This window comes from Vigna unguiculata, chromosome 4, assembly GCF_037176805.1.
Source record: "Vigna unguiculata cultivar grain cowpea cultivar isolate G323 ecotype 2 chromosome 4, ASM3717680v1, whole genome shotgun sequence".
NCBI classification, from domain to species: domain Eukaryota; kingdom Viridiplantae; phylum Streptophyta; class Magnoliopsida; order Fabales; family Fabaceae; genus Vigna; species Vigna unguiculata.
Window position 1 is genome coordinate 35,313,813 of NC_140795.1, and position 144,179 is coordinate 35,457,991.

At 32.2% G+C, this 144,179-nt stretch overlaps 9 protein-coding genes and 2 pseudogenes across 18 annotated transcripts; 3 read left to right on the forward strand and 8 right to left on the reverse strand.

Moving 5' to 3' along the window:
• The first annotated feature begins 17,194 nt into the window (after window positions 1-17,194).
• On the forward strand, window positions 17,195-21,496 carry LOC114181541 (tubulin alpha-3 chain-like). Its single transcript, XM_028068016.2, has 5 exons — window positions 17,195-17,511; window positions 18,676-18,887; window positions 18,978-19,177; window positions 19,779-20,287; window positions 20,890-21,496. Exons 1-5 carry the CDS (start codon window positions 17,399-17,401, stop codon window positions 21,194-21,196), a joined length of 1,341 nt encoding a protein of 446 aa, XP_027923817.1. The 5' UTR covers window positions 17,195-17,398; the 3' UTR covers window positions 21,197-21,496.
• A 566-nt stretch (window positions 21,497-22,062) lies between these two features.
• LOC114182355 (ethylene-responsive transcription factor ERN1 pseudogene) lies at window positions 22,063-23,299 on the reverse strand (annotated as a pseudogene).
• A 4,744-nt stretch (window positions 23,300-28,043) lies between these two features.
• On the reverse strand, window positions 28,044-36,070 carry LOC114182432 (syntaxin-132-like). Its single transcript, XM_028069298.2, has 13 exons — window positions 35,886-36,070; window positions 33,911-34,009; window positions 33,708-33,764; window positions 32,405-32,453; window positions 31,610-31,698; window positions 31,454-31,527; window positions 30,644-30,686; window positions 30,501-30,561; window positions 30,363-30,388; window positions 30,204-30,281; window positions 29,871-29,951; window positions 28,892-28,957; window positions 28,044-28,391 (listed from the first exon to the last, which is right to left on the reverse strand). The coding sequence occupies exons 1-13, from the start codon at window positions 35,901-35,903 to the stop codon at window positions 28,218-28,220; spliced, it is 915 nt and encodes a 304-aa protein (XP_027925099.1). The 5' UTR covers window positions 35,904-36,070; the 3' UTR covers window positions 28,044-28,217.
• Window positions 36,071-38,428: 2,358 nt separating this feature from the next.
• Window positions 38,429-42,097, reverse strand: SKL1 (shikimate kinase like 1). Of its 2 annotated transcripts, none has more exons than XM_028067853.2 (10): window positions 41,864-42,097; window positions 41,533-41,570; window positions 41,257-41,311; window positions 40,495-40,567; window positions 40,330-40,417; window positions 39,827-39,909; window positions 39,362-39,488; window positions 39,185-39,263; window positions 39,010-39,074; window positions 38,429-38,761 (listed from the first exon to the last, which is right to left on the reverse strand). In XM_028067853.2, the coding sequence occupies exons 1-10, from the start codon at window positions 42,051-42,053 to the stop codon at window positions 38,693-38,695; spliced, it is 867 nt and encodes a 288-aa protein (XP_027923654.1). In that variant the 5' UTR covers window positions 42,054-42,097; the 3' UTR covers window positions 38,429-38,692. The 2 variants fall into 2 exon arrangements, with proteins under 2 accessions (XP_027923654.1, XP_027923655.1); XM_028067854.2 differs by having other exon boundaries at window positions 41,257-41,308; window positions 41,864-42,095.
• A 4,687-nt stretch (window positions 42,098-46,784) lies between these two features.
• Window positions 46,785-48,947, reverse strand: LOC146887087 (uncharacterized). Its single transcript, XM_085672318.1, has 3 exons — window positions 48,820-48,947; window positions 47,866-47,967; window positions 46,785-46,877 (listed from the first exon to the last, which is right to left on the reverse strand). The coding sequence occupies exons 1-3, from the start codon at window positions 48,940-48,942 to the stop codon at window positions 46,785-46,787; spliced, it is 318 nt and encodes a 105-aa protein (XP_085528444.1). The 5' UTR covers window positions 48,943-48,947.
• A 16,408-nt stretch (window positions 48,948-65,355) lies between these two features.
• LOC114180674 (uncharacterized) lies at window positions 65,356-66,903 on the forward strand. The gene is made up of 5 exons (XM_028066976.1): window positions 65,356-65,643; window positions 65,722-65,920; window positions 66,014-66,096; window positions 66,320-66,379; window positions 66,481-66,903. The coding sequence occupies exons 1-5, from the start codon at window positions 65,356-65,358 to the stop codon at window positions 66,901-66,903; spliced, it is 1,053 nt and encodes a 350-aa protein (XP_027922777.1).
• Window positions 66,904-68,469: 1,566 nt separating this feature from the next.
• LOC114180675 (uncharacterized) lies at window positions 68,470-69,661 on the reverse strand. Its single transcript, XM_028066977.2, has 3 exons — window positions 69,436-69,661; window positions 69,126-69,318; window positions 68,470-69,055 (listed from the first exon to the last, which is right to left on the reverse strand). Exons 1-3 carry the CDS (start codon window positions 69,659-69,661, stop codon window positions 68,470-68,472), a joined length of 1,005 nt encoding a protein of 334 aa, XP_027922778.2.
• An 8,357-nt stretch (window positions 69,662-78,018) lies between these two features.
• On the reverse strand, window positions 78,019-79,071 carry LOC114180676 (protein FAR1-RELATED SEQUENCE 5 pseudogene; annotated as a pseudogene).
• Window positions 79,072-83,131: 4,060 nt separating this feature from the next.
• STIPL1 (GC-rich sequence DNA-binding factor-like protein with Tuftelin interacting domain-containing protein) lies at window positions 83,132-89,865 on the reverse strand. Of its 6 annotated transcripts, none has more exons than XR_003603743.2 (5): window positions 89,524-89,865; window positions 85,894-88,552; window positions 85,477-85,581; window positions 84,213-84,592; window positions 83,132-83,630 (listed from the first exon to the last, which is right to left on the reverse strand). XR_003603743.2 is itself a non-coding variant. In XM_028067427.1 (3 exons), exon 2 carries the CDS (start codon window positions 88,533-88,535, stop codon window positions 85,932-85,934), a length of 2,604 nt encoding a protein of 867 aa, XP_027923228.1. In that variant the 5' UTR covers window positions 88,536-88,552; window positions 89,524-89,864; the 3' UTR covers window positions 83,132-83,630; window positions 85,894-85,931. The 6 variants fall into 6 exon arrangements, 1 of the variants encoding a protein (XP_027923228.1); XR_003603745.2 differs by having other exon boundaries at window positions 85,468-85,581; XR_003603744.2 differs by lacking the exon at window positions 85,477-85,581.
• A 33,914-nt stretch (window positions 89,866-123,779) lies between these two features.
• Window positions 123,780-128,649, forward strand: LOC114181674 (uncharacterized). Of its 4 annotated transcripts, none has more exons than XM_028068187.2 (8): window positions 123,780-123,942; window positions 124,048-124,276; window positions 124,537-124,927; window positions 125,196-125,333; window positions 125,566-125,725; window positions 127,065-127,212; window positions 127,408-127,575; window positions 128,114-128,253. In XM_028068187.2, exons 1-7 carry the CDS (start codon window positions 123,800-123,802, stop codon window positions 127,531-127,533), a joined length of 1,335 nt encoding a protein of 444 aa, XP_027923988.1. In that variant the 5' UTR covers window positions 123,780-123,799; the 3' UTR covers window positions 127,534-127,575; window positions 128,114-128,253. The 4 variants fall into 4 exon arrangements, with proteins under 4 accessions (XP_027923988.1, XP_085528295.1, XP_027923987.1 ...); XM_085672169.1 differs by having other exon boundaries at window positions 127,408-127,540; window positions 128,114-128,251; XM_028068186.2 differs by having other exon boundaries at window positions 123,783-123,942; window positions 124,051-124,276; window positions 127,408-127,524; window positions 128,114-128,649.
• A 91-nt stretch (window positions 128,650-128,740) lies between these two features.
• LOC146887088 (WPP domain associated protein) lies at window positions 128,741-132,562 on the reverse strand. The gene is made up of 4 exons (XM_085672168.1): window positions 129,664-132,562; window positions 129,436-129,562; window positions 129,025-129,126; window positions 128,741-128,864 (listed from the first exon to the last, which is right to left on the reverse strand). Exons 1-4 carry the CDS (start codon window positions 132,363-132,365, stop codon window positions 128,787-128,789), a joined length of 3,009 nt encoding a protein of 1,002 aa, XP_085528294.1. The 5' UTR covers window positions 132,366-132,562; the 3' UTR covers window positions 128,741-128,786.
• Window positions 132,563-144,179: the final 11,617 nt, after the last annotated feature.

Below are 144,179 nucleotides of genomic sequence, written 5' to 3' on the forward strand. Positions count from 1 at the left end.
AAAAGTTAAAAAATATAAATTCTAAAAAGAATTAAAAATATTCAAAAAAAATATTTTTTTACCTTACGGAAGTCGGAGAATTTTTCTTTGACTTTCCGGAAGTCAAATATTTTTTGACTTCCGGAAGTCGACTTCCGGGAATTTTTTTTGACTTCCAGAAGTCGACTTCCGGTAATACATTTTGATTTCCGAAAGTCATTTTTGACTTCCGAAAATCGACTTCCGGTGATATATTTTGACTTCCGGAAGTCATATATTTTGACTTCTGGAAAGTCAACATAATTTTGGGGGTGTGGTGTCTGCGGATTTTCTTAAATGGTCAAAGGGTTTTTTGAGAATTTAAAAAAAGTTTGGAGGTATAGAAGAAATTTTGGAGGTCCAGGAAGAAAGACCCTTCATGTTTTCATAATTACTTCAGCCCACTTCTTATTCGTGCACCCCATGTTAATTTCTACACACCCGCGAGTTTATTATGGGTTGGATGGTTATTCACTTTGCGCACCTCCATTTATTACAATCCTGCACTCCCTCGCGTTGTTTTTGTGTTTTGGGTGCATTATTTACTTCTTCGTGCACCTCCATAATTGCTAACTCCGCACTCCTGCTATACTTTTTTCATGTTTTACTTCGCGCACCACTATAATTGATAACCTTGCATCTCTGTTTATGTTGGTCTTATTTTGGGTCTGATTACGTTTGCTGACTACACCCCAAATATTCAGAATTTACACCTTTCTTATATTTTTACTCTATTTTAAGATTTTTACTCATTACACCTCGTTGTGTTTTATGCATGCACCTTTCATGCATTATATATATATATATATATATATATATATATATATATATATATATATATATATATATATATATTATCTTCATTTTATTTTTGTCTCATCTTTTGTACACGTGTCTTTTTTTTTTCATTTTTAAAATATATTTGAAAATTATAAAAAATTACAAAAATTAAAAATAAAAAATCTAAAAAATGAAAAATGTTCTCTTTTGCTTTATTGTGTATGTCCGGTCGCCGCACCGTGAGACATTCGTTTTCAAAAATACCAAAATAGTTTTTTTTTCTCTTTTAGTGTTTGTTCGATCGTTCGCGTCGTGTGACACATGTTTTCAAGTAATTCAAAAATACAAAAAAGTATAAAATTTCAAAATATAAAAACATCAACGATTTAAACAAAGATATCTTTTTAAGAACTACGTGACCCTAATCTCTCATTTTAAATGAGAATACGTAGGACCAAGGTCAATCCTTGTTGGGCTCAAAAAACAAAAAAAAAATATTTTTGTTTCTTTTATATATTTTTGTCTTATTATTTTTGGGGCAAATTAATACTTTGAAAACCACATCAACTTGCGTGTCTAATTAAGGGTACCGCCCTCGGATGGGCGCGGTACACCTTGCCTACGCGTAATCGACTCTCGGATCCAAAAATCTGGTTTTTCGTAGACTTGTCTTATTTTAATGGTTTTCCATAGTTTTCCAGAAATAACTATGGTGGCGACTCCAAATCTCTTTTAAAACACGTTTTCTTTTTTGGTTCGTCGTCTCGTCGCGATTCTACGACAAGCTCATGGTTCGTCGTCTCGTCGCGATTCTACGACAAGCTCACTCCTCGCTAATGACATACACAAGACTCGAACCCAAGTCCTCTCATAATAGTCAAATACTCTTAATCACTTAAGCTACCATTGCTCCTTGTCTTCTCTTTCCATATTAATTAACTTAGGGATTCCTGCCCTTGCATTTATTAAATAAATATTTATTTATTTATTTAATTTTTTCGGGTCTTACAGAGGTGCTGGTTCAACTAGAAACGAAAGCATGAAGGAACAATGTAGTTCGCATTGCCACTAGGTTTTTTTTATAACGTTTGACGTCGGTGGAGTGAGAAACATACATCATTTGGCGTAAAAAAAGTGGAAAACTAACGTCCTTTCACGTTGGGGCGAGGAGATCTAATGTGCTTTGACGTTGAGGGGGGGGGGGGGGGGAATCTGACGTCATTTGACATCTAGCCAGTGGAGACTAATGTCAAATTGAAAAAAAATGTCATTTCCAAAGGAGGGGTCGACATTAATCTTTTCCTTTTAATTACAAAAACGTCACCAGACATTTTTAACGTTAGAACTTTCGTGAACAAACGTCAAAATGATGACATTTTGTGTCAGTGATTCTTGAAATACATTTCAAGAAGAAACAAACTAGAGTTAATCCAACAACATATAGATGAAAGCATATTACCAGTTACACAACAAAAGCACTTATAAGAGAAATTCAATAGCAATACATAATCTTTGTTACTCTTTATGATAATCAAGAGATAGTTGAAAGGATATTGAAAAATCTTGAAAGCACTCTTGAAGCAATGAAAATAACTCAAAATATCTCTTTAAACGATTGCAATTATGCAATATAAAACATGGTCAAATGTATTAAACAGTGAATCGAGGGTTTCATTTATAGAGTTTCCAAAGCACTACTTTAAAACTTATTCAGATCCATTTAATCGATTACATTAAGTTGTTAATCGATTATTCTCGGTACAAGATGAATATCAAGTAAAAAGGCTCTCTCTTATAATCAATGACTTAATCATTTAATCAATTAGTTTTTCTCTTCATAATTTTTGAAAAGAACTTGAAATAATATTAATTGATTATTAAAGGTGTTAATCGATTATTCTCTAAGACTAGTTAAACACACATTTTTTGTTCTTAGCTTTAATCCATTATCAAAACTAATAATCAATTATTTTATTTTGAAAACACATCATGAACAAATTAGTAGATTATATAAAACCTTACTCAATAAAAAACAAACTTAAAACCTTTTCCAACACATTTTATTCGAAAAACAATTTTTATGTTTAAGGTTAACATTAGGTTATATTAAACTTAAATTCTTGTGATTATCTTGTGTGCAAGACTTACAAACACATGCAATGAAAGTTATAACAAATAATATATCATTTTATTCAAACATCATCATAAAAATAACTTATTGACTTTATTCTTCGTCCAACATTCTCTCCCTATTTTATGATGACCTACACTTAATGTGATTGTTTGCATTTTAGTCTTCAAACACATAGGTTCAAGCATAACATCTCATAGTATAGGAACTATGCCTTGCTATGACAACACCTCCTTGCTCTAAATATCAAAACAACTTCACACGTCTGTGCATACATTCTACCCTTTAGGGCATTAAAAAAAAGAAAATAAACTTCAATCATAGAAACAAAAATCATAAAAAACATGTGATAGAGAAAAGATAACAAATTTTCACACTTCATACTTGTTAAGAAGATGACTCTTAATGGATAAGTTGTTGGATCAAAAGACCAAGATCTTATGACTTTGATTAAGTGGTGAAAACAACTAAGAATAAAATGTGATCGTGCTTCGTCTTAAAAGACGTAAGTGTCTTATCTGATAGATGACACAACACTGCGATCTTGTTTTATGTTTGACATGGCACAACATATGTTCAGACGATAAGCACATAGAAGCAAACTAACCTCTTACCACATGAAAAACATATAAATGTTTATTTTATGTTGCAAGGATTGTTTATTACTTTTTTATACCAAAGAAATTCATTAACAAATGACAAGTTACATCAAAAGATCTCTTTGATAAGGACATAAATTTGGTTTTATTCCTAGAAGAACATTATTTTTGTGCTTACATATCAAGCTAGAAGAGAGCATTAAATCTTATACAATTACCCTCTCTATTGAGCAATCCTATGACCCTTGATCACTTTTCATACAACCTAGTCATCTTAGACAAGAGAGGTTGTTTGGTAAAAGAATACTCGATTATTAGCTAGGAGTAGCTTTTGTTCAAGGAACACTCGTTTAAGCCAAAAGTTGCTTGTTGAAAGAATACTTGAACGAGGTTAGCTAAGAGTGGTTAAGAGTCGAACGAATACTCAAGTTGAACTAGAAGTGACTTGTTAAGAAAATACTTAAAGGGTTAATTAAGAGTGGCTATGAGCCCAAACAATACTAAAAGAGTAAGCCAAAAGTGACTACGAGCCCAGAGCATACTTGCATTGCACTTTGTAACATTAGTCTATTTAATGGAATTAAAATAGTTGATTAAGAACTAGACGAACTAATATTAGAATATAATGTGTATTGTCTTTCTTTTTATATTTTTTATATTGCATGTTATTTTAATATGTACTAACTTAAAAGGAAGATGATTGCGTGAATAAGTATAACAAAAATATTTACACAAGTAAATTAGTTAAGACATAAGGTTACGTCTATTGCATTTATCAGACGCAACGATCATCCATTGATTACTTAACACATAAAACTATTTTAAATATCACTTATCATACAATTTGCAAAAAGTATGAAATGGAAAATTGAAAATATAATTCAAACATCCTTCTTGTGTTTTCACATAAATGCAAGAGGATTTACCACTTGAAAAATCTTTGCAAGATAAGAACCAAAGCAAGAGAAGAATTTTCTCAAGACTCACAAAGATATATCTCATAAAAGGTGTTGACATGTGAAGCAAAGGTGGTATGTTTCTTGAAGATTTGATGAAGATTTAATGAAGCCCTTTTGAACTATCTTGAAGCCATTACCATTGGAATGAAGCCTATATTGATGAAGGAAATGAGATTTGATGGTATTCATGTTGATCAAGGTTGGAACGTGTGTTCTCCACATAGTTACATCATTAAGATAGTGTATTTGAAGTTTGTAATTCATATTGTAGACCTTGTAGCATTAATTAGATGTATTTGGTCTTAGGTGTGTCTTTTAATCTGTTGAATGGTTTTTCAACAGGTTAAAATGTCTCTTTTAATCTGTCGAATGGTTTTTTAACAGGTTAAAAAGGTTGGCTGCAGTAGTCTTAAACTGCAACAAATTCAATTAGTTGATTTATTTTTTAATCGACTAATTTCACTTAAGTCAAGTGAAATCAACTGATTGATTTGGAAATCAACATGTTGAATTTTGTAACAGTTTGACTATAAAAGCTGTGATTTTTGAAAGAGAGAAAATTTGATCAGTTTTTAGCGCGAAATTGTCTTGGAAACTCTCTCCTTCGTGATCATACAATTTGCAGCAGTTGAAGATTGATCTTGGATCAATTCTTGAAGGTTTTTGGCTTGGTTTGAAGCTTAGAGAAAGTGGTTTGTGGTAGGTTGGGTTGTGCTACCACTCAGGTTTGATCTTTCTCAAGCTTTATGTGTATGCTTGGTGGTTTTCCAAGTCTGCAAGAGGGTTCTTGTTGTGCTGGTGTGACTCTTGTAACATCCCTTTTTTTTTAATAAACTATATTATTTATTTTAAATAAAACAATTAGAAAATCTTCTATTTTTACTAACGTTTTGTATTTTATTATGATGTAGTTTAAGCATTAAAAATATTATTAAATAGGTGTGTGTAAAAATAATAATAATATATGAAGAATTTTCTAAAAGAGATAAAAAAAATAATATAGAAAAGAAAAAAAAAAAGAGAAAAGAAGAAGAAAGGATAAGAAGATAGGAAGAAAGAAAAAAAAAAGAAAAAAGAGAGAGGATAAGATGAAGAGATAAACATTATCCCTTTATTAATTAAAGTAATGATGATTACAAAAGGATAAGCACATGTGTGGCTTATAAATACATGTATTTGGAGATGAAATCAAGTAAGGAATGAGAAGTTACGTGAGAGAGAGAAAAAAAGGAGAAAATGTGAGAAGGAAGGAGAGAAAGAAAGAAAGAAAGAAAAGAAGAGAGAGAAAGAAAGAAAGAAGAGAGAGAAAGAAAAAGAGAAAAATAAGGAAAGAAAGTTTAGAGCAAAGATTCAAAGAGATCCTAGTCTTCTACAAATATTATTAGTGTGCTCTTCAATCAATAAGGTAAGGGGGAGTGAGGTTAAGCTTTTTTTATATTAATCTTGATAAACTCATGGGTTTTATATTAATCTTTTATTTATTTTGACTCATATATTATTCTATTAACTTATTTTCATTTATTATCCTCTTATATTTATTTTATTTTATCTTAAATTATACACTGTTCTTGTTTATTTATTTATTTTATTTATCTCTAGTTACGTACTGGTCCTATTTATTTATTTTATTTTATTTATCTCCAGTTACGCACTGGTCCTATTTATTTATTTTATTTTATTTATCTCCAGTTACGCACTGATCCTATTTATTTATTTTATTTTATTTATCTCCAGTTACGCACTAGTCCTATTTATTTATTTTATTTTATTTATCTCCAGTTACGCACTGGTCCTATTTATTTATTTTATTGTATTTATCTCCAGTTATGCACTGGTCCTGTTTATTTATTTCAATTAATATATCTCCAGTTACGCACTGGTCCCGTTTAATTTATATTTTGTTATTTTATTTATTTATAACGTTATAATCCTTATCTAATTTAAAGTTCTTGCTTTGATTCTTACTTTATCATTATTTTATAATAAAAAAAATGTGAAGTGAAAGTAAATATTATTATTATTTTTTTTAGTGAGTTTTGATAGAAGAAAAATTGCATGTACATTTTATCGTTGTTTTATATTCTTTGTGTATAGTTTATACAATGACATGATTTGATAGTCATCACATTTTATGACCTTTGAAAATATCCAAGAGTATGTCAGTTAAGTAAGAGTTAAGTCTGGTTTCAATAAGTTGAGATTAAACCAGTGTCAAAGTGTTTGTATTTGGGAAGTCACAGTTTGGTACACTGCGGGATGAAAGGCAGGGACCATGGTGGGGTCTAAGGAAGTTTTACCAAGTAGGTGAATATCTGGATAGTTTAGAATAGCGCCCTGGACTAGGATATTCATAGGCCAAACTTGGGACTATCCGATACCTGCTCGGCATCGCCAAGGTTAGGTAGTGAGTATATATCTCTTTTGTGAGCCGATGAATGGCTAATATTCTCGAGAAAGAAATAATTATGATTGTACCAATATTTTATGAGAAATACTCAACTACCTAATCACTTCCCAAAGCAACTTTTGATGTTCAGATTGGATCATCAGAAGTGGAATATGGATCCATATGTCTGGTAAAACAAGATCAATTTTGGTGGTTATAGGTCCAAATCTAGGCCCCCGGTGTCTGCATTGTTTGTTGAGTTTATTAAGATTGATATTTAAGGCTTATAAAGACCTCAATCCTTTCATATTTTTCTTTCATATGTACCCGTTGCATGAGCAGAAGAGGAACCTGCTCAATGAGAGTTGTTCGGGATATTGTTGGTGGATCTTCTGAAGATTAACTCATGGATAATTTCTATTAATATCTTTAGGAGATATTAAAGATATAGATAAATCTTCTATTTTGATGTAGAACTCTTAATATTTTACAAATACATATTTTTGTAACATTTCATGAACAATTATAGAGATGTATACTATATATATGAATATGAAGTTATGTTATTATTAACGTTCTCTCAAGGATAATCTTATGGAAAAAAAAATTAATTTCATATCTTTTTATCAAATAATAATTATTTAGTGTAGTAGTCGGGGTGTCACATTTAGTGGTATCAGAGCAGTTCCTTTTGTCAAGACCTTGGGTATGGTGTCTTCCATGTTTGTAGTCTCTACTAGTAAGTAGAGGTGCAAGTTGTTTGTTCTTACATTTTTCTTGTAAAAGAGAAATGCAAGATAAGTAGACTAATAAAAGTAAGTAATAACAACAATTAATACTTGTAGTAAGGATAAGTTTTAATAATAGTTAAAAAAAAATCTAAAGAAAACTAAGGAAATTGTTCATTCTTTCAGGAAAAGATGGATAACGGACCAAACATTAGCAATGAATTGTTGGAAAGAATGACAATTGTCCTGGAAAATATGAGTCAAAAACAAAATGTTGAACCCATGGAAAATCAAGGATTAGAAACTTTTCGCAGGAATAATCCACAAAAATTTAAAGGGGGATTTAATCCTGAAGGTGCTCAATCATGGATAGCAGAAATTGAGAAAATTTTCATCGCAATGACGTGTGCAGATGCAAATAGAGTCACATTTGCTACATTTATGCTCGTTGAAGAAGCTGAAAACTGGTGGAGATTTACAAAACAACAATTGGAGGATGAAGGGAGACAAATTACTTGGGAAGCCTTCAAACAAAAGTTTCTGGAAAAATATTTTCCAGAGGATCTTCGGAGGAGGAAAGAAGTTGAATTCCTTAATCTTCGTCAAGGAATCATGTCTGTAGGAGAATATGCAGCAAAGTTTGACGAGTTGTCAAAGTTTTGTCCTTACTTTCATGATAGAGTTGATGAACGTTCCCGTTGTTCCAAGTTTGAAAGTGGACTAAGACCTGATATTAAACAAGCAGTTGGTTATTTAGAGACTTCTTCTTTTCCCACTCTTGTAAATCGTTGTAGGATTTATAAGGATGATACTAAGGCAAGACAAACTCAGTGGAGACAAGGAGGGCCTTTGAGGCACAAAAGAAATGATTTTAATAATAAGAAACCTTACCAACGTCCATCTCATGCTTCGTGGAATTCTTCAGGACAAAGACATTCCTCTGCTGCCAATAATTCAGGTATAACCAACCATATCAAATGTTTCCACTGTGGAGGACCTCATCTGTCAAGAAACTGCACCACAAGGACTATAACTTGCTTCAATTGTGGGAAGTTGGGTCATTATCGTAATGAATGCAAAGAGTTAATTAAGGAGCAAGGAAGTGAGGGAAGCAACAACAAAGGAAATAATCAACTTGGAAGACCAAAGACAACCGGGAGAGTCTTCACGATGAATGGTACTGAAGCTGTTCAATCTGAAGATCTAATCCAAGGTAAATGCATCATAAATGGTCACCTCGTTAATGTACTATATGATTCAGGTGCTACTCATTCTTTCATATCACATGAATGTGTCCAACATTTAAAGTTACATGTCTCTTATTTGCCATATGACTTAACTGTATCTACTCCTACCAATGTTCCAATCACCACTTCACTTACATGCACAAATTGTCATATTTCTATAGGGAATAGAAAATTTTCTGTAAATCTTATATGTCTACCCTTGTCTCATTTGGATATTGTTCTTGGAATGGACTGGTTATCTTCCAACCATGTTCTCCTAAACTGTCACGATAAGACTTTAATTTTTGAATCACACATAGGTGAAGTTTTTGACTCAAAAGAATTAAAAGAGAGTACTACCAACCACAATGAAATCCCAAAAGGATCTCAAGTATACATGATCTTAACTTCTTTAAAAGTCAAGGAAATTCCAGACATTAATAAGTTTCCTGTTGTTTGTGAGTATCTTGATGTTTTCCCTGAGGATGTTCCTGGGTTACCTCCACAAAGAGAAATAGAATTCACTATAGACTTGGTACCAGGATCAAGACCTGTGTCTATAGCCCCTTATAGGATGTCACCTCTAGAGTTAGCAGAGTTGAAAAAACAAATAGAAGAATTGTTGGATAAACAATTCATTAGACCTAGTGTTTCTCCCTGGGGTGCACCAGTATTGTTAGTCAAGAAAAAGGATGGAACAATGAGGTTGTGTGTGGATTATCGTCAGCTTAACAAAATCACCATTAAGAACAAATACCCTCTACCAAGGATTGATGATTTGATGGATCAATTGAGAGGAGCTGTGGTATATTCCAAAATTGACTTAAAATCTGGCTATCATCAGATTCGAGTCAAGGCGGAAGATATTCAAAAGACAGCATTTAGGACAAGATACGGTCATTATGAGTACTTGGTAATGCCTTTTGGTGTGACCAATGCTCCTGCCATTTTTATGGATTATATGAACCGTATTTTTCATGAATTTTTGGATAAATTTGTGGTTGTTTTCATTGACGACATTTTAATTTATTCCAAAAATCATGAAGAACATGAGAGACATTTGAGGATTGTGTTACAAATTCTAAGAGAAAGACAATTGTATGGAAAATGGTCAAAGTGTGAATTCTGGTTGAGAGAAGTTCAATTTTTGGGTCATGTGATATCACAAAATGGCATTGCAGTTGACCCCTCAAAGGTTCAAGCGGTATTGCTTTGGGAACAACCAAAGAATATCACAGAAATACGTAGTTTCTTAGGATTAGCAGGCTATTATAGAAAATTCATTGAAGGATTTTCTAAATTAGCATTGCCTTTGACTAAGTTAACACGTAAGGGACAACCTTTCGAATGGAATGAAGCATGTGAGTTTAGTTTTCAAGAGTTGAAGAAAAAATTAACATCTGCACCTGTTTTAATCCTTCCTGACCCTACAAAAAATTTTGAGGTATATTGTGATGCATGTGGACAAGGATTAGGATGTGTGTTGATGCAAGAAAGAAAAGTTGCAGCTTATGCTTCACGACAACTCAAGCAACATGAGCTTAATTATCCTAGACATGATTTGGAATTAGTTGCAGTGGTGTTTGCATTGAAAATATGGAGACATTACTTGTATGGAGCAAGGTTTGAAGTTTTTAGTGACCATAAAAGTTTGAAGTACCTTTTTGATCAGAAAGAACTAAACATGAGACAACGTAGATGGATGGAATTTCTTAAAGATTACGACTTTGAGTTGCAATATCACCCTGGGAAAGCAAATGTTGTTGCAGATGCTTTGAGTCGAAAGTCTATACATGCATCCATGATGATGGTGAAGGAATTGGATCTGATAGAATCATTCAGAGACTTGAACTTAGCTGTAAAACTTAGACCTAATAGCATATGCTTAGGAATGTTAAAAATATCAAGTGAATTCTTAGAAGAAATAAAAAGAGCTTAAGAAATAGATAAATTTTTACAAGAAAATTTGATAGCAAAAGTTGAAGGAAAGGAATTTGAATTTCACAAGGATTCAAATGGAATCATCAAGTTTAGAGATAGAATTTGCATACCTGCAAAAGAAGAGTTGAGAAAGTTGATAATGGAGGAAGCTCATAAGAGTAGCTTAAGTATTCATCCGAGTACTACAAAGATGTATCAAGACTTAAAGAAAATGTTTTGGTGGTCTGGGATGAAGAAAGAAGTGGTGGAGTTTGTTGCACGTTGTCTAGTGTGTCAGAAAACAAAAGTTGAACATAGAAAGCCTTATGGGGAACTACAATCCTTAGATGTACCGGAATGGAAATGGGAAAGCATATCCATGGATTTTGTGACAGGTTTACCAAAGACTGTGTCAGGTCATGATGCAATTTGGGTCATTGTAGATAGATTAACAAAATCTGCCCACTTTCTACCTATTAACATTAGATTTTCCTTAGAAAAGTTAGCTCATTTGTACATAAAAGAAATTATCAAGCTGCATGGAGTACCCTCTAGCATAATTTCTGATAGAGACCCTCGTTTTACATCTAGATTTTGGGATAGCTTACAAAAAGCCTTGGGAACAAAAGTTAGGCTTAGTTCAGCTTATCACCCTCAAACTGATGGACAATCAGAAAGGACTATCCAATCTTTAGAGGACTTGTTGAGAGCCTGTGTTTTAGAACAAACTGAAAGTTGGGAGAAATTTCTACCACTTATAGAGTTCACTTATAACAACAGTTTCCACTCGAGCATAGGAATGGCTCCATATGAGGCTCTATATGGGAGAAGGTGTAGAACCACGTTGTGTTGGTATGAGAATGGAAATTCCTTAGTTTTGGGTCCAGAGGTAATTCAACAAGCAACTGAGAAGATTAAAATGATCAGGGAAAATATGAAAACTTCTCAAGATAGGCAGAAAAGTTATTATGACAAACGAAGAAAACCCCTTGAGTTTGAAGAAGGAGATCATGTTTTCTTGAAAGTTACGCCTGTAACTGGGGTTGGTAGAGTTCTCAAATCTAGAAAACTTACACCCAAATTCATAGGTCCTTATCAAATTCTTAAAAGAATTGGTTCTGTCGCATACCAAATTGCTTTACCTCCAAACCTTTCAAAACTTCACAATGTTTTTCATGTGTCTCAACTTCGTAAATATATTCATGACCATTTTCATGTGATAGAACCTGATGTAGTACAAATACGAGAAAACCTTACTTATGATGTGCTTCCTGTAAGGATTGGAGATCGAAGGATTAAACAACTTCGGGGAAAGGACATACCTTTGGTAAAGGTATTGTGGAGTCAACAAGATGAAGGTGATGCAACTTGGGAATTAGAAAGTAATATGAGAGAGATGTATCCCCATCTTTTTGCAATCACGTGAATTTCAGGGACGAAATTCCTAAAAGGAGAGGAAAAATGTAACATCCCTTTTTTTTAAATAAACTATATTATTTATTTTAAATAAAACAATTAGAAAATCTTCTATTTTTACTAACGTTTTGTATTTTATTATGATGTAGTTTAAGCATTAAAAATATTATTAAATAGCTGTGTGTAAAAATAATAATAATATATGAAGAATTTTCTAAAAGAGATAAAAAAAAATAATATAGAAAAGAAAAAAAAAGAGAAAAGAAGAAGAAAGGATAAGAAGATAGGAAGAAAGAAAAAAAAAGAAAAAAAAAAGAAAAAAGAGAGAGGATAAGATGAAGAGATAAACATTATCCCTTCATTAATTAAAGTAATGATGATTTCAAAAGGATAAGCACATGTGTGGCTTATAAATACATGTATTTGGAGATGAAATCAAGTAAGGAATGAGAAGTTACGTGAGAAAGAGAAAAAAGGAGAAAATGTGAGAAGGAAGGAGAGAAAGAAAGAAAGAAAGAAAAGAAGAGAGAGAAAGAAAGAAAGAAGAGAGAGAAAGAAAAAGAGAAAAATAAGGAAAGAAAGTTTAGAGCAAAGATTCAAAGAGATCCTAGTCTTCTACAAATATTATTAGTGTGCTCTTCAATCAATAAGGTAAGGGGGGAGTGAGGTTAAGCTTTTTTTATATTAATCTTGATAAACTCATGGGTTTTATATTAATCTTTTATTTATTTTGACTCATATATTATTCTATTAACTTATTTTCATTTATTATCCTCTTATATTTATTTTATTTTATCTTAAATTATACACTGTTCCTGTTTATTTATTTATTTTATTTATCTCCAGTTACGTACTGGTCCTATTTATTTATTTTATTTTATTTATCTCCAGTTACGCACTGGTCCTATTTATTTATTTTATTTTATTTATCTCCAGTTACGCACTGATCCTATTTATTTATTTTATTTTATTTATCTCCAGTTACGCACTAGTCCTATTTATTTATTTTATTTTATTTATCTCCAGTTACGCACTGGTCCTATTTATTTATTTTATTGTATTTATCTCCAGTTATGCATTGGTCCTGTTTATTTATTTCAATTAATATATCTCCAGTTACGCACTGGTCCCGTTTAATTTATATTTTGTTATTTTATTTATTTATAACGTTATAATCCTTATCTAATTTAAAGTTCTTGCTTTGATTCTTACTTTATCATTATTTTATAATAAAAAAAAATGTGAAGTGAAAGTAAATATTATTATTATTTTTTTTAGTGAGTTTTGATAGAAGAAAAATTGCATGTACATTTTATCGTTGTTTTATATTCTTTGTGTATAGTTTATACAATGACATGATTTGATAGTCATCACATTTTATGACCTTTGAAAATATCCAAGAGTATGTCAATTAAGTAAGAGTTAAGTCTGGTTTCAATAAGTTGAGATTAAACCAGTGTCAAAGTGTTTGTATTTGGGAAGTCACAATTTGGTACACTGCGAGATGAAAGGCAGGGACCATGGTGGGGTCTAAGAAAGTTTTACCAAGTAGGTGAATATCTGGATAGTTTAGAATAGCGCCCTGGACTAGGATATTCATAGGCCAAACTTGGGACTATCCGATACCTGCTCGGCATCGCCAAGGTTAGGTAGTGAGTATATATCTCTTTTGTGAGCCGATGAATGGCTAATATTCTCGAGAAAGAAATAATTATGATTGTACCAATATTTTATGAGAAATACTCAACTACCTAATCACTTCCCAAAGCAACTTTTGATGTTCAGATTGGATCATCAGAAGTGGAATATGGATCCATATGTCTGGTAAAACAAGATCAAGTTTAGTGGTTATAGGTCCAAATCTAGGCCCCCGGTGTCTGCATTGTTTGTTGAGTTTATTAAGATTGATATTTAAGGCTTATAAAGACCTCAATCCTTTCATATTTTTCTTTCATATGTACCCGTTGCATGAGCAGAAGAGGAACCTGCTCAATGAGAGTTGTTCGGGATATTGTTGGTGGATCTTCTGAAGATTAACTCATGGATAATTTCTATTAATATCTTTAGGAGATATTAAAGATATAGATAAATCTTCTATTTTGATGTAGAACTCTTAATATTTTACAAATACATATTTTTGTAACATTTCATGAACAATTATAGAGATGTATACTATATATATGAATATGAAGTTATGTTATTATTAATGTTCTCTCAAGGATAATCTTATGGAAAAAAAATTAATTCCATATCTTTTTATCAAATAATAATTATTTAGTGTAGTAGTCGGGGTGTCACAACTTTTGTGTGATTCAAGAGTCTTTTGTGTGGTTTTTGCATATTTTGAATGTGTAAGGGTGGATACTTTGTAAATCTTTTGAAATAGTGCAAAGTCAAGCTCAGGTTGCCTTGATAAATTGGATGTAACTCAGGTTTGAGTGAACCAGTATAAAAATCTCGTGGTCTTTTCTCTTCTCTAACCTTTCTCTCTTGCATATTCATTTTAAAGTTTAAAGAACTTGTGCTTTAATCATCTTTTTCATGTTCTTGCATGTTTTCATGACATCTGCAGCATTGAGCATGTTTGCATAATCATTTAGAACCTGTCTTGATCATTCTTGTGCACTATTCCTGGTTTAAAACTCGAATCTCCATTTCTGCACTTTTCCCAGTATTTTAGTCGACTATTTTTCTGTTTCAATCAGTTGATTATACCACAACAAAATCTGTTTAGTAAAATCAATCGATTAACAATGTTTTTGACCGATTGAAAGTGTACAGTTCAGTAGTGTTTGCATCCTAATTTGGTGATCTAATTGATTCAATTAAAGGTGGTTTTTAGCTTTCAAAGATAGCCTAAATTTTTAACTAGCCAATTCAACCCCCTTCTTGGCATTTCAACCATTTCAAAGCTAACAAAAGGAACTTCAAAGTATTCTTCAAGAGTGATTTTACAGTATGGGCATAGGCTCCCTGATATAGGAAATTTCACGTCTAAAGAAGAGGAAAAGGCACCCAAAAGAAAAGCTAAATACCCGGATGTAAACATAGACTACCAAAGAAATGTAATCTCTCTTTTTCTTTTCTTCTATATTTTTTTCTTGAATTTCTTTTTCTCTCAACACCTTTTTTTCCATTTCTTTTTCTATCAACTTCTTTTCTTCAATTATTTTCTCTCAACTCCTCTTCAATTTCTTGCTCTCTCACTCTTTTTTTTTTAATTTCTTTTTCTCTAAACTCATTTTCTTTAATTTCTTTCTCTTTCTTTTTCTCTATTTATGTCTCTTCCATTATAGTTTGAGCATCTCTTTTCTAATATTCATTAAACATTTTCTTTTCATCTCTATGTCTTTGCTCTCCTTTTTCTTTCCTCAAAATTCTCTTTCAATTTTCTCTCCATCTATGAAACAAACTCAATAACAAACAATTTATAATATTCATTGAATTGATGGACACTTTTAATACCAGTACCTACCATAAGTGTAAAAAATACAAATAAAATTGAAAGTATATATATATACCGTTTTGATATAAGTTTAGGAAAGGATATTGATGTTACATTCAAAAAATATAAGAATGTGAGTGATAAGTCATGAGAGTATGATTGTCACAGGTCACCTGATAAGATCAAAATTGGGTTCTTCCACCTTACATAAAACAAATAAAAATTCAATTAAAACTATTTAAAATTATAAAATATTTAAAACTTAAAAATTTTAAAATTTTAAAAGTTCATATATCAATAGATGAAAAAAAGAAGATTTTTCCTTATGAGAAAAAAAATATACTCCTCCGAACAATTACTAGACTTTTCTGGTAACATATACTTGTTGAAAATACTAACTATGTAAGATTTTACAAATAAAACAAACACATACTTTTGTTTTTAAGATGAATTTAATTGGATGAATTAATTATGCAATTTATATATTATTACTTAATCATAATATAGCATATAATGTTTTCAACATTATCATTCAATTATAATTCGTTATACAGTACAATATAACAACTATAGTAAATATTCACTTAAGTCCGCATTTTGATCTTGAGAGTTTGATGCAGACTTAATTGGGATGTGGATTTATGAAATTTTAATAGTCATATTACGATATGGAATATTACGAATCATATAATAACAATATGAAATATTATAGGTATTTGAAATTTTTAGAGAGTGTGAAAATATGAGATATGTGATAGATATAAAAGATATGTTGAGGAACTTGTTATTGTATTTTATTCATATACTCTCTCTATATAAAAAAAATGTAACAATATAAAATATAAGTAATTGGTCTGGACAAAGTTGAAATTAACCAACACAATGTTATCTTCAAATCATTAGAAAGTGTTATCAATCTTGATGTCAGTCAATGTGAGTGAGTTGAAAGATTTCCTTATCTATCATTGGATCAATTAAATCAAGCTAAGGTATGTTCTTCACCTCATCACATCTTACAAAATGATCAATCGACAATCACATGTAAACAAATAAAAATAGTCATCAAAGTACTGTATGTATTTTTTCTGAAAATAAAATTACAAAATTATTGATCCGAAATTTTCCCTTTTCAAATGCGGATTTATGCGGGATACAAACTTAAATGAGTGCAGACTTAAGCGAATATCTACTGTATATTTAGAAACATTATCTAAATAACTTTAGTTAATTGTCATTTTTTCAAATTTATCATCATAAATGAAAAAATATATTTAATATATAAATAATTTAATGATTGTATTTGACCTACTCTTCGTTTGTATGAAACTCATCTGAATCTCATTAAATGAATAAGTTTGATTCTCCTTGTTCTCGAATTAGTGAGACCAACGCAAACCATAATGAATGAAAAATACGTTAATAAAATTGAATATTTAGAATAAAAATAAATTGAACTCATTCAATCAATTGGTGCCAAATGACTGGTTCCCAGTTAATATTAATCAAAACCGTTCTTTAATTTGAGGATTTAATCATCTGTAAAACTCAATGCTTATAGCATTTGATTGGAACTTCATGCCCTAATTACATCTACGTTGAGAGAGAGAGAGAGAGAGAGAGAGGAAGGGATAAAAATCAGAGTTTCTCCTTTTTCTTCTTTTTCTTTGATTTATGGACTATTTTCCCACCAGCAATTAACAGTTTAATTCCCTTGAAATTTGTGATTATTGTTTTTGATTAGTGTTTTCCATTGTTAAACACAATCATAGAAGAAAAGAAAGTATTGGAATATGAGAGAAATAATAAGCATTCATATTGGACAAGCTGGAATTCAGGTTGGTAATTCATGCTGGGAGCTATATTGCCTTGAACATGGCATTCAACCTGATGGAACAATGCCCAGGTCTTACATTATTTTCATTTTTTTTTTCAATTTTCAAATAACATATGTGCCAATTTCTTTAAAATCAATCTCAGAATGTGATTCAATTTTCTATTATTTCTATCAATTTTTCTAAAATTGGTTATTTCCTTCCACAATTTTCTTTTCCATGATCAATACACATTCATAACTATTATTGGGATATTGTTATTTTTTCCATTTCCTTGAAACAACTAGAAATCCTTTACCAATAAGCTTGTTTCTTAATACAGTTGTTTGTTTGATTTTTTTGTGTTATTTTCTGCTAAATATTAAAAGTATACTAATGTTGATATATTAATTTTTTTTATATATTTTAGAAAATCAAAATCAATGTCTATCAATTTATTTCGAAGGTATAGTAAAAATACAGTCAAAAATATCCAACAAAGAATTCAAATGATTTGTTTTCACATTTAAAACTTCGTATTGTCCGACATGTTAGTATGTCAGCTGCTCCATCTATTGTCGTTCTATGTTCCCACATTTTCCCATGTTCCTCCTATATTGCACAACAAATTTCTTTTGTAATTACTTCTAATTTATTTACTTATATGCATAATAATTAAATTTTCTTTGTTTATAATCTCCTTCATATATATTTTCATTATCTCCTCATTCATGTTTTTCATCTTAGAAGATGTCTTTTTCTAGCTCCTCATTTTACTTTTGAATTTTTTTTTCCTCCATCAAATGTTTTTCTCTTTTTTTTATGAAAGTCACGTTTAACATTATTATGCACTTCAACATTTCATTTAAGCTGAATCATTTGCTTCACTTAAATGTTATCCATATTGCATTTGCTATTTTCTACAATTTTACAATCCGTTCATTCAATTTTTCGTTCTATACAATCTACTACAGTTCTCCATTTACATAACATTCATAATAATTTGAATTAATAAGAGTGGAGCATTCATCCAAGTCTAATTATACATGAACCAATGGCATTTTGGTGTCAATGAAATGGTTTCTAAAAACGTGAAGTTGATATGAACTTCACCTTCCAAACCCAGAAACCAAAATAAGAAAAAAAATTCCTCGATGTATTAATTCAAAGATTTCCATTTTCAGAAAACATTTTCCTTGCTTCAAATATTTTTTTCCTCTTTGTGGTAATACTAATTCATATACTTGTGTTTGCAGTGATGGGTCTACTGAAACACACGATGCTTTCAACACCTTCTTCAGTGAAATTGGAAGTGGGCAATATGTTCCTAGGGCACTGTTTGTTGACCTAGAACCTACGGTAATTGATGAAGTACGATGTGGTCCTTACAGACAACTCTTCCATCCTGAACAATTGATGTCTGGCAAGGAAGATGCTGCTAACAACTTTGCAAGGGGACATTACACAGGTCATCAGCATCATCAAAAAAAATAATTGGGTATGCTGTTCTATCTATTTGGAACTATATCACTAATTTGGTGTGGTGTCTGTGCTGCAGTTGGAAAAGAAATTGAAGAGTTGTGCCTTGAGCGTATCAGAAAATTAGCTGACAATTGCACTGGCTTGCAAGGATTCTTGGTTTTCAATGCTGTTGGTGGTGGCACTGGTTCTGGCTTGGGATCATTGCTTCTCGAACGTTTGTCTGTAGATTATGGAAAAAAGTCTAAACTTGGCTTCATCATTTACCCTTCTCCTCAGGTGTAGTGAAACTAACTATTTCTACTTCTGGATCATCAAACTTCTTTTTACTCTAAAACTTATCATGTGGCCTTCTGTTACAACCTTAAGAATTAATCATATTAATCCTCTTTGTTTATCTTATATGGTTGGAAATTCAAGTGTGTTAAGGAATTTTGTATCCTTGTATGAACGGGTTAACTTTTTCATAACAATGGTATCATAGTAACGTTTGTTAAGGAATTGTGTTTCCTTGTATAAATGAGTTAACCTTTTTGTCACAAAGTAAGATATATATAAAAAGGTTGAACACCTTATAAGGAAGAAAACTCATAAATTCATTCTCTCAAGATTTTGAGTTGGAAGTCTTATTAATCATTTATGTGAATCTCAATGATGTTTTATTTTTCTGGTAAATTTCCTCGAAAGACTCATAAGGGGATTAACAGAGATGATAGGAGGAGTTTGTCAGAAAGTGCTAAAGAGAAGTAAATGATGCAAATTCCAAATTTATCTCAATAACAAATGATTTTGTTCCATGCTCCAAGAGATTTTGCTTTGGACACTTCAAGTTATTGTCCTTATTGTAGTGGCATGGAGTTAACTAGTTATTAACATGCAGGTATCTACTGCAGTGGTTGAACCTTACAACACTGTTCTTTCCAACCACGCTCTTATTGAGCATAGTGATGTAGTTGTGCTCTTGGACAATGAAGCAATATATGACATATGTAGAAGATCACTAGAACTAGAAAGACCAACTTACACCAACTTGAACCGTTTGATATCTCAAATAATATCTTCCTTGACCACTTCCTTGAGATTTGATGGTGCAATCAATGTGGACATTTCAGAGTTCCAAACCAATCTTGTGCCTTATCCACGCATCCATTTCATGCTCTCATCTTATGCCCCAGTTATATCTTCTGCCAAGGCCTTCCATGAGCAGCTATCAGTGCCTGAGATCACCAGAGCTGTGTTTGAGCCAACAAGCATGATGGTCAAGTGTGATCCAAGACATGGAAAGTACATGGCATGTTGCCTCATGTATCGTGGGGATGTTGTGCCAAAAGATGTAAACCTTGCCGTCTCAAATATCAAGACAAAGAGACAAGTTCAATTTGTAGACTGGTAAGTACATTTCCTTAGAAGAACATCATCATACTATGATGCTTATTTATATATGTATTTGTCTGTTCTGTTCTTTCTGTTGTGCTCATCACTATCTGATTATGATCATTCATGTAGACTTTTCTGGCAAGTCTTTCTAGTTCCTTCCATACTTGAGTCTTTTGATTTTGTATAGATTAAGATGCAAAATGGTTATCAGTACGATCAAATTTTCTGATTTCATGTTTATTTATATTTTGATTAAACGATATTTCAGTTTGACATATGAACTGTTTGTTTACACCATATGACACATTCCAGCTCAAATGTCAGCCTAAACACCATTTGACAAGCCAAAAAAATTAATATCATTATATTAAAAGGACTATATCTCTTCATTCTTGAAACATTGTTTATTAAGTTAAAATATATTAACGTTTGTTGGGTTAAAAGTACTGCATCTATTATTTTTAAAGTTTGGAGACTAAAGTGTATCAAAGTTTGAAATAAGGACGAATTTCAATTTCGTGTTCAAGTTTAGGGACTAAAAACATATTTAACCCTTTATACTTGTATTTGTCTTTCACAAGATCTGAATGAATGGTTTTGATGACTAATTTCAGGTGTCCTACTGGTTTCAAATGTGGTATAAACTACCAGGCTCCAACAGTTGTACCAGATGGTGACCTTGCAGATGTGAAGAGAGCAGTTTGTATGATTAGCAACAACACAGCTGTGGCTGAGGTTTTCTCACGCATTGACCACAAATTTGATCTTATGTTTGCCAAAAGGGCCTTTGTGCATTGGTATGTGAGTGAAGGCATGGAAGAAGGAGAGTTCTCAGAAGCCAGGGAGGATCTTGCAGCCCTTGAAAAGGACTATGAGGAAGTTGGAGATGAAGGTGTTGATGATGAAGCTGAAGGTTACTGAAAAACTAATCCAATTACATCTTACTATGTTTTATGTCTTGTCATATGTAGTATTGTTGTCCTTCTTAATTGTTTTATGCTTCTTTTTGTTGTATGGTGTCTGCAGTTTTATGATTGTTTCAAATTACAGTGTTTCAGACTTGAGAAGAATTGTTTAATTCATGTACAATGTAGTGTAGTTATCATGGCATTTGAAATCTCATGCTTATTTCTGTGCAAAATCAATTGTTGGATGTTGCACTGGCTAATGCTTTGTGTACTTAATAATATTTTATCATCAACTACAAAACTTTAAACTTCACTCTGAAAAGTGAACATAATTTCTAGAACAAGTCTTTTAAAAGTATATAATATCTTCCAAAACGATTTTGTGAAACAAATTTTGGATAGTGGAGAATGGAGGTACAACAGTGATAGCGCAATGACAACAACAGAGTAGCGGTGTGGTGCACTGTGAGAGAGGGCTTTATAGTATTTTTCTTAATATAGGGTGCTTTTAGTAATGATTGGAGTGCGGGAAGAAAAAAATATTAAGCTTTAGTGCATATATGGAAATTGAAGATGCGAATTGACCCAACAAATCCTGGTATGATGGGAGTTTCTTTTTGCACTTCCATAACTTTCTTCCCACACTTCAAAAAAATAAATCTCAGTTTTTCCTTTCTACGTTATATAATCTGAGCATTTTTGAACTGTGCAATCTGAAAGTAAAAACCAGATTATACAATTTGAAAGTTATTTTTCTCTGAAAAAAAAGTTTTCGAATTTCACAATCCAATTAAAGTGAGTTGTGTGATAGCTTTGCCAAATACATATCCATCAAAGGCTAAATTTCTTACACAAAATGACTGAAAAAGATTCCTCATATTTGGAAAGCATTTAAACAACATTTAGTGTATTTAGTTTGAAGTTTAAAGTAGTTTCAACTTGATAACTTCATGTCAATAAAGACTCAAGTTCCTATGAAATTTTCAATCTTCAGAACCTATTTCTTTCCTGTTTAAAAGAAGAAAACAAAATCTGCATACATATATTGGAAGAAAAGTTTGCAGGATCATACTTTTAACATAAAAACGAGCACAAGGGAGGAAGATTCCAGATAGCTTCACAGCTATTAGAGTCCTGAACTGTGTTCATGTACTCTTGCACACCATTCATTGCATAAAGTGAAGCTGAAATTTGCCTTTCAACCTTCATCCTTTCAAACTCTGGAAGCTCCAAGCCACCTATATCAGGCAGGTTTACTTGGCCAAAGGGAAAATGATCACAAAAAAGTTCACAACCCCATGAAGGATTTTCCTGAGAATCTGACTCAGACCCCATGAAATTGCTCAAATCAGGTCTATAATCATCATCAAACACTTGTGTGTTCTGGGTTGTTGTAGAAAGTGAGTTCTCACTTGTCTCACTATTGCTTATGTTAGTACTACTACCACTACTTGTTGTGCTGCTAACCCTTTTTTTCTCCTGATCTCTCACACATGTCTTCTTTACAAAACAATCTTGTTGGAGAACACTGAATATAGACACTTGTTCCAGCAAAGATTGGAACTTTGGTTCCTCATCTTGTAGGGTAGAAACCCCTTCTTCTGATAGACTCAACTCATGTTGTTGGTCGGTGTTGACCCTTGTTCCATGCTGTTCTTGTTCTTTGATTCCTTTTCTGTTGTTGAGAAGGTTCTGAATCCGTGAAGCAAGAGGGGAATCAGAGGACACACGTGTGATGAAGTTGGTGCGAGTGTTGGATCCACGAAGGAGACATGCAGCTTCATCGTAAGCCCTAGCTGCTTCTTCTGCAGTGTCGTACGTGCCAAGCCACATTCTTATCTTCTGTGTTGTTTCTTTGATCTCTGCAACCCATTTTCCTGATGCTCTTTGCCTCACTCCAACGTACTTGTTCTTGCTTTTGTTGTTTCTGCCTTTGAGTTTCACCCCTTTTGGTCTCAAGTGTTGATGCTTTGGATGTTGGAACTGAATTTCCATTGGAAAGTATGATTCCTTAGCCCTCACAAAAACACAGGTTCGGGTTTTCTTTGGTCTGGTTCCTCAATTTTTCATGTTGTTGTTGTTTGCAAGTTTCGGAGATTACAATATATGGTTGAAGAAAGTTGCAAAAGCGTTTTCGCAAGTTGACTTAGTATATTAATTACATGATGAACATGTCTTGTATTTTCTTTTATTGTTGGTAGTTAGTTTCAAAAATGTTTAGAATAATGTATGATGAATAAATTAATTTATCATTATTTTTCGGAATGACCGCTATTCCTGTCGCGTTTGTTGTCAATTTGCATCCTCACAAATAAATTAATTTAAGGAAAATGTTTTTCTGAAGTCATTCTATTTTTACTAGTTGATAACTCACTTTAAGAAATATTTTCATCATTAAAAAAAAGTTAATTTTTGTATTTATAAAAAAGAGATCGAAGAGTAAAATAGTAAATGTTGTATAAATTTATGTTAAGATAAAAAAAGTTGAATAAAAAAAATTATTTTAAGATTTTGGTTTAGAGATAATATTAAATTTTTATATAGTTTGAATTCATGTTTTATAAGTATTATCTCTATGAATTTCGGATTTGTAAAAGTTTCACACCATAAATAACATAGTCGAATAAATTTCCAAATTTAAAAAATACTATAAAATGGCTAGTGATGGTGATTGAGTATTTAGCATATTTTGCAAGAATTGGTGCAAGAGTTAACAAATTCGGTTCACTTAAAAGCAATTTTTCAAGTTGTATATGATTTATGGATGAAAAATAATGTGATAAGAACCTGGCTAGTTCCACCACAAACAAATTATAGACAAAGTTGATTTGGATCAATAATATGATTAAAAAAGGTAAACTATTTGCACACCCTACTATTTCAATCTTTGCATCTTATTTTAATGTGTCTCACTTTGTCTTTGTATATAAAAGTCATTTTCATGTTAGATGGTGAATAAAAATATGGCATTTTGTGAATGCCCAATTTGACAATGATCATAGCTCACCATTAGGAATATGGAAGCATGTCCAAACAAAGCATGAGAGAAAAGCAAGTGATGAAAATATATTAAAAAAAAAAGTTTTTGTCCCCTCTTGCCATGGCTTTGGCTAGGTCAAGGAGTTGAAAGATGGTGATGATGGCCTTAATGGCTTCCACATGGAGCCTCCTAAAGGATTCTTGAAATGCATCCATATACTACCATTCCAAAAGGTCATGTTTGGCAAGTGGACCAAGTCATTATTAGGTCATCTTACCAACATCACAATCCAAATAAATATATATAATTTTGGTTAATTTTTTGTTAATTTGTTTCATCTTATTTTTTTAACATTAAAAAAAAATCAATTTGATGTCTTAGTTTTCAAAATCAATACTATATTTGTTTTGTTTTGCGTGAGCTTTGCAATTTCTAGTGTAGCATTTATGTGGTGATTTAAAAAAAATAGAAAATTTTGAGAATGTTAAAGTTATTTTTTTCGTCAATTGTAATTTTATTATATTTTTTAAGTTTAAAATATGCTAAATTACTTGGATAGTCCTCACTTTGGTGGGGTGTGCCAACTTGATCACTGCTTTTAAAAAAATTTCAATTGTGTTCTAACTTTTGAGAAAATATCTCAATTAAGTCTCTTCTAGAAAAAAATTATTAACTGCGTTAAGGGCATGTCACTTGATAATATGCAATTATTTTATTTTATTTTATTTTTTCAAAAAAAATTTTGTTGTTAGGGTGTCAAGTCCCTAGTGTGACACATGACATTGTTAGTGTCATGTGACAGGACGATACGTGTCAGCGTCATTGACAGTCGCACTAACACATGGTAGTAATGTGTCACATTAGAGACCTGACACATGACAACAAAATATTTTACAAAAAAAAAATTAAAAAAATCACATATTGACATGTGATATGCCGTTAACAATATTAATAATTTTTTTCTGAAAAAAAAAATATAATTGAAATACTTTTTCAAAAGTTTGAACACACTTAAAATTTTTATAAAAGCAAAAATTAAGTAGAGATATTCCTACCAAAGTGAAAGACTATCCTAGTAATTAACCCTTCAAAATATTAACGAAGTCTCATTTAAAAATTATTCTATTTAGCCCTCAATGATGGTATTATTGTTTGTTAGAGGAACAAGACAACAAAAGTTCTGAAAATTAAAAATCAAATTGAATCTTAAAATAAAATAGAAAAAAATCACAATTTTGTCCCAAAAGTTTTATAACTCTCTTTGAAATAGTTGTTTTTCCTCTTGTTATTCTGCTAAATTAATCATCTTATTGATTTCTCTTTTTTCTCTTCTTTTTGTATCTATATTTTATACATTTTTTCATATAATAAGATGTTTTCATTCAGAGTTCAATTGTTTTCAAGTAATATTACAAATAATTAATTGTTCTGTCTTCTATAAGAGAAAAATGTTTAGTTATTATTTTTTAACTTCCCCAACGATCACATATGAGAAAATAAGGGTTTTTCTTTTTCAGTGTTTATCTCATTTTCAATATATTAACAATTTTCTATTCTTCAAATTTCGATATATAACTATAACACAATTATATATACCAAAGAAAACTCAGGCATGGTTGCATTATGTGTTCACATTTACGTTATTTTAATAAAATAAAATCTAATGTTTGTTTTAATTTTAAATTTAGATTTATTAATATATATATATATATATATATATATATATATATATATATATATATATATTAACTTTTATGTAACTTTAATAAATTATAATTTAATACAAACTTACTTAATTTAATATATTTAAGTATTTTCTATTGAGTTTAAATGTGATGATAATATATAAGATGATAATATGGTTAAACAACGAGTGACCAGGAACTACCCATCACTACAATGGATAAAAAATCTTCTTATAATTTTCTTTATTTAATAACATAATAAAATTTACTTCTCGTTTTACATTAATTGTAATATTAATTTTATATTAATCCAAAACATTACATTTTTTTAACATGTGAAAACAAGTAAACAAAAGATAAAACAAAATAACAATCAACTCATCCAAATAAAAAATAGTTAAATAACAAAAACTCAATTTAAATATAAAAACATTCAATTAAGAAAAAAAAAACTTAAAATTGAATTAAATATCTCATATATATATATATAATGCCGTTAAGACTACGTTTATTGTAAGTTGTGTTGATGTGAGTGACAAAATGTCGTTGTTCCTCAATCTTATATTCATATTCATGTCCTTACCATTTTCAACCAATCCAATAATGTTTGTGTTACACAAGACATTGTCATTGTCTTCTTTGTTTATTTAATTGGATAAGAAAGACAATGAAGCCAACCTAAAACTTTTTCACTTTTAATTAATCAACACAGTTCTTGTTTTTCTTTTTTCCAGAAAAACTAAGTAATTGCCTGCACCTAAGTGCTTACACTGAATTCCATGTTAGACCCAAATGAAGAATATACAAAGAAAAGGACATAAACATTAATATATTCAACAACATGCCCATCTAACACTGCAACAATGTTTTCTTAATCTATTCAAAACCATAAAGGTTGTTATCATAAAGTGTAGGTTACACACAAGTTAATGAATTTTAGAACAAATATTTTAAATCTTATCACACAGTAGAGGTGGTGTATATAATATTTTCTCACACAATATAAAAATAATGTTATAGAATATGTAAAGATGAAGAAAAGTTCGTTAAAATGTTTTCCAATTACTATTTGTAAGATTTTTTTTATTAAATCTTCAAGCATTTAAAATTCTTCATAAAAGTTCATTACCCATCCAAACAAACAAACATAATATATATGTGAATGCAAACGTGAGCAAATGCATTTAATTAATATTCCTAAAATTAAGGTTATGATAGATTCTATTGTATTGAGATCTAAATTTTCAATACATGTTTTTGCTTCAATTATGTTGAATCAGGGTGAAGTATAAATAATGAAAACAAAGGAACCCTAACCCTAATTCCTAACTTCATTCCACCTATTCAAAACCCTTTCCAATAAAGTTATAAACACGGTTGAAGCTACTTTTTCTGTTTTTATTTATTTTTTTCTAAGCCCCTATGATTGTGACATTATATTTGTTTTTCCTATATAACAACTATGCGTAGAATAACGAAGATGGATACTGCTATTGATAATGTAAACATTTATTTTAGTGGTAACCAACAAATACAAATTATTACTACAATCAAAACATATGTAATTTTATCATGTGAGTATAAATGATTTTTTCTTTTACTTTTAACTATATTTTAAAGTTATAATAAAATATGCTTTTGATTTGACATTTGAAACAAAAACATATATATAACAGTATAAATAAATTAAATATTAACATAAAACGTGTTATTATATATAAAAAAAATTTAAAATAATTTGATTTAAAAAATTACTTTTATTTTATCATTAAAATTTAGAAATTAAAATGTATTTAATTTCACGTCAAAATTTAAAGATTAAAATAATATTATTTCCGAAAAAATTATATTCTGAGTTACACATTTTCTAATATAAAATAAAAAAATACATTGTACATTTTAAAATAAAAAATTTACATTTTCATTACACAAGAATAAAAATATTTAAGGTGCAAGAAAAAAATTTATGAAGGTGCAGGACAAAGCTGCATGCCTTCTTTATTTGTGATTTAATGTTATAGCAAGTAATTTAAGGCTACCTTATTATTTATTTTTGTTGTTTATTACTTTACCATTTTAAACAGTATTTCTTCTTTTCTATCAAGGGTACAAATAGGAAATAATAATGATAAATGTCATCTAAAATTTTTAAAATGACATAAATGAAAGACAATTATTTTTGTTGGAAGGTGATAGAAGATAGTAATCGATATATTTTCTTTCATGTACAACTCAATTCATCATTTTACATGTTTGGTCAAATGTTTCTTTCTTTCAAGTAGACAGACAGGGAAAGAATGCTTTTAAAACATGACAAAGCAAAAGAATGGATCAGGAAAAAAGAAAATGATGGCATATAAGTTATGCAATTATGCACCATTTTTGTGAACCCATGGTTTGATGACAGAGACAACGATGATTATAATAAAAATGAGAAGTATCAAGATTGCAACACACATCCATTTTCTAGAGTTCTTTTGAAGTTTCTTGGCTTTAACAAGGGCAGTGTTACCTTGCTGCACGTGATCCACTGCACTTGAAACCTGATTCAAGAACACAAACCAACTTTCATCACAAAATTCAAACCCAATTAAAAAAAAATTAAGGTCTTTTCTAGTGCACCCTTCACCTTGTTGGATGAATGGTTTTCGATTAAAATAAAACTCAATCAAGCGAGGAATAAAAATGAATAGCATCAGTACTATATAAGAAAAGAGGCCCACAAAGTCGGTGTCTTAAGATTTTGGATTGAAGGTATCTTCAAGCTCTCTCTTATATGACTCATGGCTTTGATACCAACATGAAAAGATTAATATAAAAAAAGAATTTTATTCAGTTGATTCTTTTTAAAACAGGACATCAGCCTCTATACATAGAGAACTTTAACCCTATAATAATAATTATATAGAAATGTCAAGAATCTTTTAACAATTTCTAACAGCTTCTAGTAGTATACTTAATACTTAATATCCTACTAACAATAAAACTGATATAAATTAACAATACTATATCTATGGTCTTATATGAAAAGAGAACAAAATACCTGTGTTTCAATGTTGTCAAGCATTTCTCCTTGGGCATCCACTAACACCGCAATATCCAGAAATATCTGCCAAGACAAAGAAGTTAAAGTGCGAACTACCTATCACTAGTTCCACATATTTTGTAGGCATATAGGTGTGTCCATTAGAAGCATTATTCTAAACACACTTTTAAAAATAAATTAAACTATTTTTTAATGGCATCCTAATAAGCTTGCAAAAGCAACTTTTAGCTTCCCACCTATGAAGCCTGGTTGCAGACACTGAGATGGACACGAAAATACAGCTAAATTGAACAAACATAGGACATGAGACACGGCATGTATATACATATTAGTTTCAAACTTTGAACTAGGACATTGTCAACTAACACAAAAATAAATTTAATCTATCTACTTAAATATCCAAAAAAGTGGAAAATAGTGACAATATAAGATTTTTTCCTTATTTTTATAATCATAATAGAAATTTATGTGATAAGTTTACAAGTTTATGGGTTTTTTAGAAAATCATTGAATTTGTGGTTATTAAAATTGTGTTGGAATCATGTCAAAATCATGTCAAAGACAAAAAATTGTCTTTCAAATTGGACATTTTACTGGCACGTGTGTCATAAAAGTATGTATGCGTGTCGTAAAAGTATGTACGACTCACTTTAGCAACACGTATGTGAATTTATCAAGAAATGAAAAAATAAAAATAAAGACCAAAATGTGCGTACAGCAAAACTGTAACCGGAAATTCATTCAGAAATGAAGTGATAACATCAGTTTTTACAGCGCAATATGACTAAATGCATCATCACATGAACATAGGATAAATATTTCAAAGTTCAAAATAATCTCAACCCACTACCTCCCCTTTTGTTTTAGTGATATAATAATGGTTCTGCAGCATAGGACTTAACTATGTAATTTGTACTTATCAGGATATCAAATGTCCTAATCACATTCAGATTAATTGAATAAACTGATTAAATACCTGTTGTAAATCAAGAAGCTTTTTCTCAACATCTCTAACTGCTTCGTGTCGCTCTTGTATTTCATCCAAGGTGTCCATTATCTACAAAGATAACTCATGTATGAGGACTGTAAGGTGACAGGGTAGATTTCCTGATATCATGTAATTTGCGTATATCCCAAGGAAGATCAATGTTCCTCACCCATTCCCAACCCCAAAAGCAAAATTACATGTTGAGGAACATTGATCTTCCTTGTTGGTTTGTGGGTTTAGATGTTGATATTTGGATAGTATAAGAAGTTAAATAGGCATATGAGGAGGATTTGAAGGAGAAAGCAGGAAGGATATATGAACCTGGCCTCGTCCTTGTTCCTGAATTGCCTTCTGGAAAATTTGTTCACTATCTCCAGTTTCAATTAATCTGTCAATTGTCTGTACATCGTTAAATGATTAGAAGAAAATTTTCTGAAAGACATTTCCATCTATTAACAAAAATTCAGAAAAGAAAAACACCTCTTCATCGGCTCTTGCGCCCGTAACTGAACTCATGAAAAGCAAAGAACAAGAAGAAATTAACTCCATTTCAATGAAATTAATGGTACATAATTGCATAAAATTGAATGCAACCACTAATGAGTAAACAACTCAAACCTGTAAAAACTCGTCTCTCAACAACCTCACGATACTCTTGATGGATGACCTCTCTTAGGGTCTGCAAAGATTTTCAAAAATGGATTCAGATGAATTCAAAGGACAGGAGAATAAAAACATCACAAAAAATGAGACAAACCCACCTGAAATTCTGCCATTTTATCCTTCAGTTTCTTTTTTAAAGAACTGCAAAATAATATAATACAAAGTACAGATGAGATGGGTCCAATAAAACACTAAACGAAATGTAATGATTCAGAAGCCTAACAGTATAATCCTAGTCGGAAAAATACTCAGGTTTACTCATTATGATTCAGCATAGGTTGCATATTCATATAAGTTGAAAGCCATGAAATATATGGCAAAATTTCACGTAGTCTCTAGTTATAGTTAAGATAGACCATGAGCCGAGCACACCAAATTAAAAAAACTTCCACTTATATTCAAGGATTATGTATCACAACTTCCTGAACAAAAGTAACCTATAACAAACTTGGTTCATAATATAAAGATGTTACATTGACTTTCTGCATTTAGATTGAGGTGATGATAGTGTCTTCTTGTACTTTTGGTTTATCCTCTTTAAGCATTACTTAGTTTCCAGGTTTATTTATCACATTAAGAAACGTACATTCATATTATTTGATTGAATATCATCCAAGATGAAAAACAAGAGAATATTTTAAACTTCGAAAGGGACAGAAATTGTTGGAGGAGGAATATTGACGTCCTAGAGTCTCTTGTAGACTTGTATTTATCAAGTAGAACTTTCAGTATCTAAATGGTCATATATCTGTGCTGCAAGAGAATATGAGAAAAGAATAGTTCGAAAGTTATGAAAGCAGAGAGAGAACTATATACTAAACTACAAATAAAAAGAGAAACTCCATTTCCAAAGTTGGTCTTAGTTACGAGGCAGCAATAATAAAATAAAAAGCCAGATTATTACTGACATGGTTGTTGCTGTTCTTGAGCGGTCAACCCCTGATCCTTTTCCACATCCAGTCTTTTGCCTGTTTGTCAAATTCTACAACACAGAATGAATGAGTAGATTTACACCAAGAATCACTGGATTGAATAAAACAGATAAAAAGGAATTCAGTAGACACCTCTTTGTCCAATTCTTCAATTCTGGACTTTATGAAATATGCAGTTTTCTTAACTTCATCAACATCTTTCTCCATTTTCTCCTTTATAGCTGCAGATAATCATTGGATTAAGCCGCATTAATTAGTTTAACACCCATGAACTTCATTAGATCCCCCAGAACAACAAAGTTCAAATCTGTCCTTTTATCAGATGAGCAATTTAACATCTAGAAATAGTCTCACTTCAGCAAATTCTTCATATCAATATCATAATTTCGGACTATAACCTGCAAACTATTTCTCTACATGTATATTTAATTTATATTTTACAATACAAAATTTCAGTAACACCTACAAGAAATATTCCTCTAAAGTTTCAATGAGTCACAAAAGTATAAGTAATTTCCACATTAGAGAGTGTCTCTTTTAGGACAAATGGAAAAGAGAAATTAGTTAAGATAGTTAGAATCAGATACTTGAGGTGTTAGTTAGTGCTAGTTAGATAAATGGAAAGAAGGAAAGGAGAGGAGGTAGGAAGTGTTTTTTGTGAAGGGAAAACCCTTGGAGGAGAGAGTGCTCTCCTATTTTGTGTATTTTTCCGTCTATTCAATAAAGAATATTACTCTTTTTCCTCTTTTCATTTCTAGGTTCGCTATCAGTCTCACTGTAATATTTTTTAAGAAAATATATTAAAGGAGGGGTGCATGACTCCATAATTTTTCTTTAATTATTTTATGTTAATTAACAAAAAATCAAAAGGGCAATGGAACATGCATAAGATTGTTTAAAATAACAATATAACAAGATTATACTAACCCTTCATGGAAGAAGCCTTAGTCACAACTTTGGCTTCCTCACGGGCATCCTGCATACAAGGTTTGAATAAAATGGTGAGGACAAATTTCAAGTAATTTTTGTCATAGTATAAACCAACAAGTAAGCACAATGACTTTTAGTAATTTGACCAAACATGTAACATTTATTTAGCTAAGGTGGACTCTTACCAAATTCCAAAACAGAAGCAAAAGTGGCTTTTTGTTTAATTCCTTTTCATATTTCTCAATTCACTTGTTACGGATGCTGACTACAATTCAACACAACTATCTTAGAAAAAATCATTACACAAACTACAAAATGATAGGCAACATTAGTCATTCTAGTTTTACATAGTTTTTATCCTTCTTAAATGGTTTTCCTGACCATGTCATCCCATCCCTCCTCTTGTCCCTTAGTCTAAACTTGTAAATCTACGTAAGTTTTTCTGCCAACCAATTGACTCGAAATGCCTTAAGGAGCGCACAGTAGAAGAAATGAATTCAAGTTGTTTATATTCATACCATCAATGAAATCTATGATGGGTTCAAAACTAGTGCACAAATACACAATGGTATAATAGAGGATTTCCCTTTAAGAATATGATTACATCAAGGGTCAACTGTGGGCTCCTTTTCTCCATACCTTGATTTTGGACATAATTATAGAATATATCAAGGAACTATTATCTAAATTCATGCTTTTTGTAGATGTGATCTGATCCTTATTGGAGAATCCAGAGACGAAATAAACGCTAAAATGGAGTCGTGGAGGGGATATTTGAAATCACATGGAAGTAGATATAAGGTAGAGTACGAGGATCTCATAAAGAAGCATGGAGGCACACTATCTAGACTTTTCACTTTGCCAGATTTCTTAGATGAAAAGAATTGATTATACTATATTTGAGCTTAGAAGTGCTTATGAGATAGATGAAGTAGGTGGTTTCCAACAAGGGTAAATAATAGAGTTCAATTTTCTGATCAGCTAGACTCTTCATTCTTCAGCCCTTATGAATTACACAATAGTACACCAGGAAGTAAGAATTCAGGTATCAAAGTAGGGTATACAAAGATGGTTCTGCTGTTAGATTAGCAAAAGGAAATTAACCTTGATTTTAGTAGGCCATCTACACAAAAACATATCAAGCCGCTATTGTCCATTTCTTTATTTATAATTATCATACTTCAGTGAAACTTAATAAATTCATTATACTGGCATCCAATTGCATACTACTTTCACAGGATCAAAACTGGTTCTTCAAGTGTTTCAAAAGCCAACAATTACTAGACAAGTTTGTAATTACCTGGAGATTTCTCAAAAGCTTATCCAGCTTAGCATAATGCTTATCAAGCTCTTGAACCTATAGAAAGAACCAATCAATTGACGAGATTAGCAACATGATTGAACATGAATGCTTAGGCCCAATAAGCTAAGGAACGGAGAGAAATAATGAAAGATGAGCTGAATAATGTTTTTATACACACACACACATATATAAATAAACACCTTTCTGAAGAAACTTTCCAAGCCCAGTTCTCCTGAATTCCTCGCATATTCTCCTAACTCAATGTCACCACCTCTGTGACGTGGGATGTCAAATGATTCCTGAGAGAACAAATACATCATCAAATTACTATGAACGGTTCAACCCTAAGAATGAAGTTGCAATCAGCACATCCTCAATAAACTAGCCATTAAAGTTATTGCTATATTAACAATTAGCGCATAGACAAAATAACACAAGATTCTACATGCCAAAAAAGTAGTATTGAGCTTAGATGCATTTAAAATTCAAAGCATAACAAACAGAAATAATCTCAAAATTTGAATATGGTCTACCTACAAGACGTTGTGACTATTAAGTATATTATACTACTGTTAAGATCTATGTAGTGACAGGTCATTCTAAGACCTAACACGAGATGGATTCATGCATTGACCCGTGAAAAATCTGTAACAGTCAATGGATAGACTGAATTCACTTCCACAACGGATTAATGAATCAGCAAGTTTGCAACAACAGATTTTAAACACTTCCACAACTTCATCCATGCATAGAACAACGTTATTGTTGTATTGAGAAAATTGTGATGTAACGAAAAGAAAACAACTTCTATGTAGGGCAAAACAATGGAACTTTTGTGAGCATTAGCATGTAACCCAGAAAGTTCAAAGATACCAAACTGAGTCCTCCAAGCCAATAAACACATTATCCCCAATGAACAACATGGAACTAATGCTATCCAGATGCAAGAAAAGAATGTCAGATTTTACATAATTTATTGTGTGGATTGGCAATAATTAATTAATTATTACCATGTAGTTGGATTATTAAATGATATTCATTGTGGAAAATGCAGCTTTTGCGGGCAGCATATCAACTATTTAAGTTGTATGTGAATGGTTGCATGCACTTCAACTTATAGCTAAAAGAAGTGAAGTATAGTTTCAACTCGTTGTATATCAGAATGAAAAAATCAGAGAACATTCTATAGGCATCATGGTGTCTCTAAGATGTTGACTTTTATATAAGCTGTAAGGAATAACTTAAACATAAAAATAAAATTATGGGGATTGGGAGAGAAGTGAAGTATAGTTTCAAACTCATTGTGTATTAGAATGAAAAAAATCAGATAAGCCTATATACCCTTCACATCACCAGAAGTGCAGATTTTACAGGTATAAAATTCTGGTGATTGGGAAAGCATGAAATGTTTCACCAAAAGTGCTGATTTTACAAGTATAAAATTTTTAATCTGCTAGCAACATAATTATAAGCCTAGACCCCTGACATCACTTCCTAAAGGAATAGCTTTTAAGTTACTGTTTTACCATAAAGAACCTCCACTTTAATCTGATTAGTTAATGAGAATCTGTCAATGGCAAGAAGAGGCTACTGAAATATCGTAAATCATTTATACATTATTAATTCATTCTTTTATTTTAAACAATTCCAAGATAGTTGACCATTGAAAATTAAAACCAATTGCATGTTTAACTCTAGATTAATTTAATTGTCACCATCCATGGCAACCTCTTTCATTATTATTTCCCTTTTAAAACAGAACAAATCGCAACACAGATAACTAGAGATCACGAAACCGTAAACGCTAAAACATCATAGGCAAAGAGCTATTAAATTAAATTTCCTCCATGAAACTCACCAAAATTGCATTTCAACATAACTCAAATGATGATGAAGAAAATGAAATCCCATTTTTAAAATGCTTCAGAATCCACATTCCCCAAACCCAATAATCTTCTTTCTTTTTTTCTCGGCAAGCAAAAAACCAAACAGAGGATACAAGTAAAAAAAAAAGTTGAAATCTTGAGTTTGCACATTGTGCACAAAGCTAGATCTAACAAAAACCCACATGAAGAAAATCCATAATGCGTGAAAAAAAAAGGAGAAAGAACGAAGAACAAGTTGAATCAAAAATGAAGAAATGAAAAAAAAAATGAGATAGAAAATGCAAGTTACCGTTAGAAGGTCGTTCATTGTGGAAAGAAAACGAGAAATTCAAAGGGAAGAGGGAACGTGTTAGGAAAAAGGTGTTAAGATTTTAAGAGTTGGTGAGGACCTGGTTAACAACAAACCAGGCCAGAGTTTCATTCATCACATAGAAAGAAAGAAAGAAGAAAGAAGAAGAAAAAGTGTGTTTGAAACATTTTATTTATATATTTTTATTTTTATTTTATGTTATTTTTATTTCTTTGTTTCGTTTGTGTTTTTATGTCAGAAGGGAAGTTTGGAAATGCAACCACCGACCCCCAGACAGGTAGGAAACAGCTATTTTTAAGGGTTTAGGATAATTAGAAATTGATTATTAAAAATAAAACACTAATTATTAGTTAATTTGAGATTTTTTTTTAATCGAAGTGGATGTGATTTCTTTTTAAAAGTAAACTTTTGGAATAGATCAAATAAACATGATTCACTTTGTTAAAGATAGTTAACCAACTTTTCTATCATTAAAATAATTATAAAAATAAAAGTTTTGGATGACTTTTTTATTACACAAGTCATGCGAGAGAGTGAAACTATATATTTGTTTAAGTAAAAATGAAATAAAAGAGGAGTGTTGAATTCTATATACAATTAGTGGAAGTGATTTATTTTTGTATGCAAGTTATTGAAATATCTGTGTAGTTAAATAATCTATAATCATAATAGAAACAAAAATGAATGTTGTTATCATTATAGTTGCAATTTTTAGATTACGTGTGTATTAGATTTAATAATGAAATATGTTTCCGGTGTAAGAGTAAAACACCGATTATCAACAGTCAAAAATTTCCTCAAGTCCTTCTTCTCTGTGTTCTTCTCGGTTGGTTGACCAAATCCTTCGTTTAGTGCAATCTTTCTCCTTCACCGTTTGGTCAGTAGGGCGATCGAAATATCTGTCTAAAAAGTTTTGATGCTTAAGTTAAGGTCGATCAGCGGGTAGCAATAAATATTGTAATAAATGCGAGTTAAAGATCCTTACCAACCTACCTTGGTCTCTATTTATAGTTTTCAGTATGGGCCCGTGATTAGGGTTTTTTAATCATGGCCAAATTATTTTTTAAACTTGATTACTGACTTTATTATCTTAATTTACTTCTAAGTTACTGATCCAGGTTTTGGTATGGCCGCCTGACCGGGGGGTCGTGTGTCCTGTCGGTTACCCTTACGAATGACGGTCTCCATAGAGGTGGAGACAAAGTGCAACTGGAAATGAAAACGGAGGGGATGTTTAGTCTGTCTAACCGACGGGTAGCCGATTTAGTGTGTTCAGAACTGAGACTTCATCCGGAGAACGGGGAACCTTGGTCGTGAGCTTCCCTTAAAATACTCTAGAGAGATTGCTACATCAACATTCCAAGTGAGATCCACCTGTAGCGGACGGCTTGCGGCCACTTGACCTTGGTCCGCCTGACCAATGGGTCATACAGTACAAAATATATGTTTAGATTTTGTAAAAAGACAGTTCGATTTTAGTTTTGAAAAGTAAATTGTCTCTTTTTTGTTTCTTATCAGCAAAAGTGTGAAATGGCACGACAAATTTTTATATTAATTCAATTTATTGAATAACTAACAGTTATATTAGTTACAACATTAATATCAATACATAAGAAAAAAATGTAACAAAATTTAATTACTCTAATAATGCATTGGTTTAGTAATTTTAATTATCGTTAGGATCTATGCCATCTTTTTCTATCTGTTTTCTCTTCCTGCCTTTAGTATATGAAATTTGACTTCTAGCTGTCTTTTTCAGAATGTGTGGGTTCAAATTAATCACTTAATCTTGAAGTAATGAACTTCCTTAATAGAAGTAATTAGATGGTGAAAAGGGGAATATTAAATATTTTCTTTGTTTGGTTGCATGCTAAATTCTGTTCCCAATTCTTAATTTCATCATAAACTTTTTCAGTTGTTTCAACCCTAAAAAGAAAAACTTTATTTTTGTAACTATGTATCGTTTACGAACATACCTTCTTTTCAATATCTTTTTGAAAGTTTTTTCTTTTTTAATAATGAGTAGATAATGTTTGATTTTAGTTGTTGAATTAATTAGAATAAGAAATGAAAGACAAAGAATAAATGTTAATTAGACATGATGCGTACTCGAAGTAAAACTCTTAGTCTAATATTTAGTGAAATAATAGTAAAACAAAAACCAATAATGTAAAAAAAAATAAAATATTGTAATAAACTAAAATACTGAATTAGACTTCACAACAACAAAGTATAGTTTGATATAATTGTATTATTTGTACATGAAAATCCAAGTATAAATTTAAACTCACATAGGATATAAATGAATATTTTAAACAACATTAATTTATTTTCTCTCATGTAAATTTTACTAGTATGTTATTATGATTAGATCTTTCTAATATTTTTTTCTCAAAACACGCACTTCAGTATACAGTGATATTAATTGAAATACAATCTTTTATAATTGATTTTTGAATCATTAATTTCTACTAACCCTTTTTGTAATATTCTTTTTATTGGATTCAATTTCAAGCTGTAAGTGAATTGGAAATTCAACTGATCATTGATAAGAAAAAATGATAGCAGCCTTAAAAAGCTGCATTCTAGCTACAGAAAGGAGTAAACTTTTTTCATATTCAAATAACACTCTACAGTGCCAATCTTAAAACAACAACAAAATGAAGACACAAATTTCATGGAAGAAAACTGAAATTTGAGATGCTAAACCAAGGGTAGCAGATTCAAAAATGTTTTATATTGACCCGTTTGATTACAGGTAAAGGAAGGTAGAATGTGAAGGTTGATTAAAATGGTCTTGCAGCCTCTTCGATCATCTTCTTTACTCTGGTCAACTTCTCAATTTCCTTGAGAGCCTGGAATTGGTTAAGAACAATAGCTAATAAGAACAATGCTACACAACCAGAAAAAAAAAAGTTGCCAAATTTGTTGTCAAGATTCAGTGATAACGGTTGGACAAGTCAAAATGGTTAGGCTCATTCACCACTCCATTCAAAATCTAAGAATGCTTACTCATTGTAACAAAAATTAGGCTCATTTAGTAGTTCCTATAAGGAAACAGTTAGCATGGCATGGCTCTAATTGTTTACATAAAAAATATAACCTCCAAAGTCAAGTCTTCTGTTGTAACTTCATCTAAGTTGTCACAACCCAACCGAGATGCTACTTCTGTAAAAGGAAAGAAGATGTTAGGACTTCAGTCAAGCATTGCAAACCACCCCCATCTCCCCTTTCTACACAAAAACTGTAAGCAAAAACAGTGAGGGAAGGTTGTGTACTTTGAACTGAAATAATAGCATCAGCTGTAGCATATCCAGCTCTGTATTTATCATATAGAGCACCTAGTTCATCCTTTACCTAACATCAGTTCTCAGAGGCATTGATGATCAGGGATTTAGATATGAAAGAAAATTTGTAAACTAGTGTAACAACACTTTTCACATCAGGGAATAAACCTCTGGGTATGATCCTGAAATAGATATTTCAGATGGAGTAAATTGACTCTGGTCTTCTGTTACATCCCTAGCCACAAGATCTAGAGGCACATCTATCCACAGCGAAATTCCATGTCTCACAAGTGCCCTATTGTCAATTTAAGAGCAAGTCATGATAATAATAATAATAGTAATAATAATGATGATGATTATAAGTAAAGAGGTGAACATGGAGTTCGGCAGATTACTATTTATCCTGTGGTTGGTGTTTTCATGCATTCATGCAGTCAATAATAAAAATTGTTGGATGGAGATCAAGTGGATCAAATCTCAAATGCAAGATATCAGTATGATTTACCAAGGAAAGATGAGTTGCTTGATCTTCACCCAACAATTCTTAATCGCTCACTGCATGTATGTGTGAAAAAATGGACTACAGTGATTATGGGTTGTGAGCACAAATAGCTAGTAGTTATAAATCCATACAAATTAGTTGGACTTATCACAGCTCCATTGCCTGCAGAAACCACTAGTCGACCCATGGAAGATAATTGCTTCAGTACTTCAGTCTGCATTTGAAATGTAAAACGTAAGCATTTGATATTCCAACTCAACAGTTAAGTGATGGAAATGAGCATCTGTATCCAGAAAACTCAGCTAGAAACGAAAGATGTCAACCCTTTTGGCATACTAAGGTCACACACAATCAAAGTCTAGCATGTTTGTTAGCTCTTACAAAGTAACAGTACATATTTTGTTGATTTTTATCTTCATAACTTGTTCTTTTTGTAGTTCTTCTAATGGCGTGTCACGTATCTAGATGTGTCATATCTCATATCATTCAAAATAATCACTCATACTACATGCTTTGTCATCCTTAAAAGATAAAGACCATTTTGAATCTATGATAACCAAAAACCAATGAGTTTTGTTTTAGGATTAAAATCAAAATTCACCATATATAGACAGTAAAAACTGCAAACAATCACCTCAGACTCATAGAAGCCTTTTGTGTCACTCTCTCTAAAGGATTTTGCAGCCAGAGCACCACCTACAGCTTCTTCCACCAAACTATCACTGGACAGAGTACATAATCATCAACTATACCCAATAACTGGAAACTCCGTCTTTTTAAATAACAAACAAATACATACCTGTCAAAATAATAATACCGTAATGCATCAGCCAGCAGCTTTCCCAAACTGGTTTTGAGAGAACTTTTCATTCCTTTGCCAAAAATATAGAATTTTTGAAGTTGAGTTAGCCATAAAACTACTTACTAAATGTCACATAAAGTACTGTTTGGATCCAACTTTATTTCTAATTTTTCTCTATCCATAAAAAGAGAACTTGGTTTTCGAACACATTTCTGAAAAAGCTCTTAAAAAATTAAGCAGTGTAACTTTTATAAAAGAAGAAAAAAATTCTAAACAATATTAGATGGAGGAGTTCTTAAATCTTTCAATCCCAAGCTTTCCATCCTCTGTCTTACTTTATCTCTTTTAAATTTAAAGACGAGATACTATAAAGATAAAACTTAGATACAATCTCTTAGGTATTGCTTCTGTTGTTCTTCAATCATAATTAAAGTTTTTCTTTTCAGTAAGTAATTACATAATCTTTTAATACAAACCTTTATTACGAAGATTTACAATAGGTTACTTTTAACTCCAATTCTGTATGGAGAACAATACAAACACTTGAGTAACTGTATCTGTATCCAAGTTTTCTCCTTGAAGTTATATCTTGCTAAGATAATCATTCCAAAAGGTGGATATTAGCAAACTTCAGAAGGATTTGCTACTATACACCTACTCTTTTTTTAGATTACATAACTTTAAATAACCTCAAAAGAGAAAAAAAAAATAGTATAAACAATCCAAGGTCCTTAACTGAAAAGTGACAGGTATTCTTACCAACCAGAAATATGGAGGTCCCTTTGAGGTCAGAAGACACCTCTGCTGCCTTCTTCTGAACCAAAACTAAAGAAACAGTTAAAACAATCTTCTATTCTGTCTACGCAGATCACTTAGAGTATGTTTGGATACAAAACCAGAAAGATCTTTTAAAGTTTCTGTACCCAAAAAAAAAAAAAAAACTCTACATTTTCAGTACAAAAGCTCTCAAAAGCACTTTCAGTTCATATCCAAACAACCCCATAGTCTTCATATCACAATCTCGATCAGTCTCACCTTCACCACAAGAGTCGAGTCCGTGGCACCAACAGAAGCTGAATAACAAGAATGACAACATAACATCAACACCTTTATTAATTTTTATTTTTTTACACAACATTGTTTAATTAAGAACCTATTCATATTAATTTCAAAATAAACACAAATACATAAACTAATTTATACAAATTCTCTCAACTAATTTCATTAAAAAACACATTTTTAAGTTAGTTTACATAAAAACTTCTCTTTTACAAAAACTTTATCCAAACACAACCCAACCCTTTACATAACTGCCCAAATTGATTCAGAAACAGCGGGGAAAATACAATACAATTACGAGGCTTACACGGAACGGTGCCGTCGGATACTGAGCAATTGAGCCTGCGCAATCGAAGGAGGTTCGGGTTTGGGTTCGGATTCTGGTTCGTATTGGGGAACTTGAGGAAGAAAATCGAGTGCTTAAATTGAAGAAAATCGAAAGAGCGATTGGGAAATGCGAAACGAGCGTTCATGTGGCTCACGCTTAACTTCTCCATTTCAATTTCTGTTATCTTCTTCACTCTTTCACACTCTTTCAACTATAAACTATAAACTATTTAATTTTGTTTGGTATTGAAAATAAAAAGAAAAAGTTGTAACTAGAAATAATAAAACTTGTACATGGTTTAATTTATATAGATTGAATTTAATTTCTATACACTAATTTATATTTTCTTTAAATGATTGAATGATAAAAATTTATAATAAATATGATTTTTAATACAATTATTGAAAAGTTAGCAAATATTTAAGCATGAGATAATACAATTGAATAGCATCACAATTTTAATTATTTTACAAGTTTTTCTTTTGAAAATCGTCAATTGTAAATAAGAAATTCTTGAGGAAGGTTGAGAGTTAAGAGAAATAACAAAGTTTAGGTCAACAATATTATAACAAAAAGTATTATGAATTCAAACTTCTGACACTTGAAGTTGGGATTACATGAGATATTACAACAATGTTTAGAAAAGAAATTTTATATCATTTTTATCAATAATGATATGTTAGTAATATTTGTATTTTGGAAAACAAAAGAAATTACTTATCATATTTGATAATTAAGAACTGAAATTTGTAAATTGTTTGATTTTGACACGTGATATCTCTCTTAAATACATAGATAGTAGTACATTGGCACCACATATTTGAACACTCTCATTTGATATTCTTTCTCTTTTATAAAAATGCTTCCATTTTAATTCTTTCTCTTTTATAAAAATGCTTCCATTTTCATTTGTCAAGGTCCATAACAACGTAAAATATTATTTCTCCTGTCAAACGAATTGTGTCAAATGGACTTCAAAAGTCAACTACGATAACAAGAGATCTTTTTTCCGAAATACACGTTCTAAAATTGATTTTACACAAATTGAATTGTGGACAAAGAAACGACTAATTATTGCTTTTTTTTATACACGAATCTCCAAAAGTGATTCCAACACCGAACCAAACACATTAATAGTAAATTTCTAAATATTATTTTGATGAAATCCAAGTCTAAAGAAAACACTCATTAGCAAAATCTTGTTCATATGTTGGAAACTATTTGAAAAAGGAGTTAAAATAATAAAACACAATAAAATGATCCAAATTTAATTTATTCTTGTTTGGAGTTCAAATTTTCTATTCATATTTTGTTGATATTCATGTTTTTAAATTATACTTATTTGTGATAGATATTATTGTGTCCAATAAATTGTTATTATTTTTAGAATATTATGTAGTATGAATTGCTTAAAGATCAGCCAAAATCATAGCTTGTCAATTGTAATGGCAACCTAAATTATCTCTTGTATTTTATATATATATATATATATATATATATATATTCTTCATCAATAGAGAAACAACTCATTGATGATTTCCTACATGGTATCAAAGAATCTCTCCATCAAATTTTCTTTCAACCTTTACAGTTTTGTCTTCCACCTTGTGACAGAATCCTTTAAGTCATCCCGGAGCTACTATTTTAAACTCTCTTTGTCATCAAAATTTTATAAATTATAATAAAGTCAGATCGTTTTTGTATATTATATGGATGATCCGATCCGTAAGGACCATGATTGGGAATTTTTTGATCGTCTTCTTTTCCTCTTGGTAAACATGGGAAATTTCCATGTAGTGCTTCTTGGTCTTTTATTGAATTTCCCTTTGATATTATCCATAGTGATATTTGGACATCACTAATACCCAGCTTGTTTGGCCATCAATATTAAGTCTTATTTCTCGATGACTTTAGTAAATTTTTTTGGACTTTTCCCATTTCTGAAAAATCACAAGTTTATTCTATTTTTCAATCTTTCCAAAATCAAGTTAAAACACAATTTGAAAGACACATTAAAAATTTACAATGTCATAATGGAAAGGAATTTGCTAATGATTCTTTTAAACAATTTTGTCAACATAGTGTAACGCAAAATCAACTAACACAACATTGCTTCCTCTTCCACAACCTATATCACATGCAGGCCTAAGCTCCCAGCCAACTTCACTTTCTCCTCACTCGCCACCATCCCCTCACATCAATCCCCTCTCAACCTCACCAATTAATCTTCCATCTTCTCAAACCTGAACCTGTCAGCCTACAAATCTTAGGTCCCATCCCATGACCACTTGTAGTCAACAAGGCAAAGTCAAACCAAATAGAAAATATTCACATAATTTGAGTGTTTCAACCACCAACTCTATTTCACCTTTACCTAAGAATTCAGTGAGTGCTCTTCATAACTCAAATTGGAAATATGCCATGATTGTTGAATATAATGCTCTAATTCAAAACAAGACATGGGAGTTGGTACCATGTCCCCTTAATGTAAATATAATCTACGTGGATGTTTAAACATAAACGCAATTCTGACGATTCTTTTGAGAGGCATAAAGCTCGCCTTGTAGGTGATGGCAGGTCACAATAGAAAAGGCATAGACTGTGACGAAACGCTCAGCCTGGTAGTGAAACCAGCGACAATTCGAACAATTTTAACCATTGCTTTGTCCAAATCATGACACATTCATCAGTTGGACGTCAAAAATGTGTTTCTACATGGCAATCCTAATGAAACTGTCTATATGCATCAACCCATGGGTTTTAAGGATTCATCTCATCTTGATTATATTTGCTTATTAAAGAAGTCACTCTATGGCCTAAAGTAATCTCCTCGTGCTTAGTATCAATGGTTTGCAGATTATGTGGCCACACTTGGATTCCAACATTGTAAATCTGATCACTCTTTATTCATATATAATAAGGAATATGATATTGCTTATATTTTGTTGTATGTTGGTGATATTATCCTAGTGGCTTCCTCTGATTCTCTTAGAAGGTACATTATGTCATTCCTGAGTGTAGAGTTTATTATGAAGGATCTTGGTCCACTTAGTTATTTTTTGGGGATTGACGTTACCCGTACTACAACCAATATGTTTCTCTCACAAAAAAGTATGCAGAAGATATTCTTGAAAAGAGCAGGGATAACTAATTGCAAAACTTGTCCCAAACCAATTGACACAAAACCCAAACTTGGTGCGTCTAATGACTTTCCTTGTGAGGATCCTACTAAGTATAGACATCTTGCTAGAGCATTGCAATATCTTACTTTTACGAGGCCTAACATTTCTTATGTGGTGCAACAAATATGCCTTTTTATGCATGATCCCAAGGAAGAGCACATGCATGCTCTCAAGCTTATTTTACACTACATCCAGGGTATTATTGATTTTGGCTTGCATTTGTACAAATCCAATATTGACAACCTCCTCTCTTACATAGATACATATTGGGGTGGATGTTCGGATACTAGACAATCTACCTCTTGACATTGTGTTTTCCTCAGCGATAACTTGATTTCTTGGTCATCTAAACGAAAACCTACATTATTTTGTTCTAGCGCTGAGGTTGAATATAAAAGAGTAGCTAATGTTGTTTTAGAATCTTATTGGATTCGAAACCTTCTTCTTGAGCTTCATTGCTCAATTCAAAAAGCTACAATAATGTATTGTGACAATGTGAGTGTCATTTATATATTCGGTAATCTTGTACAACATCAACGAACAAAACACATTGAAATGGACATCCATTTTGTACGTGAAAAAGTTGCTCATGGAGAAATCTATGTTCTTCATCCGCTATCAAATTGCTGATATTTTTACCAAAGTCCTTCCATACATACTTTTTTGATGATTTTCAGAATAGTCTAAACATTTGTCAATCTCATGCTTTGACTAAAGGGGTGTGATAGATATTATTGTGTCCAATAAATTATTATTTTGAGAATATTTTGTAGTGTCAATTGCCTAAAGGTCAGACAAAATCATAGCTTGTCAATTGTAATGGCAACCTAAATTATTTCTTGTATTTTATATATATTCCTCATTGATAGATAGACAACTCACAGATTATTTTCTACAATTTGATATATTAAAAAAATTAATATATTAAAACATCAACATTAATATCATAAATGTAAATCCAAATTTTAGTTGAGAGAGAATGAGACGATATGTGTTCTTACAAAACTCGGGGAAAAACTTAGATATTTGAGACAAACACTCACAAGACGATTCAAATATCGAAAGATCTGTGTGTGTGTGTGTTTGCTTGCAAAACTTTGATTTGGAATGGTTTGTAACAATTGCTATCTCAAGTAAATTACTAATTAAACGTATAATATAAACTGTCCATTATTTTACTACTATATATTTAATTGTGAACTTTAATGGCTCACAAATACATTAATGAATTAAAAGGTTAGACACAAATAATTAATATATTAGTTATGACGTTAAATTGTTTATATACTAATTTATTTTTATTTTAATTTGAGATGAAACATGGAACACTATCCAACCATGTCAAATGAAAGAAAAAACACCAATTCACTATTTCATGTCACACACCATAAATATATTCAATGGAAACGTTCGCACAGAAAAAAAAACGAGCAAGTCTACACAAAAAGAAGGTTCTTAATATATATATATATATATATATATATATATATATATATATATATATATATATATATATAATTATTAATAAAACGCCTTCAATTTTATTGTAATTAAAATTTTCAGAATTTCTGAAATTGAAACATATTTTATTCGAAATAAACTTAGGAATAGATAAATTAAGAAGAGTTTATAAAAATTGTAGATTGAAAATGAAACAGATTTTGTGACAGGTTCTGATGAAATATATTCTAAAAAACTAATCAGAAATTATTTTGGTACTAATTCTTGTGAAACCTCCAAACTGAAGCCAGAATCCCAGAAGGCTTCGGCTTCCCAGTGCTCGAAGAATTCGGCTTCCTAGTGCTTTGAACCTACAACATAGTACCAAAACAAAAACTTTAAATTTTACTTATTATTATTATTGAACTTTTTTTTATTATCATTTTGGATAGTTCAAATATCAATAAACAATTAAGAATTTGATTAAGAAATGTGTAAATTAATGTAAATTATCTTATATTTGTTGTTTTTTTATTGATAAACAAACACAAAGAAACGTTTTTTTAAAATGTTAGAAGTGTTTTCAACCGTTTTCATCATTCTAATGACTTTAATTACTTTCATTTATTATTTTCAAAGTAATGAAACATGCCACAGTTTTCAAACTTGTTTTCTTTTAATGAACTTGGGAGTAAGTGCCCCACAATAAAAGAAAATAATGAAATTCATAAATAGTTTTACAATTAATTTTATTTTGAAATGATTTTAATTGTCATCAACTACTCTTTTAATATACCAACCAATAAAATATATCTTCTTACAATTTAAAGATAACTATCATAATAATTAATATATATTATCATAAAATAAGATACATCATTAAATGAAAAAAAAATAGTATTTCTCATTCAAATCCGATAAATAAATAAAAGTATAATTAAAAGAAGAGACCCACTAAAAGTAATCAGAATGAAAATATTGACTTTTTCATTGTATTTCAGTTTAGATTATTTTAAAATCGACCCATTTATTAAAATTTCAAATAGAGGGTAAGAAATTAGAGTAAATTGAACTTATGTCCCTATCTTTTCCTTAGATTTTCTCCAACAGTCCTTTTTTTCCCCTTACCTATGGAAAGCCTCTTAATCATTTTAATGTTTCTTAATTATTTTAAAAAAAATTATAGCCTTTTCTACAAGGATTAAAAACTAAGAATAATATTATATAAAATCAAAAACAGTAATTTACCAAAAATAAAAATAAAAAACTTGACTTGAGCACAGTTTTGTTTTCTTTCAAAATTGCTCCCAATGGATTTTGTTTTCATCATTAAAACAAGATCAAAGAAATCTTGATTACCTTCTTCTTGGGCTTTTGAATCTTTGGCACTTTAATCTCTCCAGCATGATCTTCTAGATACCCCTTTAGCTGCTGGTCGTCCATGGTCTCTATCATATCAATCTATCAAACAATAAAAAAAAAATTAGTATAAAGAAAAAATAAATTGTTGAAGAAATATCAAAAGTGTATACAACTATTTTGGGAATTTAGGATAAAGTTATATGGTGAAAAGAAAAAAAAAAGGTATATATATCATTTCTCTTGAGAATTTAGATTAAATTTATATGGTGAAAAAAGAAAAAAAGTATACACTGCTAGAAATTCTCATATTATATGAGATTTTTCTTGTAAATTTGTTAAAAGAAATTACAAGAAAGAAAAAGACTTTCTTCTGCCATTTTCTCTCAGAATTTTAATTGATAGATAATTCCTACGTGATAATCATTTCCTACAAAATTATAAAATTTACAAATATTTTCTACAAAATTTGTTGCGAAAAGTATTTTATATAAAATATTTTACAAAAAAATTGGTAACAATTTCCTGCAAATTTTTTTTCATAACAAAATTTATAAGTATTTTCTAAAAAAAAAATTAAAACAAAATTGGCAGAAAATGTGATACCAATATATTTTAAGAATTTAGGACAAAATATACGGTGAAGAAAAAAAGAAAAAGGTATGTATATATCTGTTGTTTGGAGAATTTAGGGTAAATTTATATGGCGAAGAAAAAAAAAGGTATATACATACCAAATTATTTTAAAAATTTAGGACAAAATTATATGATGAGGAAACAAAGAGGAGGTAGGTAGATACCCATTTCTTTTGAGAACAAATTTATATGTTGAATAAACAATAAATTATATAAAAAAAAAGTATTGTACATCCCATTTGTTTTGAAAAATTAGGATAACATTATAAAGAAGAAACAAAAATTGTTTTGAGAATTTAGGAAAATATATGTACACACCCATGTCTTAAGCTCTTGAGCATCCTTTCTTAAGGCCTCTTCTTCCTCCTTGGATGTCACTTTTTCTCCATCTTCTGCTTTTTTCTTGTTCTTGTTCTTTCTTCCTCCAACAACACTACTCATCCTCTTATTTTAGTATCTGCAACAAAATATAATTATTACCCTTAATTAAACAAAATGGGTCAACAAAAAAGGCCAAATGCCAGCAAAGAATATGTATAAGGTGAATAAATTTAATTAAATATTTATGTTAATACATATATTTAAAGAGGAAACAACATTGCATGTGAATCAATATCCTTGCCTTTATGCCAAGTGTAGTTATTGACTCTAATTACACACAAATAAAGAAGCTATTAATGCCATCACACTGGCTAATTAGTGTAATTCATTTTAATTTTGCCATTATTTTTTATAATAATGATCGTTTGCAATGTGATTTTATTATTATTTTTTTTCATATTTTAACTTTTTAAAAAACACTATTTTTAGTTCTTATTTATAAATTAACTTTGGGTTTAGTTTCATAAAAAAAAGTTTTCTTTTACTTTTTTTTAGTATTTTTTTCATGACTTGACGTTATTATTTTTGTCCTTATAATTTATCAGGATAAATAAGAAACTGATCTTAATTTTTTATGCACTTGTTGATATTATATTACATTACAGAGGAGAAGTCACACTTATGTTGCTTTTAGAAAAAAAAAAAAAATTGTTCTTTAAGGTAACTTTACTCCAAAGATGCATTGAGTAGTTATGAAGTGTTAGACAATATTAAAGATAAAAAAATAATTATTTTTAATTTTTGAAAGATAAAAAAAATACATAAACCAAATTTATTTTTATTTTTAAAGATAGAATATTTAAACTTACAAAATGTATGTTGAGCTATATATGCTATCATATCGTGCCATAACCTTTGTTGCAACTCTTACAAATGTTGAACTTGACATCACACTTGTTATTGCCACCACCCTCACTAGCCTAATGTTACTCCTATTTACTTTCAATAACTCTTGTTTTTCTTTATGATGACAACTTATACTAATCTATCACTTTAAAAGACTCACGACAATGGTTGGAACAAAAATAATCGTTAAATGTCCTTTAAACAATGACTGGTGGAACTATTGTTGAACGATATAATTTACATGACACCTTTATTAAATACTTGTGTATAATCATTTTCAAAACCTATTTTTAATCATAACTTTAAAAGACTTTTTAGTGTAATTTGATTGAAACCAACATTATTTTATATTATAATTTATATTATAAGTTTGGATTGATATAACTTTTTAGTATTTTTTATATTTCAACTTTTACATTTAAGTCAAAATATAATTGTTTTGGTATTCTAATAGTCTCACGTTACTTTGGAGTTAAGGTTAAGGTAACTTGAATACACATTTTTTTGTATAATCCTCTGATGTGTCTTTTAAAGACAAAATTGTAAAGAAGTTCTTGACTTCAGAATAGACAATATCTCGAATGCGGTGATTGATCTTAAACATGGTATCTTAATGACTTGAGGAGGAAACTTTGGTGTCGTTTATGAGGATGAAAAATCCCTTAGCTCTCGATTGAGGGGACTTATTCCAACACTCTTATATTAGTTAGAAGTTGAGGCTAAGGATAATTTAAATATAGTTTCCTCTTTGACCCTGCTAGAAATATTTGAAGACAAAATCATGAAAGAGTTTTAGAAACCAAAGTGAAAAATGATTTGAATAGGATTATTGATCTTAATGATATTATGTCAACCGACTTGATATTGAAACAATAATAAGTTTTTTTTTTAATAATACAACAAATTATGTTAATTATATATGTATAGTTAATTTAAATTTATGTTAAATATGATATAGTTGACATAAATTTATGTTGAATTTGATTATGGTGACAAAAAAATTACATTAAATTTGACCATATTGGATATAAGTGGGCACTTAACCCCTTTTGGAAGTCCATATATAATAAATGAATATAATTCAACATAAAAACACTCATTATTCTTTACATCTATTGTTGATATTATCTATTGTTGGAGAAAATACATTATCAATTAAGAACATTATAGTCTTTAATTTCAAGAATCATCCTACTAATATAGAAATAAGATAAAATTAAGGATACATAAAAATATAACGTGGAAACCCCAAAACTGTAGGGGTGGGCATGGATTAGATTTTTAATGATCCAATCCACATCCATTTTAGATCCAAATAATTGGATTAGATTTTCGACCCAAATTCATTTTTTCAGCAAAACTAGTTTGGATTTTTTTTAAAATCTAGATCCAAATATTCGGATCAAGATTTAAATCTAGTCCAAATATTTTGATCAAGTTCAAAATCTAGAATCCATTTTTTACAAAAGAAATTTAAATTGATTTTTCTAAAACTTGTGTCCTTAAGGCCAACACAACTCAGCTTGTTCGGGTCGTCAAGCTCGCTCGCCCCATCAAGGTCTCGGGCCTGCTCAGTCCGTACAGGTCGTCGGGCATGACCCATCCGAATCGTAGGGCCGACCCAACCCAACCCAACCGGGTCTTTGGGCCTGCTGGCCCGTTCGGGCATCAAGCCTGCCTGGTTTGTACGGGTCATATGGCACAGTCCGTCCGAGCCATCGGGCTGACTCAGCTTGTCCGGGTCGTCGAGCCCGCTCAGTCCATCAGGTTCGTCGGGCCCACTCGATCCATCAAGGTCGTTGAGCCTGCCTAGTCCGTATAAGTCATTGGGCACGACTTGTTTGAGTCTTCGGGTATGCCTTGCATGTTTGGATCATGGAGTCTGTTTGGGTCTTCGGACCCACCTAGCCCGTTCGGGTCATCGGGCCTGCCTGGTCCGTTCGAGTCACCAGGCCCGACTAGCCCGTTCGAGTCATTGGGCTCACTTGACTTTTTCGGGTCGTTGGGCCCGACCGACTCGTTCGGTTTGTAGGGCTTGCCTAGCTCGTTCATGTATTTAGGCCCGTCAGCCCGTTTTGGTCGTCGGGCTTGCTTGGTCTGTTTAGATTGTTTAGCAAGGTCTGTCCGAGTGTGAATTTAGCCTAGTTCATCTCAACCTTTAGCCTAACCCAACTAAAAATTTAAATTGAAAAGTTGGATTGGATTTTTTGGATTATCCATATTTTAAAATCTTGATTTATAGAATGGATATCGAATCCATAAGATATATGAAATGTATATTAGATTGAAATCCAGATCCATTAAAATGAATTTTAAATGGATTGGATTTTTAATAAAATGAATTTTAAATAGATTAGATCAGAGCAAAAGTGGATTGGATCAAGAATATTAGATTTTTTGCCCACCCCTACAAAACTGAAGAAAAACCACGATCATTGTCTAAAGACAAATAGAGAATAACACTGTAAAAATTTGTATAACACATAAACCACTCTCCCTTTTACCCCAAGTACACCTACACTCTCTAAAACAATAATTTAACCCAACCCTCACAACACTCTACTACAACAGAATAATAAAAGTCAAATACAATCTTAAAATATTTTTGAATGAGGCAAAAAAACACACCATGGACTTAGAGTTCATTATATAGTCACCAACACTTATTCTCCAAGACTATGTGAAATTTTTTAAGACGTATATTTTTCACACCAAACATTTATGTCTATTGTTGATATTATCTAACATAATTCTTTTACATCATTTAAAAAGTTTGACATAAATGAACTTTATGTTTTGTATTTGTCGCATCATGTTGAACTTTTATCTAACATATTTTAAGCCTAAACTTGATGTAGAAAACTACTTTTAAAGTATTATTATAATATTTGTAGTTATTAAGTTGTTCCAAGTATTTGAAGTAAACTAAATTTTTCTCGATGAAAGATTTACTTTAATGTGCTATTATGAAAGGATAAGATATGAACTTTTTATTTATAAGGAAAAACAAATGACAAGTGATTAGTATTTTTAAATACAACAATGAATTTGAAATTTCAATGTCTTTAATCAAAAAGATTTCATACACAAATTAAATTAAATTAGAAAACATGTAAAATTAGGAAAACTAATTTAAATAAAAGAAAAAAAACTCACATATTATTCTAGTTAAAAAACATTTATTAATTTAGTGTTGTATTAATACGTTGAAAACAGATTCAGTAGATGAATGAAGGAATATAAATTTAAGAACAATATTTGCACCAATTAACTACAACACTTAGTCTATAAATAAGTAATAGATGTTTATTATGTATTTCACAAGAAATTTATTTTTTGTAAACCCTATTTCCTCTTCTCTCTCTAAGATTAGGAGATAATTAGGGTATTGTTGTGATGAGAGAGTATATATTTAACTAGATAGTTATACGAGGATTGAATCTATTATATTCTTAATTTGGCTAAGTAGTCCACTCCCTATTAAGAATTTAATCTATTTTTCTTCTCTTTTGATGTTTGTTATTAAAATATGTTATAGGTGTATGATTTGATATTTGGAACTCACTAGAAGTTTAGTAAGATTTCTTGTGTAAGGAAACATGCTCATAGTATGTTATATTTAGGTAAGAAGAGTTAATTTTGGTATTTACTATAGTTGAGTATTGATATGCATATGTGAAATGCAAGGTGAATGTATAATTGTATTTATTGGATCATGATTATCCATGTGTTTATTTAAGTTGTTAGAAGTTTAAAAGTATACCTTGAGAATAATATGGTAATTATTTGTAAATTATGGGTATAAATTTAAGAAGTGGATATTTTTTATTGATTTTAAGTACATGTTATATGTTTTGAACTCAAAATTTATTATTTGGACTGATTTCACTCAAGAAATGGTCTATAGTTCAAGTAACACCAGTCATGATTACATGTATTAGTTGATATCAAGTGCCAACACAAACGTTCAAGTAACACCATTCTCCACAAAATTTTTAGTAGCATAAAATTATAATACAAAAATACCAAAAGTTTGTGTACAACAAAGTTAATTGAATACTATTTTCTTTTGAACGATTAAAATTCCATTGTTCACAAAATTTTAGTGGCATAATTATAATACGAACATACCAAAAATTAAAAATAGCCAAATGAACAATAAAAAAAAAGTATAATTATACAATATATTAATTTAATTCTCAAGCAAGTCGGTGACTAAACATTCTTGGACTTAGCTCAATTTATATATTTACATACTGCAATTTTGGTATGGTTACTTACTAACTATAATAAATCACCTATCGCAGGGTTTTTCATTCTTATGACCATGAACCAAATTAATTAAATATAATAATTATGTAAAATTAGTACAACAAATTAAAAACAACACAATGCAAGCAGTAAACACTACAAGAATCAGTAAACACTACAAGAATGTCACTATTTAGCTTCCAAAAATGACGTCAGCCATAATGGAGACTCGAAAGAGCGTGGGCTAAACCTATGCACATCCCACTCTATAGTATTTATATAAAAAAAAAGAGTAATTGCTTTTATCGTCGGCTTGGCCGACGCATATGGATTCAATAATTGGCGTCGACTGGCCCACGCATACATCTCTTAAATAAAATAAAAAAAATCTTTAATTAGGTTATGTTTCACGGTGAAGTTTTCCTCTTTTCTCAATTTTATTTTGGCTCCACCATTTTGTTTGTCAAACATAAACTCGTTGCCCCCTCGTTCGCAACACAGTGTGCCACAACCATTGCATCATTTCTCAGTGTTTGGCATCTCTTTTCTATAGTGAGTGCGAGAAGGTTTGGAATTGGTTAAGCGGAATCGGGGGTTCATGTGAAGGCGAGCTCGTTCCCCAATCTACCATAAACAACGTTTGTGACTGTGAGTTTGCTTCTGCATTCACTGTAAGGGCTTCTTCAAGTCATTCTACACTCTTCCACGACCTATCGCACACCACATTGGTCCAAGAGCATCGCCTTTGCTCTCACCTTCAAAGCCCCTTCCAGCAACACTCTCACTTCTCCGTTCCAGTCACCCCACGAGCCAACAAGGGGAGCAAAGAGATTTCGGTTTCCATTTTCAATTCCCAGTAACTCCTTATCCCTCTCTTTCTTAGTTTTGGGTTTTTCCTATTAGGATTTCTTTTTGTGTGTGTTGGGATGATTAAATTCGATTGATTTTGTGTCATTCTTGCTTTCTCTATCTGCCTGATGCACATTCTGGTAGGCACGTTCTGGGAGGCTTTGTTGATGTTTAAGACATGCTTTTCAACTGCAGCTCTTTAATTTGAACACCAAGAGTGAAGGCTGTATTGTCCAGTGAAGATTCAGAATTGGTTGGTGTTGGTCATTAAGCGTTTTAAGTGGAGGTAAATAACTTTTGGGGAGTTAAAATATTGAATTAAGGTGTGTAACTAAGTTGGGTTTTGAATAGCATATTACTTTGACTTTTGAATAGCATATTACTGATATGGAAACTTGTAAAAGAAGTCTGAACTTGTGTGTTTGCTGCTATTATTTGAGACATTAGAATAGCTAGGTGTTTCACAGTCTCTCACATTTTACTGATATGGAAACTTGATAGCAGAGGGAATATGTCGTTTCCCTAATCTTCATTTATTGAAAATGTAATGGACACTAAAAAATTGCTACAACAAATTGATTAAATAAAAGATTAATCCATCCCCATCTATGCCTTACTAACTAGGACTTACACATGTAGCATTGCTGCACTGCAATAATTTCTGAGTTTTTTCTTCACTATAAGTTTTTTTCTTATTGAGTTTTTGGTTTATTTCACATTGTGATTAGAATAAAGATTAATCCACACACTTACTAACTGTTGCAGATGGATGAAGCTGGATTTTAAGAATATATATATATATATATATATATATATATATATATATATATATATATATATATATTCGTACTGTTTTCACATTTTTTTTATCTCTTGGAGGTGATATTATTAGAATAATAATTGTTAGTACATTGAGATTTTCCTTGCATCTTGCATAATCTCAAAGTGGAAGACTTAAAGAGGATGAAGCAAGAAGTTATTTCCACCAACTAATCAATGCAGTTGATTACTGTCATAGTAGAGGGGTGTACCACAGAGATTTGAAGATCTATCATTATCTACCACAATCCTCTCCACTAAACTAATTTAATTAACAGATTCATAACTCATATAAGTGTGAGCAGGAATCAATTATTTTTCTTCTTGAGTGAGACTCATATTCAATACTCAATGTATTTTGTAGTCAGAGAATCTTCTTCTGAATTCAAATGGTGTTCTGAAAATTACAGATTTTGGATTAAGTACCTATACACAGAAGGTAAGTTATGAATATACATTTTTGCCTTTTCATATTCAAATACCTTATGTGTATGTTATGCATTTCTGGTTTGTCCATAAGAAATATATACCTGCAAATAAATTTTAAACAGAAACACGAAATTTGTTTGTTTGTTAATTTTTTCCTATACAACTTCAATTTAGATTTTTTAATCCATTTAATGGCTTAAAATTATAAATTTTTACACGTATAGAATATACATTGGACAACATACTCAACTTTTTTTTAAGAGTTGTTGTGTTTGTTATATATTTTAGATATGTTGTATTTATAGGTAATAAAAGTAGCTAGTAATAAATCTAATTAAAATTACATAATTGGAGTAACTATTTGTCATCCACTCTTAAAAGTAATGTTCAGAACATTTACCTAAATAAATAATGTTTACCATAAAAGTAACAATTACATTACAATTAAAATTAATTTTAATTTTTTTAATCATTTATTATATATTTCACCTAGATAAGACGAGACGATTTCTTATAGTAAGAAGCTAAAGCATATTATAGTATTCTTTTCTTATAGCAAATACAAATAATAATACAAAATAAAATATTTACCAATAACATTTCTAATATTTAAGTGTTAATCTCTATCAAACATGCTAATACAAGTCTTCTAGAAAAAAAAGTGTTTCACTTATAAAAAGTGAATTTTTAATTAAAAAAATAACTAATAAGTAAATGTGTCAAATATATATCGAAATATTATTGTGGTTACATTTCACGTCAACCCTATAAATTGGTAAAATATTTTAAAAATGTTTACTAGAAAAACTATTCTTCATTCCATTAAGTTTTTAACAATTTTAATTTAAATATGCTTGAAACTGATTTTCATATTAAGCTTTTAATTTAATAATAATATGCAACCTATTTATAGTTTCAAGTAATTATCTACTTTATTTCTAAAAATCCTTGTACTTAAAAGATAAATAAAATGTATACCGTCAATGGTCAGACATTCAAACTAACTTCATAAATGTATAAAATATCATCTTGTATTTCACTCAGTGTTTAAGATACTTTAAATTAATTCAATAATAATATATTGTATATTTTTTGTTTGAATCATTGTCAAATAAATAAATTTTATTCTGTCAACAAATTACCGGTTATTTTATTTAAAAATAATTAAAACACAAGTTAATATGTAAATCAGTTTTAAATATAATAAAATTAAAAAATAAAGATATTGAAAATATATTAAATTATTATAACAATGAATTAAAAAACTCTTAAAAACAGAAAATTATTAAATTATTATATTCACACCAGTACTATGAAAAAGTTTATGTAACAATGAAGAAAAATATAAATAATTAGAATTATTAAACATTAATTTGATTCTTTAATTTCAACTATTATTTGATTAAAAATTTGTTTGTATATTTCTTATAATTTTGAAGTCTTAAGCATTCAGTTTTATTTATTATCAAAATTAATACATTTATAATTACTAATAAGATCCCATGATATTTTCACTCTCTAAAAACATTCATAATTTTTTCAATGTTTAAAATATAAAACATCATTACTAATAATAATTTTAAAAAATTAAAATTATTAAATTTGAGCTTAATTATTTAATGTCAACAATTCAAACATTAAATAAATCATTTACATTTGTTAAGGTTTATTTTTTTTAAAATATTTGATAACAACTTTTAAATACTTACAATTACTAAATTAAATTTGATTATTCAACATTAAATTTTTCCAAGTTAAAATTATTTTATATTTCCAATACACCTAGTCACTATATATTTATTGATTCAGTTAACTAAATAAAAGTTTAATAAAATATCTTATCTTCTGCTTTTGAACATATTATCGACTTCTTTACATATTTTCAGTTTTGGAATTATTTATTCTTTACTTCCACCTTTTCTTTTAAATTATAAAGTAGACATTGAATAATAATTCATTTGTCTCACAAACTTCAATTTAAGAGTAAGGTTCTCAACCAAATATGAAGAATAACAATATATGTACTACTGATTTATTGACCTTTCAAAATAAATATAATATTTTAACTAAAAAAATATAATAATTAATAAGAAGTCAAATTAGAAATAATTTTTATTTGAAAAAAGAATTTTGTATTAAATTACTAAAAGAGTATTCATTACATTATATATCAGTACAAACACAAGTCGAGCTAACCATAAATTTAATAAACCCGAGTCTAACCACACTTAAAATGGTTATATTCGATCTAACATTATATCCATGAAAGACTACTTTAAAGCTTTGATCCAAGTTTTTCAAAAGTATAAGCTAATAGGTAGTTGTTTTTCAAATTAATACACCTCAATTTGTTGGAAGCAAACATAGCAAAGCAAAAAAAATAAAATAAAAAAATCATAAATTTTAAGGGAGATTAGTAAAAATTGTATAATGTAAATTTTGAATAAATAAATCCAAGAAGGTTAAATATGTCTTTTCTTTCTAAATTATTTTTAAATTTGTGTTTTATCTCTAAATTAAATATATAGTTATTTTATCCATACACTTTATGAAAAACATGTATGATTCTTAATAAATAATTCGGGGAATGTTAGTGGACAAATGAAGCTAATTATAATATAATCTTCAAGTGACATTTTCAAGAAATGATGTTTTACATGACTTTTATAAAGTGTATGACGAAATATGTATATATTTAGTTTAGGAACGAAATACAATTCTTTAAAATAATTTTGAGATACAAAACATATTTAACCCTTAAATATATTATGAATCGATAAATCAATTTTATTTCAATGTTGACATGGTGTTAAGAGGATGCCACTATTTTTTGCAAGGAAGGTGACATACCATTGTATATACATATGTTTGGTGTGTTGGAGATTGCATAAACATATACTATTGTACAATATGGATGATGTATGTTTGGTTTTTCAATCATTCATTCATTACTCATATATGTGTATCTGTGTCCTCATTAATTTATTATGCCTTAAATAACTTAAGTATACTTTGGATTTTCTTTGAATGAGGGTGAACATGACACGTATGGGTTTTAGGATATTCAACTCAATCATCCCATGGGTAACAAAACAAGTGGAAATGCAAACATACGCCATTAGTAGCTTGGTCGAATGAGGAAACAATTTTATTGTTCTCCATATATATACATGAGTAGCCCAAATTTTATTAAACAAATTACACTTAATTAACAAAGATATTACAATAAACATTTTCGAATGCAAACATCAATCATAACTACTTGTTATATCATTGCTTGATCACATTGTTGCATAATTTTGCTACTTAAAGAAGAAACCTCATGTTTACTTTAAATAAATAGTAGAATAGTTTGTAAATTTTATTTATTGTCTATTGTGTTGACCTTACATAATTGGATGTACACTAATTAGTAACGTTCTTATGCCTTTTGTGTCTATTTTGGATATAACATATTAAATGTAAGCTAAGTGCAACATCATAGAAGCTCATGTGCATGCACCTCAAGGCATTTTAATTACACTCTTTTATACACTTTTGCAATGTAAGTAGTTGATAAGATTATTTTTAGTTTTAAATTTAGTATTATAAACAAACTTAAGGCTATGAGTGTGATTGCTACATAATGTAATAAATGACGATTATTGCACGTAGAGATTGGGATAAGGTATTGTGTTATAATCCACCAACATAATAATGCATTAAAATATTTATTTTAATAATGAGAGCTTTATCATTTGAGGAATGATTTATCATTCCTTACCAACTTTAGAAGCAACCTAGAGTGTGATGAGTTTACCATTTAGGAGTTGAACTTCTTTAACACTTTTACGACTCTTTAAGAGATCTTTGTCTAGAAACTACATAGATAATTTTGGAAGATACTTTAACCTCTTTGCCTTTTATACATGCATCAATCAAAATATTGTCTTTGATTGACACTAACGACAAACTCCTTATAAGATTGTGTTTTTGAGTTTTAAAAGTAAATTGAGACTTGTTTAACCACACTTTCTATATCAAATCTAAGTCTTTTTTAATTGTCATGAGGTGCGAGACTTTATGAGATGAGAACTTGTTCATGTTGATCTCACTTAAATTACCTTTTTGATTAGGATAAATTAATTGGTTCCATCACATTTTTTTTTTACTTTATATTGGTCTTGTTGAAAGCAACATCACACCCAATATCACACAATTTACTCATGGTAAGTAGATTGTGCTTTAGGTCTTATACTAAGAGAACTTTTCAATAGAGGGTAAAATGATGAGTTCATGAATGAAAAACAAGAAAAATACTCTTGTAACTAAAAATTGTTTAGTATTTCTTAGAATTGTATTATGAAATATTGTTTTTCGGTAGTGTAAATAATAAAACCTCATGAGGTGCAAATAGTAAAGATCTAGACGGGCTTCTACAAAGGAAACATAGAGGGTGTTCAAGTCAAGGATTGCAAGTAGAAAATAACGGGCTCTTCTGCACCCCTAAAATTTACTATTATACCCTTAATATTAGCTTAACTTTTTTGGGAAACGGAATACGAATTCCGTTTCATAAAATAATGAAACGGATTCTGTAATCCGTTTTAAAAAAATTCGAACTTTTTTTTGAAACGGATTACAAAATCCGTTTCACAATTTTATGAAACAGAATTCGTATTCCGTTTCCCAAATATTTTAATTTTTTTCTTGAAACAGCTTACGTAATCCGTTTCATAAAGGTGTGAAACGGAATTTGAAATCCGTTTTACCAAGTTCCACGTCGTCGCTCTCAACCTCACCGGACTCAACCTCTCCGGGACTCTCTGTCGACATAGCTCACCTTCCATTCCTCTCCAATCTCTCGCTCGCCAACAATAAATTCTCCGGCCCCATCCCTCCGGCGCTCTCGTCCGTCTCTGCCCTCCGCCTCCTCAACCTCTCCAACAATGGCAATTTATGAAGATGACAGAGGGCACAATTCTTCGCCTCCACCATTACCACCAAACTTTCCACATCCTCCCTGAACCTCCACCACCACAACCCATCCAAGCTAGCCCGCTACTTATGAAAAGGAATTCGTTTGTCTATATTTTCAAGATGTGGCAAGTAAGCACTGTTCTAGCTTCAATGTTTTGTTTTCCTATGTTAATAAACTGCAACTGCACTGGCAAATTCATGTAGATTGATTCAAGCTTGGTTTCTTGACTTCAACACCAATCCAATACCAGTATGCTTCAGGGAATATCCCTCTTGACTTCAACACCTTCACTCCTAATGGTTCTGTTGAATTTGGTGTAACCTTCAATGCAGAAATATTCACATATGGTCATCTAAAAGAAAATTAAAACGGATATTAAGATCCGTTTTATAAATTTCTAAATTTTTGAAACGGATTTCAACTTCCGTTTCATATATTTATTTTAAAATATTTGTTAAAAAATATTAATATATTATTTTATTTTTAAAATATACATTAAATATGTAAATATGATTAAAATAAAAAATAATAAACTAAAAAAATAATTAAAATTCAAAAAGCATTATATTTAAAATAAAATTAAAATTTTCGTTCTTTTATCTAATTTAAAGTTTAATTATCATTTAGTTTTATTTATTTTTATAATTATATTTATTTTTCAAAAATTATATATATATATATATATATATATATTACTTTATTTTTAGATATATATTAAAATATATGAAAACATAATAAATAAACAAAACAAAAATTTAAAAATATATTTAAAATTTAAAAATCATATACTTTAAATAAATTAGAAAAAGTTATAATACAATGAATAAATTTTCAATTTAAAGTTTAAGTATTTTTTAATTTAATTTAATTTATATAAAACAGATTGTGAAATCCGTTTCTTACAAAACGAAAAAAAAAAAAGCAAAATGAATTGTGAAATCCGTTTCTTAAAATCTTGAAACGGATTCTGTCATCCATTTTGACACACATGGAATTGATATTCTTTGGGAGTGCATAGGCCTACAACAAAAGCGGATTTGCTAACTGGGTGCAGTAGTGCAATGCAGTTGATTTTTTTTACTATTTTTTCTCTTTCTTCATTTAAGGATAAAAGTGGGAATAAAGAAAGTTTTGGAGGTACAGGAGAAATGCTTTGGGGTGCAGGGAGAAGCCCCAAAATAACACGTTACAAGCCCAAACCAAATCGAAACCTCCTTGCATAATGTCAACCAAAAAAAAAAAGGGTCAACAAAAGGAGAAAATTAACTTGATCAATATAGCTTGATAAACATGAAGAACACTGGTATTTTGACACCATACTTTCTTTTACTATCATTTGACACTATCCTTCATAACTATTCACTTTCTCTCTCTTTTAAAAATATAAAAATTAACTTTTGTTAAGACTATTTTACCCTTATAAAAATTATCAAATGATCGTCAAAATGGTGTTAAACAACCTTTTTCCAAACATGAATAAGCATGAAAAATGTACCTCTTGCTTTTAGCCAATAGGAGAATTTCATTATTTTCATTTTTAAAATTTTGAATTTTCAAACCTCTCACCATTTGCTTTTAGGTTATAGTAGAATTTAATTTAAGACACGTTTATATCTTATTTAATTTTTTAACTTTTTTTTTACTTTGGCCACAAATAACCATATTCATTCTCTGCAATTTTACTTTAGTTGATTAATGAAATTAATGACGTTTTAAGACATCTCTAAGGGAGTGGTCTTAAGTTTTAGAATCTTATCTTGTTCTACTAGGATTCAAGTGTTGATTCATCATTGGAACTTATCATAGAGACTATGACTTCATTTATAACTCACCTTCTTCCATCCATTTAAGTGTTCTAAACTTTCTCTTTTCCTTTCGATCCTTGAATTTTTCTTGTGTTCTTCTATTGCACTTCTTGTGTTCTTTATCACTTTTGCATAATCCTATGAATTAAATTCAAATTCAGTGGAAAACATCTTTGAGTTGTTGTTCCAATCTTAAAATTCTTAAATAGTTAATGGAGATTGTTTGCTAATTCATATTTCAAGCTAAATCATAACATGAACCTTATCAATAAAGTTTTCATGTCTTCAATTATTCACCTTGTTGATTTCTTCTAAATTTGACACTTTGGGAAGAGGAATCTTCTTTCGTTTTTAGACACCGAAGGCCAAAGATTTCCCTTTTGTATTTCTAGACATCACATTTTATTATATCTTCATGAACTTTCAAGATTGATTATATCTTCTAAGGATAGTTTGACAAGACTCTTAAATTCCTATTGGACTATTTCTTGGAGTGTCAAATTTAACACCCCAAAACCGAGTGTCATATCATCCATATTACACTAGTTAAGCATATACCAGACAACGTTTAGGAAATCGTCCAACTAAAAGAAATATAGTGTATCATTTGATAGCATATCATTTACCATATTGTCAAATAATTATAGAAAACTTTATATGCATATACAAATATTTACATTTGTAACACCCAATTTGATCCGGATAAATAAAAATTATTTTCAAATAAATTCAAAAACTATGAGTTTACTTAATCCTAAAAATTAAAAAATAAAAAAGGGTGATTTTTTTTAAAAAAAAATTAAAGATAACAAAAAAGTTTAATTAAGTAAAGTTAATCACAAATTAAAAAAAATCTTTTATTAAAAAATTAATGATGAAAAATGAATAAGTAAAGAAAGAGCAACAACAAGAAGAAAAACGATATATAAACAAAATAAACCAGACACATTTTGTTTGGCCCAACTTTTCCAAAAATTGGGGTGAAAGCTTTATTCCAGCACCACCAATTTTATTTTAAAACTATTTTTAATTTTATTAGGTCCAATTCATGTTTTAATATCCATACCATTGTTTTTCTTTCTAAACTTCATTTGCATGTTGAGTTAATAGCCTTATGTTTTTTAACATCCTCACTCCCCTTTATTTCCTTTGACACCTCTTTTCCCAATGGACCCAAGCTCAATATGTTTTTCTTTAGTACCCCCAAAAGTTTATCTATTTCCATCTTTGTCCATGGTAAAAAGTAAAAGTAATTGTATCTCTCTCTTCATTTAACAGCATGATACCTTGCACCCGCAAAACCCATCCCCAAAAACCACTCCCCTGCACCCCCAAAACGCACCCCAAAAAGGAATCTGATTCCCTCCCTGCACTGCTTTTTCAGTTTGACCTAAACCCTAAACGTAGCAGCCTTTATTGCAGCCTTTATTAGTTATTGTTTCTTCCTCCTCCAGCCCTCCACTCACACTCTCGGTTTCCTCTCCATGCCTCCACATTGACACTCTCGTTTCCTTCCTCCTCTCACACTCATAGGCTTCTCGGTTTCCTCTCCACGCCACCACATTGACACTCTCGTTTCCTTCCTTCTTTCACACTCACAGGCTTCTCGATTTCCTCTCCACGCCTCCACATTCACACTCTCGTTTCCTTCCTCCACTCACACTCACAACCTTTATTTGTGTTTTGTATTGGTGCACCCCTCTATCCTCTCCGTTTGAGTCTGTAGGTCCACATTGTTGCACACTCCATTGCCAACAACACTGCCAACAACCAAGAATTAATCCAGTTAAGTTATTCTATACCATGTATTTTTGAATTTGATTTTACTGAACGTGTTGTGTGCAATAGATGCATGAATAGGTTGTTTATTTAGAAAATATAATCAAAGATCCATGTTTAATATGAACTGCGCAAGTCAAATTTTTTTTGTCTGAAATTGACCAAAACAGATGCCGAGATTCGTTTCATAAAAGTCTAAAATGGATGTCGACATCCGTTTCATGTTTTTTTTTGTTTTTTTAGCGTTCCGGATGTCGAGATTCGTTTCATATAAGTTTGAAACGGATTTCGACATCCGTTTCATGTTTTTTTTAGCGTTTCGGATGTCGAGATCTGTTTTGAAAAGTCTGAAACGGATTTTGACATTCGATTCATGTTTTTTTTTTTATATTCTGTTTTATTTTGTAATTTATTTAAGAATTTGTGGGTTTTGAAGTTGGCTCTACAGCCAATCATGGCCTCTCTTTGGTCACACCTCCTAATTCTCCATTGCCACCTTAGCGTTAGTGACGTGCATAGAAATGGAAGGTATTAGTGACGTGCATAGCTGGGAAAAATGAAGACGAATGGCGGAGAGGCAGAAGCAACATTTGCATAATTTTTTCTTGGTGTTTCAATTGCATATCAATTGTGCGTGATGCATTAGTATATGTTATTGTTAATTTGAATTTGAGTGATATTGTTGTTTGTTGGTGATTTTTGGTTACTGAAAATTTGATACTTTTAATTATAGATATGGTTAGGACACGAGGTAATTTATCTAGACGCGGTTCACACGATGCACCCGAGTGTTCTACACAGGGTGCTGCACGGAGGAGACTGACTGCTTCAGCTCGTAGAAGGAGTCAGCACGAGGCTGATGTTGTTCAGGATGATGTCGCTGAGCATGAGGTTTCCGATGTTCCTCATGATAAGGATCAAGAGATTGATAACGATGGTGCAAGATTTCCAGGTGGTCCCTCTGATACATCTTTATTGACTCGGTACCAGGATCATTTTGCACGGATCATATGGGATGATCAGGTTAGTAAGAACTTTTTATAAATGTTTTATTTTATTATTGTTATGTATTTTTATTGTTTTATTTTGCTTTTTTCTTAGGATCGAGTTGTGAAAGTAGTCTCCCATATTAAAAAAGGGAAAAAATTAGGACCTCTTCACTCTTCCGTTCTCCCCTTTGTGGTAGCTTCTGGATTATCGCCTCTATGCGATATTTTATATCAATATCCTGATGTTGGATTAATATTGGGTTTCGTGGAGGGATGGCATCCCGAGACTAATACTTTTCATCTACCAATTGGTGAGATGACCATCACTTTAGATGACGTCTGGTCGGTCCTTCATCTTCCCATCACTGGATAGTTTTGCTCCACTGAAAATCTTGAATATGAAGATTTAGTTGAGATTTTGTTGACACTTCTTGGTGTTGATTGGACCATGGCTTGCAATGAGTTGAATCAAAGTCGTGGTGGACAGGTCAGACTTAGATGGTTGATAGAGTTGTATGATAGTTGTTGTGATAACGAGCTATGGGAGTTTGATGCACGTGCATATCTTTTGCACCTCGTAGGGTGCACGATATTTGCTAATAAAAGTGCCACCTATGTTTTGTACTCATTACCTCAAGCTATTTAAAGATCTCCCTACCTACCACAAATATGCTTGGGGAGTTGTTGCTCTTGTCTACTTATATGAGTAGCTAGAAGATGCCAGCTTTGCCAATATAAAGCAATTAGCTGGATATCTACCTCTTCTACAGGTACAATTTTATATTACATTTTGTTAAATATTTTACTTGTTTTTCTTTTTTATCAGAATAGTTAAATGAAATGTTATTTGATACAAGCTTGGATATACGAGCACTTCCCTATATTGGGAAGGAAGCAATTACGAGATACATATGTGGAGACCAAACCCCGTGCCAGATGTTATATCACTGGACGTGCTACTTTTGCTATAGCTTATGTTAGAGTCCAATTGGATGCCTTGACATATGATGTGGTGATTTGGAACCCATATGGAGCACATAGGGCTGGTCGACCACTTGTTGTATCTGGCATGTTTTCTGGCTTCCTCAGGCTTGGTATCCTCGTACACCGTCATTTGCTGGAGCGTGTGCTACAACAATTTGGCTTCATGCAGCCTATTCCACGACCGCCGACTTCGCTTCCCATGTTGGACTTTACGACTATTGATGATCGGTGGAGAGACCACGATCAGTTTGTCGTAGATCAGGTGGTCCACGCGCCAACTCCTTTTTCATGTTCAGATGAATATTTGTAGTGGTTTCGGAGGGTCTCCCATCCTTACATTTTACGTGGAGTTGAGGCTGACCGACCCAACCTTGTGATTATGCCTCAACTTCGTCGAAATTTTGCCAGATGACATACCAACTCAGAGGACGTCAGTGTCATCATCTTTTGGTGGTTTGTTGGTATGTTACAAATTTATTTGTTCATATTATTAGTAACTTAAATATTTGACATTAACTTGGTATTATCGTGAGGTGCCATGAAACACGTTGTCAGCGGTCTTCAACGGATGATAGAATGTCATGAAATGCATTGTAAGAGCACAATTGCTTGGGATCGCACACATGAGTTATTACAGATAGCTCATGATGCAACAGAAGAGGAAGAAACTAGAGGAGGACGTAGAGTTCGAGGTTGACGACCATCTACGTCTGGATAGTCGATTTACTTTATATTTGTATTTGATGTTACAATTTAAATTTTTATTGGATTTTATATTAAGTTATTTCATCGATATATGATTACAAATTGAAACGTTTATTTTGTTAGCAATAAGGCCAAAATATATTCGTCCCTTGGCCAGAGGAGTTAGTATTTTATATATTAGTAAAATAATTACAAAAGTATATTTTAAAAGTACATTACAATATGAAATTTCCTAAAATAAACTACAACAGTCAAATATTTAATACAATTAACAAATATCAGTCTTCCGTAAGATCTACATAACTACGATCAACTACGTGTAAATCTACGAATGCATGCATCCGATCTCTATAAAATGATGCCCACCCCTTTGCCTTTGGGTAACAATTGCTAGATGATATGATATCCACCATCGGTAATGGACAACCTTCTTGTAGACAAACTTGTAAATATGTAATTAGTCAACATATGAGTAAAGTTTTTTTTTAAAAAAAAAATACACCTGCACAAAATGAGAGCCATAAAAATGTCTGATACAAATTAGTCGATGTTGACTTTGCGAAATAGGTGGGGATGTACGGAGTGGGAATATCGTCAAATTCTGAACCAATGACAAGCACACGAGGATTACATTATATCGATTAGCAATCGCATACCCCATGTCCGGTATAGTCATCCACTTGTCTCGATTAGCCTGTATATAATTAATTAGATTATAATCAAACAAAATCATAAAAAACTTTTAATAAATAAGTTTGAACATTAGTATGTAGAAGTCATACCCCTGATGGTGAATGAACTAGCAAAGACTTTCTCAGTTCTTCCAAACGATCATAACCTTAAACTAATGTTGCATATTCATCTTGTCATTGACTAAGTTCTTTGTATAAATCATGTCTGATTAGAGGCCATGACTCCTCACCCATACCCAGCAATGCAGCAATGCATCTATACCTACAATGACCATCTGCCACTACATCTACAACATCCACTATATAAGGATGAAAAACAGGATTGAACTGTTCTAGCATGGGTACTATCTTTTCTTGAAATACAGCTTCGGTCTTCAGCTTGTTTTCTATTTTTGCAACACATGTGTCTTATCTTGATGACTCAATGAAGGTGTCAACATGCTCAAATATGACGGATCACGTTTGGTTGACTTCTTTGATCAATGACTTTTAGGTGCACCCTTCGTCTTAATTTTACTCGTTGGCGACAACATCGATGTCATCGAAGGGCAAACTATGTCAAGTAATTTATGTTTGATGGTTACTTTTCCTGCAATGTCAACTTCTTTGAAAAGATTAAGCAGCAAATCAACCTCCCTTTGAATAGATAATTGCCCTTCGAATTGTGAAGAGGACACATGTGAGAAGCTCAACCTAGTCCACATGACATGAATTTCTTGGAGAGGAATCATCCCAGGGTCATATCGTGTTAATTCACACGCACATGGAAGACCATAAGTCTGTCTGAGAATGCAGCCACAACGACTAGTATCGAATCCAATTTTCTTAACTTTTTCTAACTCTGGAGCAAGGAGTTCTAAGGCAGATCTAGAAACATATCCCACTAATCTTCTATAACTCAATGCCTTGTAAGAGTCACTCATCAGATTAATACTTCTTTCAAAAGACGTCTTTATTTCGTTATGTTGCAAGATAATAACATTGTGAATTCCATCCCAACACGAACAAAGGTCTCCCATACTACTTCCAAGAACTTTCTTGAGGCTCCAATGAGCAGACTCAACTCTAGTATAATTTATACATGGAATCATATAAACCATTAAAAAAATTAATTAATAAGAAGATGCAAACATACATGTTTGATGTTGTATTCCCTAAATGCATAACTTTGTTCATCCACGCCTTGACAAAGTATTTCTTGTAAGAAATTATCCACGAGTCATTAACATATTCAAAGAATACAGGCCATGGCTGGCAAACAAGCTCAAGACGATTAACACAATCGTTAAACTTTAACTCATCTTCATAGTCCATAACATTCTCCCATGCTTGCAGTACAACATCTCATGCATCAACAGAATTCACTAACATTTTGCACTTTGCCTGCACATGTTTTTGTATATGGAAACGACATAGAAGTTGATAACACTCAGGGAAGACAATACCAACAACATTCATTAGAGCTAGATCCCTGTCAGTTACAATGACTTGTGGACCACCCTCAGACGTCATAAACAGACCTCTTAGCCTTTCCAAAGCCCAAGTGAAATTATTTTGCTTTTCACTAGATAAAAATGCAAACGCAGTTGAAAAAGTTAATCCTGTTGAGGTCACACCAACAATCTCAAGCAATGACAACCGATATTTGTTGGTTTTGTAAGTACTATCCATTAAGAACACAATATTGAATGAATTTAACAACTTCACAACATTAGGATGGGTCCATAACAGATCGCTAACCACATCAGATGCATCAACACATCTACTAAAATGGATATAGTGATCATGTTCCAACATCAACATTAATTGTTGTAACTTTGTCCTTGAACCTCTTATTGAACGTTTGTACCTATATCTTACATTATATACTTGCTTCAAAGTTGTCACATTACACTTATCTTTTTCTTTGAGAGTGAGAAGAATATTTGCATGTTTTACTTAACTTTTAGACATATCAACAAACAACGAGTGTTCAGTGAACTTTAACCTACCCGCATAGGGATGACCAACTAGAGTAGATGAAAAATCATGATTATGGTAACCACATTTTAGGTTCAACACCCATCCCTCCCCTTGAGAGATGGGTTTGCCTCTCAATCTAAAGGGGCAGTCACATTTTCTTGTCCCAGATAAACTCGGTTCTGCATCACATTTGTATTTTCTATATTTTCCACCCCTTTCACAACCTAATAATATATGGATCTTTCTTCCTGGTTGTCCATTATATTTATCTGATCTTAGAATAATAACAACAAATCCAAGATTAAAAGCACTCCCTCTAACCCACTTAATTAAATCTTCACGTGTTGGAAAGATATCATCATTTGTAAAATGAGATGTATAATCTTGTTCGCATATATCATGAACGAAATCAGAAAAGTCTGACATGAGACTACAATTAACTTGAGAATCCAAGAAACTCAAATAACTAAAATGATGATCTTCCATGATGAGCTATAATAAATAGAAAATATTTTAATACATGAAAGAAGCTAATTAAGGGCAAGTAGATAAGCAAAATATGCAATGAGAAAAAATTGATCCTTAGCACAAACCAAAAGAAACCAACACAATCAATGAAGTGCACACACTAATATAATCACACACCTCACAAACTCACGCACACCACTACACCTCACTGGACTCTCTGACCGCGCACACAACACACACTATCTCACAAACTCATGCACACTGCACCTCACTCACGCACACAACACACTACCTCACAAACTCACAAACTCACAAACACCACTGCACCTCACTCACTACACCTCCCTCACTCACTACACCTCCCTCACTCACTACACTCTCTCACCATGCACACAACACACACTACCTCACTTCACTCACGCACACACTAGAACCACACTCGATGCACTCTCTCACCACGTATACAACACATTACCTCATCCACATAACACATTGAAACACAACACTCCAACCTCTGCATTCCAACCAACACTGTCACCACCTGCACTCCAACCTCTGCACTCCAACTTCAAATTGATTCTTAGTGATTCATTTGCCTCGCATGCCTCGCCGCAACATTCGTAAAAAGCAAAATAAAAAACATTGAAATGGATGTCAAGATCTGTTGTAGAAAAGTGTGAAACGGATGTCGACATCCATTTCATTAACTTGCGATGGCTTCCAAATTTTTTCTCTGATTTTGGGTGACTATTGGAGCTCCAAGTTTTCTTTTCCAAGTTTGTTTTGAGTGTTCTTCAAATGCTATATTAGACTCATCTTTTTGTTCTTCTAATCTCTTCTACATTTTTCTTCTCATTTCCAGCAACTTCTACTTCTACAGTTTACGTATTCCAATATTGTTTCAATTCTGCATTGCTCTAGTTTTTGTGTTTATTACTTTCTGACTTGTTTTAATTCGATTTTCGTTCTTCACACTTTTCACCAATTAAATATCAACTTGCACGGTCTAGATTTCAGCTTAGCATTTGCGTTAGTCAATTATCCAAGTTGTTGTCAACTAATTACACATTCCATCATTTAATTGATTTACTATTTCTATTTTCTTACTATTATGAATTTAGTTGATATTTCGGCATCTTCTATATCCATATTTTGCACTTTAATGTTGTTGCATTTTATTTTGCTTCAATGCATTTTATGTGCTTTCAAATTCAATGAAATCCGCCAACCTTAAAAAAAGAGTAAACAAATTTCAATCAATGAACTCAATGACATTGTTCCTTGGACAGGCCTAGGTAACCTCTATACTGCATTAATTAAAGGGGGAAACTTAGTTTTATTTTTGATGGCCTTATGCAACACAAAAGCACTCTATCACCTAATCGATTATTTTACTTGGAACATTAAAACCTGAAAAAGCACCATGTTTTAATCTAATTCACTACATAATCGATTATTTTGTTCTTAGAAACCTCTCAAGAACAAATTAATTGATTATGTAATCTATTAATAGCATTGATTTTTGTTTTACACTGTATTTTAGTTCTTAGAAAATGTTTGACTCATTATTATAGGTTGTGTGTTGAATTCAAAAATCTTAGTTAATGTCTTATGAGAAGGACTGAAACATAAACAAATAAAAAAGCTAGATTGTAGACTCAAAAGCATCAACATCTTCAAACATCACCAAAGCATCATCATCTTCACTTGGGTAATTGAAGCCTTTCTTCAAAATTAACACTCATCTCCTGGACTACGTCTAATTCTGCTTTGGGAAACATTTCAAAAGGTTCCATTAATCAAAGGCTTTATCGCATAGTGCATAAAAAAACCACTCATTATTATCCCTTCTCAATCTCCTCATGAGATAAAGAACTCAAGTTTTTTTCAACTACCACTTCTTACTTACCAGAACATATAACATATGTAATGGTGATTCTCAAAGATAGAATATAACAAAAGTTCTCACAAGCTTAGAATTTTATTTCCTCTTCCGATAACATAATTCACACTCAAGCTTAGAATTTTATTTCTCATGTAAGCTTTCTTGATAACATTTTTAGTTATTAAGTTTTTGAGTCATTGACAAATGGGAGGAAGGGAAATATAAGGTTGGGTTCATGAGAGGGAGAGGGGGATGGAAACGAAAGAAGGAAATGGGGGAGTTTGGCTTGTGGGAGAATCTATAAAACCATTCTTATATAGAATTAAAAAGTGAGAAAGTGTATGAATTATGTATGTATTTATAGGGAGAGCTCGTCCCGAATGAAATTCAAATTCAAGCACTAACATCTTCCTCCCATGTGCTAAATGTGCACAAACTTCTCTCTCCCATGTACAATTGGATCTAGCATATTTAACATGCGTTAAATGTGTTTTAAATAACTAATTAGAGTTAAACTTTTCGTTCTGAATAAAGTTTTTTAAAACACATTTAGGCTACATGTGCACCTAGGCCAAATTTACACACAATTTAGCTTGTACTTTGTTGTCCAAATACAAGTCTAATAACCTATACTACTTGGTGCAAATACAAGCCGAAGAGCCTATACTCCAAGCACAAATACCCAAAGCCTACTAAGATATAGTCCATGTAGATTTTGTATGCTTCATGCATACTCACGCTGAAGGTCAGTATCCAGGGCTTCTCCCTACGTCTCAAACCATTTCTTCTCTACCTCCAAAACTTCTTTAACTACCCACTTTACCCTTCATTAAATATATTTTTTCTCTCTCTCCTATTTAATGCATGCTAACTAACCCCACTCCAAATTTTTTCTCTAACAGGTGTCTGACATATGTGATTCTTTGTTTTATTTTATAGATGTCGACATCTAATGTCTTTTTTTTTCGTCATGAATGTTGACATTCAATAGTTTCTTTTTTTTTCGAACGTCAACATCCAGTTCTTCATTCTATGGAGATTGAATTCCGATATTTTTTTTTCCTAATTGGATATCCATACCCGATATTATGCTTTTATAATTTTTCTATGGAAAATGATACTCTAACTTGGTTTTTACCCGCCACGTGGCACTGACACGTGGAAAATAAATTAATTGTTTTTGAAAAATAGAAATTGAAGGCACGAGGTGACGGTTCTGACGATTTCTAAGCCAACTGCGGAAGAAAGGGTAACGTGCTGCGGCCACTTGCGCGTGAGGAGACACCAGCCGCTATCCATCTCAGTTACCCAAAGATTTCATTTTTTTCTTGTAACCCTTGAACCCACTTTCAACCTAGTTTTTTTCGTACCAAGCAGTGCCTTCACTATTGATTAAGCGGTGATATTTTCACTAAACCGACCTTGAATGCTGTACAAAAATGCGAAGTTGGTAGCGGAAGCAGAATGAAAAGCACTTAGGCAGCGAAAGAAGAGGTAGAACGAGGAGGGTTTGTGCAAAAATTTAATTCGTCGACTTTGTTGTGTTGTTCGTGCGCCTGCTCATAGGTGGAGGAAGGAACCCCTAAAAAAAATCCGAACTTGGGAAGGGAAGAATGGTAGAACGAGGTTAACGTCCGCGGTTCGTTTTTAAGGTGGTATTTTCTTTTCGCCCAAACCCTTCGCGTTCGTGCATTATTTCGTTAAATGAGTGTTATATTATGAATCTAGGGTGGTGAGGAATAATTTGTGGTAATTCGCAAACCCCTAGTGGACCGTGTAAAGCCGTTGGTGTTTTGCGTGTCCAAAACTGACGGTTGTGTTTTTTTATAAATGCAGACCATTGACCCGGAAGGTGGAACGATACATGATTTGTTTCGTCGGTGTTAGTTGGTTCGTTGTGGTCCCGTTGCAGTTATTTAGGTATATCGGTAGTTATTTTATTGTTGGTTCGATGTGTGTTGTAATGGTTGATTTAATTTGACGCATTTGTTGTTGAAGTGAAGATAAATTGGAGGTGTGTTGTAATGTTTTGATTTAATACCTTTCATTAATGTCGTTCTTATTTTTTTTACAAGACATGAGTGAAGATAGTGGTCCAAGTAAACATAACAATGGTAGTGATGATAGTGAAGGGAGTGAAGGTGGTGATGTGGGAGAGTTCAGTGATGGTACTGAGGTAAGTTGTTCAGATATAGCAATGGTAGCAATGTTTATTCATATTGAGTTGAAAGAATATGTTGTTAATTGTGGTCTTATGTTTTTATTTTGCAGATTTTGTTCAGGCATTCTTGTAGGACCATATATTTATCTTTATTGAATAAGAACTTAAGTGAGGACCAAAAGCTTTGTATTCAAAGAACACCATTTTGGTGGTTCACTTTGTTGAATGATTCTGTTAAGATAAGTAAAAATGTTCTTGGTGTTTTGTGCAATTTGTGGGTAGAAAGAAGAGGTGGTTTTTTACTTAACTCTATAATTGTGCCATTTAAGTTATTAGATGTTTGTTTAGGCTTAGGATTGAGGATTATCGGAGATGTAGTGGATTTGGATGAAGTCGTTATTGAAAGTCTGTGTAGGAACATTTTTAGTGAGAAGGTTACTGTTGGGGTGATATATAACTATCTTTTGAACCACTCAGAATGTGTTGAAGTAGATGATTTTTGCAGGTTATACATCTTAATAGGCATATCCGAGTTTCTTTTGCCTAATAGGAATGGAACCGTATTCCCCACACTGTTCAAGATTGTTGATGACTTGAAAAGTTTATGTCAATATAACTAGGGTCGTGTAGTTTACGAGTACTTGGTTGGGAGTTTGTGCAATGCTTCATTGGTGTTGAAGATGGAAAGACATAGAAAACACTTTCATGTTGTGGGTTGTGTTTATTTATTACAGGTAAATTGTATTTAGTTACATCATGATTAGCAAAGCAGTGATGAATAATGATTTATGTCCATTTACATTTGCTTTATTTGTGGACTTTCAACTTTGGTGTTTTGATCACTTTCTATTTGTGAAGAGAAAGGGTGCAGGCGGTGGCAATGAATTTTCAAGGTTGTTGCGTAGGATGAATATTAAAGTGGGTGACGGTGCTTTAAAGACTAGTTTGGAGAAGAATGTGGTAAGTAATTTGGGTTTGATTTAGTTAGATTGTTGATTGTTGTGTGAATGTACCTCATTTTAATTTAAATATTGTTAATTTATTTCACAGATAGTTGCTGATCTTTGTGTGTCAAAGCAAAAACTTCTTCATGTAATAGTTAGAGAAGCGTATGAAGTGCTTGGTCATGAAGTTGGTCGAAGTAAGAGACAAACTGGAAGAGTAGATGTAGGAACAAGGAAGGTTGAAGTTGAGGTTCTAATTGAAAAGCATGAATGTGAAATAGGTGAACTTCGCCAATCTTTATCCCTTTTAGAATGAGTTTTTCATGAGAGGAAGATGGAAAGAACCAAAGATTGTGATCCTGTTACTCCTTCCACCAATGTTCACAACGAAAGAGTTAAAACATTTGTAGACCAATTTTATAGCAAAGGTGGACATCAATCACATGAAGCATGGAGCCCATTGCAGACTACTGTTAAGCGCAGTGTTGGTGTTAAAGTCCGAGAAGTTAATGTGGACACCCCAAATGGAAGTGATGAAGAGTAGTCAAAAGATGTGAGCCGTGCAGAGGAGCCAATTCCACCACAAAGCAATATGTATGACAAAATGAAGCTTCATCGACGGGTACAGATGAAAAGTTGCACACTATGTACCCCTTACACTGGGAATGCCCCTAAAAAATTGGGTTCACAAAATTTTTTGTTGTATCATAAAAAACACATATATTATATCATAAAAAGGCATTTAGTTTTCATTTTTGCAAACCATTTTCCCTGTAATATTAGAATTTTCCAAGGCACTGTACTTGGTACAAAAAGAATGAAGTAAAAACACATATATTGTATCATAAAAAGGCAGTTACTGCAAAATTTTGCGAACCATTTTTCCTGTAATATCAGACTTTTCCAAGGCACTATAATTGGTACCAAAAGAATGAAGTAGAAACACATATATTGTATCATAAAAAGGCAATTACTGCAAAATTTTGCGACCCATCTTCCCTGTAATATATGACTTTTCGAATGTACTGTACTTGGTACAAAAAGAATGATGTAAAAACACATATATTGTATCATAAAAAGGCATTTACTTTTCATTTTTTGCAAAACATTTTCCCTGTAATATCAGCCTTGTCAAATGCACTGTACTTGGTACAAAAAGAATTAAGTAGAAACACATATATTGTATCATAAAAAAACAATTATTGTTAGGTGCTTTTGTTTAACAAATGATTGTCCAAATTAATTTTGGTTTTTATAAGCATATTTTCTTTCTGGTCAATAACATATTTCAGTAGCCAAATAGTTTTTGCGAACCACTTTGCCTGTAATCTCAAACTTTTCGAACGCACTGTATTTGGTACAAAATGTGTAATGTAAAATACATATATTGTACAATAAAAAGGCGGTTACTGGTACATCGTCGCCCAAAAAGATCAGTTGTAGTATAATGTCATCGACAAACAAAGACTTGACAAAGACCTGTTGTTTGGCAATGTCATCATGTTTCCAACTACCCAAGGCTCTCATCTACCAAAAAAATAGGCATTGTGTTGTACGTTGTCCCTGCGGAATTTCAATAAAATCATTATATGGTAGTGCCTTTACATGGATCTAATTTGGACATTCAAAATTATTTCACTACAAGCACCTTTTTCAGTCGGTTATATTGCAATTTGTTTTGCCACCGACTTTGTTTTGTACGCTCGAATTGAATGAAACATCACCGACTTGTGGCACATTCAAGTCCTGCAAATTGGATTTTAAATTTCAGTTGTCATTTACGAAATTGTTTCCACCTTAGTCCACAGATAATGTAATTAAATCATACCCATTCTATATGACCATATACATCTATCATGTCATTCCACATGTCGTTGTTTAGTGTTGCCTATAAAAAAGCAAGTTATATTATATAAATGCACCGCCAGATAATTGTGATAATGATAAAGGATTAACTTACGGTGCTGTTGGTGCATATTTTAGTCGTCTTTACTACCGACTTCTTTTTTTTTAAAAAACTTTTCTACTTTGGATTTCAACCTTAGAGTACGAAGCCTTCCCTTTCGCTTTACTGCATTTGGGCTGCGGACATGGGATGGTTGACATGAATCCGGGGCTGGGAAGGAAGACGTCATCCTCGTGTCAACATTATGAGCATCAATGCACGGAGTGAACTCCACCGGGTTTTGGCCAGACCTCAATTGCTTAAATAGATGTTTCGTTCCGGCATCAGATTCGCATGCAACATCAGCAATTTGAAAAAAATTCTTGCACAATGCCCGGTACCTCTGCATTGTTGGATCCTTACTGTGGGTGTTGTAAGCTGCTCTCATTGAAGTATATCTCTTTCGTATAAGTTTGCTCCACCGAGGAATGATATACTTCGTGGATATTGTTGTTGCTTCCTCTTGGCCAAGGACGGTGAAACAGTGTCGGCAGACGATACCACGAAACTCAAAAAGTTGACATGAACATGTTATTGTGCCGGTTTCAGCATCATAATGGACATCATAATATTTGTTTGCAGATTTCCCATCCCATAATAACTCTTGCAGCACCACGTAGTTGCATCCCGAAGGAGTAGCATCCACCATTTTGATTGCACAATTCATCTTCGTGCGGAATTCCATTTGTATTTCTGCAAACTTGGAATGTGTGTAGGCTTGCTAATATTGTCGTTCAATAAGGGACTAGGTGGCACATGGATTGTAGTGTTCAAAGAAGCAAAGTCCGCCTCACATTCCTTTTCAGCTTTGTGTCGTAGCACATTTTCGTATTGTACTACAAACTGTTGTAATGTTGTTGTTGAATTGATAAATCTATCAAAGAAGGCATTGAGTCCCTCACTGCGTTGTGTAGTGGACATACCAGCCCAAAAAATTCCTTTCAAATAGCAAGGCACCCACCGTTTTCTCTCTTCGTATAGTGTGACCAACCAGTCATTGTTATCCAAGTCATGATCATTCATTAATTGTTGCCACCCGCTCTCAAATTGGTGCACATTTAGGGACTCGTAAACCAATGTCTTCAACTTGGTTTTGATAGTTTTGTAATAAGTATATCCTTGTAACTTTTCAAGAATCTTTTTCATTGTATGCCATAAGCACCAGCGATGACGAGTATTTGGAAAAACAATGTCAATTGCATTTTGCATGGCCTTGCATTGATCAGTTAGAATGCCATCAGGTGACTTATCTGACATGCACCTACGCCAACAATTAAAAAGACACACAAAAGTCGATGTATCTTTAGCTGACAACAACGCGCATCCTAATAATATAGACTGACCATGGTGATTGACTCCAACAACTGGTGCAAATGGCATATCATATTTGTTGGTTAGATATGGTGTGTCAAAGGAGACAACATCTCCAAATTCCTCGCATGCTGCCCTACTACGTGCATCAGCCCAAAAGACATTTGATATTCTATTGTTATCATCGAAGTCAATTTCAAAGTAGAAGTTGTTGTTCATTTGTCTCATGTGAGAGAAGTGTGCCATCAATGCTTGGCCGTCTCCTTCCTTTCCTAGTGCCCTTCTTTGTCGTCTGGTATAATTTCTGACGTCATGCTCGACAAAAGGAAGGTTCTCAAATCCGCCAACATCACAAACCAGTGATTGGAAGCTTTTGTTAATGTGCACACTTGCTTCATCATTCATATCGAGTGTTCGCTTGACTTGCATGTTCAATTTTTTGTTGCCGCGAATCATTCTTGACTTCATAGGACTTAGGTCATGATTGTGATCAAGTATGACATTCCTTATGTGCCACTGACCTCCCTTTTTAACTGCTGTTATCTATGCACCACAATTCTTGGTTTTTGTTGGTTGACTTTTCAATTCCGGAGGGATGGTGGACATGCAATTTCCTTCATGGCTACAAACAAATTTGACAAAGCATAATTCGTTGTCTTCTCCTTTACTTGAACTTCTCACACGAACACGAAATCCACATCTGATGGCGTATTGCTTGTAAAACTCTTTAACCTTGTCGGCTGTTTCAAATATCATTCCAACCATAGGAACCTCATTTAATTCATCTTCTTGAGTCTGGCAAGCAATAGAATCCGGTAATGTTTCCTGCTGGACTAGATCCTCGTTCCATAAACTTATTTCGTCAAGTGAAATGGGGTTTAGTACATCGGATGCCGACATTTCGCTTACTTTGCCCTATATTATTAAAAACACAAGATTTGCATTTACACAACAGAATATTAGTATCGTCTGAGGTCTAAATTCTTCTGGCAGAATAACAAACACATACAAAATTAAAAAGTTGTTGGCCCTTAATCCCGTAGCGGTCAAAATATATCGGTTAACTCAAATAAATGATATAATATGTTGTGATAATTGTTAAAGAAGTAAAGTTCCAATCTTGTAACCCTCGGAAAGTGGACTAAGATAGTAAAAAGGATTTTTGGTGGAGTAGACTAAGATGTTATAAATGAGGAGCTTTACCTTTCACCGCCAAGGTCTTTGCGCATTCATTTCAGTTGGTGTGAGTTGTATACGCAGATTAACTACATTTTCGTCGTTGCGCCAGAGTAATAAAGAGTTGTGTAATGATGTTTAGGTAGGTGGAAGAGGAAGTAAAAAGGTAGGGGTTCGCATTCAATGTAACAGGGTACATACGGTTTGCTTCTTCTATACGTTAAATAAGGGCATTTTGGTCCATGAAATGCACCGTACATTATAATAATTTTTTATTCTCCATAAATAGCATTGCTGAGCTGCAAAATGATCCTGCTCTTGTGCGCTTAATGCAGAGGTATATAAGGAAACTTTTATTCCATCTGAATATACAACTGGTTTGATTTGATGGCATAATTTTTTTTCTCGCAGTCGGCGTAATTTTCTTTTCTCGCAGTCGACGTCCGATACAAGAAGGAAATATGCAAGCATTCAGTGGCGGTGAAAGTGGATACAATGTCGGCAATTCATATCTAGTCGCCGTTTTCAAGGATGGAAAAATGAAGGAATACCATGACGGGGTCCACTTCGAAGGTTCCATTCCTAGTTTGTTCTGCATCCCATACTGTTGTACATTGCAGTTGTTAACTGATCTGGTTATGAAGAGTCTGGACTTGAAAATTGATACGCATATGAACAAGTTATACTTCAGGCAACCAACCTTGAATGAAAATGGAGTTTTCATGTATCGGGCTATTGAATTGTCATGTGATGACGATGTCATAATGATGGCTAAGTGTAAGCCAGAGTTTCCAATTAACTGTATTATTGAACTTTTTGTAACGTACACACGCTCGCCGAACCAAATACTTGAACTGTTACAAAGAAGTGATTCTTTGACGGACGAAAGACCAATGTGTATAGAAAGATGTGACTTGTTAATTTATTTTGGAGGAAGGCTTCGCCGAGCTACTGTTGTAGAGTACCCTTACGGTCATTGGTTAAAGTTTAAATCTCACGCAGTAGTGAGAATGTTCATGCGCCACAATTGCACCTTCCCTGAGCTTGTGGACAAGTTATCGCATGGAATTCGTTGTGGAGATCGAAAAGTCATCACAGAAATTAGTTATAGACGTGCAGTTAAAGTTTTGAAGAACAAAATTTTACACGACCTTGTTGAAATCAAGTGTGACAATGATATTATCCAAATAATTCAACGATGGAAAGATGTTCAAAAAATAAGGAGAAAAGTTATCACTCCACCAATTGCAGGTTATATCGAACTTTTTATACAAACAAAGAATATCAGGCCACCCACCCCACAAGAATCGTACGAAGACATAAAACCATGATTGTACACAACTCCTTCGGGGGGTTTAGGTATCAAAAGCATGTGGGATTTAAATTGGTGATTGCACAAAAAGAGACAAATGTTATTGTGGAGACTTAACGGAGGGTACTACATTGATGCAATAATCAAAATTAGGTACTAAATTGAGACAAAGTTCAAAGTGGGTACCATTTTAAAATTTTCGAACCAAAATGGGTATGATCCGAGTAATTAAATCTTAATTCAATATTGAAATATGATCGATGAAGCATACAACAACGACAATGGCAGTTGCATTTTCACAAAAGAGGACGGTGAGTCAATCTAATAGAACAAACTTCACTATGGAATTCAAAAGTTTAAGGCATGTTATAAATAATTAGTTAGTCAAGGAAAAAGTAATTGAGTCGAAAAGGATGTTATGTTATTCACATATAAGAATTTCATGAAAGATTCAAAAAGGAAAAGTGTAAATTTGAACATGTTTGGCTTTTGTTGAGATATGAACCACAAAATGAAACTCAAGATTTACGAATAATTTTCAAAAAGAATCGAGGGTTGTTATTCAAAATACTCATAATCTTTTAATCCAAATTGATGAAGATGTGACACCATCACTACTATCTCGCCCAACAGGGCAACCAAGTGTAAGTCCCCATATTAATCTATTTGACATAGAAAGTTCAATAAAGGAAAAAAAGCACCAAATTAGATGAATTTATTAACTTAGAGAAATTGCAAGAAATGTGTTTGGAATATGAAAGAACTCATCTAACATGCATAGAAAAAAAAGCGAAAGAGAAATATTGTGACTATATTAGGTAGAAACTAGAATTTTAAATACAATAGTCATTATATATGCGTCAATTAATTATCATTGTAAAATTTAAATATTTTATATTGAACTAATTTTTTTATTTTAGTTGTAAAAATAGTCATTGTAAAACTAGTTGTGAAACTATATAATTATGCAATATTATCTCATTCTCAGATCTTCTAATACTTTAAACATTTCAATTTTCAAAACATAAATTCAGACCCAATATTAGATTAAGGCATACATGAACAACCAAAGACAACACTAATGAAAGAAGTCATCAAGTTAATACTTGAACACCAACATGAAATAATACTGGTAGTGATAAATAAAGAACAAAGGTTGTACATCGAAATTGTGATCAAATTCATGATCCATTGACTATTTTTCTAAGAATCTTATGCGTACAAAATCCCAACATCATTGAAGGTTTCACATGTCAAAGGATGTCTTTCTAAGAATTGTAAAGGCCCTCAGTAATCACAATGACTACTTCACGCTGAAGTTAGATGCAAAATGGGGGAAGAGGTTTATCACCTTCACAAAGTGCACCACTGTTATTCGAATATTGACTTATGGCTCACTCACTATTAGTGTGGATGAACACATTCGAATAAGTGAAAGCATTATAGTGGAATGCTTACAATGATTTGTATCAAACATCTATGGAAATATTTGGATATGATTAACTAAGGAGACAAACAACAAAGACATCAACCAACTACTACAAGTGGAAGCAGCTCATAGGGTGAATTGGTTGTATGCACTGGAAATGAAAAATTGCTGAGTTGCATGAAAAAAGTCCATTTTCCTATGATGATCATGCTAACCCTACAATCATGTGGCATCAAGACTCGTAGATTTGACATGTATTTTTTGGTATTGTAACATGTGTTGCAGTATACCCTGAATGGGGTATATTGCAATTGGGTTAATCTCTAACATCCATAGATGAAAAATTATACAAAATTACGTTAAATAATATTTAAACGTGACTTTACAAAAATGATGCACAGTAAACTAAACACGCTTTTAGTACACAGTCTGAATTAACTTTAGTTCATCTAGAATAATGTTAAAGTAGTGTGAAAATCTAATTACCCTAACTTAGTCTCTTAATGCATAATCCGGGTAAAAAGACAGCTTACCAAAACATCAAGACATTGTAAAATTAGTTACCTTTCCTCTTTCTGCATTATCGTCTTCCCTATGAATCTAGTACACCATGAATAGTTTGTTTCAGTTTTCCAATACCTCATGATTTCAGGACTAAGATTAATGGTATGTGAGAACCAAAACTCCTTCACTAGGAGGCTCAGAGTACAAAAACTGTAACAAAAATGCTTGACCCTCATACATGTGAATAAAAGAAATTAGGTTATTAACACACGCTTTATCCTCACTAGAACTTCCACTTTCACTTCACTTAGAACCTTTGCAGCGCCCTCGGGAAACACATGATTTATGTAACACCCATTCCCAGCTCAAAATCCGCAATCCCAGTTAGTAGAGGTATTAGAAGTATAAAGCAATGAGTGAATGCATTCTTGACCCATTACCATGAAGTGGACGGGGATGAATCGTATAGTTGAATGGTGGATTGTTCAACTGCGAAGACATCTTCCTGAGCATTCGTTTCAGCAAACCTCCATATTCAACTACCTGCAAAATAATCATCAATAAATAGTGATTAACCTTTGGAAACAAGAAAAGAGAATAAAGGACAAAATAGCACATGTTTACATGGTTGATAATAGAGTGACATAAGCGCAGATTACAGCAATACAAGGAGGATCAGTGGTATGCTAAATCCATAGCATAGGAAAATTCACGATGTGCACGACACAGCTTAAGCCATCTATGAGCTTAGTACAAGAATTGTCAATCTGTACTATACAATATATTATAATAATTTCTCAGAATTCTAATGTCTGTTACCCCCTAATGCACTACTTATGTCCAACACAGACACCAGACTAAAGTCCAAAATATAAAATGCAGCATGAGAATCAAGATTCAAGATTAATATACATTCACATTCTAAAAACAAATTCATAATGTTCATACGATGATCATTTCATAATCCCAAGATGAATAATATCTCTAAGAAGTTAAAACAAGTCATATGATAAATGAACCTCCAAAAAAATGCTGAGCCTATTATTTATAAGAAAACTTGACTTTTAAAAAAAAAATTATAGTAGTGTCTGGGATGTGTTTAGGCAAGGTTAGGTGGCGACTCACTTTCTTGGCACATGTCCCAACCATGTTGGAGAGGTGTCCGAACTAAATATTATTTTTTATTGAAACAAGTAGACAAGTGTCCGGCACATGCCAAAAAGTGTCCCATTCTAAAGAGGTGTTGGTCCATCCCTTACAAGGATATCACAATCCTCTTGTAGTTACTTGCCAAGTTCTGAGTTCATATGCTGCAGCACCACTGCTGACTTCTGCAGAAAGCAGTGTTTCCCACCAGCTCTGATCAGATAATCAATCTTAACACATATTTCTTTTATCTTCACAGGTCAGAAACACGGGGAACTTTAGCCAGCAGTCCATTGATGATATGTATGTCTGTGTGTTTCACAATCTGCTTCTCAGCTTCAGCCTCTCACATCAGATCCCTACATGTCAGTGCCTAGACTGCTTAGCTCTTTCAAAGTTTAAAACGACAGTTTATGATTTAAGTCTTTAATAATTTAATGTATTTCATGATTGAAAACTTTAGATCAAGATGGAGATGTGAGTCTTTCTTAATAATTATAATGTTATACACACACACACACACACACACATAATATAATATAAAGTGAGGTTAGAGTGTGTTATGCTATGTGCTATAGCAATTAGCCTCCCAATTTCTGTAAGTGTAATTCACTAGTAACAAGTATGATACAAGGAAAATCACTGTATAAGGTTTTAGTTCACACAGTTTACCACTCATGAAGATGCAAGAAAAGTATTTGTTACTCTGTAATGTTTATGACACCTAACAGTGACACTTTCCTAAAAGAACTTGGCATCCCAATGTCTAATTATAATTTCTAAGCACAGTCCATGTCCTGTCTCATTATTCCAAGTGCCAAGGAAAATAAAGTTATTTCCAAAAATATTATTAAGGCAACTGCCAGTTTAACACCATCTCGATCTACTTGTTCGATATGTTTGTCACATGCAATCACCCGGTACTGGAAATTAGCATCAAGTCCAGAAAAATGACAAATATAACGCCTTTATTTCACATCTTGTATCCAGATGCATTGTATTGAAACCAAACTAAACATGTTGAACATGGCGTAATAGGAGTTCACAAATAATGAAATGATACATTCAGCATCCAATTCATGGAAGTGAGCAGTACAATACTAAGGAAAAATTCACATCTCAACGAAATGTAGCAGCAAAAGGAACCAGTGAAAAGAAGTTGGAGATGAATCAACCAAAAGATACTCATGTTGAATTTCACAAATAAAACATTCTCCTGTCTGATCAAAATGACCTTTCATACTTGCAAGATGCACAGAAACACTAGGTGGAATAACTAGTGGGCCATCATCCGACCATGAGAATGATTCATTGATGCACCAGCAGACGCACCATGGTTTTTAAACACCTTCAAAGATTAATAACAGCATGTTTACTTGATAATTAAATGATGACAAGTGCATTAAGAAAATAAATCCAAAATCCACACGCTATTCCTGAATTTCACATAAGAGGTTTTACCTTGCATTGAAAATTATTAACATATCATATATATCAATGCATATAACATGTGCATAGAAAGCCTAGATTAAATATTACATACCCATTCTGCTTATGATCAGACAGAAAGTTGCCCAAAACAAAACCAGAAAGCACACATCCCAAGCCTACGAAGTAATCAAAAGAGAATACAACTCATACAAGGAACTAGATAGAGTACCTGAGAATTCAGATACTTCACATTGGTCAATGCAGAAATCAACGCCTCTTACTAAGGGATTTATTGTGCAACTCTAGCAAACCCTGAAGAGATTCCATAGACCACATTTCTTCGTTCTGGGCGTATACTTTTTGATTAAGAGAGTCTATTATTATGCTGACATTACCAAACCCATATATTTGATGACCATTGTGCATTCTACCAGGTTTAAGCTTGAACAGCAAACCATGTTGCTGAGCATGAGCCTCAATGACTTCTTTCAAGCTCAATTCATGAGTGCCATCCGCGTTGACTGCACCGCCCAAGCTAGCTGCAGCTTGCTGTTGAGCATAAGCTGCTGCTTTCTGTTGAGCCTCAAATTGCCTCTGCTCAAGTACCCTAAGATAGCTTATATTCTCCTTTAAACCAGGTTGGACCACCTCCATACCTTCAACAGCCTGGTTCATCATATCAAGACCGCGATTAAGTTGGTACCGGATACTTTCATTTGCTAACAGTTCTTTTGGAATGAGTTCTTTCCATCCCAAATACCATTTTGTAACTTCTTCAAAATTAGGATTTGAGCACAGCCAATGATACAGAACCTGAAGCCATTTGGCAAAGAAGAATTTCTCCATCATATCAACCATTAGGTGAATAGGAATAGCAGAAGCCCAGTTCATTACCCAATAAAATTGATCAAGATTCTGACTTGCTGGGTTCACTTGGAACTCTTGCAAGACAAGCTGCAACTTTGGTACAATAAAACGAAGCATAAGTTGTTCCCAACTAGCAGAATCAAATACAGACTTCCAAGGAGACAATATAGCATAAGCAGAACCATCACTTGGGTGCCAGGCCCCAAGAACAGTACTCAATTTAAATCGAATCACCTGGTAAATACCCTCCAACTTGTGACCCAGCAGAGGTAGCCATGGATGCACCCAAGTGTGGATAGGAATGGTCTCACGGTGTGGTTCCCAAGTATCTACAGCACTCGATAGCTTAGGCATAACTATATTGTCTAATATGGTGGCAAGGACTGATTGAGGAAGTAACTTTTCCCACAATTCCAGAAACCATAACATTGGTTCAGGATCCCGGGCCTGCCAGGTATTTATACCAGATATTCTTACAGCTGGTAATACAACCTCTAAAACCAATTGAGTATAAGGTGATGAAACATCCCATATATCAACTGAATCTTCTTCTCGAAGCAATGCCTTCCACTCTGAAACCAACTCCAACCCATGAGATGGATTTCGAAGAGGATCCCAACCTTGGAACACTCTGATAAACAGGGGTAGAGCATAAAAACAAGCAATGCATGACAAGTTACACAACTTGTAGTCATCAGCGTATCTTTTATGTAAATCCCTAAAGCAATGAGCAAGGGACTCCAATGTTAATGTTCCCAAAGTGTTTTCTTCTTCAACGTGGTCTAACACATGCTTTATTTCCTCCATATTATCCAGCTGCTTCTTCTGAAATGCTGCCTCAGTTTCTAACTTCTCTTTTTCTTTTTTCAAGCTAAGTGCTGTCTCCCTCTCTCTCCTCAAATCTCTATCAATTTGTTGGATGTCAGCCTCAGCCAACCCAACTATTAACGCTACATTATACTGAAGTTCTGGCATTGGGATATCATTTTCTTTTGCTTTCTCTTCGGCATTCAAATCAGACAAATTTATTACTCGAGCATGTGGCCCCCTCATATCATATACCTTCTGAACAACCTCAAACTCTTGTTCTTGCTTGCTTGCCAACAACTCCTCAGCTGTTACATACTCTTCCTCCTTCTTTTTCTTCAACCTTGCTTGCTTTGACCACAACCTTTCCTTCGTTTTGCCAACCACAGGTTGCAAGACCTCTTGCACATTCTTCTTCTCTTGCTGCAAAACCGGCAACGGCATAGTCTCCTTAGACTCATTAAACCCTATGCCAGAATTCTTGGCCCTCAATCTGGCCTCAATAGGAGCTACAATACCCTGCTCATTCTTCCCAAGTCCACCTCCTTTATAACCCATCTTCTCCAACAACTTCATGCCTATCCCTTTCGTATGCTTCTCAAACTTCCCCACATCACTAAACCCATCTTGAACTGAACTCTGATGCTTCCCTCTCTTCTTCTCCAACCTCTCCTTCTCCCTTTCTCTTTCCCTTCTCATCGCCCCCTCCTTAATCTTCTTCCCAAATGCTGTAGGCAAGAAATTATCATGACCGTTCTCATCAGAATCATCATTTCTTTCTGAACCATTTGCTGTATTGCCAGAATTAAAACCTAGACCAGACCCAGAAGTACCACCAGACCCCATACCGAAACCTGACCCTAAGCCCGGCCTATCCTCACTAACATAACCATCTTTCTCATTCTGCTCTTTGGACTTATTATCAATTTCCTGATTGGGCATAAACGTTCCTGTAGATACAAAATTCACAGGCTTGGTTAGATCTTGCTTCTTTGAAAAATCACGGTCCTTCCTCCGTTTTCTACTTGAATAATCATCATCGTCATCAGAATCTGCAAAAACTCCGTAAAGAACATCATCCTTTGTCTGAGTGCGCTTTTCTTTACGACTCTTGTAGTAGAATTCACCACCAATCCATTGACCACCCTCATAATCATTCTCCATTCCAAATCTCTCCATCTCTTGATCCTCATCCATGTTTATGACAGATAAACCTGTAAAAAAAATTGTTTAGAAAAAAAAGGCAAGTTTATAACCTACAAAAATTACACAGTACATTCCATGTTTCACATTTCGTTTTGCAAAAACCCTGAACTTATTGCAGATCAAATCTAGAACGCGTGGAAGTAGGGTAAAAAAGAAAGAGATCTACAAGCAGAAAAATGGGCACAAAAATTAATGAAAATTTGAAAAGCAAAAGTGTAACGAAATCTAAGTGGAATAGGGAAACACGGGTGTAGAAGATGAGATGCCTGAAAACCAATGGCTGTGAAGCTCAATCAAATATGAAACTGTATTTAGCTTCACGTAAATATGACAAACAAGTTGTGTTCAAAAGTAATTTTAACTTGTTACATTTGGGAAAGTTACTCCAAAATTAAAAGTTATGTCAAGCCTCCTAGCAGTGATCAACGTTATTAACAGTCATTAATGTTTTAATCAATAAATTAACGGTCTAGAATAAAACAAAACTTAATTCCTACGAAAAGCTAATCATTCACATAAAAATCAACAAACCAAACAAATGCACAAAGATAAGAAGAACCAGATTTAACATTCAACAGAGTCAGAGCCCTATCAGAACCAAACTTGTTTTACTTTTCTTCTGCAAATTACTTTAAATTCATTTCAACGCAAGTTAAATTGCACAAGAAAAATGAGGCCATTCGCATACACCAAAGGGCAATGTTAATATGCATAGCACTCAAAAACAAAAACAAAAAAGATCACACACCTTGTATGCATACAAAAGGTTCGTACCAAGTAACACCCATCAAAATCCATATGCTCTTTTTCACTTATATTCTGATATATATTTACTTCTCAACCAAACCACAGAATAACACGTTTTGTTCCCGCAATTTTTTCCAAGTATCCCCGTCATTCTTTTAAAACATGAGGGAGTAGGAAAGAAGGGGAAAAAAAAAAGGTAATAAAATGAAACTACTTTGGGTTTAGGGCTTACCTTTAGAAACCGCGAAAAGGGGTACAAATTAGAGCAGAAGCAGAAATCACGAACTTGAGTTGAAAGCAGAAAAACGAGATACTCAGCAATGGATGGAACGAAGGACGAAGTGGTTGCGGTTGATTAGGGTTCGTGAGGAGATTGTGAAAAGGGCATTGGGTTTGGGAATTGAGAAAGAGAGTTGAAAATTGATGAGTTGTGAACAGAGTTTGAGAGTGAATTGGATTGAGAGAGCGTAATCGGTGAGTCTGAATGAATAAAATGTGTTTTGGGGTAGAAGATAGTACGTTAATGGTGGAATTGAAGAACCGAACAAGGTTAGGTTATGCTTTTTGATTTCCACTTCGAAATTTTTTGCTTCAATATATTTTTTTCCCGGATATTTCTTTTAATCAATAAAAGGTAAAAGATATAAAAAATTGTTCTTTTAATCAATAAAAGGTAAAAGATATAAAAAATTGGGATATTATTTTAATAAATGTCGAAATTAGTCTTGAATCGATTTAGTTTTTTAAAATTTAATTTTTTTAATCAAATTTTATTAAATATTGTTGATATTTTAAATATATTTTATTATAATATTTTAATTTATTTATACAATTTAACACAAGGTTAACTAATCAAATTTTAAAAAAATGAATTTATAAAATTAAATTTACGATTTTATAAATATAAAAATTAAATTGATTAAATTTTTTAAAAAAGACTAATTTTAATTTCCATTGAACAACATATTTGACTGTCTGATCATTTACAAAATCAGACCTAGTTCTGTTAAAAAGAAATTTTCTTTTTTGTAAAAACGTTGAAAAAAACAACAAAAGAAAACCCTTTCATTTATTTGAAATATTTGTTTTAATCAGTGAAGAAAATGATTTCGATTATGTTTAGACAAATTTTCTCTAAAACCAACAAAATAAAATAAAAAGGAACAGTAAATTACTGTTGTGAGAGTAATTAAAAAAATATATATAACTAAAACTTAAAATTAGTGTTTATAAAATATAGAATAAAATATGTAAAATATAAATTCTTTAAATTTTTATATTTTTATTTATAAGTAAAATAATTTGAAACCATGAAAAATGGTTATAAATTTGCTAATAATCAATGTAATAATTTCAAAATATTATATAATCAATTATTATATTATAATATTTTAAAAATAATAAATAATAAATTATTATATTATAATATTGTAAAAATATAATAGAATTAAAAATGGAAACGGATATTAAAAATGGATACCTGCTACTCGCGAGTAAAGGTATTTTTTATACCCGCGTGTTAAAGGAGCGGATACGGATATCATAGTATCCGTACCCATGGATACTCGTACTCGCTGAACTTTAATTCACAAAAATACTCTTTTATATATATATATATATACATATATATATATATATATATATATATATATATATTAGTAAAAAATATTTTGAGTCTTCATTCAGTAATGGTGCTCGAATTCTTACCCCACATCGGAGTAGATTACTTCCAGATAAAGGCATTGATGTGTTTCCAAGACCGGTTATGGACCAACATGGAAGGTAATGAAATTAACACTTTTACTTAAATATTTTAATTAAGTGATTGTTAGAAATTTTTAATGAACTTCTTATGTGTTTCAGGCTCTTATAGATTAAAATTGGACAACATGAAACTTTATACAATGTTGTAAGAGGTGGACATTGATAAAGTTAGTAATTTCTTTAATATTTCATTCAAAAATAAACTACAATATAAATTTGTAGTGATTTTTTATTTGTTAATTTTTCAGGAATTAATCGAAGAAAGTTGATTTGTTGATCTAAGCACTAGTTATGGTTAAATATTTGTTTTTTTAAATATTTTTGTAAATACCCACGGGTACCCGTACATATTCGCGGATATGAAAAAAAGAAGGTGGGTACCCGCATAACGAATACCCGACGAATATGGGTACAGGTACGGGACGAATATTTGTTCAGCGGGTAGGGTACGAGGAGCTACTACCCGTATTCTATCCGCCCCGTTGATATCTCTACTTCAAAGCCTTCAAGCCTTCAACTTTAGAGGTATTTTTCCTCTCTAAGAATACTTGTCTTCTTCTAGCTAGGAAAGGGTTGTACTTGTAAAATCAAGTTAATCAAGTGTGTCGGATAAGAATAAATGTAATAATTAATGTACTTCGTAGAATATGTTATTTACAATACTCTTTATAAGTCCTTACCCAGATGAGTTTCCGCCATGTGACCCCAATTACATGTTAATCTTGAATTAGTTCTTTCCTCTTTAGTTTAATTATGCATTATTCTAACTTTCAGACTAGCTGACATGATCTTCATTTTGGTATAATAGTGTGGATCAAGCACATGTTCGTTTTAGTAGGCCTTGGCCATGAGCAGGTCCTTGGACAATGTATATACATATTTCTTAATATTATGGTATTGTTATAAAAATTAAAATTAAGCCATTATAATAGATAAAGGCTAAAAGTTTATATATTTTCAATATTCAAGAACATAATTGAGAAAATTAAAACTTAACTATCTAAAATTAAATGATTGTAATTAACACAATGATATATATATATATATATATATATATATATATATATATATATATATATATATATATATATATATATATATATATATATATATATATATATATATATATATATATATATATATATATATATATATATATATATATATATTGACATTTACGTTTTTTCTATCAATGTAGGATATAGTTTTTTTCACATAATGTATACATAAATCACACATTCATAGCATTTTTAAAGTTGTATTTATTCATGCGTTACACATAACTTACAAAAGAGCTAATCATTCAAAAAAAAGAAGAAAACCATTCATAACTTAATCACATGTATTAGAAATAATTTTGTTCATTTATAATCTTGACCAAAGTTTATAACACCAAAATCCTAACAATTAAAAAAAAAAACATAATCAATTGCAACATTCACATTATTGTTGTACTAACTACGCTTGCTTCTTCTCCGGTTATACATGATTTGAATTGTAGAACTCTTGACACATTTCCTAAGTTGTTGCTTTATTCGTGCATGCAAGTTGCTTTTGTTGAATTTTATTTGTCTCGCCATTCTTTTCATCTTCATGTTTCTCATCTTCCCCTTGCGTTATATCATCCATCACACAAGTGTTTTCTAATTTTTGACACCACATGGAATTTTATCTTTCTTTACTCTTTCAATTCCAACTGCAACTTGTTCAAATGCTTATTTCACATCAATAATAACTAATTACATATGTAAACAACCAACAACAACATCAATTCATAAGTCCAATCCATCAACATTCATCAACCCAACAATAAACACATACAAAATAACTCACCAAATAATTCACGAAATTTTGATTAACACTCGAAGGAATTTCGTTTTCCCACCTCGCTTTTTTGTGTTTCAAATTAGGATATGCTCGAAAGCCCATAACTGAATCAATAACAACACACCATAAGTTGTCATTCATCATAAAATATGAACATATTAAATTGTAATCAAGATTCAATATTCAAACATGACCTAAAACAAATAAAAGTAACCAACAACGTGGAAATGTCTTGTATTTCCTTCGTTCCTAAGAAACAAGGAAGCTTTAAACAAACTCGCAACAAATATTGTATTCAATCTTAACAAACTCGCAACAAAATGTGTGAAAGAAGTATTATGTGATATCGCTCCCATGGACTCTTGTCATCTTCTTTTGGGATGGTCATGACTTCGTTTTAAAACACTCAATCTTAATGAACATTCGCTTTATTCGAGGCACGAGGGACACAAAATTAAGTTGAAGTTTATGACACCAAGACAAGTCAGTAAGGATCAACATAGGCTAAAGGAAAAAATAGAAAAAGAAAGAATAAAAGAAGAAGCAATAGGGAGTGAAGAAAGAAGGGAAAATGAAGAAAAAGAAAAAGAACTAGAAAGAAAGAGCGCGGAAAATTTATTTGTCAATGATTTTTCTTCTACGGTTTGTGATGTCATTTTACAGGAACAAAGGGATGGACATATGAATGAAATACACCAACTTCTATGTATGAAAAGGAAGCTTTTTTATAGTTCTTTATTATGTATCTAGTCCGTTGATGAAAAACAAAGTCTTGAGGATAAGGAAACACAATGCATGGAGGGAGTTACTTGTTACATACAAGGATGAGGGAGTGTTGGCAAGAAAGGTGCTCCACGAATTGCAACCATTGGAAAGGAACAAAACTAAATTTATTCAAGTTGCATTTGATCTTGGAGGAAGAGAATTAGTTTCAAGTTGTGAAAAAATAAAGTCTTTCATAAGGACATAATAAACTTATATTAAAACTAGTAGAAAAATAAAGCCCTAAGATTCAGGACAAATCTTCTTGAAGAATGAGGGTATGGTATGAGTCGCATCATGGCCCAAATGGAGAAGGACTAATGCACAACTTTACGACAATATTTTTTAAAGTTATTAGTTTATTTAAATAATTGCCCAATTCTTTGTAAAATTTGTGACCAAATTATGTTTTGCTTTAATCAATTAATGAACTCTGGTTTAGTTTTATTTCAAGTTGTAATAATGACCATATTGCAACTTAGTCATCAGCCTTTGGGAGACTAAGAGGATGCATAGCTGAATGCTTTTGGGTTACCACAATTTTAGTTACAATCAACCATTAAGTAGTGGGACCATTAATAACTTTAAGTAGGATGTAATTGCAATTTATGTGTTTTTTGTAATTCCAATGGTTAAAGCTTCTATATAAGCTGGACCATTTTATCAATGAAGACAAGTTGAGTTTTATTCAAAACTATAAGAGCTCACCTATTTTATTTTAGTGAAAGCGATTCTCCTATGTTCTTGAGTGATTCAGGAACCCTAAGTTTTATCAAAGGTCCTTCCTCCCTTTGTGTGTTTAAACTCTTAGGCTTATCTTCCATCCTTGGAAGTGTGACGTCTATCAATTTCTACTCCATCTTCTTATCTATTTCTGTTTTCTTGTTTCAAACAATTTCTCAAATTTCTTGCTTATTAGCATTTCCAACCTTGATAGATCAGTAAAACGAATCCACCCCTCTGGATTCCCATAAGGTGTGATGAGTCCCCAATTTTTGTGATTTCTAAATTCTAAAAGCACTTCTTTAGGGCCTAGTTAGTGTAAATTTTTGTTTCTTAAGATATAATTAGTGTAGAGTAAGGAATTAGTTCTTCTCTTTAATTTCATAGTAATTTGATAATTTTAGGTTTGTTTAGTGAAAACCAAGAATAAGATTGATTAGCTATTGTTTCCTTAGTTTAAACTTTTAGTTCCTTTGATATATTTACATGTCTTTAACGTTGTAAAAGCATTTGCTTTGTTGTTCTTAGACTATACTTTGTTTTAGCTTTTCTTATTTGGATGTTAGTTTTAGTTTGTTAAATTGTTTTTACTATCTTTTTATTAGTTTATATGATTATACCTTTTTTTCTGGTATTATGTAGTATACTTTTAGTTTGAGGATAGTTAATATCTTTATTCACTTACTAATAAATAATTGTAGTAGTTACTTTCAGGTTAATTTCCTCTTAATTCATTATAAGTTTGACAAGTGTGATGAAAATAATATGGAGCTAGAATATTAACTTGTAACTTGTGTTTGGAGGTGAGCATAGCACTTAAAGAGAGTAAAATTGGTATTTGACTTGTAGTTGAATTGGGTTGTATTTGCTATGAAGCTTACTGCCAAAGTTACTTGGAAAGGGCTGAACATTAAGTTTCAATATGCTACAAGCAATGGAGAACTACAACAGACAATCTTGTATAACTGAAGCAACTTGCTACAACAAGTGAAGAAGGAAGAGCAACACCCTAAACCACTCACAAATTGCTGGACTGGAGAGGAATATGAGTTGTAAGAGAGAATTTACACTTGAAGCAACTTGTTATAGGGAGTAAAAATGACTTGTGTTGGTTGGTGAAACTAGTTTCTAGGTAGCTTAGTATAAAAACATTTTTGTGAACATTGATATAGGAATATATAGAATACAATACATTTCTTTAATTTTTCTCTACATTTCCAAGTGTTGTATAACTCAGGGGAGAAGCAGTGCTAAGAAAGAGAGTTTCGTAGTCCACATAGTGAGCTTGAACACTCAAATTCTCAAGTTTGCTTAACTCTTGTGTGTGTAATTGCTAAATTTGTAAATCTTTTGTATGTGTAATTGTTGAATTTGTAAACCACACCAGAACTCTTTTCATTTGGAAGACGCAAATCGCGAGCCACACAAAATCACCTCGCTACACTGAAACGGTGCCATCAACCCTCTAAAATCAGATCATGCAACTACCCTAACCACATCGCCTAAAGAACACTCTCACCGAAGCTGCTCACCTTCATCAAAGAAGGAAATCCCAAATCGTGAAACTGAAGAAATTTTGGGTTGAGCTGAAACGAGAAACATTGCAAGGGAAGAATTGGAAATTAGATAGAAATTTGGTTGTTGATATTTTAAAAATAATTAAATTAATTATATAAAAATTATCAACAAAAAATATTTGTCAAATATTTATAAAATTGATAAAATATGTAAATTATTTAACATATATTACATGAATTGACAAAAGATTTCAGCAATAGGAAAACATAGTCCAAATTCTACATAAAGAGATTTAGGGGAAGCAGAAAAGGAAGCATTATCAACTATGGTATTGTGTAGTTGCCATCAACCACATCTCTCCTTCTTTCCACCCGTTTTTACTCTTCTTTTTTCCATTTATTATGTACTCTCATGTGTTTAGCAATACAATACTTGTCTTTTATCTCACCAAACTCTTCTATTGACTTCAAAAACATTGGTCCACTATCAGGGATAGCCAAAAAATTCATAAGTGATCTTCTTTAAGGATCACTCCAACCATCACTAACAATTTCACACTTTTCTTTTTTCATGAGTTTCTTATAGGCTATATAAGGTTTTCTACATGACTTCTTTCTTTTGAAAATAAAGAAACTTTCAATCTATTATATGTTGATGGTATATATCCACTAAGGTTAAAAGTATTAGAAACATAAGAAAATATACTCATATAATAAGGACTACCCGCTTAATGAAATGGTAGTCGTGAAGAATAAAATATCCTCATAGTTTCACAATCAAGACTATCTCTAGCTTGAATGTTGAAAGAAGCTTGTAACGAATATTTGTGTTATGGCTTAACACCATTGTTTTTTTTCTGATTTCCTTGGTCAAATACAACGCAAGTAAGGTGACCTTTATTTTCTTTGAGTTTTTATTTTCAATATTGCTTCATTTGTCTATTTAACAAGTTTCGATAGATTACATTTGGACAAATTATAACTCTTTCTCCCGTAGTTTTTAACAAATGAACTTTTACTTAATATAAGACCCATCGAATGAAAATGACACTACACTTAATCATATTATTTCCACAACTAATAGACTTTCTCAACTTTAAAACATATTTCTACTTGTTTCATCTTCTATTTTATTGTTTGATTAAGTATATTCATCTTAATTTTCTATAATAAAAATAAATTAAATATAAAAAAATTAAAGCACAAAAATCAAATAAAATAATCTAATAAAAACTAGTTTATTTGAATATAAAAATATTACATGTCACAAATTAAAAATTAATTATAATATAATATATTATATATGTGAAACATAATATTAAATTATTAGACTATTTCATGTTATGTTATATTTTTCATTTTAATTTAATATTTATAAAAAAATATTATATTTAAGATTTATTTTTTTCTTTGAGTAAAAAGTTTAATTTATGTTTTTATAAATTTCATTTTTAAGAAGTTTTGAATTTACCATTTAAAAATAATATTCAAATAATAAAAAAAAATTATGTTCACAATTTAAAAATAAAACAAAACAAAATATATGATTCAAATGAAATCACACAATATAACAATAATTATATAATTGTATTCAAAATAACATTTAAATTTAAGCTAAAAAAATAAATGAAATAAAAAGAGTTTGATTCAAATTATAAATTAAAATGCAATAGCCTACAAGAAAACTTTTAAATAGTTATCAATTTTAGAGACAAAAAAAAATAGTCATGTAGTGACCAATTTAGAAACTAAAATTATTGATAATTAAATTAGTCTCTATTATAAATAAAAAATTATAAAAATTATAATTGATGTATGAATTGGTTTATAACATTAACTACCAATTTTTTGGCTATCAATGAAAATAGTTTCTTGTAGTGAGAACAATATCTTACATGGTTTCTTCTGCTACAATTTTTTTCTTTTTCTTTTCCTCTTTCGTTATTTCTTCCTTTCTTTTGTATGTCATCTATAATTATTGTGTAATTTATAGTGTATTTTCTTCCTCATTTCTCCTAAAATGACATACGCAAAGATCATCTAAATCATTGGTATAGGATAAGTAGATTATAAGTTTTTTGTTTCTTTATTTTTTTATTATTTTATTTTAATTAAAATAGGTTCGCGTGGGTTTTTTCTTTTTTTTTTGTAAGACAAGTGTCAAAGGCTATACCATCTAATCTCTAGCACATACAGAAAAGGCCATACCTACTTTGTCATTCATGCATCAACTACTTGGCCATATTTGCGACATGTTTCAGCTGCGGAAACATGACCTCAGAGCCATGTCGGCCTTAGGGCATTGGTTAAGGATAATTAATATATATTGGATCCTACAAAAGTACATAGATAAGTGTAATATTAAATAAATCTTGACCTAATAACCATTAATGTAACTTTATTTTTTTTAAAGACAAAAATGTCCATAAATATTGTACATGTGTATTTAATATTTTATTTAATGTTCACAAATAAAATTTAAAACTAATTAAATAATAAAATAACTATATTTTAATATTGCTAAAAATTAGATATAAGAAAATTTAAATTAACAAAAAACCAACAAAAAAATAGTGTTAAACATCTAAAACTTAAAAAAAAATTAACATAAGAAAGTATAAATTAACAGAAAAATCAACAAAAAAATAATGTTAAACATCTAAAAATGTTACAAAAAAGGAATAATTAAAGTGTCAATTTAAGACTTAATTGATTTTTTTTTTCTTTTTAGTAGAGACCTTAAAAATTTCAAAATTGTTATGAATTAATGATTGTCCATTGATTTGATATATTTACTCATATGATTCATTACTGTTTATGGTAAATATTTGTATTAACTAAGTTGATTTGTTTCCTTTATGGATTACATATTGTATCTATAAATAGGACTCTTCCTATCAATAATAATAGATAGATGAGTTGCTCCCCATTCTCTATTCTCTCTTGTTTCTTCTCTTCTCTATTATCTGTCGTCATTCTCCATGTTATTCGCTTTATTTCATAACACGTTATCAGCACCATGCTCCAACGAATTGAGGACTAGTGGAAGCTTTTTCTCTTTAATGATAGTGCTATGCGTGTCTCAATCGAGGCTCTTTCTAATCCTTTCTCAATTTATAGTTTTACCTTATATTCTTCCTCTCTTATGATAAGAATTGTTTGAATTTATCAATTTTCATCTCTGTCTTATTATTTTTATTATGATGGTGATTATTATTATTATTATTATTTTGATGATGATTATTATTATTAATATTATTATTTTATGTGTTAGTTCTAAACACGCGAAACGTTGCGAAATTTGGATTTGTGACCCTTGATATTGCAAGGAAGAATTCCTTATATTGGATTTTAAATGTTGAAATACATTTAAGATACAATGGATATTGGGATACCATTAAATAAAGAAATAAAGCATCTAAGCAACTAATTTGCTCATGCGACAAAAATATTGTGAAAAAGGATTCACAAATATTATGAATTTATTTCATGCCTATGTATGGATGGCTGGACAAAGCAATAAAGCTTTTGATGAAAAATCATGAGATCCGCCTAATCTACTCCATTCCCAGAAGTGAATGCAGCAATCAATATTATGAATTTATTTCATGCTTTTGTATGGCTGAACAAAGCAATGAGTTTTTGATAAAAAATCATGAAACCTGTCCAAATTGGTTCTGCTCCATTCCCAGAAGTGAATGCAGCAACATTTTATTTATATTTTCATGATCGATCATGATCTTGATTTTGGACATGGTTATAAAGAAAATTTCAAAGACACATTTTGTCACCAGAAGTGGCACGATAATGTGAAAAAAGGAAAAGGAAAATGTGAAAATATTGACAAAAAGATGAAGGTATATATTATCATTACGATGGTAAAGGCCATTTGAGTTGTACTTATTGTACACCAGAGCATCTTACAAATAATGAGAAGAACATAGAAACACAATTTGCTTATGAAGATGGTGATTCTGATTATGGCCATATGGATGCTACTCATCTTGATATTGTTATTTTCTTTGCTAAAGAAAATGGAAGCATTGATCACCTCATTGATTATGAGAGTGTTACAAAAAAAATCTCATATTGAAATTTACGTTTATATAAAAAACGAATGTTTGCACTAGTATCAAATGTGTCTTATTGATAGTGCAACAACTTATATAATTCTCAAGAGTAATACATTTTTCTCTTGTATGATAATGCGAGACATCAATGTTTGTATTATTTATAGTACTACAAATATATTTGAAGACTCTATAAGAGCTATTATACTTCTACCAAGAAGTTGAATAAAAACTTATTAAGTTTCAATGATATTTGTCTAAATGGATATTATATTGAGACAAAGAATGAAAAAGATATGAAATATCTTTATATCTCTATGATTGAGTTGAAAAAGAAAGTGTATTGGAGAAATTATCAACATTCTCTTATAGTTTGTACTACAAGTTTATTAGTACAATTGAAATGCATGTCATGGTAAACCAGAAATTTACAAATCAAAATGATGCCTTGTTTGACATGATCAATTATGATGCGGAAAAAAAAGGGTTGAAAAACTCATGTGAACACGTTTGAAGCGTGGTAGACCTATTGGTTCCAAAGATAAAAACTCTTGAATGAGAAAGGGGGCTAATATGCAAAATGACCTAATCGAAAAGGTTGAAATCCCAAAAAAGATTCATTTGACATAATTAATGGTTCGGTTCCAGAAGAACCTCAGGTACCTGAAATTGTTGAAAATGATGAGATCTCAATAAATTATGTCATGAATCATATAATATGGAACCAAAATGAAGTCAACATTGATGAAACTTTTACATATAATATAGCGATGAATGCTATGAATGACAATGAGGATCAATAGCCAATGATCGTTGAAGATTGTCGACAAAGACATGATTGGCCAAAATGAAAATATGCAAAGAAGCATAATTATATTTGCTTGCTAAACGAAAGGTTGTTGGATGTATAGTTCGCACACTTAAAGTTGTGAAACCTGTTGGGTACAAATGGATTTTTGCGCAAAAATCAAATTAAAAATGATAAAATTGTTAGATACAAAGCATAATTGGTTGCTCAAGGTTATTCACAAAACCTTGTATTGATTAGTGAAAAAACATGTTCACTAGTATTGGATGCAACAACATTGCAATATTCGATTATCCTAGTTACACAACAAGATTTGCATTTACATCTAATGGATGATGTTACAACCTATTCGTACGATCCTTTTGAGAATCATATTTATATGAAAATCCCTGGAGGATTTTATTTGCCCAACAAGACAAATTCTAAAGAGGGTTATTCAATAAAATTGAACATGCTCTTTTATTGATTAAAGCAAGGATGTGTGTGGTATAACCATCTTATTGAGTTCTTATTAAAATAAGGATATGGAAATGATCCTTTTTGTCCTTGTATTTATATGAAAATATTAGAAAATCAATTTTTCATAATTATTGTTTATGTAGATGACATAAACATCGTTGAAACTACTAATGAGCTCACAAGGCAATTGAAAGAATTTGAGATGAATGATCTTTGAAGGGCAAAGTCTTGTTTGAAATTAGAAATTGAGTATTTAAATAAAAGTATTTTTATACATCAAGAGGTTTATATGATTAAGGTGCTTAAAATGTTCTAAATGGACAAGTCATGTCCATTATGCACTTCAATAGTTGTGAGGTCGTTAGATGTTGATAAAGACTCTTCTTAGACCTCAAGAAAATGATGAAGATCTTCTTGGTCTAGAAGCACCATATCTTAGTGTCATAGAAACACTAATGTATCTTGCGAATTATACTCGATCTAATATTGCATTTGCTATAAATTTGTTAAGCAAGATATAGTTCTTCAACTACAAGAAGAAAATGGTTTGGAGTAAAACATATACTTCGTTACTTTAAGGGTACTACGAATATGAGCTTATTCCATCCAAATGATTCAGATTCAGACCAATGGGTTATGGATATGCATGTTATTTTACATATTCTTACAATGTCACAATGGTTGATCACAAACAAGATGTTTGTTCACATGTGGTAGCACAATAGTTTCATGAAGGTATATGAAACAAACCATAGTAGCAACATCGTCTAATCATACAAATTACGAGGAAAGTTGTGAATATGTTTGGTTAAGGTTTATAATTCAACATGTGCAAGAAACTTGTGACTATCCCCGAGAAAGATGGAATCAACAACCATATATGAAGACAATAGTGTATTGTTCAATTGAAAGGATGATATAGATATCCAAAAATTCGTTCTTCTGAAAATATGACAAGTCTATTTGTAAAGTTTTTGCCAAGAAAAACTTTTGAGCAAATGACTCACAAATTCGGACTCTGTCACCTTAATGATGTGAATTTACATGAGGGGGAGAAATAGAATATGTGATGAACAATATTGTATTAAAGAATACAGAATGTTGTACTCTTTTTCCTTCACTAGGTTTTTTTTTATCCCAAAGGGTTTTTCCTAGTAAGGTTTTAACGAGGCACATTCTTTATCAATGGACACTCAAGGGAGAGTGTTATGAATTAATGATTGTCCATTGATTTGATACATTTACTCATATGATTCATTACTGTTTATGGTAAATATTTGTATTAACTAAGTTGATTTGTTTCCTTTATGGATTACATATTGTATCTATAAATAGGACTCTTCCTATCAATAATAATAGATAGATGAGTTGCTCCCCATTCTATATTCTCTCTTGTTTCTTCTCTTCTCTATTATCTGTCGTCATTCTCTATGTTATTCGCTTTTATTTCATAACAAAAATCTTGTTTTGTAACAGTAAGTTATTGTCTACACATTTAAAAGGGTATTTTTGTCTTTATAAAATTTATTATGTGCATTTATACTATTTTAATTACTGTATTTAATTATTTTAGCTTTCAATGTAAAAATGATGATATCAAAGCACATTTATTATTCCTTAACCAGTGCCCTTAGGGCACTGATTAGCATTCTCCTTTTTATAAATATACGAGGTTAGTTCCATTTTGTGTTTTAAAGAAAGTTCAAGATATGAAATATTGATTTATCGGCTAATACCTCTATCTTTATTGAATACATATCGAGCATCATCATTATAGTTTATTTGTCTATCTCTCTCTCTATATATATTTATTGGCTAAGAAGGTATCACCAAGAGTGGTTTGTGTACTCCCTTTTTACCAAGAGTTGATAGTAGATTTGGTTGTAATTAATTGATTGTTTAGCAGAACCTTCTAAGTTAAATGCTTAAATGAGAATTAGAAGTGACAAATGAGTTTGGGTGAAATAGTATAATTTTTTTTTTGGTTTACTTTGCTTTTTTCTAAAGAGTCTAATCTACACGTCTATGAGAAAAGTCAATGCTATAATTAACCCCCAATACAACAACCAATTGTTCTAAGAATGACCCATTAGCATAAACAATTCATAAGAAAACTTGTTCAAACGTTTTCTATCTTTAAAATAAAATACATATGATAAGACCCGCCACAGTAATTTTGTATTTTATCTTTTAAACATTACATAATTAAAACATACACCCATACAGTGTATAAATATTATAACTATATAAAGGCAAATCCTACACACAACAAACCAGACCTAGTTTTTTTCAAACAACTTGTTAATCAAGTTGTTTTTATACCTACAAATGCTTAGTGTTTTATTTATTTGAATATGTATAGGTTATTAATGGTTTTGGCAGAGGGGTGCGTGAAACCCTAATCCTCTGATTTCTCCCATGGCAGCAGCTCGAGGATGGTGAACAGAGGAAAACAACTGGTTGCTCTGTGAGAAGAGAGGAAAGCGCAAGAGGAAGAAGCAAAAAAACAGGTATGAAAAATCATGAACCAAGCTTGATTAATTTGTATTCTGTTTTGGGAAAAACCCTTACAAACGGGAGATCACAAACCTATCTTAAATAGGTTCTGTGATGGCTTTACAGAGGTAACCCTAAGCAGTAACCAAACTAACAAACCCTAACCACCTACAAAGCTAACATCCCCCCGTCAAGCTGGACTATAGATGTTCAGCAGGCCAAGCTTGGAGGTGATAGTGCGAAACTGACGACGATGGAGGATCTTGGTGAAGCCATCAACAAGCTGTTCTTCAGAGCTGATAGGAAGAAGATAGAAGAGGTTGGATTGCACCTTCTCACGAACAACGTGACAATCAATATCGAGATGCTTAATGCGTTCATGGAAGCTTTGGTTGTGGGCGATGTGGCGTGCAAATTTATTATCACAGTACATAACAACAGTTTGTGTGGGTTTAATTTGGAGATCACGTAGGAGGTAGCTAAGCCATTGAACCTCACACGTTGTAGTAGCAAGGGCTCGATACTCTGCCTCAGTAGAAGACCTAGAAATAGTTCCTTGTTTCTTGGATTTCCAGGAAACAAGAGAGGAACCTAGGAAGATGCAGAATCCAGTGGTGGACTTTCTGGTGTCTAGACAAGTACCCCAGTCAGAATCGCTGAAAGCTTTCAGTTGGATTTGATTGTCAGCAAGGAAGAACAATCCTTGTGAGGGGTTGGCTTTTATGTATTTGAGAACATGTTGAACAGCAGCATAATGCTTGACAGTGGGTGCCTGCATAAATTGGCTAAGTAAGTGTATAGAAAAATAGAGATTTGGTCTAGTGTTAGTGAGGTAGAGAATCTTTCCAATAAGTTGTCTATAGACAGTAGGATCTGGTAGAGTTTCAACAACATCATATAGATCTTTGTTGTCTTTAAGGTAAGGTGTTGAGCAAGGCTTGTAGCCAATCATGCCAGTTTGGCTTAGTATATCCAAGGCATACTTGCGCTGGCATATGTGTATGCCTTTTTTGGACCTAGCCACTTCAAAACCAAGAAAGTATTTGAGATTTCCTAGATCTTTGATCTTGAAAGCACTGTTTAAGAGAGCCTTGACATCCTCGATATCCTTTAGGGAATTTCCTGTTAAAATAACATCATCTACATACACTAGGAGGGCCAAAAACAGCTAAAATTATTTCTAATAAAGAGAGAGTGGTTAGATTGAGATTGAACAAAACCAATAGAGATTAAAAAGGAAGAGAGTTTGTCAAACCACTGCCTACTGGCCTGTTTGAGTCCATAAAGGGATTTCCGCAGCTTGCACACTTGTCCTTGAGTGTCAAGGCCTGGTGGAGGGGTCATGTACACTTCTTCCTTTAAGTCCCCATGAAGAAAAGCATTATCTACATCCAGTTGATGTAGATGCTAGTTTTTTGTGGCAGCAATAGCAAGGAGAAGTCTAACTGTGGTCAGCTTTGCAATAGGGGAAAAAGTGTCTAAGAAATTTATCCCCTCGAGTTAAGTGTACCCTTTTGCCACAAGTCGAGCCTTGTGTCTTTCAATGGTGCCATCTGGCTTATGCTTAACCTTGTATACCCATCTACAACCTATAACAGTTTTCCCTTTAGGTAATGGTGTTAAATCCTAAGTTTTATTGAGCTGTAGGGCCTGAATTTCCTTTTCCATAGCCTTGATCCATTCTGGTTGAGTGCAAGCTTCATAATAAGACTTTGGTTCATTAGTAAAAGAAATAGCAAGAGTAAAATTTAACTGTTTTTCAGATAAAGAGTGATATGAGAGAACAGTAGAGATGGGATAAGGGGTTTTAAGAGTATTTTTGAAGTCTACATTATTGTGAGCAGAATTAGAAAAATTGACCTAATGGTGATAATCCTTAAGATAATCTGGAATGCGCCTAACTTTGTCAGATCTTCTGACATGAGGAGAATCAGGTTTTGTCCCTACTGTAGAATCTACAAGGTTTTCTTGCTCAGAATTATGAATAGGAGTGTCTGGAACTCTTAGATCAGAAACAGTTTGAGTAATAGAGGTACTGCAATCATTATGAATATAATCACAGAAAATATTATCAAAATTTCCTTCACCTTCTTTAATAGGATTTTCTGTTTTATTTTCACTGTTAACATAAGGAAAGACATGTTCATAAAAAATAACATTCCTACTTATGAAAATCTTTCTGGTCTGGATATCTAAAACTATGTATCCCTTTACACCTGTTTTATATCCAATAAAAACACCTTTTCTGGCTCTAGGGTCGAATTTAGTTCTATTGTTTTTTAAAGTGTAGGCATAGCAAAGACAACCAAAAATCTTTAAATCAAGGAGAGTAGGGGGGTCACCATGAAAAATTTCATAAGGACTCTTATTTTTGAGAGTAGGAGTAGGCAACCTATTTATCAAATGGATAGCATGAGAAACAGCATATGTCCAATAGGCTTTAAGTAGGTTAGATTGAAACATTAGGCTACGAGCTACATTCGAAACATGTTGATGTTTTCTTTCAAAGATGGCATTTTGTTGAGGGGTTTCAACACAACTACGTTGATGATCAATACCATATTGGTTATACAGATCTGTGTAACAAAACTCAGGGCCATTATCAGATATGATGATTTTGACATTCTTACCATACTGATTTTTAGCAAAAGTGATGAAATTTCTTAATAGGGACCTAGTTTCACCTTTGGAATGCATCATAAAAGCCCACATGTGTTTACTTAAATCTTCAACAATGCTTAAGAAATATTTATGACCATGAACTGACACAATAGACATAGGACCCCATATATCCACATGTATAAGATCAAAAATAGCAGCAGAAGTAGTAGTGCTTTTGGGAAAGGGAAGCTTGTGAAATTTGGCAAAATGACATATATCACAGATAGAAATTATTCACTGATTGCACATAAGGAAAATTGGTACAGATTTGTTCAATAACCTTGTTTCTAGGATGTCCTAGTCTAAAGTGCCACAAGTCAGCATTATTGTTGTTACAATTTAAAGCTATGCTAGAACAAACAAAGTTTTTATTTGATACAGGAAAAGAGTGCAAGTAATATAGGCCATTGATGAATTCAACATGTCCAATCGTCTTCAATGTAGGGATGCTTTGAATCTGACACATCTTAGAAGAGAAAGTTAGTACACAATTTAAATCCTTGATCAAGGTTTGGACAGATATTAGATTGAAAGTAAATTCTGGAATGTAGAGGACATTAAAAATGATAAAATTTTCTGAAAACTGTACTGTTCCAGCAAAATGTGCAGTAACAGTGGAAGAATTAGGCAATTTTATGCATATAGGTTTAATCTTGTGAAAGGCATCAAAGTGTTCTTTAGTGTATGTGACATGGTCAGTGGCACCAGTGTCTAAAATCCAAGAAATACTACCTTGTTGAGTGGTATAATTGGATGTGTTTGAATCTTTTCTTTGAACCTGGTTCACACTATGCCCTGGTTTCTCTGCATGTTCAATAAACTGCAGAAGATTTTGTATCTGTTCAGGAGTAAATTCAGTAGAGTCCTGCTTGTCAGTCTTAGTGTTATTTCCTGTCAAATCCTCTTTGACATTCAGATTGCATGTAGCCTGACTACTGTTATCTTTGTCTTGATTACCAAAATCCTATCTTTGCTTGAACCAAGGTGGATACCCGTGCTTAGAATAGCACTCATCAATGGTATGGTTCATCTTATGACAATAGAAACACTGTTTTCCAGCATTGGGGTTTCTTCCTCTTTCTTGTCCTCGCCAACCACTACCACGTCCTTGAGGCTTCCAATTACCTTGATCAACATTTCTGGAGCCACTTTGCTTCTCAGCAGCATTCACAACTGCTTTACTCTCACTGTTGTATCCAAGATTGCCATTATTATATCTTTCTAATGTATTCCACCAGTTGACTGAAGACTTGATTAATTCTTCCCAAAGATCTCTAGCATTCTCCACGTAGACCACACTTTCAGCTATTTGAGTGGACAAGGTTTTTGTAATCCAAAGATAGAACCATCATGTTTGATCTTTCCCATGCATCATACAGGGGATCATCCTTTTTTGGTGCTTTGATACTGCCATCTATGAATTTAATCTTGTTTTTGGAAACAAGACCACGTTTCAGATTCCTACTCCAAGAGGCATAATTGGTCTCATTGAGACTTTGGCTGACAAGAACAAGGCCAGGATTCTCTCCTGGATGAAGGTAATAAGGACTGCAGGGATTGAGGATCTGATCTGCTATTGTTTTCTGTGCAAATTCTTCCTTTTTGTTGCTGTCTTGCATTTTGCAAGAATCTTTGCAAGAATGTACCAAGAATTGAAAAAGAAAGGGAAGGAAGCAGCGAAAGCAGGCAGGTTACGAACCTGCTCTGATGCCATAATGGTTTTGGCAGAGGGGTGCGTGAAACCCTAATCCTCTGATTTCTCCCATGGCAGCAGCTCGAGGATGGTGAACAGAGGAGAACAACTGGTTGCTCTATGAGAAGAGAGGAAAGCGCACAAGGAAGAAGCAGCAAAACATGTATGAAAAATCATGAACCAAGCTTGATTAATTTGTATTCTGTTTTGGGAAAAACCCTTACAAACGGGAGATCACAAACCTATCTTAAATAGGTTCTGTGATGGCTTTACAGAGGTAACCCTAAGCAGTTACCAAACTAATAAACCCTAACCACCTACAAAGCTAATAGTTATCTAAACGATCTAACATGAGCTTTGTGTAGGGGCGGGCATGGATTGGATTTTTAATGATCCAATCCACATCCATTTTAGATCCAAATAATTGGATTAGATTTTCAACCCCCATCCATTTTTTTAGCAAAACTAGTTTGGATTTTTTTTTAAAATTCAGATCCAGATATTTTGATCACAATTTAAATCCAGTCATATATTTGGATCAAAATAAAAATTTAGAATCCATTTTTTATAAAAGAAATTTAAATTGAGTTTTCTAAAACTTGTATCCTTAAGGCCAACGCCAACATGACTTAGTCCATACAGGTCCTCGGGCACGACTCGTCTGAGTCGTCAGGCCGACCCATCCTAGTCCATCTGAGTCTTCGGGCCCGCCGGGCCCGTTCGGGTCATCGGGTCCATCGGGAAGGTTTGGGTCATCGGGCCCACCTAGCCCCTTTGGTTCTTCGGGCCCGCTTGGCCCGTTCAATTCTTTGGGCCCATTTGGGTCGTTCGGGTGTTCGGGCCTGCTTGACCCGTTTGGGTCTTCGGGCCCGCTTGACCTACTCGGGTCTTCGGGCCCGCCTGAACTGTTTTGGTCATCGGGCCACCTGGCCCATTTGAGTCTTCGGGCACGCCTGGCCCGTTCGGGTATTCGGGCACGCTTGACCCGTTCGGGTTTTTGGGCCTGCTTGGCTCGTTCGGGTCTTTGGGCCCGCTTAGCCCGTTCGGGTCTTCGGGCCCGTTTGGCTCGTTTGGGTCTTTGGGCTCGCCTGACTCATTCGGGTATTTGGGCCCGTCTGGCCCGTTCGGGTCGTTGGGTCCGCCTGACCCGTTCGGGTCTTCGGGCCTGCTAGGTCCATTCGGATCTTTGGGCCCGTCTGACTCGTTCGGGTCATCGGGCTCACCCAAATTTTCTTAGTCGTTAGGCCCGTTCGAGTCATCAGGCTCTTCCGAATTTTCCGAGTCGTTCGAGCCTTTGTGCAAGATGAGACATTCGTTAGCCCATTCAATGCTTGTAGCAAGTTTTACGATAGTTAGTCTAATAAATCATAAGAAGTATTAACATTAAATTAATTTATAAATAAACAATAATAACAAAATATTTCTAGATAAAATCTAATGAATGGAATATTATTTACACCGATTATAATATCTTTGTTTAGAAAAACATCAAAACAAATGATGATGCAAAGATATAATTAAGGAAATAAATAAATCAAAGCATACATGATTACTTTTAATTAACGATTATATATGCAAATATTGTTTGATTGTTTCTAAAGGCAAAACTACGGCATAAACGCTTTGAAGATTCAAATAAGAACTTTTCATATCTAGCATCTATGACAAGGAAGATGAAGATCCTCTTTTAAGATCGTAAATGATCAAGTGTTAACAAAATTAAACCTGTAACGATCATCTCACATTCCTATATAAAGTGATCTAGTTGAAGATGCATAACACAACTGCAATGTACAATTCCTTCTATCTTATCCAGGTCTTGTAGTGTTCTTTGTGGTGAGAATTGAGTTTTGTAATTTTTCACATTGTGAAGTATATTAAGTGAGGTTGAATTGGTGTCTTTATCACTACTTTTTTTTTGAATTTTTATTATTTTTAATCTCAACATAAGATTAAGAAGGCACTACTAAGAGTGGTTTGTGTACTTCTTTGTTACCAAGAATGCTTAGTGATTCAATTCTAATCAATTGATTGTTTAGTGGAATACCTTAAGTTGAATGCTTAAAGGAGAAATAGAAGTAATCAATGAGTTTGGGTGAAATGGTATAACATTTGTTGTGTTGTTTGCTTTGCTTCTTCACTAAAAAATTTAACCTAATCTTCTATGAGAAGAGTCTATCCTGCACTCAACCCTAATACAACAACCAATTGTTTCGAGATTCACCAATTAGCCTAAACAATTCATTAGAAAAGTTGTTCAATCATTTTCTATCTTTAAAATGAAATATATGTGATAAGGCTCGCTACCATAATTGAAGTAAGCTATATTTTTAAAACTTACTACATTTTCACCTAAATATAAATTAAATGTTAATGTGAATAAACTATTTTATTAGATTTATACAATTTTGTATTTTATGTTTCATCTTTTAAACATTACATTTATTAAAGCTTACGTTCATATAGTGTATAAATATTGCGACTATGTAAAGGCAAATCCTACACACAACAAACCATACCTAGTTTGATCAAACAACTTGTTAATGAAGTTGTTTTTATACCTACAAATAGCTAAAAAAGTTTTTAAATGGTTTTGTAGATTTGTCAGGAAAAAGGCAACACATGATAATTTTAGTTTAAAGTAAATTGGTAAACAACCTTTATGTCCAACAGAAAGAGACAACAAGAATCAATTGAATTTTTAACTACTCCAGATACACCATTATAGACTCATCTATCATGTATAAAATCAACAACTAGTTTCATATATACACAAAAAATTTAACTGCCTTAAAATTTCATACATCGTCACCTAAGATAAAATGATCACCATCGTGAGTCCCTTATCTTTTTATTTTATGGTATGCTACTTTAATTTTCAATTATATATTATTTTACCCATTAATTTCAGTCTTACTTTATTCACACATTTTCGTAACTCTTGTTTAAATCATCTACAAGATTATCAAATGAATGATCCTGGAGGCATATTTTCATGGCTAATGTTAATGGTTTATGTGCAGGGAAATATGGCAACCATATCTAAAGTAGGAATGTTTTTATTATCAATAATGATGTTACTCTTTAGTGCAACACACTCAATTGTTTTAGAGCCTGACGAAAATCATATCAAGTCAGCTACCTTTTTTCTAAAGAAATTGAAGTGGGACCAGGAAAAGTTACAGTGAAGACATTATTAGATATTGACTTTCGAAAGGGTCACATTGGGATCAAGAGTTTTGATGTTGAAGTGGTTGATGAAGATGGTAATTTTGTACCTTTGTATGAAGCTTACCTTCATCATTAGTTTGCTGTAAAGTATATTGAAAATATTACCATGTCACAATACATTAAAGAAACTCAAGACCTTCACAACGGTATCGAATATGAGAGAAATGATGGTGCGTGCCAAGGTTTTCTTCTTTCACATTATTAGGGCTTGGGAGGAGAATCACGAGGAACATCCTCAAATCTTCCAGATCCTTTTGCAGTTGAAGTAGGTAATCCTAGAAAAATAAAGAATGGGTTTAAAGAAAAATGGTTGTTTAGCATCATGGTTATTGATACACGTGGCACACATGATAGAAAAGGTTGTACAGAGTGTAGGTGTAAGCTTTTAAATATCCCAAAGGACTTTTACAATGTCACAACAGGCATTAATGGTCAATTGTTGTCTAGAAATTATAGAGGACTCTTTTGTTGTGAAGACAACTTACAATGCAAATTAAGAAATGGTTTTCGTGGCCTAACGAGAAAGCTTTCCCTAAGATACAAAATAAGGTGGGTTGATTGGGATGAACATCAAGTGCCTCTTAAGTTCTACATACTTGATTCAACTGATCGTGTAACATTAAATGGTTCTACACTAATTCATGATTGCCAGGTACACGATTTATTTAATATATACTATACCTTACATATGAAGAGAAAACCCTTAAAACTCAATTTTGTTCCAAACAAAAATATTAGGATGTTCATTACTCTTTTGTGTTGATAAGTGAGTCACATAAATTTCCCAATTTGTTGCATGCTGAGTATACTATCCCAAGAAATTATGACATTGACTCCCCTCATGTTAAGAAAGCAAACATCCCAATGACAAAAGGTGGTTACCTTATATATGGCACTGCTCATATGCACACCGGTGTTGTCAATGTTACTCTATATGGATAGGTAATATTTGATATTTGTTAGTGTTCCTATGTAATCTACAGAATGTAGATCAACATATATGAAAATTTGGCACTTCAAATATTCATTAGTTATAAATCTTGTCAACAATTTTATATATTTGCACGAAACTAACTACTTTAATACAAATTCTCTTTATTTATGGTTTTACTTAACTTAGGACGGAAGGGTTTTATGCACTTCAAGTCCAAAATACGGAACAGGAAAAGAAGCAGGAAACAAAAATGGTTACCTAGCTGGAATGTCAGTTTGCTATCCAAAGCCTGGTCTATCAAAATTAAAGATGGCGAAATTCTAACACTAGAATCCATATATGAAAACAAGTTTCGTACTGGGACTATGGGACATTTTTACATTTACTTGGCAGAACAAATACCAAACAAAGATTTGAAGTTTTAATGTAAAATTATTTATTTATCTTTTTGTAATAACATATTTAATTTGTCGTATAATTCTAATACATGAATAACAATCCTATGTCATGGCTATTTATGTTAATGTTATTTTACTTTTGATCCATCGCTAGATTTATGATGGTGTTATTTTTTTAAATTGCGTCTTGTTGATGTGTTATTGGGCTTAAAAAATAATTTTTGTACTAACAACGCACTTAAAAAAATGTAATTAAGCAATTATACTTTTAATTTAAAAGAAGACGGTGTGAACTTAAAGCTAATCTAAGTCCATGAATAATAAAACACTTGCACTTAGTGAATTACATGTAACATTGAACCGAAGATGAAGAAAAAGGAACAAATACAAAGTTGGAAATGAATAAACCATCTTCTATGTTATGCAAGCTAAACATATTTTGTTTATATCTTTGCAGAAATTCGTACAATTCATTCTTTCAGAAAGAAAAGCCAAATATAAATGGTGGTTATTCATCATCAAACATTCCTGTGAACCTTCATGAAACCATCTACTTATATATAATCATAAGTAATTAAGCTCTCGTAGAAAAGATTTGACCCATAAAAATTTATTTTCGTTTGTCTATTTTTTACTATTTTTGTCCTAGTAATATTAGCATTAATTTTGGTATATATCCATATTGTTATTGAACTATAAAATATAAATATTGAAATGGGATAAAAAAATCATTTTTCTTTAATGGTAAAAAATTTAAAGAGTCGTTCCTCCAATCTTTCAAATCTTAAAAATATTGTGACTAATTTTTTTCGTAAATATTATTTAAAGGATGGAAAGTTGTTTCTTAGTTTTAATTTTAAAATTCTTCAGAGACTAAACCTTTATTTCATTTATTCCATTTCAATTAATTTAATATGAGAGGTTAGATCAAGATTACGAATTCACTTTAAATGTGACTTTAATTCTTTTTTTTTTTTCTAAAAGTAAACACTCTTCTACATTGTTCTTCGAAAAATTTGATCCTATGTTTTTAAGAGTTCTTATTAGAAAAATGTGATGTTATTTCCTTTTCTAAAAAAGAAAATATAAAAATCATACATGATTGTAGTAAAGCAGATGTACAAATAGCAATACTTAGAAATGACATGCTAGGACTCTTTAAAAGAACATGGTACAAAATAAGTTGTCTTCATGATTTTACTAAAAATAATACACTTATACTCGCAAAACATGTACACATAACTAGCATGCAGTAAATATTTATAATTACGTAGATTTTAAATTAAAGGACAACAAAATTTGTCAGAATTGAAGACATTTAATCTTAGCAAAAGTCTATGTTAAGGTTTAGACCGTATAAGATAGTTATAGACACAGTGGATTATCTATTATTTAGTGTTTTGATGATCATATACATTATAAATCATTGAATTTTATATAGATTAGAATCATCTAACGTGAGTTTTGTGGAATATGAGGCATTCATTATACCACATCCAATGTTTGGAACAAGTCTGATAGACATTATAATTCTTGGCATTAAATTAACTTATTAATAAACTATAATAACAAAATATTACTAGATAAAATAAAATGAATGGAATATTATTTACACTGATTATAATATCTATGTTTAGAAAATTTTCAAAAAAATGATCATGCAAAGATATAGTTATGGAAATAAATAAATCAACGCATACATGATTACTTTTGATTAACTGTTATATATGCAAATATTGTTTGATTGTTTCTAAAGGCAAAGCTACGACATAAACGCTTTGAAGATTCAAATTCAAACTTTTCTTATCTAGCATACTTGATAAGGAAGATGAAGATCCTCTTTCAAAACTGTAAATGATCAAGTGTTAAAAAAATTAAACCTGCAACGATCATCTCCCGTTCCTATATAAAGTGATCTAGTCGAAGTATGTAATTGTGAAAAATAATAATGGACGAAAATTTTAATTCACCTTTTAACATAGAGGAAAGTCATTAACTCATTCATCTCATAGCAATCTCAAGTCTAATATTGATGAGAATATTATTTAATATCTTTTTTATTTATATTAGTTTTTAGGAAATATTTCAGTTTTAGAAATATGTTTCAGTTTTAGAAGTTAGTTATTATTTTAGATTAAGATGATATATTGTAAATACTTTATATTTGATATTTTGTTACATTTTCCTCTATAGAGGGTATATCAATATATCTTATATATCTGGTGTACCACACCAAGCCAACTTAACAAAATAATAATAAAACGATCACCATACCTATACAAACATTCAAGTAACCGGCCTAGGCTGGGCTGACCTAAGCCTAGCCAGCCTGAACCGGTAACATAAACGCCAAGAGGAATAACCTGCCCAAGACAACATATGAACAATACAAACCACCAAAGGGAGTAGTCGGTTTAGGCCGACAACCTTAATACACTTAGCAAAATCAAAGCCCCCCGATGTCCAATAACCCCACAATAATCAACCTACCTAAGGGCCTGGGCTAGGGCCCAGGCCCACTTACAGCCCAAGCTAGGGCCCGATCCATGACATGACCAGACATAATTAATACTCTATAAATACACATGGCCCCAGTAATTAAAGGTAGGCATTCATTACTCCATTAATCACCTGATTTGACTTTTTGGGAGCTTTGGCTGACTTGAGCTTCGGAGTTCGTTCTGCAGGTAACCCTTCCTGGGTCCAAGCAAACATGTGCCAACCGGAAAGAGGCCAACTGATGAGATAGCGGACTATATAGGTAAGGTGACATTCGTGCCTAACTTATCTTGTTTGTTCTCTGCAAGAACATCTGTCATATATCTTATATCTCTTATATTTCCAAAAGCCCTAAAAAATCCCAACAATGGTATCAGAGTCATTGTTCCACCCTTTGATGGTGAAAGTTATGATCTATGGGCGGTAAGAATGCAAACATATTTAGAGGGGCTAGATCTATAGGAGGTCATGAAGGAAGATAATGTTCCTTTGCCTGAAAATCTGACCATGGCTCAAATCAAAGTGTATCATCTCAATTGGATATTACTCATTTAAATAATAAAATTAAGAAATATGATGAAAACCTCATTTATTATACTTCACTTCTCAAAAATGCGTGAAATTTTAAAACATTTATTACATCAGAAGATATCCAAAAATCCATAATTTATGAAACTCCAATACAATATCAAAATTCACAAATCAGTAAAACACAGTTCACAAAATTCATAAAAACAATAATGATAAAACTCCAGTAAAAGCTTTTCCCAACTAACCCTCTCTCTGATGATATGCCTCACCAGCACCACCTGCAACATCATCTGCTCTCGTTTAACGCATTACACGATCATCGCCAAACATAAGCAAATAGGGTGAACTCATAAACAATTAACATATAAGTTAATAAAATCAAGATACACCAAACTATTTTATTCTAGTTAATTCTTGGCCAAGACCTTAATTTCCCAAGGTTTTTCAACCTTCAATTCACACAAATAATTGACCCTGGACTCAGGATGTATGATGCTCACACGAACTTGCCTGCTCGTGGTCTTGCCTCTACGAACATCCCCGCTTGTAGTCCAACTCTATGGACCTCCCCGCGCGTAGTCCAACACACATGATCCACCAGCTACGAACCTCCCCGCTCCTAGCATCTCTCAAGTGTGAGCACGGAACATATGAACCTCCCCGCTCGTATCCCCACACGAGAGTATCAAGATATGAACCTCCCCACTCATATCATCACATGTTCACCACCATCCATGAACCTACCCGCTCATGGCACAACATCTTTTGATCCAAGTCCCACATCACAGCATGATAACGAAAACAAGAAAAGCACACTACGTTACACAAGGTACATACTCAAGCTGGTCTTAGGGATTTCAATGCTTCCACGAACTTGCCCACTCGTGGTCCAATTCTATGGACCTCCCCGCCCGTAGCAGCCTCAAGTGTGAGCACGGAACATAAGAACCTTCCCGCTCGTATCCCTACACAAGAGTACAACAAATATTGACCTCCCTGCCCATATCCATCACACATCTCACATCTCCGTTACGAACCTCTTTTCTCGTAACTAAACTAGCATATCCCTGACCAAGCCTTCAAGATCGTCCATGCAAATTCATTTGCAACGGAACCCTACCCCTGCACTATCGCCTGGCATTGCCTAAGTGCCGCTAGGCGAAAATGTCCTCCAGATCGCCTAGCGGTAATTCCTTGCCGCTAGGCACCACTCGTCTAGTGACCCCACTGTTTGTGGCTTATCGCTTGGCCGAAACATATCCGCCGCTAGGCACCATATCAGTAATTCAGATTCTACTGGTTTAGGGACGACAACATGAGTTCTGGCACATCCAAGCATTGAATTCATACATCTAGCACACCAATTTCATTTGATTACAGTTCCCATACCACAAAATTCCTCATAACATTTTCCTAAGTACCAATCAACATAAACACTCAAGCATTTCATCATGAAAGCAAGCATCACTTTAATGTTAATAAAAAGATACATCATAACATGAATCTTTATATCAGTAGTCCAATATACTTACGATACCACAAATATCATAACACATATACTACCACTTCCAATTTGAGGTATCACATCCTATTTCTGGATTTATTGAAATCCCATAATTCCCATCCCAAACACAAGTTCCTTTTATTAGTTGATTAGCATTATTATCGTGTCCTTCCCACCTGTTAAATACCTCTACGCACATTCTCTAACATCTCTCAAGCATACAAGTGATAAAGTGATATTAACAAAACCTTTTTTTTTCTTTCCTTTCACAACTTAATTTAAGTCAAGTTTCATTTAATTCCCAACTCCTACCATGCAACGACTCACACCAAATTGAACACTTAGGTGTCATACAATCATACCAATTTTCGTACTAAAACCATTCCCCAATAACCCTAGTGTCAATTTGTCCCAGAACCAGCCAAACAACTACTGGTAAACTTTCATCGCTTGGCGACAACACTTATACCGCCAGGTCGTGCATCAGTTTTCTGGGAATTCCAGAATTCCCTTGCACCTGATTACGATCCTAAGCTTCCAATACATGATTAAATCATCCAGTTGCACCTAATTTACATACAATCATGTTTCCAGCATACACATGCGCTCAATTCACCCATACATTTATTAAATAGCCAAAGTAATAAACTGCACAACACACGTTACATCCAACCCCCAAATTCTCATAAAATCCTCATGTTCATGAAAATCCCCAATCATCAAATTATAACGAATAGGGAAACATCCTCAGTCAATTAGATAAATAAACAACCAGATAATGAGTGATGTATATCTCTAGCTGCAGACATCCAATGCAAATCTCCACCGTTCAAAGTGAATAACAACATGTTATGAATCACTTGTCAACATTTCACCTAAATCGGACAATTATCGAATCGAGAAATGTAATTTTACGAAAATTGCGCAGACCAGAAAAATCTGTGGTGCCTAATGCCCAGAAATCAAGAGCTTGGCGCATGGCGGTATAAAACCAGCGCCTGGCGGTTCCTACTGCATAAAAAGTATGAAAAATAGCATTTTTGCATAGTTTTTGCGTTGCCTGGCAGAGTCACCCTTGCCGCTAGGCGGTTCATCACAAAGACCCATAAAACAACATATAATTCATGCATCGCCTGGTGGACCTTCAATGCCGACAGGCGTTTCTGGTAAAATTCCAGAAACGTGAAAACAATGAAGGTTTTAATCATACCTAGGCACAACATGCACACATTATACTACACAAACATCATAAAACAATTATACACATAAAAGAGCTCCCCTAACCTTGTATTCCTTCCTCCAATTGGAAATCTTAGAGTTCTTCTTGCACCACAATTGATCTAGCTCCAATACTTTCTCTAACCTTTGTAGAAAAGTCTCTCTACACTCTTCTTTCTCACGTTCTTGTGTCCTCCAGAACTCTCCCCAACAATCCACACGAAATGCCACTCTTCTACACTTCTAACTCTCCTTCCTCTCACAATTATTAGCCTAATAATTGTCCTTTACTCACAAAAAACGAAAATATTAATTTACACCATTAACAAGTGAATTCATTGCACTCTAACTGATTATTCCATACCTCTTTGATTTCTCTGACGGCTACTAGTATTTCTAGGTTTTCCCTAACCTAGCAGAACAAAAAAAAATATAATAAAACATAAATAAGTCAAGGCTAAATTGTGCTAGCCAAGGTTCGAACCCACAACAACTCAATTATCAAGACAATACCCAACCATTCAAATGAGTTTCAATCCTAAGGGCAAGTGTGAAAACATTTTGAAGAGTGGAGTACTCATACAACTCTACTTGGTCTTGTATGTCTCTCCTAAGACCATTCACAAACCTTTGCATTTTTTCTTTGTTAGTTTCTTTTATTCCAACCCTAAACATTTGAGACTCTAATTCTTTAAAGTACTCACTTACACACATAAAACCTTGGTGAAGCCTTTGGAGCTTCAAAAGAAGTTCCTTCCTATAGGAAGGAGGAACAAATCTAGCGCGCATAAGAGTTTTAATGTCCATCCAAGAAGTCGCGGGTGGCCCTTGGTCATAATTTTTACAAACTTTATGCCACCAAGTTTTGGCATACTCCAAAAATCCTAACACTACTAGATCAACTTGTGCTTGATCCTTTACATGATTTTCATTGAAAATTTGTTCCACTTGAGCTTCCCAATCAAGGTAGATTTTGGGATCACATCCACCATAGAACTTAGGAATCTTTGGAGTTTCCTTCTTTTGTGATGGTTGGCGCCTAGAATGCTTTATTTCCCTAGCCTCTATTTGTTGGAATTGTTGCAATTGTTGTTGCATTTGTTGAATTTGTTGCATTTGCATTTGAATGTGTGCTTGGAGGACTCTTTCATGATGAGCTCTATCTTCTCTTCTATTTAGCTCCATTTGTTGCAATATTTTACCAAGGTCTCCCAATGCAACTTGAGTGGCCATGGGAGTCACCATCTCACTTTCCTATCACAAAACTCAAAGTCCGAGAAAAAAAGAAGATATTAGTGACAATAGGTAACCAAACCTAGGAATGTCAAAAAGGGCCGAGGCCAATGGGCCGACCCGCTAACCCGACCCTAATAATGCGGGTCAGGATAAGAAAATCAACCTGTTAGCCCAAATTAACCCGGCTCGCCCAACCCGCCAACCCGACGAGCTAACCCGCAGGCTAAAACGGGCTAACCTGTAGCCTGCCTTAATTAATTAAAAACCACGTGCAGAGCAGGTGCAGTGCAGTGGTTGCTTTGTGTGGTGATGAATGTTCAGTAAATCAATACTTTGGTCTTTCATCTTTTTCGCAACCCTCTTCCACTCTCACTTTCTCTGTTCCATCTCATTCACCCGTTCATCTTTCTCACCTATTCTCAACACTTCATCATTCTCACCCCTACACAAGAGAGAGTTGTCACCATGCAAAAAACACCTTGAATGACCACCACCACGCGAGTGACTACCACCACCGCGCGAGCCGCCACCACAACTCAAACCACCTTCATGCGAGCCACCACCACTTGAACCACCTTCACGCAAGCTACCACCACTTGATCCACCGCACTCACATCACAGATTTATGGCAAGCCAAAGCGACGATGTTGCGACGCCGCAGAGAGACGACAATTTCTTTAAAACTTTATTTTGTTTTGTGATTCTCTTGATTTTGTCCCAATTTCTGTAATTTTTGTTGTGATTGTTATTAATATGTTTGGGATTGTATTGATTTTACTTTGATTTTTCCAAGATCTTGCCTTTATTTGTTTTCATTTCGTTGGATCTTGCTTTGATTTCGCCAGATCCTGATTTCGCTAGATTTTGTTTTGATTTGCCTGATACTCCCTTCTTCAGATTAGGGTTTCTATTCTTTCTTTAAAGATGGTGGGTCAGCCCGTTAACCCATGAACCTGGTCAGTTACGGGACGAGTTTGGTTTCTCTACCCGTTTTCATTACATAGGCTGACCCGATCCAACCCGTTTTTTTTGGGCCATCAGCGGGTTGGGCTGAAACGGGTTGGGTTGGCCCGTTTTGCCATCCCTAACCAAACGCGAGACTAAGTATGGTCCAAAGAATTTCACCCAAGTGTTTAGATCACTCTCCCCCACACAAGGCAAGGCTACACTCAAATCCACCAAAAGGAGTGAAATACTTTTAAAGTTTTTGAAACCTTCTGAACCACAAACTCAAGTGGGTCGGCCACCAAACTTAAAAGAGAACAAAGGAAGAAAACAACTAAGACAAAACAAAGATTACTTAAGGACAAGCAAGAAAAGCACAAAGCCAAGCAAGTTAAACTCTAATGAAAGAAAATTATATGACAAAACTTTTACCAAAACAAACAAGAAAAGCCCATTTAAAGACCCTATGGAAAGTACTTGAACATGTCACACTAAGTCTTAAATCATGCATACACTAAGAAAGATAATAGCCAAGTTAAGAATGAAACTAATTAGCCAATATCACCCACAATTTTAATATGAAAACTAGTAGCATAACACCTAATCAAAATTGCACTTTTGGTTCACCAAAGAGCAAGTTTTCCCTTGGCAAATGAGTAAAAAAGGTGTTAAGATTTTTCTTCTTTCACAAATTTCATAAGATAGAAAGACAATGTTTTTAGGTGTCTTGGACACTTAGTTCCTCAAATTTTAGGCCAAAATCAATTTCAAGGAGCATACATCAAGCAAGACATAAAGTGAATGCAATATCCAAATACTTGGAATAACAAGAACAAGAAAACTTCAAGCTAACATATGACATATGACTCAAGCAAAAGTTAGGCACATTTAAAGACTCAACGTGACATACACAAAGACACAAACATGTAGCTATCATGCATTTAAACTCATGGATTTGAAGTTCCATGACTAAGCATCCAAAGACATGTTATCCAACCACATTTAGGAGCAAAAGAGTCACAAAACCGAAGCCAAAATTGTCACAACATAACCTGAAAGCGTTGTTTTTCGTATTCTCAGCAACTTTAACCCATGCTCACTCATTTCATCATAACTCTTTCCAAAGAACTCCAAATGCGTTCATTCTTTTTTTGTTGGAAACTAGACTCACAGGGCTTTCTTTTGATACAAAGAACGTTACTTTTGGACCACTGAGCTAGCTGCAATATTGTTTTCAAAAATGCACACATTGTTGCCAGCACTATTTTTATGTGGACCGTTCAAAGATAGCTACACAAGACAAGGTTAGAACATGAAAACATCATATTCAAGGACAACCTAGATCTGATATCAAATGATGTAGGATTATCTTGTTCCTTTTAGAATATTATTGAATATGGTGATGGTTGATTAAGAAAACCAAGGAAATCCCCACTGGACATTAAGATAGCAAGCTATCTAGATGTGAAAGTTCCTTTCCAAGGTTCTAGAGAAGAGAAGAATGGATTGATTCAAAAAAAAAAAGAGTGAACAACACATAAAAAGAGTAAAACCCAAGTCACACACACAAAGAAGAAGAAAACATAAAATGGAAAGGAAAGGAATGATAAAAATATGAGAAGTACGCCACTACAAGGCTAGGCTAGAAGAAGCCATGGCAACCTTGAAGATGAGTGGATGTGTGACGCCACTTGAATCAAGATTCAAGATAAGGCTTAAAAGAACTCCACTTCCTAAGGAGGAAGACTCTCACAATGGTTGATACACAAAGGTGTTTAATTTCTCCAAAATGATCAACCCTTGTACAAGTGTTAGAGGTCCCTTTAAATAGAAGTGTCTAGGGGCCTCTTAGCAAAAACAAATAAGTTAAAAAGGATTATAATGCAAATAACAAAACCTAGAGTCTAGAAAGTAGGTAAAAAAAGGAGCACATGGACACATTCTAGAAGCTTTCTTGGCCAAGGCAAGGTGGATGCTCCTTCTAGATGTTTCTAGACTTCTTGGAGGCCAAGGCATTTGGTCATCCTTTCTAGATGTTTCTAGAAAGCTTTGCTACTTCTCTTTTCTCCACATGTGCTCTCCAAAAGCCATCTAAATGGGTCACTTGTCCTTCCTTGTCCCACCTCTTAATGAACCTACAAACACAAGTTAATTTTGAATTAGCATGTTGGCTTTAGGTTAAGCTAATCCTTTGAGTCAACACGTCAACCCAAAGTCAAGGTCAACAAGTCAACTTAAAAATAGTCAACCAAGCCAACTTAATGGAATTTTAAATAAAAGAAAATAAAAGCAAAGGGATCAAGGAACTCCCTTTTTTCTAAGCATGTGCCATGGACCATCATCCTTGGTAGGGATCAATCCTTTATCATGATACATGCCTTACAAGCATAAGAACAAAGAAAATTAATGAGAGAAGATCATGCAGAGGTTGAAGGTTTTAAAATCACACTGAAGAGAATTATCTCATAGTTAAAAACAACAGAGGGAGCAAATATAATAACACACAGGTTTTTCCATCTTGTCCATATTGCAAGAGAAAAGGTAATCAACCTCAATGTTGTGGGTGGAGGCTAGATGTAAAATGCCACAAATGCGGTCAATTGGGATATGTGAATAAGGTATGCAAATCCCAAGACTCTCAAGAAGATGTTAAGGTTGTGGAAGATAAATCAGAGGAGGAACTACTTCTTACAGCATCATCTTCCACATCACCATACCTTTAACATCGTTTCTTGAAAACTAATGAGATGGACTTGATTGATGCACTTAAACGAATTTGGGTACCCAATTGACACTTTTTTAAAAGTGGAGACCAATTTAACACATTACCTCCAAAGTAGGGACTATCCGAATAATTAAACCATTTATATATTTGAACTGGTGGTGTTAAAAAAGTTGACAAGGAATAAAAGTAAATTCTTCCCTTATTATAAAAACAACAGAAAAATAAATTTATAGAAAAAAAAAGTTAAAATAAAATAATAGTAATTGAAATTAAAAAATAAAAATACATATACCAAAAGTAACTTACAAGAAAAAAAAAAGGACCATATTTAAGCCTTATTTTCTATCATATTTTTATTGATCACTAATCTAAAAATATGAGTATGCTTTTGTGAAGGGAAAAAGAACACTCGACTCTTTAGAATCTATTGTAGGGACCATTTAACAAGATATTTGGAGACCAAACAAATTGGTTCACCTTAGCCATTTGTACCTTTTTCTTTTTCTCATGGACTCTAGATGCATTACTTCATTTCACTCTTCACATTTGCATCTCAAAATCCACAGAAATGCAAAACCAAATCCATCATGGACAAGAAATCTACATGGGAACACAACAACAACAACAAAATTTGTCTTTAAAATGAGCAAGTATGACATGATTTACATGATTCATTCTCTATAATATTGTATTGTAGAAGTGTATCTACTCTTTTTGTGTCAGCATCTTATATGATGAGTTCAAACTTCTCCCAGCAGAAGCTATCACAAGTATTTGTGCTACCTCCATTGGCAACAACAAAAGCCATTGATTAGAAGGAGGATCTATGGTAGAAAGGCACAAAAGTTCTCCAATGAATTGAGCAAAGAAACTAGCAAAGTAGCTGAGAAGAAAGAGGGTACTGTTGTTGGTGCAGTTGCCCTTATCATTGGTACTAGTATTGGTACTGGAATTCTTGCACTTCCAGAGAAAGCCTTCCCTGCTGTACTCCCTTTTCTCTATCACCTGCAGAAAAAAGATGTTCTGTCCTTCAAAATATCTAAAAATTTGAGCTTTAGTTCCTGTAAAAATTCAATAATTTTTTTTAGTCTTTGCATGGAAACATGTGTTTTTACTTTATAATAAGAGACTAAAACCGAATTTCAAGATATTTTGAGGGGAAAAACATGTTTTACTTAAGAAAAAAAATAAAAAAACAGTTTTCTTTATTTTAACATGTCCAAAACATTTATGCACCATTGCAGGGAATTATTCCAAGTTCTATATCAGTAATAGTGTGTTGGATCTTTCTCCTCGTTGAAGCATTTTTGCTGGTTGAAATAAATGTGGCTTTGATGAACAAGAAAGGAAGGAAAGAGGAAGAAAATGAGTTGGATGTTATTTCTATCAGAACCATGGCCCAAGAGACACTTGGTGAGTGGGGTGGAACAGTAGCCACTGTTGCTTATGTTTTCTTGGGATATAGTTCCATGGTTGCATATAGTTGCAAGTCTGGGGAGATTCTTTTCCAACTCATCAATCTCCCAGCACCAGTTTCAGGCTCTCTATTCACCGTTCTCTTCACAATGCTTATCTCAATTTGGGGAACCCAAGCCACTGATAGAGTGAACCAGTATCTCACTGCTTCCTTGATTGGTACATAAATATTTTAGCTATGCATGTTTCTAAATTGTAATTAGCATTGTGCTAATTTGACCATATTTTGCACAATATTGTTTCATTATGTTAAATGCATAATGCACAATGTTTGCTTATACAAGGACTAATTTATTAAGTTCTTACTATAATTAACAACTAAATTGAGAATACATGGCACTTGTAATGTAAGTACTAAACTATGTTCAACCTTTCTCTTCTGATGCATAAGTTCTAAAACTGATATTGTATAAGTTCTTATTTGCAGGTTTATTACTGGTTATTGAGGTGCTAGCTGTTGTTTTTGGGGGATGGTCAGGAGTTGAAGGCCTTAGTGACTGGACAAAGATTCCACCAACCATACCTGTTATTATTTTTTCCCTTGTGTTTCATGATATAACCCCATGTAAGAATGAAAACAAAAGCATTTGGGTTGGTTACTTCATCTCTTATATGATGAACAAAAGCAGCAATATAAGCCATATAAACACACAGTGTTATAAATTCATTATCTTAAGGTTGTACATTGGATGTTGCTACTTGATCTCTTATATGAATTTGTTCATGAGTTGTTCTGGGTTGTTCTAAATTCTATGAGTATGGTTTTGCTAAAGCATTTGGCTTTACAAACATTGCAGTCATTTGCACTTATTTGGAAGGTGACCTTCGTCGTATAAAAGCTTCAGTTTTTATTGGTGCTCTTGTGCCACTGGTGGCAGTGCTTGTCTGGAATGCAGTTTCTCTTGGTCTTGCAGCTGAAGCAAAACAAGTGGTTGACCCTGTTGCCTTGTTATACAGGTAATTTTTCCCTAGTAAAATACTTTAGGAACAATTGTGTTGCTATCAGTGGTGGATCTTGACCAACATTGATGGGGGTGTCCAAATAATACATCCAAAATTTATACATTTCATTATTGTCACTAACACAATAAAAAATGAAGTATACGAAGAAAATTGAGAGACATAAATACCAAAAATGATTTATCAATATACCTATTTAAATAATCTATTCCTTTATTCTTCATCAATATACCTATTTTAAGAAAAAAATACTAAAAAGTGATTTATCATAATCTAATAAAAAATTGAGAGACATAAATACCAAAAGAAAATTCGATGATAATCAAACCACACTTAAAATTCAATTATAAAAAATACACAGTACAATCATTTTTTCTTCTATGTTGATAAAATAAAAAATTAATATAAAAGAGAAATTATTAAACTAATATTTCACTATCAAGTGAGACAAAAAAGAATTACCTTCTTCTTTATTTCTTCGAATGGAAGAGAACAGTTGAGAGATGAAAGCAAAAATAATTGATTTTTTTCTCTTCCGAAAGAAAAGAACATAGGTAAGAATGGAAGATGAGAATAATTTGTAAGAAATTCAAGACATAGACATATAAAATAGGCTCATTAAATAAATTATTGAATTAATATTTCACTATCAAGTGAGACGAAAGAATTACTTTCTTCTTTTCTTCCTTGAGGATGGAAGAAAATAAAGGAGAAATAAGAGAAAAAATAATAGATCTTTTTCTTTTTAGAAACAAAAGAAAACAGATGAGAATGAAATATGAAAACAATTTATGAAAAACACAATCTATAATGAAAACAAATAATTAAAAATATCTTGATAAATTTTTTAATCTTTATTCTTTATTATATTTGATTTTATATTTTATTATTTATTAGTATTAATTATTATGTTTATAAAAGAAATAAAATATTTAATTTAATATTTATAACAAAATAAAATTAAAATACCTAATATTTATAATAAAAAAATCAAAATATTTATTGTAAAAAAAGTTTCAAAATTTTGGGGGGGGGGGGGGGTCAAGGCCCCTGCACCCATGATGATCCGCCCCTGGTTGCTATGTAATGTAAATATGAAGTTAGAGGCAATTTTGAGAAACCTTGTGTAAAACTCACTCAGCAAAATCTTCTGTAACAAAGTCTAATCCTAGCAGAAAAGATTGGTTACATGAACTACACAAAGTAATTAGACTTCTAATATATTATGTATATGAAAGTATTGATGCAAGCTTTTACACTTTTGTGAAACAAAGAGCGATAGAGCCTCTCAAGCTGCACCTCAATCAACGAAAACTCATAAATGTCAATTTTTTAGGTTGAGAAACAATGGGGTTTCAATTATGGTCGCTGCCTTCTCACTTTTGGTAGTAGGTACATCACTTATTGGCACCCTCCTAGCCTTCACAGAGTTCTTCAAGGAGCAACTTAAAAATGGAACCTGGCATTCCCCTCCCACAGAAAAGGTAAAACTAAATTATGCTCCTTTAATATCTATGCTAATTACAACCGTTATTGGAAATCCCATATCGACTAGAAATAAAGTCAATTTACGGTATATAAGTGGGTGCAAACCTTGTGTTACTCTTTACTTCTTTTACCCTATAACACAGTTAACAAAGAATCATGCTATGCTGTAATGAATGAAGTTTTTTGGACAGGGAAATTGGTGGAGCAGGAATAAAACAAATTTCACAGCTGTAACAATGGTAGTTGCTCCCTCACTGTTTGTCTCAACAACATTTCCGGATGCATTCTCTGCTGCCACAGATATTGCTGTAAGCTGAGAAAGAGGTCTTTCTGTCTGTGTGGCATTGAAAGATTAAGTGGTAGTTTTGGTTTGAGAAAACATTTCTTTGTTTTTACTTTTAATTACAATAATGTCACCTTATTTTGCGTTTTCAAAATTTATACAAGAACAATGAATATGATACACTCTCAATTTAGCTCTTGAAAGAATGAGAAATTTGATTTGGTCACTGAATTTGTAAAAAGTGTGACAATTGCATTCTGCAGTTAAGTTTTATGGACCATTTTGTCAGTAAAATGAAATTTTAAGGACCAATCTGACACTAAATAAACGACTATTTTGTCATTGAGTTTTAATATTCAGGAGCAAAACCCTTTTTACACTTTCAAAGACTAGATATGATTTTTCATTCTTTCAGTGACTAAATGGACAACATTACACATTCATGGACCTAGTTGATCATTTATCCTAAAATGAAAATAAGGTGGAATTTCTGTAATTAAATTTTTCCAAAAAACTGTTTTATCAATTCAATTGATCAATCAAAAGCTCTTTATGTACATAGATAAATTCTGTTTCCTGTGGTTAGTGGTTGTTGATGTTTTATTGTGTACTAGGGGGGATATTGCATGACAGTGCTCTATGGAGTTCTTCCACCAGCTATGGCATGGGCAATGCACAAGAGGGAACCTGAGCTTTATGGTCAAAAGGAATTTTTAAATGCAAATGTAGCACTTCTTGTGGCTGAATTGTTTGCATGTGGCATTGTGGTGGAGCAAATCCTGCAAGATATACCAGCACTGCACTCATAAATGCCATTTTTTTTTCCTGTTCAAACATCTACCAAAATTCTCCTTCTCATGCCTGATTTTGCAATAGAATCATGTCACATTTGTGTTGAATTTGAAGAGTAGGAGATATTTGAAGACATGGTGCCAAAGTTTGGGAATGAAGCATTTAAAGGAACATAGAACAAGCTCATTACATTTGAGTTGCAGAAAATGCTGCAAAGCTTGAAGCCTTACTAAAAGATTTGGTTCTTTCTGCTTCAGTATGTACATAAACTACTCTTTAATGAATTCTAGAATTTACAAAAAGAAGGTTTATGTAAATGTTTGGTTAGTATAATTGTTCTTGAACTTGATACTTCCAACTCTTATTTTTTTGCTTTGGTATGAGCTCCTATTTTCTTGTAAAAGTTCTGATAGAGGAAACCATTTTTCTGTGCTTTTATGAATAGTAGCCACATATTGCTAACAGAAATATAAATGTTCTGCAACATACATTTGTTTATGACACGACACCAATTACAGATTCAACAGATCCACTAATCAGTTCTCTTTTTATCAGCTCCAAAATGTTATAGACCTGTCAAAGATTAGAACAAATGAAAAAGAAAAATAATTAAAGAATAATGGTGCAACAAATTTAAGAATTAAGATATAAACTAAGAGCATGATCTTTCAAAATAATTTGAGGGCAGGCCATAGTTTTAACTGGAAAATCAACTAGAATATGAACTTTTCACCTCAAAGAACTGCTGCAAAGCTGGTGCATGCTGATGAAGGGTTGCATATATCTTCTCAAGTAACGTTAAAAGTGCATCAACTTGATCACCAAGAAGATCAACCTATATTTAAACAGAAAAGCTTTAGATTTTGACTGTTTCTCCAATGATTACTAGCATTTGCAAGAAGGTGAATAACCTTAAATATTAGGACAGTTTGGTCTGAGAAAGACAGTGAAAACAACTTTCTTATGTTTGCTGTTTTCAGTCTTTACTTTCAATGTTTCCTATTCAAACATTTGAAAACAAGAAAAAAAAAAGTGAAAAAAGTGATATTTTTGTAACTAAAAATGGAAACATAAAAATCATTTCTCAAACTGAATGACCCTTTAAATTTCATGAATGTACAAAGTTTGAGGTTATGCTACAGACCTCAGCTTCAGCCTTTTGGAGATTCTGGCACCTTTTAATGAAAGCCTTCTGATAAAGTAATTCCTTGCTTCTGAAGCAACCAATCAACTCAATAAGAGGATCCAAACAATCTTTCATCTTTTCCAATCTGTATGAATAGTTAGAGAAAATGTAAGAGGAAGGAAAAATCATATAATAGGTAGATGGTATCCATGTGAAAAACAGTGATGAACAATGATGGTGAAATACCTCAAAGCCATCATCTCAAACTTCTGGCATATCATTGGCTCAAATTCTCCAAATGTCAGTAAAAGATTCAAAAGGGGCATGAAAGCAGTAGAAGACAGCCTCAATTGACCTTCTTCATTATTTGACATTTGATTCTGAAAATTGTTTGAATCACGTAGACTGTGGCCTAAGCTGGTGCCTAAGTGCCTCAGAAGTGCCTTGCCTATACCTAATTGTTGCAACACATTTTCTACCTTGCTGGTCAGTGAAGAGAATGTTTCTTCTTCTGCAGTTATCAAATCTTCAAATATTTCATGCTCATGTAGGTCTCCACGTTCTGAACCCAAGTCTAGTTGCCTGCATTGTTCCTTGATCTCACACTTTGCACTTAGCATCAGATTCTCCTCTGCCTCAAAACAACTAAGTAGAGACTCTAACAGTATAGTTGTCAAGTTTTCTTCTCCCTCATCTTTCCAAAGTTGCTTTAACATCATAGAAGAGGTAGAACAATCATCTTCCATGGAATTGTCTTCAACCAATGAATTAACTTCCATGCTCAAGAAAAAGGCATCATTCAATGTTTCAACCATCACAACTTGGTCTACCTTCTCTTTGATGTAATTCTCCATATAGTAGTCATCTAGTTCCCATCTCCATTCCTCAAGCATGACTTTGAATACAACCATGTTCACATCTTCCTTCAGAAAACTTTCAATAGACATAAACTGCAACTGATCCAGAAATTTTTTCCTGTTTTCTCTATGCTCCTTTGAAACAAAACTTGCAACATTGACCAAGTTTTTCAATGTTTCACCAAAGACAATCTGATGTATCTGTTCTGATATGACACTGTTTACTTCGCAATCTACCATCTTTTTGTTGAATTCATCCACAGTTTTCCGAATGATAAACATGGATATATCCTCACTTATGGTGCTGTTTATTTTTTCATCTACTTGGTTACTACATGTCAAGCACTGTAAACAACTTCCCTTAGCTTCTCTGCTTTGTTCTTTGATTAAGGAAAGTTCTTGCTTTGCTGCCTCAGACAAGAAAATCAGATTTATGTCCTCTCTGATCTTTCTTTCAATTGTTTGTTTTTCTATGTTCTCGTTCCACTCATTCATTACTTCCCTTAAGTAACACTTACATACATGCTCCTGTATTTGCTTCTCCAACTCAAAGTTGAGCAATTTTCTATTGAACTCTTCTGCTTGATCATCTATAGAACCAAACACATTTTCTGATTTCAAATTTTGATTTACGTTAAATTCCTTGTCTCTTGGTGACACCATTTCTAATTCCTCCAGTTTTTTAGTTTCAGCATCACAAATTTCTTTTAACTTCTCTTCATAACTTCTCTGACTTTCAGCAGCCTTGCTAGTATGACTCTCATCTACTTCTGATAACTGCCCCATTGAAAATGGTTCTGTGTCACGAACACATCTTTGCTTGAAAAGAGATTCACTAAGTTTAACATTCCGATATATAAAATTGTCCAATTTTTCAGTGACAACATGGATTCTTTCTTTCACACGATTCAGTTCCCTTCTTCTCCTGGAATATGAAGCCTTTCTTTCTTGCAATATTCCATGCTTACTCAAATTCATTTCTTCACTCTTCCGGCGAATAATGGACTCATGACTCTTTATCAACTTTGCAACATACTTGCTCCGATCTTCATTTTCTTCATCTTCTGCAGACTTTTCTGTCTCTTCCACCCTCTGAGAGAACCTGTTAGGCATTTCATGACTTCCTTCAGGTGAAGAAGGCCTTGTTGGGGAAGAAGGCTTTACTGGGGAAGAAAGTGATGAACAATCAGAATCTTCAGGATATGTGTCATAGAAATAGGAAAACTCATGCTGCAAACTTGTAAACTCATTCATCAACCTTGGCCATTGCTCCTTCCAAACATTCACAACATGATTCTCATCTTTCTTCACTTGTTCTTCAATGTTCTCTTGAAAACTCCTTATGGAGGTTCCAATTAATATAGACATCACATCTTTCTCAATTGCCAACTTCCATTCCCTCTCTTTTGGCCTCATCTCGCACAAGAAAAGTGCAGATTGCATCTTCCCAAAAGCAAGATCCATAGTCTCCTTCAGTATCTCAATATCAGAACCCATCTCCTCAACCTTTTTCCCACCAACACCATTGTTTTGTACCTTACTCAACACTTCATGTTGTGGTTCATCCTCACCAGCTCTCAGCTCACAAAAACCTTCATCACCACCACCATCTTTATTCTCATTTCTTGTTGTTTGATCATTCTCAGCATCGAAACTTCTTGTTTCAACCTCATGGCTAACTCCCAAAGCAACCAATTGTCTTTCTTTCAGCTCTAAAGCATGCCTAAGTTGCAACTCGTTTTCTAATCTCTGTATCAACTCTTTGTCCTTCTCTACTATGGCTAATTCCGTTTCCTTCAAACGCCATTGAAGGCGATGCTTTATGTCTCTCAAGTCATCAAGTACCTCTTCATGGTTGCTCTCAAGAAAGCTGCTTTCAGTCTCTGCATGAACAATGCTTAGACAACCTTCAAGTTGCATCACTGCTAACTCATAGAACTTTGATATCTCATTCAACCGCTCTAGCACTCCTGTTTTTCCCTTCATTTTCTCCTGAGCTTTGTTCATGGCATAGTGCACGATCCACATCATGGTAGAATCTGCCAAAGATACATCATATCTTCCATCAATACATCGAAAAACCCCATCCATTTTTCCCAAGAAATGCACACTACGCAACAAACCCAGTTGAAACTTTATTGCAACAATAACAAGGTAGTGGCATAAATGCTACAGAAAATTCATCAAACAAGGTGAAAATGCATAAAGTGAGTGCAAGTCAAAGAGAATGTAAATTTGATCTGAAACTTCCTCTAAAACGGGTAATTTTGACCCTTTCAGGACCTTTATGTGGTAAGCATGTCTCTAGGCATTCTTTAAGGAGCATTGTTCTACGAAATATTTATAGATATGTGGCTCTTTGTATTTATTTATCTAAAGCTTCAAGAGAAGTAAAATAACAGTGCAAGAAAATGTAAAGAAATTTTGTCAACGCTTTTAAATATGAACTGTTCCATTCATCAATAAATTGTAGTTTGCAGTATCTAATACCACGCTCAAGATATACATATAAATAGAAATTTTTATGTATCCTTAAATTTTTCGAGAAAAAAATTATGATGTTTCGATATACTACAACTTAAAAAAAATGCCTTTTAACAATGGTACTTGAAAATATTTTTTGTTTAAATATTCAAATTATATTTATGTGTTAAATATAAAACTTATGTTGAGTTAGTTAGAAATTGATTTAATTAGATGAATACCATTTTTAAAGAATAAGGTAGTAAACAAGAATGACGAGAAAATAAAAAGAAAGGTTAGTTGTATTTTTGGATCTTCTAATCTTAAGAATGGGAAATTTTGGTTTTTCTAGTTTTAATTCGTCATTTTATATCATTTATTTTAAAATAAAACAATTGTTAATCTTATAGTTTTAATTACTTCAAATTGGTCCACGCATTTAAAAAGTCGGTAACTTTAATCCTGCATTTGCTACCAACTAATTTTTAACTTATATGACGACATGTTATCTATAGAAGCATGAATGTGATATTAATATTTAATTCGTATACATTAAATTATTTAATATATACAATACAAAATCAAATAAACAAATAATGTATCTTTAACAAAATATAATTATTATGTTGGTTATTGGTCAAAGATAAATTTAATTAAAAAAAAGTTCGTATTGAAGGAAAAAACAAAGAAAAAAGTTAATCACAAAATTGGTTGAATCTTATAAAGAGTAGTTTTGACTATTGATATATTGGGATTTTTAGGGCTTTTGATAATATGAGAGATATAAAAGATATATGAGAGATATATGTGATATGTTATACGGAGGAACATGTTTTTGTATTTTATTGATATACTCTATATATAGAGCAAAATATAACAAATATCGAAGTATAAAATATTTAGAATATCTCACTCTTAATCTAAAATAATAACAAATTTCTAAAACTGACACATATCTCTAAAACTGAAATATTTTCTAAAAACTAATTTAAATAAAAAAGATATTAAGTAATATTCTCAACATTCCTCCTTGCTTATTATCTGTTTATTTTATATCTTCAGATTTGATTCTCCATCTTTTGATGCTTGATTTTCTCCTCTTTTTGTGCTTGCAATTGTTTTTCTCCTTCTTCCATGGCATCACATCTTTCTTCAATTTGGCATCATCCTTCATATTTCTTCTTATATCAGCATCATCTTCTTTTTCTTTGTTCGGTGTGGATTTCATTGGAGTGGCATTGGACCTTTTGTGAATATTAAAATGTGAACCTCCATCTACTTTCTTCACTTGGACATCTGCTTTCTTCCAAAGATATTTATATTCTAATTTTGATCCTTCTTTCATACTCACTTTCTTTGTATCAAATTCCTCCTTCATAAAATCCAGCGCAAATCTTTTGTCTTTCATGTGGACTCTGAATACTTCTATGTTGTTTGCATTTTTTATCACACATACTTTATTTTCAAAGGAGACCTTATAACCTTTCTCTAACAATTGAGCAACACTTAACAAATTCTGGGTAATTTCAGGAACATATAAGACATCAAAAATTAATTTGATACCTGAATGAGTTTTAATTGAAACTGTTCATACCTTTCACAGCAAGTTGTTCTCCATTCCCAATTCTTACCTTGGAAATATTTGATTTATTCAGCTCCTTGAAAATTTCTCTATCATGAGTCATATGGTTTGTGCAACCACTCTCTATAATCCAATCTTTTGAAGATTCGTTGGTTGTGACACATGATATTGTAAAAAGTAGATCTTTCTCTGATTTATCCTCATCTGATTTATTCTCCATAATCTGAACATCTTCTTGAGAATCTTTAGATTTGCATACCTTTTCCACATGTCCCAATTGACCACATTTGTGACATTTGACATCTGGCCTCCACCAACACCAATTGGGTTGATGACCTTTTCTCTTGCAATGGGGACAAGATGGCAATGGGGACAAGATGGAAAAACCTGTGTGTTGTTGTATTTGCTCCTTCTATTTTTCTTGACTATGAGAGTATTATCTTCCGTGTAATTTAAATTACCTTCAACTGCCTCATAATCTTCTCTCATCAATCTTCGTTGTTCTTGTGCTTGCAAGGCATGTATCACCTCTGTAAAGGTGATTGTAGACAAATCTTTTGTATTTTCTAAGGAAGCAATAGATGCCTCATATCTTTCCGGCACCGTCACCAGAATTTTCTCAACGAGTCTGGAATCTGGAAACTCTTTTCCCAACAATTTTATCTTGTTGGCAATACCCAACAATTTGTTTGAGTATTCTTTAATCGTCTCTGACTCTTTCATTCTTTGCATCTCGAACTCCCTTATCAAGTTCAAAACTTTCATGTCTCGAATCTTCTCGTTCCCTTCATATTCTGCTTTCAAGTATTCCCAGATTTCTTTGGGAGACTTTAGAGTCATGATCCTGGTCATAATCATTTGTGAAACACCTGCGAACAAGCACGATTTTGCCTTTGCCTTTCTCGTTTTCTTTTCTTTATGCGCTTTCATTTGAGCCGTGGGATTTTCAGATAAGGGAACATCATCTTCCTCCACAACTTCCCATAGATCTAGCCCCTCTAGATATGTTTGCATCCTTACCGCCCATAGATCATAGCTTTCACCATCAAAGAGTGGAATAGCGACGTGTGACATATTTCCTTCCATTCTATCGGCAGTAAGAACAATGGCTCTGATACCAGTTATTGGGATTTTTAGGGCTTTTGATAATATGAGAGATATAAAAGATATACGAGAGATATATGTGATATGTTATACGGAGGAACATGTTTTTGTATTTTATTGATATACTCTATATATAGAGCAAAATATAACAAATATCAAGTATAAAATATTTAGAATATCTCACTCTTAATCTAAAATAATAACAAATTTCTAAAACTGACACATATCTCTAAAACTGAAATATTTTCTAAAAACTAATTTAAATAAAAAAGATATTAAGTAATATTCTCAACATGATAGGAAAAGGAAGATTGAGAATCAACTTGAACCAACTCTTTCCTAAGAACTAATAGAAAATAAAAATATATCAATTAAAACAAATTTACAGAAATTATTTTAAACAACTTCTATAAATTAGTGCATAAATTAACCAGCTAAATATATTTGTCTTCTTATTTTTATTTCTTAGAGCTTCTTATAGAAAAGTTGGTTGAGACCAACAAAGAAAAATTGTGATTCTAATAGTTTGTTAACTGCAGAAGACTTGTAATTAGGAGTAAAATGCTACTTTCAAAGCCATAGATTTTTTTGCCATTTAATTGTTTTGTATAGCTTTTGACAGGGGGAAAAACACATAACTTCGATTTTCTGTTTTTCTTACAAAGCAGAGGTAGAAATGAATTTGTTTTCCTTTTTCTATCATTAAGTTTGAAGCATATGTCAGTGTTCTTAACATTATCCCTGTGATCATAAGGTCGATTAATTGTTTATGAGCTTAAAGTCATTTCAGTGAAAATAGACATTTAAAATGAAAATAAAAATATAATTTTTTTATAAACATAGAACTTGTTTTATTTTCTAGAATTTTTTTAATGGAGAAACTCGACCAAACAAACCAATATGAACAAAGAGATAAGAGGGAATATGGATCAAATCCCACCTCCACTTCTTTTCAAGAAAAAAAAAAAAAACTTTTATGCTAGCTAACCTACGTTAAAATCTATTTAATATCCTTTGGCCTTAAACACTCATACAGCAGAATAATAGTATAATAATATCCAAATAATTGTAAGAAAATCCATAACCAGCTGTACAAAATTTGATCATATTCTACTCTGCACAAATTGTCACCAAGAGCATGAGGACACATCAGAAGCGCAGCCATGTAGCTCCTCATTTCTCATCAACACAAGCTTCAAGAGAAAAACAGAATCGTGATGACAACAGCTCCAAAAAATGCAAACTCAATGCATTTTGACATAACAAAAAGGAAAATGGCATAGATTATCCAAAATAAAATATGGATGATGCAGTGTGAAGTAAATAAGCTACAATGTAGACATTGAAATTGAAAAGCAAAGGCCAATTTTGTTCTCCTTTTTATTATCTTTCCATTGCAAAGAGGAAGAACACAGACAAGATCAGATCTACCAGAAATGTTTACTGCAGAACTTCCATCCACAGAAAAACAAATATAAAATATTTCAATTTGGAAATCGGCTAAACCAACTACTGATGTTAAAACCCAATACTAAATTATACAAATCATGATAAATCCATGAAAGTGATATTAAATTCAATTCTCAACAATATAAATCATCATAAAGCATGGAAAGTGAATTTTTCTTAGACCCAGAACAAGAAAAGAGGCAAATATAATTCAAAAGAAAAGAATGAGAGAGCTTAAGAGAATGGTGTGTATCATGGCTATTAATCCTGGATAGTGGCATACTAACCCAAAAATGCTTTGGCGGTATAGTGGATAATCTTGAAAGATTGTGGATACTAAAATATAAGGACATGTTTACTTTAAATTTAGGACACATGCATCATTAAGACATATATAAATAAGGAAAACAGAGGATGTAGCAATGTGAGACTCAAAAACTGAGAAACTTCTTAAATAAAGGTGAAGTGTTCGAAAGAAAGGCTGAAATACAAGAAAAAGTTCCATGAAAAACAGAGGATGATGCTGTGGTGTCACTGTCAAACATAAGATAGATAGTGCAGAAATGAAGCTTCAGCAGTGTGAAACAAAAGTTAGATAACAGGCTCAATGGACTTGTATGATTTGTTTTACTTTAGTAAGTGTAGCTTAGTCCTGTCTTATTCGTTGCCTTTATATTTTTTTTCCTAAGTGATACTATGGCAATTAAATTTGCATCTACTAGAACAGGTTCCCAAATACTATTTTTCTCTATTCTTCTATCTTAACATGGTATCAAGGGCAAGGCTGATTCATATTTTGAGTGAGAAAAGCAAGACCCAAAGGAGTAGAGAAAGAGTCATTCTGGTTTTCTCACCAAGTAGCTTCTGGAAAATCATGACTTTACATTCCCTTAATGTTGGACCAAACTCTGTTTTCAAAGGTTGGATTAGTGAGACTAGGTCTAGTGCGAAAGTTATTTGGTTTTGTAAAGTATATCGACTCTGTTTTGGCTTCTTCATACAACAAAACCTTCAATCAATGAAGTCTCTAACAAGATTACAAAATATGCTTATTGTAATCACCGAAACAAAGTCAAACACAAATGCTCACAGATGAGAAGAGGTGAAGAAACCAAAATAGTCAATAATGCACAAGCTAAATAACTCTTGTACTAGACCTCCTTTCGCCAATCTGGTCATTGAAAACAAAGAAATACCAATGATACTTGTTGACAAAATCTCATTGATTTAACTGTAAATGAATGTGCAGTTGTAATTTTATACAAGCTACCTGGTGAGAAAACGGGAATGACACTTCCTCTTCTACTCTTTTCTCTCTTGCTCCTCTCACTCAAAATAAGAACTCTCTTATATGCAATACCAAATGCAAAGATAAAAGAGGAGAAGAATAGAGAGAAATGGTATTAGAGCACTTGTTCTATCAGATGCAAATCATTTATACAATAGAATAACTACGGGAATATAAAGTTAACAAATAAGAGGGAACTAACCTAACCTTAATAAAATAAGACAAAGCATAAAACCCCATTAGGGAGTGTAACAATGCAGTATTAAGACAAACATTAAGTCAGACCCCACAAATAGTAAGCATCTTCAATTGAACTAAAACAAAAGAGTGGGAGAGAGAAAAGTAGAACATAAGGGGACACAAGCCAATTAGGGAGTGTAAGAAATGGCCCTATGTTCCTCATTGAAGAAACTTCCCAATGGTTTCTTTTTTCTAGAGTTTAAGATCATTTCAAATATAAAGAAGTTTCTAAAGTTCTCCCAACAAAAATTCACAACTTTCAAGACCAGAAAATCTTAGAGAAAGCTTCTCAAATCACAATGGCATCATTTGGATATTAATCCCTTCCACCAATCCAACTTAGAGCATGTTCAGTTTTGAGTCGGATTAAGTCAAACATGATCTATGATCTACAACTAAGTTGGAGCTACTTTGACTAACTTTCTATCTTTCTCTTATCATACAACTACAAGGGTGACCCAACGAGAAAATTTGAACTATAATCACAAGGATAGTGACTTATGCTTCCTTGTGTAATCGACATTGAACAGTCCCTTACAGTTAGAGCACTATACATTTACAGTGCATCCAGATCTGATTTCAGCACCAATTAACCCAAACAGATATATCATCTACAAAACACACATTGCCAAAATTTTACATTAAACAACACCTTCATCTCTTTTTCTTGTATAAATTCCTCCTTAATCATTCAACATAAGCCAACACCCAAAATTAAACCAAAACAAACTTCTTCATCAAGTAAAAGAAAGAAACTATTGAAGTAATTCCTTAAGTGTTTATGGTGTTATTTTTGGACCAGAATTGAGGTTTCACTTTGATAATCTGCAAGTAAAAGGAAGATAGTATCGAAAGCACCTGAGAAACTGCATCTAGGTTTTATCCTAATTGAAATCCACCAAATCCATTGCAGCCTCAACAACCACACTAGACCAAGAATTAAACCATTAATTTCAACACCTATTAACCCGGAGAAAATTTCTTAGAAAAAATATTTTTCGAAGCAATCCAAAAAAACCAATTGAACGAACACGGATTATCTCCTCACAAATTAAAATTTCAGACAAAGAAAACAAAGAATGAGAAACAAAACCAAAAGGCACAAGGGCTGGGAGACAAAACTCCAAGGGAGAACACCACTAAAATCACCTAAAAAACTTCATCTTCGCTTTATCCTAATCAAAACTCACCAATTCACTTGCAGGCAGAAAACAACTACCCTTGTCAACACCTACCACCCCATATAAAAATCCCCCAAAAGAACACATTTTACAAGCAATCCACAAAACCCATATGAAAGAAACACCTATTATCCCCTCACAGCAATTAAAAATCCAAACAAACAAAACAAAGACTGAGAAACTAAACCAAAACGCGCAAGGGTTAGAGAGTTAGTTAGTTAGTTAGTTACCACCGCAGCAAAAGCAACAGTAGCAGCAAGAGAGAACCAGCAACACCTCGTGGAAGAGGGAAGATACCGACCCAGCTTCACAATTGAGGAGATTGGGTGCTTGGCCGTTGCTATTATCTTGGTTATCATTTTCCAGAAGCTTCTGTTCTGTTGAGGATTGTTGGTCCTTCTCCATTTTCATTCTCCGCTTGTTCCATTCGAGTCTTCTGAGGTAAGAAATGTTGAAGGAATCTCGGAGATTCTTTGTCGGCCATAGATGCATGTCTGAATTGAAATAAAGTAACGGGGAAGTGGGGTTGTGAAATTTTGAGTCTTGCTATTTCCTATTGATTCTAAAGCTTGAGTTGAAGATAGAAGAATCAATAGAAGAACAGAGAAAGATAACAACAAAAAATATAGATAATTTTTTTTTTCCTCCAGTCATATTCCAGTGACAAAGATGTAGCTTTATTATTTATTTCTATTTATAATATATATATATATATAGTTTTTAAAATGATTGTATAAAAACCAATTATTACATCACATGTGACAATTTATAATAATGAGGTGTATTAAACATTTACTCTTATAAAAATTAAAATAAATAATTTATTAAAATGTATTCTTAATGTAATAAAGTGCATTAGATTTGACTGTGTCTACTTAAATTTTCTTCTTTTTTTCTTTAATCTTAAAAAATTTCTGAAGTGTCATAATGTTATCATATACAGTTAAAACAATTGAATTTAAATATAAGTTATTGAATTTTTTCTTTGTCTTTATTAATTTTTTCTCCTTAATGAATTTTTATTTATATATGTTGTGTCAAAAGCAGTTTAGCTTTGAGATAATTGTTTAAGAATAAACAATTTTATTTAACTAAAAAAATCATGATCTTTTAAATAAATGTTTTTTTATCTATATTAAAATAAATGACAAAAGTAAAAATAATAATTTTATAAAAAACTAGCGTATATGCAGACACTATCGTACTTGTGTGTATGCATTTTTTAAATATACGTGATATTATTAGTAGGTGATAATATTATAATGTTATTAAATTAATATATAAATTAAAATTATATTTATTAAAAATAAAGTGAAATATATTATAACAGATTAAAGAATAACCATCGATAAATAAAGAAAAAGAGAAAAAATAGAGACATCTAATTTTATAAAAAACTTGTAAAAGTAACAATCAATTTTTAAAAATTTAATAAATTATTATATTTAAAGAATAAATTGATATTTTAAAATATGACATAAAAAGAAAAATCTTTTCATATATTGTTATAGATAAATAAATAAATAAAAATTTACCGATATTTATACAAAACATTATTCACGTAGAGATTTTTTTTTCCTTAATGGGAGTTCATGTACTCAATACTAAAATAAAAAATTAAGCTCGAAATAATTTTGAGTATCAAACTCCAATGGTCCACTCAAAATATCTCGTATCTCATTCATTATATTATCTTATTGTTTTACTAGACCAAAATAACTTGTCATTCACATCAATTTAATCATGACAAAATACATTATATAAATAGATAATGAAATTTTAACCATTTTTTATTCATTTTTAATTTATTATTTTAATCATTATTAAATTATTTATTTTAATTTTTTTAGTAATATGATGTAATAATTTAATGGTAATTAAAGTGATAGATTAAAAATAAATTATAAAAAAATAAATTAAAATATCATTCTTCATTTAATTTATAAATAAGGATATGTCTCTTCAACAGCCTGTCTTCACTAGACAGGAAAAAAATGTCTCACTCAAATTCTGAACACATTGATTGTGTGATACCTTATATCGTTTTATCATGCTCTCTTATCGTGTAACATTCTACTTTTAAATAACATTACAAAACCTTATGTTTTAACCTTTAGGATTAAATTCATATCTTTCAAAAACAATGTTTTATATTCTATCAAGATAAAGTTTAAATATGGAAAAATAAATCAACTCATTTTTAAAAAATATTGTGAGTAAGTAAAATAAAATAAGAACAAATATATATTAATAAGAATAAAATAAAATAAATAAAACATATTAATTAAAAACTATTAATTATTAAAATACATATATATTAAAAAAAATACTTTTAAATGATTCTTCAAGAAATAATTAAAAAAAAAAGTTAAAGAGAAAAGATAAGGTTTATTTCTTCATTGTATGCCTAATCATGACTTAATAAAATAAATAAATACAATTTAGCCTATGGAGTAAAAGAGATGATGAAGGATAGGTAAGATTCCAAAGAAAGAGAGACAGAAAGAGGGAAAGAAAGAAAGAGGAGAGAAAGAGAAAGAAAAAGAAAGGGAAAGAATTTAGAGGAAGAGATTAGAAGAAATTTAAATTTTAAAAAATATTTTTAACGTGTCACCTCAACTAACAAAGTAAGGAGATTGAGGTTAATTTTTATTAACTTTTTATTTATTCTGAATGATATGTTATTTAATTTATCTTGTACCGATAATGTTTATTTATTTTATTTAAAAGTTAATTAAATGTGTTGTTTATCTTTAAGTTTATTTGACATTTTAAATGCGTTTCTCAGTTATAACATTGAAGTGAAGATGTGTCAAACGATGTAAACAACACAAATTCTATCCTGAGACGTGTTTGAAACGTCAAAGAAACTTAACAAAATTTGGTTAAAAGGACTAAATCTACCGCCATAACAGAAAAATAATTTTCTACAATGAAAATTATCAAAACAAGATTGCGAAATAAAATGGAGGATGTTTATCACTTTTAATTAATTAATCTATTCTTTTATTTCTTTATCAATATACCTATGTTTAATTTTTTTTGAAAAAAAAATTAAAAGATAATTTATCATAATCTAATAAAAAATTGAGATATGTAATTAAAAGAGAAAAATTTATAATAATCAAGCCACAATTAAAAATCGGTTATGAAAAAATACTTGGTACATTACTTTTTCTTCTATATTCATAACAATGAATATACAAAATGCTTGTAATATAACAAATAATGTTAACTATTAAACTAATATTTCACTATCAAGTGTGAGATAAAAGAGAATTACCTTTTTTTTTTGTCAAGAATGGAAGAAAGCATACAAAAAATGAGAGCACAAAATAATGCAGTTGTGTTCAACTTTCTTTTTTCTTCATAAACAAAAGAAAACAAAAAAAGTAAGAATCAAAAGTAAGTAGAACATGTGAGAAACTCAAAAGATAATGAGAGAGAAAATAAAAATATTTTAACAAATTTATTTATTTATTATTAAATTTGATTTTATGCTTTATTATTTATTGATATTAAATATTATATTTTATAAAATAAATAAAAGATATCTAATTTAATTTTCATCAATTCCCAATATATACTCTTATTATTTAAAAGGTTAAATCATTCCATAGGTCCCCATTTTTGTAGTGAAATCTCAAGTAGGTCCCCCCATTTTTATTTGACTCAATTGAGTCCCTATTTTTGAAAATTCGTTGCAATTGGTTCCTTTCCGTTAGTTGACCGTTACTGGTGCTAATTATGTGCCACGTGTCAGCACGTGGTTTTTTTGACTTTTTTTTAATTTTTTTTTTAATTTTTTTTTATAATTTTTATTTTTTTTTATAATTTTTTTTTAAAAAAAATTAAAATTGCCACGTGTCAATCTGACATTGTGCCACGTGGCAGAGACAGTGTGATGTGGCAGTGGCAGTGCCACGTGTCAATATTGAATATGAAAAGTCTCAATATAGTCCCTGTATTTATTATTTTGTCTCAATTTGGTCCCAATTTTTTTAAAACTGAATCAATTTTATTCCTATATCAGATTTAATTTTTATATAAATTTACAATGGTATTTTTATTATAATTGATATTTTTAACAAAATTAAATTTATTTAAATGTGTATTTTGTACTAATATTTATTTAAATTTTATTTTAAATATTTATATATCATAATTTATAGATAAATGTTAGAGTTGCTTTAAAAATAAAAACTTTATAAATTCAAATATAAAATTTAAAAAAAAAAATTCTAACAATTCTAACATTTGTCTATAAATTATGGATATATAAATATTTGAAACAATATTTAAATAAAGTTCAATGCAAAATATACATTTAAATAAACTTAATTTTGTTAAAAATATCAATTGTAATAAAAATACCATTGTAAATTTATATAAAAATTAAATCTGATATAGGTATAAAATTGATTCAGTTTTTAAAAAATTGGGACCAAATTGAGACAAAATAATAAATACAGGGACTATATTGAGACTTTTCATATTCAATATTGACACGTGGCACTGCCACTGCCACATCACACTGTCTCTGCCACGTGGCACAATGTCAGATTGACACGTGGCAATTTTAATTTTTTTTTAAAAAA

Excerpts from the sequence above, each read along its gene's own strand:
- LOC114180674 (XM_028066976.1), top strand. The coding sequence starts at position 65,356 with ATGGTTAGGACACGAGGTAATTTATCTAGACGCGGTTCACACGATGCA. Across the intron at positions 66,097-66,319 it reads ATCAAAGTCGTGGTGGACAG|CTAGAAGATGCCAGCTTTGC; the intron begins GTCAGACTTAGA and ends TTATATGAGTAG. Across the intron at positions 66,380-66,480 it reads GATATCTACCTCTTCTACAG|CACTTCCCTATATTGGGAAG; the intron begins GTACAATTTTAT and ends TGGATATACGAG.
- LOC146887088 (XM_085672168.1), bottom strand. The coding sequence starts at position 132,365 with ATGGATGGGGTTTTTCGATGTATTGATGGAAGATATGATGTATCTTTG. Across the intron at positions 129,563-129,663 it reads TTTGAGATGATGGCTTTGAG|ATTGGAAAAGATGAAAGATT; the intron begins GTATTTCACCAT and ends CTATTCATACAG. Across the intron at positions 128,865-129,024 it reads CTTTGCAGCAGTTCTTTGAG|GTCTATAACATTTTGGAGCT; the intron begins GTGAAAAGTTCA and ends AATCTTTGACAG.
- STIPL1 (XM_028067427.1), bottom strand. The coding sequence starts at position 88,535 with ATGGATGAGGATCAAGAGATGGAGAGATTTGGAATGGAGAATGATTAT.
- LOC146887087 (XM_085672318.1), bottom strand. The coding sequence starts at position 48,942 with ATGAGTAGTGTTGTTGGAGGAAGAAAGAACAAGAACAAGAAAAAAGCA. Across the intron at positions 47,968-48,819 it reads CTCAAGAGCTTAAGACATGG|ATTGATATGATAGAGACCAT; the intron begins GTGTGTACATAT and ends ATTGTTTGATAG. Across the intron at positions 46,878-47,865 it reads TTCAAAAGCCCAAGAAGAAG|GTTCAAAGCACTAGGAAGCC; the intron begins GTAATCAAGATT and ends ACTATGTTGTAG.
- LOC114181541 (XM_028068016.2), top strand. The coding sequence starts at position 17,399 with ATGAGAGAAATAATAAGCATTCATATTGGACAAGCTGGAATTCAGGTT. Across the intron at positions 17,512-18,675 it reads CCTGATGGAACAATGCCCAG|TGATGGGTCTACTGAAACAC; the intron begins GTCTTACATTAT and ends TTGTGTTTGCAG. Across the intron at positions 20,288-20,889 it reads CAAGTTCAATTTGTAGACTG|GTGTCCTACTGGTTTCAAAT; the intron begins GTAAGTACATTT and ends GACTAATTTCAG.
- LOC114181674 (XM_028068185.2), top strand. The coding sequence starts at position 123,800 with ATGGACTCTAGATGCATTACTTCATTTCACTCTTCACATTTGCATCTC. Across the intron at positions 123,943-124,047 it reads TTTGTCTTTAAAATGAGCAA|CAGAAGCTATCACAAGTATT; the intron begins GTATGACATGAT and ends AACTTCTCCCAG. Across the intron at positions 124,928-125,195 it reads TCTCACTGCTTCCTTGATTG|GTTTATTACTGGTTATTGAG; the intron begins GTACATAAATAT and ends TCTTATTTGCAG.
- SKL1 (XM_028067853.2), bottom strand. The coding sequence starts at position 42,053 with ATGGAGAAGTTAAGCGTGAGCCACATGAACGCTCGTTTCGCATTTCCC. Across the intron at positions 41,312-41,532 it reads ACTCGACTCTTGTGGTGAAG|AAGAAGGCAGCAGAGGTGTC; the intron begins GTGAGACTGATC and ends GTTTTGGTTCAG. Across the intron at positions 39,489-39,826 it reads GTGATAAGTCCAACTAATTT|GGCACTTGTGAGACATGGAA; the intron begins GTATGGATTTAT and ends AATTGACAATAG.
- LOC114180675 (XM_028066977.2), bottom strand. The coding sequence starts at position 69,661 with ATGGATAGTACTTACAAAACCAACAAATATCGGTTGTCATTGCTTGAG. Across the intron at positions 69,319-69,435 it reads AGCTCTAATGAATGTTGTTG|CATGGGAGAATGTTATGGAC; the intron begins GTATTGTCTTCC and ends TTGTACTGCAAG. Across the intron at positions 69,056-69,125 it reads GGGAATACAACATCAAACAT|AGTTGAGTCTGCTCATTGGA; the intron begins GTATGTTTGCAT and ends AAATTATACTAG.
- LOC114182432 (XM_028069298.2), bottom strand. Across the intron at positions 30,687-31,453 it reads TCAAGAACAGCAACAACCAT|TTCTTTAAAAAAGAAACTGA; the intron begins GTCAGTAATAAT and ends ATTATTTTGCAG. Across the intron at positions 30,562-30,643 it reads ATAAAATGGCAGAATTTCAG|ACCCTAAGAGAGGTCATCCA; the intron begins GTGGGTTTGTCT and ends AAATCTTTGCAG.